We start from the raw sequence: 121896 nt of genomic DNA, 5'->3' as shown, positions 1-121896 counted from the left end.
CGTCATCTTTTCGAAAACACAAGTAGATACTTAATAATAGAACGCGTCACCTTTTAAAACTATCTTCTGGATTTAAAGTTTCTTTGCCAATTGAATGCACCTTACACTCGCGCTTGTTCATTCTGTGAAATGACAGACGACAGCCTTAAAAAAAAAAAAAAAAAAATGTAAATGTCCCCCTTTATAGACGCGCGTCGATTTGAAACGATGTCTGCATAAATGAACAGATAATATTTCGCCCTATTAAAGAACAGAGGTGACCAAGCCAACCGTCTGATTGGATAAAATGTGTTTGCGTGACAACAGCCGAGAATTTTGGATGCAATGAGTTTTTCCAAACGACGGTTACAAAAGTATCCTCGCGCGTGCGGACACGGCCGAAGACGCAAAGTTCCGCCGCAGAAAGCTTCCGTTGAGCTCACGGTGTTTGCAAACATTTCATTCACAAAGTTTACACTCGTGAGTGTCGTGTGCGTCACCGCTTCCCGGATTCTGGAGGTGAGGCCACGTTTCCATGACGACGCCTTTTTGTGAAGAGAAAATCCGGACTGGATGACGTGGCATTGTGCATGCCGGGCCACTAGGGGGCTCCGTTAAGTCAGCGGTGCATGGCTTAACAGTGTGCATGTAGAACACAACGCACCTATTTGATTTTTGGTTTTGTTTTGTTGCTTGTGTGCTGGCTTCTGATTGGTTCAAATCAAACGGGGGTCGTTTTAGCCGGCGGTGATGATGTCATCCGGCTCTGCCGATCAGGTTTCAGCCATTTGCCTACAAGGTCCATGTACTAGTACACTCTTTGTCCTCAATAGTAAGTGACACGTTGTTGTCCTACTAGAATGCAGAAATGTCAGACACTAGCGGGAAAATATTACTAGTACATTAAGACAGCCCTCCTACTTTTACTCGTTTATGGATCTCAAACTGGATATCAAGGATTTGGAATAAAAGCATTCCATCCAAATCCGTTTTTTTTTCAGCCGTCACGACACGCCTACGTCTTAAAGGGGGCGCTATGACGTGCACGGCCGAAAGGCATGACGCCTTCTTGTGTATTTTTAACCCTCGGCTGCTACTGCGGGCTGTCGGTTGATGGGAGGTCAACATTTATGAGGAGGGATTCAAAATGGTCAAAATATTGTCTTGCCCCGGTCACACGGGGGGAAAAAAATAAAAATAAAAAATACTCATGCGAGTTTGTTTTCAGCATACGGAAGACAAAAGTTTCGATTGTGATAGACTGAAATCTTCTCTTTGTCCAGATAACATTTCTTAGAAATTCACCAGAAAAAAAACGACATCCAACCATCCATCCATTTTCTGTACGGCTTTATCCTGACGCGGGAGGCGGGCGTGCCGGAGCCTACCCCGGCTCTCTTCGGGCGAGAGGCGGGGTACGCCCTGAACCGGTCGCCGGCCGATCGCAGGGCACATACAAGCCAACAAACAACCATTCGCACCCACATTCACACCTACGGGCAATTTAGAGTCTTCCACTAACCTGGCACGCATGTTTTTGGGATGCGGGAGGAAAGCGGAGCGCCCGGAGAAAAGCCACGCAGGCACGGGGAGAACACGCATACTCCGCACAGGCGGGGCCCCGCGGGGATCGAACCCCGGACCTCAGAACTGGGAGGCAGACGTGCTCACTAGTCGGCCGCCGACAAGAAAAATTTGTATCCAAAATTCTGATCAAAAAATATTTGACCTCCCATCAGCCCGTTTTTTTTATTTTTTTATTTCCAGCAAGAAGAACACACAAAAAAAACCCCACGCAGAATATTTGCATGTGACTCCAGCTGACAGATGAATTGCGATGCATGCTTTGTCGTTTGTCGTTTGTTTGTGGAGCTGCGACGCGGGCGGGCAACAGACCAATCGCGATCCGCGTCGCGCTGCCTCGGAGAAAGTCTTCCAATCAGAGTTTTTTTTTTTTCTTTCGTCCTTTAAGAACATTTGCGGACGCTCTCCAAACGGTCGTGTTCGTCGTTTTGAGGCTCGGCAAAATCAAAGCTGGGAACCGAGCCGATCTCCCGCGGCGCCGCCTTGACTTACGAGCGCCCCAACTTACGAGCTTTCCGGTTTTTGGCTTCGTGTTGGAGCCAAAATGAGAGTGACGAGTTCTAATTTTGGGTGAAAAGAAAAACTGAGCAATTAAGGTAATGCCCGCACATGTGGGCAAGGCGAGCTATCTGTGTTGCGCGGATGTCTTTGCTTAAATATGATGAATGTTCCCAGTGATACTTTTGATCAGTTCTAATTTGGAATATTTGCAAAAGTCCCCATTTGAATTTACCATGGAAATTTACTGGGAAGTTTCCCACCCCTCAGCAAATCGTTCTTTTGTCCAACTGCGGTCACGTTCGCACGATACGGCACCAAATCGGATAGCCGAGGTCCCGGATTCGCCCAATAAGTCCCGATAATTGTGAAAGATAACTAGAATAAGAAATCAAGATACAATAAGACGAGATAAAAACGTTGCATTTGTGAATAAATGGGTGCAAACGCAGAGAAAATCGAAATGCAAATATAAAAACTTGCAAGTTGGGACACTCGTGAGTCAAGTTAACATTGTATTCTCTGTTGTGTCTTCTATTCCGTTTCGTATTCTCAATTGTGCTTTGTGAATATGGGTCGTTTTCATGTCATTTGACCAATAACCGTAAGACGAGGCCCAGCGGGTTTCCTTTTGATAATCAATGAATTTGACTGATACGAGTATTTGAATGATTGGCAGTTGTTGGCCATCAAAAGGTCACCGTTGTTTCCAAAGAAAAACAATTCATCGAAAGTTCATCAGTTTCAAACTTTTCATGCGCAAATGTCTTTGCCGTCAGGTGTCCCAAAAGAGATTTGATGGTTTTGCGTCATGTTTTCTCCTCTGGCTTAATTTTTCCTTTTCCACAAACAAACCCGAAAAATTAATTAATTAAAAAAAAAAAAAAAAAAAACACGAACACAAAAGCGAGCCTCATGATGTCGTCGCAATGCACCAGAGGGATCTGTGAGCTGAAGTGCCGGGATGAGGCAGCGGTTTTGCAGACACCAAAAATAAATGCTGTTATTTCTGAGATATGAATGAACTTGTATGAATTTGTGAAAACTGCCAGAACTATTGCATGTCTTTACCGTTATTATGATTGTATAAAGACAAAGGCTTTAATGAGTAGTCGGGATCATTTGTGTCCTTGTATCCACAGAGTTTGAAGGGCGACATGTGGAAATTGTGCAATTCACACCATTTTTATGAAGCTGTTTATGTGTTTACTGTTAAAAAAGGAAGTGTATTTCGGTGGCCCGCCACCGTTGAGGATAACATTTACCAAATTTGAAATCATCAATACCTTTTTAAAAATAGCACTTTAAGCACGTAGACATTCAAGGTGCCATAAAAAATTGCGAAATGTGAACTTTTCCCGTCTTTACCGTTGTTGATCAAATTATATGAAAGTGACAGAAATCACGTTTCTATGCATTGTTGGTTGCACGTTAGAAAGGAAACGGGCTCTGTGATGTTTATTCCAAACTTGCTCACTTCAATCATTTGATCTGTTCAAACGTTTGGAAAAGAAAAGAGGCCAGGAGCGATGATGTCATAGCCGGTCGGCCACGTTGAATCGTTGTCGATCCCGCCGCGGCTTCGACTTCCGTTTGAATTTTTGGCCGTTCCTGTGTTTGCTGATGTTTGCGCCTTACCCGAGACACGCTTATCATGCGCTAGAAAATATCATCGCAAATACTCAGCTGCGGGATGAAAGGATGAGAGAAAAAGAAAATAAAAGAATGTTACATCATTTATTGCCTGCCTGGTGTTTTTTGTTTCACTCACTTTAGTCCAGAAGCTATTGGAAGTGTATTTATATATTAAAAGAATAATAGGCAATTACTTGGTCAAAGGCTAATCCGTCAGATTGGACGTATTGATTAAAGCTGCATTGCCCCCCCCCCCAAAAAAAAACCCACACACACCAGTTTTGAGTTTTCAAATGTAGTCACCACCCGTGACTAGCTTTACTTTAAATAAACACAAAAACTGAAGAGACAAAGCGCTTACGCAGCGACTTTATTTTCCAAAAGGACATACAACATCATAAAAATACATATTTAGAATCACAAAGCACAAAATGTACCGTACCACTTGGAAAAAGTCTTCCTGAAAAGACCTCCAAAACGTGCAAGAATGACACAAAACAACTTCATGGGTGTATTAAATACATTTCTTACATTCACGTGGCCAGTAGAAAAGATGCACCAAAACAACCGGAGTCATTCCATGCAGTGTTAATTATTACATCATTCCGGTAAATTCAGACTCAAATATCATTATGAATATTACACACGAGGAAATTGCTTCACAACCGTCATAACAGTCAAATACGGAAAAGCAGTGCAAATAAATGCGTCACGTCTCGTTCTGATGATGTCATCGTGTCATTTATGGTCGCATGATCCCAGTGGGAGTGGTACATCCCATAATAACTGAGCAAGGCAGCACACACACAAAGTATCGAAACAACATGCAAATGAGCTGGATGGATATGCAAATAGGATGACATCACGTGGCGCCGATGGGAAAGTCAGCGGCCAATCACATTGCTCGCTGCCGCAGAGCACCGCCCTCGCTGTCCGGTCTGCCGCCAGTCACGTCGCCGTTGCCTGGCAACATGGGAGTCAACTCTGGAAAGAAATGCTGTGATGTTGGGCCTTTCAAAACAAAACTTCCTGAAGAGCATTTCTACTTCATCTCGGTCTAAAGTTTGGCTTTTCAAAATAAAACTTCAAGTGCAGCAGTTGAGCTTTCCTCCTCCTGTAAAATCGGACATTTCTAAATAGAATTTCCCATCCAGTAGCTCATCTTCTCACAATTTCCATCCTTCAGTATGTTTTGACTGTTCAAAATAAAACTTCCCGGATGTCATTTCACCTTTTCCTCTCAGTTTTTTTTTTTTTTGGGGGGGGGGGGGGGGGGGGGGTAAATTTGGACTTTTCAAAATAAAATTTCCTGTCTGCTTTCTCACCTTCCCTCCCAGTTCTCATCCATAAGTAACATTGAACCTTCCAAAATAAAACTTCCTGCATCCCCCTCTCATTTCAGTATCTATTCTTCCGTAAGTTTTCCATCCATCCGGCCGCTTCTCCTCACGCCGTTCGCGGGCGTGCCATTCGCAGCCAATCGCGGGGCACATAGAAACAAACAACCATTGGCACTCAGAATTCGCACCTACGGGCAATTTAGAGTCTTCAACCAACCTAGCACGCATGTTTGTGGGATGTGGGAGGAAAGCGGACAAACCCCACGCAGGCAATCTCAACTTGCCTCCTCTGGTAACTTTGGTCTTTTCAAAGTAAAACTTCTTTTCAAGCATTTCATCTTCCCTCAGTTTTGACAATATGAAAATAAACTTCCTACCCTTCATCTCAGTTCCCGTCCCGCCGCCGCGGTTCTCGTCCGACACTTCCTCGCGGACGACGAGCCGGCGGGGTTTGGCCGCCGCGACTTTCTTGGCGTCCACCGTGTCCATCTTGACGAGACACAGCGTCTGCAGCAGCCCCATGGCGTCAAAGTCCTCACCCGAGCATTCTCCTCCTTTCTTCAGCAGCTCCAGCACCTACGGACGATAAAGACGCCGTTACGTCCTGTCAAATTACATCTAAAGTACATAACGGGACATAATATGATATTACGTTGTCTTTTGATAAAGCAGTACTGTAGCGTACGTCCAGACCTTGAGGTACTTGTAGGACTTGAGCTCGCTGATGTTCTCCTGCAGGAAGAGCAGATAGAGGGAGAGGTCGTCCCATTGGCCGTTGGGCGCCGGCAGGACGCTGACCGTGGGCAACAATTGGTAGGTTTCCAGGAAGTGGGCGTAACGGTGACACAGCAGTGGGCGGAGACTGGCGTAGATCACCACAGGGATCAGCGCAGAGAAGATGATCAAGTTGACCATGCTGGGAAAAGAAGGCTTCCTGCTGATTTTCAAAATAAAACTTCCTGACCGGCCCCTTGCATCACCATGACTTTGCAAAGTAAAACCCCCGTTTTAAACCTTTTGTAGCTTTTCAAAATAAAACACTCGACGGGCTTCGCCGACGGGCTCGTACCTGAGCAGCGTGAAGACCCCGACGGCGACGAGCTTGCACTGCACCTTCTCCGGGACGGTCGAGTCGTTGGCCAGCAGGCCCACCTGCAGCGGGCAGCCGAAGTCGTCGGTGGGCGAGGCCAAGCGCAGGTAGTAGGCCAGGTAGAGGCAGGCGCACAGCAGCGTGGCCAACGTCAGGCCTCGGCACAGCAGGTAGCGGCCCAGCAGCGAGCGGGAGCAGCGCTTGGTCATCAGGAACTTCTCCACCAGCGGGTAGTTGAAGCAGCCCTCCGTCGGGTCGCCGCAGCTTCGCCGCGACCGGCGGCGTACAAAAACGACTTTACAACATGGCCGGGAAGTTTTATGCGCACGACCGACGGAAACGGAAGAAAGGTGACGAGCTTTGATTTGGAGGCGAAGGGGAGATGCTGGCGGGAACGCTTATTTGGAAAGGTCAAACTTTAAACAAGGCGCATCCTTCTTTAAACTTGGACCTCGAACTGAGAGGAAAAAGGACAGGAAGTTGGAGAAACAGTACAAAAAGATATTATATATATATATATATATATATATATATAGTACACCCAAGTCAAAGAAAAATGTCAAATTACTCAATTATTTCTGTCTCTAATTTTGTATGTTTTAATTTCCATAAATCCGTGTGTTTAACTTGCTTTTTGTTACCTGTTTTTGTTATTAAACATAATAATTGAGAACCTTCCCCCTCCCCCCCAAAAAAGAGCATCATTATAATTATTATTAGTATCATATAAAGTAAAAACTGTACTGCAAAAAAAAATAATTCAATAAAATTAGAATTAGAGTAAAAAAATAAGGTACTAAATAAATTATTGTCAAATAAAGTAGAAACAAAGTCAAATAAAATACAATAAAAAGCAAAAGGACAAAATGTGTTCAAGTCAAATTTTAAATAAGAAAAGATACTGAAAAGAAAATATAAGTAACTACTACTACGGTAAGTAATAATAAAGTACACGAAAATTAAATGCAAAATGTAATTTTTTTTTTTTAAATAGTTAAAGTACAATAACATTAAAGAAATATAACAGAGTAAAACCCCAAAAATATTTTGCAAAGTAAAATACAATTTTAATTAGTACATACTTTTTAAAACAAAATACTGTAAGGCAAAATATCGCAAGGTTACATAACATACTGTACGTTCATGTACAAATAAAAAGTAGAAAGATTCCATTCAATAGGAGCGCGTACCTGTCGGCTCCCGGCACCCCGGCGGTGGTCATGCGCTTGGCGAGCGTGACGGCTCGGTTGTAGCACCGGTCCAGCTCCTCCATGATGAAGCCCAGGTCCGACTGCAGCAGCGGCGCCGACCAGAACCTCCAGAACAGAGCCGGGCTGTACGTCAGCATGGCCACCAGCAGCAGGATGTACGGGAAAAACTGCGCCCCAAACACGTGAGCGACTGAGCGTGTATGTGTGTGCGTGCGTGCGTGAGCGGCGTGAGCGCGCGTGTACCTTGTGCAGCCACAGAGGCAGCTTGTGCGTGTGCACCGACGCCCAGCAGAACGAGTCCACGTACGCCGCCTGTCTCCACGAAAAGTTGCTGGGCGCGAAGCAGCTGATCTGAGTGCCTGAAGTCAACCGACAAAACCTCACATTACACGGGGAACTTCTCATTTTAATATTCTGTCGTTACTAGCAAGGCCCAACTGTTAGCGGAAGTGGGGGGAAAAAATTGCGGCGGGTCATGCAGTGTCATATTTGGCTTTGTTGGCTAGTTAGCGAGCTACTTCCTGATTTCTAGACACCAACAGAACATCGTAAGACTACTAATTTTTATTTTAGGCTGGGTAGGAAACGGTTGAATCGTGACACAAAAAGCTAAAAGAGAAATTCTTCATCACGAGGTCCAAAAATAATCATGAAGCGCCATATTTCGGTTCGTTAGCTAGTTAGCACGCTACTTGCTGATTCATTGACGATGCTATGGGAAAATAGGAAGGTATGAATTTTGGTTCTGGGGCAGGGGAGAACTGTTTAGTCAGGAAAAGAATGTCAAAAGAGAAAGAAAAAATACTAAAAGTCACAAATATATGTACATAGAATGTATATTTGTGTTTATTAGTTAGCACACTACTTCCTGGTTGACAGAGGATGACGTTGGATGGCACAGTACCTATTTGGTTCTGACTAGGGGTTAATCATAACAAATATCAGAAAAAAAGTCCTCTCCAAAAAGTGTAACGTGCCTTATTCGTGATTGTTAGTATGCTAATTCCTGGTTCGTAGATGACAAGACTATCGGACTATACCAATTAACTTTCTGGCGGAGGGGGTAATGATTGAATCATACTGCACTGCTCGGCGGAGGTAAAAAATAAATATGCATTCCTCTTCTAAAAGTAAAAAAATAAAAACTACGGAGCGCCATATTTCTGTTTGTTAGCTAGCTAGAAGGCTACTTCCTGGTTCCTGGAGACTGATACGGAACAACAGGACTGTACCAATTTTGATTCTGGCGCGGGGGTAATGGTTTAATCATGTTACATACGCCACCTATTCCAGCTATCATCGGGCAGGAGGCGGGCAGGAGGCGGGGCACACCCTGAACTGGTTGCCAGCCAATCGCAGGGCACATACAAACACACAACCATTGGCACTCACATTCACACCTACGGGCAATTTAGAGTCTTCAATCAATCTGGCACGCATGTTTTGGGGATGCGGGAGGAAACCGGGGTGCCTGGAGAAAACCCACGGAGGCACGGGGAGAACATGCAAACTCCACACAGGCGGTGCCGGGGATTGAACCCCGGTCCTCAGAATTGTGATGCTGACGCTCTAACCAGTCGTCCACTGTGCCGCTCCTTTTCAAAGTGTTGCAAATATTTACACAGATTATTTGTTTTTATTTTTGGCATACTACTTCCTGCTTCGCAGAGGATGATGGGACTGTACCAATTTCGATTCTAGATTGGGGGGGGGGGGGGGGGTTTTATCATGTTACATGGGCCCAAAGAAGTACTGAAAAAAGAAATACTCTTTTAAGAGGAAGAAAAAGAATCATGGAGTGCCATATTTCTCTTTGTTAGCTAGTTAGCAGGCTACATCCTGGTTTGCGGACGATGATATGGGACAATATAGGACCGTACCAATTTTGATTCTGGCGCGCAGGAAATGGTTTAATCATGTCACATAGGCCACAAAGTTAGAATAAATTCCTCTTCTAAAAGTACAAAATAATCATGACGTGCCATATTTGTGTTTGTTTGCTAGTTATAATACTACTTCCTGGTCGTGGGGCGCGGCACGGTGGGCGACTGGTTAGAGCGTCGGCCTCGCAGTTCTGAGGACCCGGGTTCAATCCCCGGCCCCGCCTGTGTGCAGTTTGCATGTAAATTTCATTTATCTGCATTTTAATTTGGATTTCAGTTTTTATCTATTGTGTTTTTCTTTCTAAATAACCAACAAATCCGTCTTTTTGTGCTCGGCGGAGGTAACAAAACGGCGCTGACCGACGGAGACTTCCTGCGCGAAGGCCAGCGAGATGAGCAGGAGAGGAAGACCCACGGCCACGCACGTCACCATCTTGTCCACCGCCATCTCGGTGCGCACGCTGCGGTATCGGGCCTGGTTGGGATCCTTCAGCAGGAAGTCGCTGAACACGTACTCGGTGGCCACGTGGGCGATGGCCATGATCGCGCTCTGGGACACACGATTAGGAACAGCACAATCACTAACACCTTATTACATTCATGCCGCAAGTAACATGTTTTTTAATGACTTAAAAAAAAAAAAAACACTCTACAATATATAACAAAGTAATACGTGAATAGAATGTAAATAATGAAACAGTTTGTGCAGCATGATTTCACGCTTTAATTCAATGGGCGCTTTGCGGGGTGTGTGCCATGGCCACCGGGAGCAGTATAAATACAGAATACTCAATTGGGTTTAAGTCAGGGCTCAGGCTGGGCCATTCAAAAACAGTCACGGAGTTGTTCTGAAGCCACTCCTTCGGTATTTTAGCTGTGTGCTTAGGGTCATTGTCTTTTTTGAAGGTGAACCTTTGGCCCAGTCTGAGGTTCTGAGCACTCTGGAGAAGGTTTTCGTCCCGGATATTTCCAATTTCTATCTTGGTCTCATCAGACCAGAGAATCTTATTTCTCGCCATCTTGGAGTCCTTCAGGTGTTTTCTTTTAGCAAACTCCATGCGGGCTTTCATGCGTCTCGCACCGAGGAGAGGCTTCCGTCGGGCCACTCTGCCATAGAGCCCCGACGGGCGGTGGGCTGCGGCGATGGCTGACTTTCTAGAACTTTCTCCCATCTCCCGCCTGCATCTCTGGTGTTCGGCCACAGTGATCTTTGGGTTCTTCTTGACCTCTCTCACCAAAGCTCTTCTCCTTCCGATCGCTCCGTTTGGCCGGACGGGCGGCTCTAGGAAGGGTTCTGGTCGTCCCAAACGTCTTCCGTTTCAGGATTACGGAGGCCACTGTGCTCTTAGGAACCGTAAGTACAGCAGAATTGTTGTTTGTAACCTTGGCCAGATCTGTGCCTTGCCACAACTCTGTCTCTGAGCTCTTCAGGCAGTTCCTTTATACCTCCTGATTCTCAATTGCTCTGACATGCACTGTGAGCTGTAAGGTCTTATATAGACAGGGGTGTGGCTTTCCTCATCAAGTCCAGTCGTATAATCAAACACAGCTGGACTCCAATGAAGGTGGAGAACCATCTCAAGGATGCTCAGAAGAAATGGACAGCACCCGAGTTCAATATATGAGAGTCACAGCAAAGGGTCAGTCTGAATACTTACGGCTGAGTGATATTTCAGTTATTCTTTTTTTTTAATAAATCTGCAAAAATGTCACCAATTCCGTTTTTTTTTCTGTCAATGTGGGGTGCAGTGTGTACATTCATGAGGAAAAAAATGAAAAAAGGATTTTAGCAAATGGCTGCAATAGAACAAAGACTGAATGATTTCAAGGGGTCTGAATACTTTCCGTGGCCACTCTACATAATACACAAAGACGAGTTTGACCGCTAAGTGACTCGCTAAGCTGCCAAACTTCTTGTATCACTATCTAGCATTTGTAACTCAAAAAATAAATAAATAAAATAAAATAAAATAATCATCCGAGTTGGGTCAATTGTAAAGTTATAATTTTTTTGTCAGAAAGGTTTGAGAATAAAAAGTCTGTATTCTCCCAGGAAACAAAATGTGTAGTTTTTAGATATCCTTATTGAATCCCAGAGGAGAACAACAGCTTTTACAACTGTAAAAACAAATAACAACAACATGAACTATTCCTTTTCAGACAAAAACCTAAAAGCCAGTCGGTGACATGTAAACACTCCTTGCAGCGCCTCGTCGGTGTCTTTCCAGCAAACTTTGAAAAACGAGGCCCTGACACCGAATTGGGGACGGGACGTCTATCACATCAGGGCGCGCCCGAAAGGTGCCAAGGACGCGAGCCCCAAATTCAACGGGAAGTCAGCCATTCCGCTTTGAGGCTGCCATCTTGGCCAAATTGCAGTTTGGCCAAGAGGGCAGTCTGTCGTCGGGAGCGCATGATCGCCGCTGGCATGTAAAGTGCAGACATGCGGTGGCGCTTGCCAAACACGCGTTCGTCGCGCCCCATGACTCATGACTGGAGATTTGAATGACACACGACAGCCATCACATGAAGCATTGTGTGTTTTTCAACATGATGCCAAGAAAACTTCCTGAAATTGTCTTTTCTTCTGGGGATCAATTAAGTACAACCGGGCATCCGTTTGCGGTGTGTGACAATGCTCCACTTCATCTAATGTTACAAGAGTTTCACATTTTCAATAATGTGTGTATTATCATTGTACATGCCATGATAAAGGAGGGAAACGTTGATGAGCGCCGACAAGGGAGCACACCCCATTTGTAATTATGCTTTTGCGTGCATTTTAATAGTCAACAAGTTGTCTGTCTCACACTCACACACACATCGTTCTGCGTTACAAATGTTACAAAAATACAGCAGACGTGAACGAGCATGTCTGAGGCATCCATTCCATCGCCATCGCTGCACTTACTGCATTGCAAGTGCAGCTGTCTGGTTGCAGGTTAAAAATAAAAGCTAACCCCAAAACAAGCTGCGACAACCACAAACACAACAAGTCTTCTCAATCAACATTTTGTTGTTGTTTTTTAAACCGCAGAATCAATTTACCAAGTGGTTTAAATTTGCTATATATTTGTTTGTTTTTTTAAAGTGCAATGAAACCGCTATTTATTACACTTAAATCCCTGGCAGCGAGCAATCATAACACGGCAAACCTTTAATATGAATTTAACAGAATGTGCCTGAATGCATCGCTCAAGATTTTTTTTTTTTTTTTTTCATGAACATTGATTAGCAAGAGCAGCTAGTTGAAATAATGCCATTATTTGCAACAAAAGCGGCAAAATGAATGAGAACTCACCTTTCCGTTCTTTCCACCTCGTTTACCACTCCGACATGACTTTGATCACAATACGTTTGGAGGTAACGAGGGTGAGTTAAAGAAGTTAAATCGTGTGCGCGGCATGAAAAAGTAACTTTCACTGCAAACTGCTTCCGGTGAGCTCTCAGGCGATGCCTTCAGGGACCAGATCCTGACTCGGATTTAGCCCATATTACCTTAATCGCGGAGGATCCCTTCAACCAACCCAGCGTTATCCTCGCCATTTAATTTGATTTCCATCGTCCGTTTGCTGGGCGTTAGTGAGTTATGACTTTGGTGTCGTGAAGAACATCGTTTAGTTTTGTTTAACGGGGTTTCGTTGAATGCAACACCAACGAATAAAGTTTTATTTATTCGTTGAATAACACCAACGCGGTTAAACGCCATTGAATTTTAACGGCGATGCCTAGATTTAAATTCCTTTGAATTGTTTTCCAAATACTGCTCTTGTATTTGTTTTTGACTTTGTTGGTCGGAATATTATTATTAATACGAGTGTAAATTGTCGTTGGAGGGCTTAATTAAATAAACTCAGTTTATGCCCTTTAATTGTTAAACTGGATATTTTTGTATTTGACTTTGTAAATTCCCTTCAGATATCTATCTATCTATCTATGGAAACACGTTCAGCTTCACCAAACAAGATATTCAACAAGGTTATAGAGACATGGTTGCATTTTGTGTGGATTTAATCTTTATATATATATATATATATATATATATATATATATATATATATATATATATATATAAAATATATAATATACACACGTTACATAACACCAACTTTTGTTTTAAAACGTCATTGTGCTTCCGGAAAAGCGGATGAGTCTGCAAGGAGTCTCTTGTCGTTTTGGTTAATTAAAGCAGCAGCAACAACAACAACAACAACAACCACAACAACAGCAACAAAATGCTGGACTGGTGCTATTGTTTTGTATCGCGATAAATTCTTCGTACTCCCAACTTCTCACTTTGGACTCAAGTTAGAATCCCTCACCAGAAGTACCAACATAGATTGCTGTGAATGTAAAAGAAATTGAAAGCAGCGAAGACCCTCGCGGTTTGATTGTGAAAAGCTTCCTCGGAAGTGTTAGTGTCTCCAGCACGGCTAACTCGGCCGGCCAGTGTCCCCCATTCATTCCGTTTGCCTCGCATCCCTCCCAGGCAGCCGCGGCCTGCCCTCCCCTCCCGCTTCAGTCCGTCTGGAAAGATGGCTGCTCCGGCGCTGCTCAGGAGCTCCGAGCCGGCGTTGTGCCCGAGCTTCGCGGAGGTCTGCTCGTTCCTGGAGCGCTACGGGGCCGTCCTCGACTTGCCCGAGATGACGTTCCCGCAGATGGAGGGCTACCTGCGCGACAAGGCGTCAGGTGAGAGGCCCCATTTTGTTTTTTCTATTCGTTTTTCTTATAATGTGGCGAAGGGAAGAAGTGGTGGAAATCTGCGACATTTGGAGCCCGGAGGAGGAGGTGGAGGAGGAGAAGGGGGGCACCCGGGCACAATCGGCACCATCCTCGCGAGGATGGCGAGAGTGATGAAGATGTGTGTTGGCCCGGGAGAGCCATCACAAGCTCGTGTGACGTTTCACCACATTCGAAACATATGAGAAACCAGCAGCCAGAAACGACAACAAGTTCCCAAGTTTGGACCCGGAGGAACCGTCGCTGTAGCTAACAGGAAGCTAGCGCCAGCCTCTCTTCAAAAAGCCTTCACCCCCTTTTTTTTTTTTTTTTTTTTTTTTTTTTTTGACGTGGAAATAAAAACACCAACGGCCTCAAGTTACCAGCTAAATGTTGTCCAGTGTTATTTAGAAGTGACGAGACGTGGTTGGGACCCGTGTGAGAGGAAAGACGAGCAACAAGAAGACGAAATGTGTGAATGTGAAGAAGGTAGCCATGATGCAGCCCGGTTAGCTCCTCCGACTCGAGTCTTGTCAGGTGTACTTGGTTTAATTCACCGGCAACGGGGACTGAACTTCACGTTTAACTTCACGTTTGTCCCTTTTTTTGACATTCATTGGCGTTATTTAATCGTCACGGTTAAAGCGATACGTTAAAAAAAAGACAGAAAACGAAACAGTGGATGAGAATTGGTGGCTGTCATATGTGCGCATGCGCAGTAGGGCGCCTTCACAGCGCGCTAGCTGGTGAAGTTAGCATAGATGCTGACAATTGCTAACAGCTTGATTTATGACTCATTTTTTTGTGTTTATTAGCTTCACGAATGCGACTTAAAGTGTTACGTTTGTACTGCGCCCCGCTCGAGCCGGTCTTGTAAATGGAGTAGTTTAGTTTCAGGTTTGAATGTCGCGTGACGTCGTAAACGCGAATTACGACAATACACCAATGGAGGATGTACTTAAACTTAATGTCTCTGTAGTTATAATAAAGTATCCATCAATCTGGTTGTGCTTCAATTTACTGTTAATATGATGTTATAAGAACTTGTGTTGAAACTCGGCTGTCGGAAATCCCCATTTTCTACGTATTCTATCCCAAGTGGTGTTGACGACAGGGACAGTCAAATTCATAGTTTGACCTTCAACGTTATATTATCTATTTGTACGTCTATCTTAGCTGCCCGTCTGTATTTCCGTCTATAGCTGAAATGAGTAAAAATAACGAAACTAGTATGACATAATAGTGTTTTCTTTAGATGCCATTTGTCTGTGTCTGTTTGGTTGGTTTTTATTTAGTTAAGGGTAGTCCAGACGATTGGACCACATGTCCATACATTTAAAGTTTTTTCCTTACTAATCATTTCCAATTTGTTTTCCAGTTCCTAAACCTCTCATAGAACTCCACGTGAAGCTCCTCCGAAAGCTCGGCAAGACGGTGACGACGGAGCGCTGGGAAAAATACTTGGCCAAGGCGAGTGAAGCACGCAGTCGGTCCAAAGTTGAAGTGTGAGCTGCGTAAGAGTGAGGCTTCAAAGAGCTACATTTGCTGCTTATTTTCTTGTAGATGTGCCAGGAGCTGAACAGCGCTTGGGCGTGGGAGCTGGAACAGAACGGCTACCGGGACATGTCCATGGAGTGCAAGTCCAGCATCCTTAAAGTACCACATTCCCGCATCTTCAAATTGTCCACAGGTGGAAGTGATTAGAATGAGACCTCACAGAGAATGCGCCCGTGCTGCTTGGTTAAACCCGATCCATCATTTTAGGGCTTCCGTGCATTCTTAAAAAGGCTTAAAATCTTTTAGAATGACACTTAATTCTGACATTCGCTGTTCAAAGTTCTTTAAAGGCCTCATTCTACTCAAATTGTGTCAAACTAGCTGAGAGAAACAACAAATAAGTCAATATTTAGTTGTTGTTGTTGTTTTCTTTTTACATGGACTAGGTAGATGTAAGTCATCTGTGTTAATAAGTGAGTTGAAATCACTTTAAAAATGACATCTAAAATATTATCGCAACTTTTCCTACTATGGATTAATATGAAGACTATTTCGTCCATTCCGAGCACTGACATTCAGTAAATGAATGGTCTTAAATTTGATCCAAGTGGCCTTTAGGAAGTTCAATTTGGCGTTGTTAAACCTCTGGATGAGTGTTTTCCAACCTTTATCGAGGCACAAGGCACATTTGATTTAACATTGGAAAAATCTGATGGCACACCACTAAACAAAAATGTGACAAAAGTAATCCTGAAATTCTGATGATCCTTACTCACAAATGTACTTACTGTGCAATCTGGGCCTTTTTAGTCGAAATGATTTTGTTGTATGAATGGCAGCAGGTGGCTGCACAGGATAATTGTATCTTCTGCCATCTAGTGGAAAAGAATATAATAGTTCTTTCTGTCATTATATGCCGATGGCATAGATAGATGAACAAGGATAAGCGCAGCATTTGTAGTAAATAATATTTGTGTAAATGAAATGTAAAAAAAAAGTGAAATTGGATATTGTGCTGCATTAATCACAGTGTGTGATTGTGATACGCATTTCTTACCTCATACATCATATCTACATTGTTTGTGGAACATTATTATATTGCCCACTGCTCGTGCTCACATTTAGTGAAGAGAGGTCTTATTATTATGATTAAATGAGACTTATAAAGTTCAATTTTGGCTTCAGTCAACCTTAAACGTAACAGCTTCAGTGACTATGAAAATGATTGTGTTGTGCTGTTCTGTGTGTTCTCAGTATCTGTGCGAGTGCCAGTTTGATGACAACCTCAAGTTCAAAACGGTGATCAACGACGAGGAGCCGGACAAGATGCGACTGCAGCCCATCGGGCGGGACAAGCAGGGCCTGATGTACTGGCTGCAGCTGGACCAGGAGCAGAACATCCGGCTGTACACGGAGGAGCAGGACGACCTCGACGGCTCCACCTGGAGGTGCATCGTCAGGTGACAAAAACAATCGGAAGGTCCGCTTCGCCGTCCGGCTGCCGCTTCTCTCAACCCCGTGTGTCCTTCCCGACCGTCTCCTCAGAACCCGCAACGACCTGGCCGAAGCTCTGGAGCTCCTGAAGGCCCAAGTCTTTCCCGACCTGAACCGGGACCAAGAGCCGAAGCTGGCTGAATCCGGGAGCAGCAGTCCCGCTGACAGAGAAGCAGGTGAGTTGGCTAAGTTGGTAATATACCTTAGGTCCACCGCGCACCGAACGCCGCGGCCAAAACCGTCCGAACTGTGCTGCGTTTGATAACTACTTTTCATGACTGGCCGACCGTTGGCCACTGTTTTTGCTGTGATGCAAAATTTGACTAGCCACTGAACGTCTTTGTAAGGTCTCAGATTTAACAGCCAAGCAAAAATGCATATTCATAAATGTTTTACAATAATACTCAACTATGTTTATAATTTCATATGTACTTGTGGTGAGCCGGATCTTCCTTGACAATCGCACCATGTTTATGCAGTCCAATACAATATACATACAGTATGTGGAGCCTCAAAACCCAATACAGGGTTGCGGTTTTGCCGTTGGAGCACGTCGATAGCTGTGCGGCGCTCAATCGCACGGTGCGCGGCTAAGTGTTGCCAACTGTCATTTTTTTTGACGATGGTTTACGACACCCGCGTCCGGTCGCGTAGCTCGGTGTGCAGTGGGCTTTATATTTGCTAACCTATACTGTTGCGCACCAACATCAACATAACCTGTTCAATTGCTAACTTAATTGTATTACACTGTCATTGATTAGAATATAATGGAAACGTTGCCGCTAGCAAGCAACCTGCGAATTTCACAGCTTTTGAGGTAGCATCGGAGGTAGCCATTACCGTTGTTGTTGTTAGTTAATTTGGTCTGCGATCGGCTTTCGACCAATCCCAGGTTGGATTTTATTTGGTTAAGTGAGTGATCGTGAGTGAAAACTCCAGACACGTAAACAATATTTTTTCTTGTGTGGATCAAAGTGGACGACGACGGCAAAGTCAACAACACCTCACAGGACGTCGCTGCCGACGTGAAAGTAGAAAAAGAGGAAAAACCCCAAAAGCAAGGTAAGAGAAACACGACCTTAAACGAGGTGATTCCTCGATTATTTAATGTTCATTTCTCAAGATGATTTTCATTTGTGCACTGTTTGCATGAACAACAAACTAAGTCTGTTTTTCATGTTTTTAATTTAATTGTATTCAGTAATTATTAATACAGAATGCCTGCTTTGCCTTGTTTTTATTGTGGAGACAACTGGAACAGTAAATTTCCCTTGTGGGTGAATAAAGTCTATGCATTTATATATATAGAGCTATCCATATATCTCGTTCTATATTGCTATCTATCGCTGTATCTGTTTTTGCTTTTTCTGTTAGGGAACGAGGGGGGGGGGGGGGGATTTAAATCACAAAATGGATTTTGATGAAGTAAATCCGATTGCGTTTTAAGGCCGTCTCGCCCAGCTGTACCGAAACCTCCTCAAATGTCTTGTGGCTCCTCAACAAATGTTGTTCAAGTGTCTTTAATCTCGTTTTCTGCTTCCAGCCGCAAACGAGAAGCGGGAGGGGAAAGAGGAGACCAGCGATCGAGCGCCTCTCTTCGACAACCACGTGAGCACCATCACTTCCGTCATCAAATCCGAGTGCAGAGACGTGTCTGTGGTCGCCACGACGACGACCGCGGCGGCTGCCAAGCAGGAAGCGTACAAGGAAGAGGAGGCCGAGCGCGCCGTGGTCAGGAGCAGCCAGCAGGCTAAGATACCGCTGAAGAAGAGAGAGCTCAAACTGGCCGAAAGCTACCATGGCAACCACCTCAACAACAACAGCAGCAGCATCATCGTGTGCAACCCCTCCGTCATACAGAGCAAGGACACCTCACTAGCGCCGCCCGGTGGCCAGACCCCATCACAACAACAGCCGGAGCTGACGAACGGGAGATCGTCGACGGTGTCGCGTCACGTGGGCGTCATCCGTGGACCCACGTCCAGCGAAGAGAACGGCTGCAGATTGGCGGAGGAAGAGAAGGACGCGCAGGGTTCTCACTCAAGTATGGAAAGTATGGAATTTGATTTGATTCATTTCCAGGTCTGGAAAAGTATGGAAAATGGAAACTACGGTGAACACTCATTAGTGAAAATATGCAAATTAGAGGAACCGTATGAAAAACACCCCTCCCACATGCTTTAAACATATTGAAATTTATTAAAAGACACTATTTATAGTCTTCCTTAGCACCTGTTCTCACTTTCTCGCAGTCACGAAATGGGAGACTATCATATAACAGCGCTTTGAGGGAACGAAAGGAAGACTCTGGCTCGTGCGGTCCTCCAAATAAAAAAGCAAAAGTGGCCTTGCTTCAAGCTGCTTATTTTTAAAAGTTCAAGTTTATTGTAAACATTGAACTGTATATTTAAAGAACTAAAAGTTACAACAAACCATATCATTTGGGCTACCAAAGTCTGCTATCTTAAAGGTAATCTAAAACTGTCACCACCGTAAACGTGCTTATGGAAATTAGGATAGGAGATGTTGGCATAATCCTAGCATTTTAAAAAACTTCAATTTTAACGCACAGAGCAGCAACGCATACAAACGGAGCATACGGCAATTTGGACTTGCCTATAAACTCTAAAATATGCAATCACTTAAAAATTGGCGACATAGCGGGATGGTGAAAGATGAACCACGATAAAGCGGAAGTTCACTGTATTGTATGGAAAAATATTTTTGTTTCCAAGACTGTACAACCTACACACAGTCTTCTGGGAATTATTTGGTGACATACTATACACAAGGGTTAGGCACCAAGCCCAGCCGCCAAGAGTGGAAAAACTGCGAGTACCCCTTAAATCTTTGCCTATATTACTCGTTTAAACCGTAAATATACATACCACAAACTATAATCCAAAGACATTTAATATTTCAAACTCACTTCACAACATTACCCTTAAATATAAATGGATAAAAGATGATTTGATGTAAAAATAAATAAATAAATAATACACATGCGGAAAAGACTAAACATAAGATGCCAGGCTGAACTTTTCTCCTACCGACATACGAAATCTTATTCGGTCGAGATGAATCGCTTTACTAAACAGTACTTCCCTGACAGCAAATACTCCAATTCGCCTGTGCTTTGGCGACATCTTGTTGACTTCTAGTCTTTTCGCAGAATGGCTGAGGATAGGTTCCCCCGAATTCAAATGCAAATACGTGAATTCACGAATGGCAAACTGTAAATGTATGGGGGTTTATTGTACATATGCAGAATATTGAAAACCAATGATGAATTGTGTCATTTGCCCGATACACAGCTATTTACTCAAATGTCACGTTGGATTGTTATTATTTTTTTTTAAAGCAAGAAGTTTGGTAATTATGGCCTGGAAAATAAAGTATGGATTTTTAACATTTTGAAATGTGTACTAGCGACTGTGGAGGTGGGACGCCTGTCGGTGCTGGTGAGGAACGAGCCCGTCGTCGTGGAGGCGCCACGCGTCGACCGGGGTCCGAAGACCAGTGGTGACAAAGAAGGCGATGAAAGTGTCCTTCAGGGAGACGAAGCCGACTTGGGAACACGAGAACTTCACGCGCTTGAAGAAGGAAGCAAAGACGAACAACAGAAGGACTCGAGTACTTTAAAAAAAGCAGAGCAGACAAAAGAGGAGGAGAAACAAGAGGGAAAGGAGGAGAAGGAAGAGGAAGGCGTCAACGGCGGTCCAGCGGATCAGTCGAACGAGAAGGGTGTCGGGGAGAAGCCGCGACCGCGACAGGAGGCCTCGTCGGAGCTCCAGAAGGAAGGGATCCGCTTGAAGATCAAGATCCCGCCTCATCGCAGGAACAAGCTGAAGGCCAGGGAGCAGCAGAAGGACGCCGCGGAGGGAGGGAGGTCCCTCAGGAGGTCGGCCAGGATCTGCAGGTTTGTTGCCCACCTTTGCTTTTTTGCTCCTAATGCCAAGCCAGCTGGGAAACTCTTCTTTTCACCGTCACTAACTTGCATCAACTTCCACAGAACACACAGAAAATATTCACCAGAAAGCCCCACACCAAATTCAAATTTTAAAATGTTGCTTTTTAGGACAAATATTTTTAGATGATTAAAATGTGATTAATCAAGATTAATTAATTACAAAGCCAGTCACTAATTTGATTGATTTTTATTTTTTTTATATGGAGTACTACCCCAAGAAAATATACATTGATTGCCCTTTAGCCAAAACATGTAAACAGATTCCTTAATAAATTATTATTATTATTATTATATTTTTAATGTTGAACAATGTTCCATCATAAAATGTGTCGTAAAATTGCATGGCCGAGCTGGTCCACATAGAGTGGATATAAAAAGTCTACACACCCTTCTTCAACTGCCAGGTTTTGGTGATGTTAAAAAGAAAATAATAATGAGGCCACGATAAATCATTTCAAACTTTGCAGCATTGATGTGACCTGTCACCTGTACAACTCAATTGGAAAAACAAACTGAAATCTTTTAAAGGGGGGAAAAAAAAAAATGTACAATAGCCTTGTTGCGTCAATATGTACACCCTCAAACTAACGTTTTGTTACAGCACCTTTGACTTTTATTACAACACTGTCTTCTTGGGTAGAAGTTCTATCCGTTTTTTTTTTTCTTTGTAATAAAAAAAATCCACACCCCAACCTATAGTCCAGACATATGAAGAAGATGGGAGATTGTTGTCAAATGTACTAAACAGCCAGTCCTTGCCAGAAATTCCTCCAACTGCTCAATGTTGCTGTCGCCTGACGACCAGCTTGTTGTACGCAAAACAATGTGAAAATTATTCCGCTCATGTTGTCTGTTCTTAGTGACGTTTTTTGGGGGGGGTGAAATTCAAGCAAAACGTCCTGATTGATGAAACAGTCTTTTCCTTTTTTTTTTTTTTTTTTTTTTTTTTTTTGGCAATCATCTGCTGTGTCATCCTCGCAGGCCAAGCTCCAAGGCGGCTGAGAGCCCGAAAAAAACGAAAGACCAGCGAAAGCAGACAAGGGAAGAAGAGGAGGAAGATGAAGATGAAGACGACGAAGAGCTGAGTGTCGCTGCCAAAAAAGACGGAAAAGCACGAGCTGTCGTCCAGATGAAGAAGCGCAGGGTATTATAGTGTCTTCTACGCTCTACCACTATCACTCGTTCTACTTAACTTTTTGTTTTTATTGGCTATTTTCCAGTGGCGAGTGGTGCATTTGCCACACGGGACTTACCCGAGTCAATTTTATATCGCTACTATCACGTAACAGTCATAGAAACTATCAACAGTATACACAAAATATAACAGCACACAACTGTGCCACATACATCATCTGGAAAAGATCTCAATCTGTATTTATCTCTTAAGTTGACAAAAATATAAAACATTTAAAAAACTCATCAGAGAGGCTGATTATTAAATGTAGTAATGTGTGCTGATCGCTACAGATGTTTTTTGCTAGTTGAACTTGGCTTGCTCTCATCGACCAATTGGAGGGCAGACTGTTTTTTGACCAGGACACTCTCGTAAAAGAGATTTTAATCTCAGTGATCTTTTTCTGGATATAGAAAGGTTTCAAAACAATATTTGCCATTGGTGGTCAGCGCTCTGGCCCGTGAGGACGATTTGAAAACAGTCTGGTTGAAGAAACAGTCCCAATTAAAGCTACCTATGAACGGAACAGACTTTTGGCAATAAATGAATACAATTTCGTGGAATAAATATTCAAATTTGGGTTGTAAATGAAGATTAGCGCTTCTCTCCGTCTCCCTCCGCCACTGCTTTTGTCACACGTTCAGGGTAAGCGGAGACACCGGCGCCCCCGCTGGTCCAACATCCGCACCAAGCGCCGCAAACCCAACGAAGAAGACGTGGAAGCGGCGGACAAAGCCGGAGGAGGCCAGGAGGCCAGCGACGGCGGAAGCCGCTCGGACGACTCGTGCCAGTCCGAGGACCTTCCCAAGGAGGACGCCTGCACTCGCTGCGGCCTCCCCAACCACCCGGAACTGGTGAGGGCAAGTTTTTCTGCCCGGATGACGTCAGCTTGCGGAAGCTTGCGGTGGCTTCAGCTCGTTTCCGCGTGTCATCCTTAGATCCTGTTGTGCGACTCGTGCGACAGCGGATATCACACGGCCTGTCTCCGACCGCCGCTCATGCTCATCCCGGACGGCGAGTGGTTCTGCCCGCCCTGCCAGCACGTAAGCGCCCCTCAGACGAGACCCTTTGCGTGCATTTCGCACTTCAGATTTACAACCTGCAGATGCACAAATTGTATGGAAATCCTACATGAGCGTCTCGGAAGTAAGCAATAATAACAAATAGCAACACAATAAAATGTTCAATTCTTTTATACACCTCATGTCGCGTATATACAGTATAGCATATTTACAGTTCTATACATAATTTAGCATATTTACATCAGATTTTCTTTTATACACCTCTAATGTAGCATATTTGACATATTTTGTTCTATATGCCTATTGTAGCGTATTTATATCATATATACTCCTATAATGTAGCACATTTTTTATCATATTTAATGTTCTATACACTTAATGTAACATTTAGACTATATTTAATGTTTATTCACTTATGTAGCATATTTGCATTATATTTAATGTTCTATACACCCCTAATGTTGCATATTTACATCAGTTTTAGGCATTTTAATGTATATAGAGCTGTAATGTTTTCATGTAATTTACACTTATGCACATTTACTTCTAAATGATCCAGTTATGTAGCATATTTACATAATAGCGAATGTCTTGTAGCGTATTATTCTACATTATAGGGCAATAGACAGACAGGCAGAAATCCTCGCATCTCCAAACTATTTTTCAGGAAATTAAAAAAAGGTGTATTTTTTGAGATGTTAACTATTGTATCATGTATTTTCAACACTCTCGGTTTAGATTGGTTAATAATTTGTACAAATAACAAACCCACGTGGTGACTGACCAATAATATCGATTTGTGTGGGGCTTCTGACCGACAGCAACAATAATTAAATTAAATTTTTGTGTGTGTTTGCAGAAGCTGCTGTGTGAAAGGCTGGAGGAGCAGCTGCTGAACCTGGACAGCGCTCTGAAGAAGCGAGAGCGTGCCGAGAGGAGGTAAACACACACACACACACTTCCTGGAAGGAAAAGAAAAAGTCACACACAAGATGGTTTGTGTCTGCGTCAGGCGGGAGCGGCTCGTGTATGTGGGGATCAGCGTGGAGAACATCATCCCCGTAAGTTCAACGCCACAAGACGGACGCCCGAAAGCCCGCGAAGAAGCCAGCGCGGGAGCCTTGAGACGTCTTTTTGTGTCGTCACAGGGAGACGAGGAAGACGAAAAGATGGCCAAGAAGAAAGATGACAAGAAGAGTAAAAATTTGGGAAGGAGGTCCACCAGAACCAGGAAGCACATCAGCTACAGGTTAGTTTTTTGTTTTTGTTTGTTTTTTTCTGGGGGCGTCCATGTTGCATCTCGATATTGCTAGCTGGTGATGTTTGACTGCGTTTTAATGTGTATTACTGCTTTCATTTGTCTGACTGGTCTGAAAACCTAAATTGAACGTGTGCTTCAGATTTGACGACTTTGACGACGCCATCGACGAGGCCATCGAGGAGGACGTCGGCGACGTAAACAGTGAGTGGACCACCTTAGAATAAAAAAAAAAAAATAATAATAATAATACTTGACTAGCTTTTGATTTATTTCTGTGTTTTTCCTCATATTGTGGTTTATCTACTCAACTGCAGATGAGAAGGAAGGTCTTCATTTATACAAACACCTTTTTAGTTTAATATTAAGAAATATATTTTTACACTGAAAAATGTTAAGCTTGGTCAAATAGTATTGTAGGGCTGCAACTAATGATTATTTCATTAATGGATAATTTTTTCGATTAATCGGGTAAAAATAATAATAATTTAGATGTCTTTATTAAAAAACAAGACATTATTACAAATGAACAGTGCAGTAAATGCATAAACATAAATTAATTATCATTCAGTTAGTGGTTTGGTCTGTGACATGTCAGAAAATAGGCAAAAATGTTAAATGTTTTCCCAAGTAAGAGCTGTTTGAAAATGTCTTATTTCGATTCAACACAAAGATAATCAGTCCCCTTTTAGAGACGACTGCAGAAATCGGAGAATATTTTCTATTGAGAGGCTGAAATTCTGAGAATTTGGACAATTGTCAGTAAAACAAGGTCTCAAAACAATCGATTGTCAAAATAGTTGTCATCAATTTGATAATCGATTAGTTGTTGCTTAATCAAATAATTGTTGCACCTCTATAGTATACAGTGGGTACGGGAAGTATTGCAGATCCTCTCCAGTTCTGTCAGGTTGGATGGTGAACGTTGGTGGGCAACCATTTTCAGGACGTTCCAGAGATGCTCAATTGGGTTTAAGTCGGGGCTCTGGCTGGACCATTCAAAAACAGTCACGGAGTTGTTCTGAAGCCACTCCTTCGCTATTTTTAGCTGTGCACTTAGGGTCATTGGTCAATGAGTTATTTAGTTCAAGTGCACGACGCATCCGATGACTTAATGAGAGACGGCATCTGTTATGAATAAAGTCATTATTTGAGCAAATAAAATAGGATCACTGATGCATTCGCCGGACTTTGGTGCGGGCAGCGTGGGTTCAGTTCCCACTCAGTGACAGTGTGAATGTGAGTTTGAATGGTCGTCTGTCTCTATGTGCGCGACCAGTTCGGGGTGTTGTCCGCCTTTCGCCCGAAGTCAGCTGGGATAGCCTCCAGCGCCCCGTGACCCTGAACAGGATAAGCGCAGTCGAGAAAGGATGGACGGATGGAAATGAAATCGGATATTTCAGCGGCATCTTGCAGGAACCGTCCCGCGTAATAACAACGCGTAACGCTGGCAATGTCACAGCAGGGGGAGGCATACAGACGGCCGCGTTGTCCGAGCACGCCGCGGCGAGCCGCCGCCGTCCGATGACGCTCGCCACCCAGAATAGGAAGCGGCGGCGGCTGAACGACTTGGAGAGCGACAGCACGGCGGCGGAGAGCGAGGACGACTTCACGCTCAGCAACAGGTGACATCGTCGCTACAAGATGAAGGCTGGGCCGCATTCAATCTGGCCCACTCAACATTTACACGACTAGGATTTTTGGCCTTCGCTTAGCTGTTCTTATTAAAATTGGTAAATTAAAATAGATTTTATTCATTTATCTCATCAAATGATTGTTCAAATTATTGATTGGACAAAATAGTAAAATAAACAATTTGACATGTAACATTTTGTTACAACCCCAATTCCAATGAAGTTGGGACGTTGTGTTAAACATAAATCAAAACAGAATACAACGATTTGCAAATCATGTTCAACCCATATTTAATTGAATACACGACAAAGACAAGATATTTCATCTTCAAACTGATAAACTTTGATTGTTTTGAGCAAATAATAATTTTATGGCTGCCACACGTTCCAAAGAAGCTGGGACAGGTGGCAAAAAAGACGGAGAAAGTGGAGGAATGCTCATCAAACACGTGTTTGGAACTTCCCACAGGTGAACAGGCCAATTGGGAACAGGTTCAATCATAATGAATTATTTTATTTCTCAAATATATACACATTTTAACTTATTTTCATTTTCTTAGCCTCTTTTAAAAAAAGTTTGCCCCCGCCCCTGTTTTCGATGATTTGTGACTGTAACTTGCTAAATTTTCCTTGTTCAGTTCTGAGGAGGAAGAATTCGGAGGCTCGGGGGCCGACGACGAAGAAGACGAGGACGGGGGCAGCTGGGACGGCGAGGCGCGCCCCAAACGGGCGGCGAAAGCTGCGCCCAAACACAAAGCAGGCAGGACCAAACATAAAGTCGGCAGGCCGCCGGGACGGCGACGGAGACGCTCCTCTGAGGAAGAGGAGGAGGGCAGTGACGAAGGTCAGTCTGATTGATCAAATCACGTGTTTCAAATTCAAATATCGTCACACCCCTTCTTCCGTCAGACTCGGATCAGTACAGTGACGTGTCGGATAAAAAGCGCGGCGGGCTAAGACGGGGCCAGCGGCAGCAGGTCAACTACCGGGAGACTTCGGAGTCATCGGACAATTCGCGCTCGTCCGCCAAAAAGAAAGAAGTGAGACCGCGAGGGCGGCCCCGCAAGGAACGCCTCTCCAGCGACTACAGCGACGGTCAGTGCGCTCCGCAGAAATGTTATCGTCGAATGCGTAACATGAGCACAGAGAGTCCTCGGGTTAGGATGGACTTTCATTCCTACACCGCTGATGTTCTACATAAGTCGGAACACGCTGTAGTCTATCAGTAACCTCAGCTAACGCAGTTGCGTGTTTTCCAGTAATTGTTTTTTTTGTCTATTTTTTTTATTTTTCGACTACTTTTTCAGCTCTTTGTACATTCGTATATTTTTGTCAAATCATGTAATTCTTCATCTAATATTTTATGTTTTTCCATTATTTTTGTATTCATCTAATATTGTGGTATTTTTTTCTAATTTAAGTATCCAATCGTTTTCTCCATTTCCCCCCCCCCCCCCCATATTTTAAGCATTTTATGTTGAATATTTTTTTATTTTTCCCAATATTTTATATTTTTTTCAAATAGTGTGTTTTTCATCTTTGTATTTTTGTCTAATATTCATCAAACTTTTGTTCAATTTCTGTATTCTTCCATCTAATATTTTTTCCCCTAAGAGTTATTCCTTATGTAAAATCTTTAAAAAAAAAAAAAAACGTTTTTTTTTCTACTTTTTTTTTTTTCCCTAATGTGGGGCTAGGATTACGTAAATTGGGCAAATTGTGACAGCACAGTAGGGCAGACGCTCAGAATGGCTCGCTTATAGACACATTTTTAGAAATAGGCAACAAAAGCTTGATTTACCCTAATTTCTCATGTATACTGCGCATTCCCCCTCCCCCCAAAATGTCAAAAATCAATCGTGCGCACTATACATAGCTATAGGGGAAAATGAAAAAGAAAAAAAAATCCCATTTTATAAAAGTATGCCGCCATCTAGAGGTTATGAAAAAGCGATATACGTTCATTTCAATATGCCACCGCCACCTAGAGGTTATGAGAAAGATTTACACTTTCCTTCCAATACGACGGGTACATATGACTGCATAATATGTACAGTTGTGCTCATAAGTTTACAGACGCTGGCAGAATTTGTGAAATATTGCTTTTTTAAATATGACTGATGACTAAACAATAACTATCATTAATTTCTTTATGGTTATGTTTTGTTGTTGATGATGCTTTTCTGAAGTGCGTGACAGTTTAATTTGAATCCCATTAAAATAAAACAAAAATGTGTTTCACCTGGCCCTTCATGTTTTCTTTAAAGAATTGCACCCATCTTACAAATTCTGCCCGGGTAATCAAACACATGAGCACAACTGTGTGTTTTCTCATTTACAAAATAAAAGTAGGGCTGTGAATTTCAAAATAAGAGCAAGTAAATAAAAAGAATTAAGTGCTTAACTATAGAATAATTATTTGAAAAAACTAACAAAATACAGATTATACTTCATACTTTGATCATATGGGTAGAAGCAAAATCATCCATTGTAAAAAAGCATTATACATGGGTAGAAGGATTTTCCAGAAGTTTGAGGTCAACTTTGGGGGTGCGCATTATACACGGGAAATTACAGTAGTTGTTTAATTTCTCACATGATGGTTATAAGCCCTACAAACGCAACTATTTGTATCTAACATTAAAAAGTAAATTTTCCATCATCCATCCATTTTCTGAGCCGCGGGTCGCGGGCGTGCTGGAGCCTATCCCAGCTACCATCGGGCAGGAGGCGGGGTACACCCTCAACTGGTTGCCAGCCAATTGCAGAATTTTCCATTATGGTCCACTTTAAATTAGTAAAATAATGCACTCTGTCTCTTTTGAAATGATTGCTACACGTGATTAGTGTTTGAGCCAATCTTACTACTTCTTCCAGCGTCGCCTTCCTCGCGAGACTCTGAAGAGGAGGACGAAGACGGAGGCGGTCGCAGGAAGAGGAAGCGAGAGAAGCTTCGCCGACTAAGAGAAGACGAAGACATCTGCGCTCGCCTCGCCGAAGCCAAGGGGAGGCGACGTGACCGAGATGAGGAAGAAGAGCGGGAGGGAGAAGACGGCCAGGCGAGAGGGAAACCACGTCGACGGAAACCTTCGGAAGACGACGAGGACGGGGACGAAAGGAGGAAAGTCCGCCGGACGGGTAGAGAGGACGACGACCCGGAGAAGATGGGCAGAGGGAAGAGGCGGGAGATGTTGTCCCAGCAGCGCCGCAAGCGCCTGGCTCAGATGCTGAAGAAGCGAAGACCTTCCACGGACGAAGACGAGGACCGGACCCCAGAGTCGGAGTCCTCCTCCGAGGAGGACCGACCCGTCCGCAAGAGACTCAACCGCATCGACTCGGACGACGAGGAGCAGGATGAGGAAGACGAGGAGGCGAAAGACGACAGCGACGGCGGTGGCGAGGGGCTAGGAGGACAAAGGGGGCGCGCCGACTCCGGGGCGGTCGCGCGGGACAAACGCAACGGCCCCTCGCAAACGGAGGAGGAGGAGGAGGAGAACGAGGAGAACGAGGAAGAGGCCCGGTCGGACTCGTTAGACTCTGTCCACGGCAGTGCGTGCTCGTGATCTGTTCTTCCTTGGTCTGACTTTCGAGACTGCGGGGTCCCAAAGTTTTAGGTCCAGGGGAGACATTTTTCCAAGGAACCCACCCCACCCCACCCCAAACCCCCATAATCACAACGCCAATTCAACATCATGACCCCAAATTGCCAGAGGATTTTTAAAAAAGTTGTAAATTTACAATAACAAATTCATATTTTTAGAAAAAAAAAAAAAGTGGTAATGTTATGAGAATAATGTCGTTTTTTTTAAGGGGAAAAAGTCCATCTTTACAGGAACAAAGATGTATTCGGATTTGATAAAAAGTGGTCATCTTACGAGAATTAAGTCTTATTTGTCCGAGATGAAGTCAGAATCTTCATTCCAATGTCAAGGTTCATCAAAGCGGCGATTCAAATCAAGAAAGGAAATTCAGTGTCCAATTCCGAAAAAAACAACTTACAACATATTTTGATTTTGTTTTTTTTATATTTATGATATGAAAGTGGAAGGAAGAAGAGTGAATTTAAAAGGTTCACCTTTATTCTCGTACATTATGCCTTTTATTCTGTAATAGAAAAAAAAAAAATAGTACTACTGTACAGCGAAACCCAGCCACTGGTGGCGTAACAATGACTGAGCCCTGCCGTCAACAGCGAAACGATGCAAGCAATTGGTGGCAAAGCACTATTTTTGTCCAAACTAAACTCTTCAACTCACTTCAGATAGTTCCTTGGCATCGGTCTGCCTCCAAATAGCAGCAAAACTACGTTTTTCAAAATGTTCTTCAATTCACTTCAGCATAGTTGCTTGGCACCAAAGTAATACTTTTATTGCTGTGGCCTGAGCACAAAAACTACAAATAAAAAAATTAAAAATCGGAATCCCAAATATGCGCAGTAATATTGTACCCCTGAATGCTAGAGAAATTAAAAAGTGGTCTATTTCCGATGCAAAGTCGTAAAGTTAGGATGACTTGATGTATTTTTTAGAGAGAAAAGTCGTAATGTTACGAGAATAAAGTCGTAATTTTCCAAACTAAAGTCGGAATAGTACGATTCCGAAAGTCGAAGTTTAACGAGGGAATCGCGTCATCACAAGTCAATTTAAAAACTACAACTTTACTCTCATAATATTACGCCTTTTATTTTTACAACTTTTTGCTGGATTAATTTGCCTTTTGTTCTTGAAAAAACGAGACAATTTATGCAGGGATGTCAGATTTCTGTGGTGATACGTCACAAAGCTTTTTTTATTTGAAGGACTTTATCGCATTTGGTCCCCACATGTAGCCGTTGACTTTTCCAAATGACACCAAGTAATCGATGCAAACGATGCGGCGGAACCTCACTTCGACAAGCGCTGCGCTCGTCGGCCCTCTTGAACGCACAAGCGGCGACCTCGCAGGTTGTCCGAGACCATAAAAGGACCGGCGGACGATCACGTGATCACCCCGAGCCTCGCGGTCCTTCCGGCGGCGCTTGTTTCGCCGGCCTCCGCGGTCTGGACGGCGAGACTCCCAAGTGACTTTTCCACACTGCTGTACGTCACGGGCCGTGCGCTCGCTCTCATTGTTGCTCTTGTAAAATAATAGATGTTGCGTTGCGTTTGAGTCCTCATGTAAAATATAGTGTTCTATTTTTCTCTATGAAGGAGAGGAGCGTTGCGGCGGCGAGCGAACGCCACATTTGATGCGTTTTGGGACGCTTCGGATGTGGTTAAAAAGCAGACCTGACAGGTGACTTTCTCTTTTTTGGGGGGTTTGTCCGGCTCACTTTAAAGCGGAATTAAACGTCCGTGTAACAACTTGTTGGGGCGAAACGTGTTCAGCTACTGAAGCGCTCACTTGTTCCGACAAGCCCTTTATTTTACATGAAGGGACGTTGATTCCATATCCTTGATGTCCAGCTGAAGGTCTGTGTACTAGTGTGCGCTTCGTCCTGCTTAGTAGTACAATTCAACGCACTAGTTGAACATCTCTGGCTCATCGGTAGAGCAACTGTCCTACTACTCGTCATTTTTCCCACTACTAGTACGCTGTTTAACCTTACAGTAGTTCACTAGTAACACTTCTACCCCCAGCTAGTAGCCAAGTCACGCACTAGCCTCCTTATCAAGGATATTGACTAAATGATCAAACGGCTTTAAAGACATCTGAGCATTTATTCCATGTCCTTAATATCCATTTTAAGGTCCATGTACTAGTACACTCTTTGTCCTCACTAGTAGGACAACTGCGGCATTGTACCAGAACTACTACAGCTCACGAGTACAACAACGCGGCCTCACCAGTAGAATGACTGTCTTACTATTAATGTTTTTTTCCGTTACTCGTGCCACTTTTGGCCTACCAACATGCATTTACTACTACTACTACTTTCCAACACAGTATACTTACTATGTACTATTAGGCATGTCATGCACTAGTAGCCTCCTTATCAAGGATATGGAATAAATGTTCCGCTTTCTTTAAATTTATTTGAGCATTAATTCAGTAGCCCTGATATCCAGTTTAAGCTCCATACACTAGTACATGCTTTGTCGTCACTAGTGAGAAAATTCAGTGCACTGGTACAACAACAAGTTTTTTTTCCACTATGAGGGCCGCTTTTGGCTTAGTACTACGCAATCACACCTTAATAGGAAACTACTGCGTTGCACTAGTAACAATACTAGGTCCAACTAGTTGCCATGTGTCACGCACTCGTAGCCTCCTGATCAAGGATATTAAATACTGAAAATGCTCAAACGACTTTGCATAAAGCTATTTGAGAATTTATTCGATATCCTCAATATCCAGCTTAAGGTCCATGTACTAGTATGCGCTTTGTGAAAAATTCTTCGAGTTAACATCTAACGCTTCACTCGTAGTACTAGCAGTGCACAGATGTCAGCTCGTGTCCAGCTTTGCCTCATTAGTAACCTGTAGTTGATATGCCAAAGTTTCCCAACTAACGTGCACAAATATCATACAGTAGAGGAAAAACGTTACTAGTAAGACGCAGTCATTCTACTCGTGTGCTGAATTGCCTTACTAGTAAAGACGGCGTACTCGTACATGCACCTTAAACTAGAGATCAAAGATATGGATTAAATGCTCAAACGGCTTTCCATACACATTCTAATTGCTAGTCACTTTTTTTTTTTTTTTTTTTTGCATAAAATGCCTTTAAAGAAAGATGTCCCACTGGAATAAAATGTAATTAATTGTCACACAAAAGAAGTCTGTACTGTAGTTACTGTATATTCAATACCAAAACACCTTAGAACTTCAGTTGTGTTTTATTTTTTTATACTCTTTGCAGGAAAAATGAGGGAGACCTTCCTCTCTATCCACCAAATGTAAACTTTCAGCATCTCGTGTTTAAGTGATTTTGTTTTTTCTATCCAATCAGAGCTGAGCGGGACGGTTTTTGTTTGCCCTTCCTGAGTGTGGACAAATCCACTGACTCTGAATCAGACACAAGACACAAAAGAAGTGGTCGTGTTTCCAAAGTGCAATTCAATCGGGAATGAACCGGACCGGACTGGACGTGGACACGGTGTGACTCTTGTTCTGTCGCTGTAGTGTCACAATAATGTCACCTCAATGTTGTCTAAGTTATTAAAAACCAGCACTGCGAGCATCTCCTCAAAACACACTGCAGCGATGTCTTTTTTCCACAACTATTCACTTTGTCTGTAAGAAATCACCGGGGACAGAAAAGGCAGTAACAACATAAATGTACCATCATCACATGGCTCGTATGAATTGCTTTGACTTCATCGTCGTCGTCGGTACGTTTTTAAAGGGGACATTTATGGAAAGCCAACTTTAAAGGTGCCGAGCCATCCATTTTTTTTTTCTTCATAATCTTTGATGATCTTTATCGGGTTTGCAAGATAATGCCCAGGATGCCCATTTTCAAGCGATTCCACTTGGTCTTTTACGCCTGGCGGTTGAGACGGACACATTTCTCATTAATAGTCGCGATGTAAATAAGCTTTGCTCTGATTGGATTGCTTTTTATTTTGGACTTCAATATGGAAAACAGCTTTGCTCTTGTTGGTCCTTTGTGATGTCACCGGGGTTTGTGGCGGCCAAGCGGCGTTGCATTTGGATCCTTCGCGTCTGTTGGCTTTTTGGCCCACTGATGGGGACCGTGAGGGGGATATTTTGAGGTTAAGTTTGTCCTGTTTTATGTTCACTTGAGCATAACCGGTACACGACATTCATCGCTCGCGCACATTTGGGCGACAATTGCCGCAAGGTTCGCCGCATTGTAAATGATACATATGATGCAGCATTGTTGTAAAACACAACATATTTATACTTTATAGACTGTATTTGTATGGCTTGGCAACAGCTGAGACTCGCACACTCAAAACCTGGAAATGCCGTGTTGCCGTTCAGCTGAGTTGAGTCGGCGTGTAGCAACCGCCAAGTGGGCAGGAATATTAAATATAATATTAATTGACAAAATGTCAGAATGACGGATTTCAAATCCACCTGTTTTGCAAGCCTTATGATGTTTATTTAATCCGCAAACTGCATAGATGTCAAACTTAAACCATGTCACAGACTGATTTTGAACCTAGGATATGCATAAAACAGTAGGGGGAAAAAATGATTTTGATAGCACGGGACATTTCATGTCTGTAGAAAAATAGTTGAGGTCACCCATCCATACCACTTCTCCTCACGCGGGTCGCGGGCATGCTGGAGCCTATCCCAGCTATCTTCTGGCGAGAGGCGGGGTCCACCCTGAACCGGTCGTCAGCCAATCGCAGGACACATAAACAAGCAACCATTCGCACTCACATTCACACCTACGAGCAATTTAAAGTTTTCAATTAATATACCACGCATGTTTTTGGGATGTGGGAGGAAACCGGCGTGCCCGGAGAAAAGCCACGCAGGCACGGGGAGAACATGCAAACTCCGAACAGGCGAGGCCGGGATTTGAACCCGCAACCTCAGAACTGTGAGGCAGATGTGCTAACCAGTCGGCCACCCATTAAGTGTGAAATTAAACAAGCATTCTATAAAATGACTACAGTGTTTGTAAACGTGTCTGTGACCGGGCGGGGCCTTCTAATCTGCCCCACTGCAATGTCACAATGGAGCTAATTTACATAATCCCGCCACTACACAATTTGACGGCGAGATGGGACAAAGTTCCAGAGCAGAAGAACCACATTGGTCAAAGCCGGACGGGAAACAGAGCTGCGGTGTTGCGCAGATTCGCGTTAGCAGCAATTAGCGTCTTCTTATTTGAACGTTCGGCCTTGCTCGCAAAGTGGAGCAAGGCCGCGGGGGATGTTTGTGTTTGCGCACCGCTACACTAAATGATCAAAAGTATTTTGGTGACTTGGTTGTGAAATGCTGCCTTCACATTCACACGTGACAATCAGAAGCAGAATCATCTTTATTTGCCAAGTATGTCAAAAACACACCAGGAATTTGTCTCCGGTAGTTGGAGCCGCTCGAGCACGACGACGGACAGTCAATTGACAGAGAACACTTTGGAGGCAGAAAGACATTGAGAAAAACTGTCACCGAGCAATAAAAGGTAGTGTGTAAAAGTAATGTGGTAATTTTGGGGGGACGATTCACTACAATCGCTATGGACGCTCACCTTTAGTGCGATAAGTGGTAGCTTGTTATAAACGACACAGAATTGCTTTGTGAATTTGTTGACATGGTGGAGAAAAAGTCAAATGTCTATAATTCTTGATCTTTGGGGTATTTGATAAAGACACGTTACAGACATGTTCCTAATACATGTTGGAAATGTTATAAATGAGGGGGTGGGGGGGGCATATGATTTCCTTTGTAGGAGCTTCGAAATTAAAGTTAGCAGCCATGCGGATTAGTATCAAAGGCTGTAACAACAATTAATAATGGAAACTAATTTAATATACAAGTGAAGTATGAAGTACCCCTGGCTGTTTTGCTTTCATTTGTTTGTTTGTATACTGTTCGCTGTAGTCTATACTTAATACGCGTTCTTTCAGTTTCTGTATAAGCTTTATGTAAAAAAAAAAAACATTATAATACAAAATAAAATAAAATAAGCCATGCGGAAACCTCTGTGCGTCAGTTCCGTTTATCGCGCACGAGTCGTCCAGACGTGGACGCCACGTTGTGGTTCGTCAAAGTGTGCCATTAACGTCACACTTGTAGCAGCCGAGCTAGCCGCACACTTCATACTTTATCGCGTAGCGTCGTGCGTTGATAGATTCATTTAGTCGTCGGACATGTTGTTTCAGTTCCGCGAAGTTAAAAATCACGCCCAGGAAGAAGGGAGAAGCATTACCGGAAATCAAAGAGACTTAACCTTCAATACATAAACTGGTGGGTTTGCGTAAGAATTCAAAACAAATCTACGACAACCCCATTACGACAAATACATCTAGCAAGTAGCATAGCATAATCCTAAATTGATTATTTGATATGCCATTCGTAACACGCATGGTTTTGTAACGTTTAAGGGCTTGGTGTGTTTATTTTGAAAACTGACGTTTAACATCCGGCAGGTAGTTGACTCACTGATTGGCTGACCGAGTTTCATGTGGTGAAAACGTCGAACGAGTGGATTTTAAATTCTGAAATAGTCAACTTTTTACATCCTTTTTGACGGCACCCGCGGGACTTCGTGGCAACAACGAGGCTAATTTTAGGTACTCTATCGTGACGTTTGAATGTTAAACGATCTATTTCCTGTCATCTTTTACGGAAGCAGGAGGGTTTTTTTTTCGATCGACGTGTTGAAATTCGCAACGGTTTATATGTATCCGTCGTTGTTGACTGTGTGGTACAGTAACTTTGAATACCGAAATGGACGCATTAGATGTGTTTTAAATTATCTTGTGCTCCGGTGAAGTGGAAAGGAGTCCGTCGTCTCAGCGGTGATGTCATCGTGTTGGAATTACGGCCCCCCAACTTGCATTGACACGCTAGTTTATCAAAGAACGGTAGAAAATTGCTCATTTTGTCTATATTGGTGTGTTTTTAACGCGAGTTGTGAGTTCATCGTTCTAAACGCTCAAATTGCTGCTTTTTGACTTAGAAACGGCAAATTTGAGCCTGTTGTGTTAAAACTACGTTACCCATGATGCACCTGGCTAATGCTTAGCCAGTAAAGCAACCCCTAGAATTTTTTTTTTCCCCTCAAATCACAGGCGGGAGAAGACTCACAAAAAAAACCGGTGGCAGCGTTTTAAAATTTAAACGCAATCGTGTGTTACTGTCATTTTTTCCTTTTTTTTTTTCTTTTTACTCAATTCTGTTGCTCATGAGAAGAGGAAAAGAGGACATTTTAATGAGCACTTTTCGACGTTAGCTCAAAAGTCGGAGACCACCGAGGAGAAGCAACAGGTCGGTTTTTGCTCTATGAAGCCTTTTTCCCACAAAACTTCTCCTCGCTTTCTAACTTAACCGTTGACCGGTACGTTACACTAAACGTATTGACCTTTAGTTTTCTTGTTGTCTTTTGCTATGTACGGCTCACAATTCTATGACGTCGTAACACGGAACTTATTTTATAAAGTCTACCGTTCGGACATGTTTTTTTTTTCTTTAGGGAATTTAAAATGTTCATTTTCGTCGAACTTGAGTGTTAATGTTCTAACTGCGTATTGCCATTTTAAACTAACACGAATGAATCCATAATTTTGAAGGGGAAAAAAAAGAGAAAGAGTTGAGCCGTTTTTGGCGGGGCAGGTGCTCCAGCTAGCCATGTTAGCAGCCACCGTTAGCATTAGCCTCGGCCCATATAGTGTCTTTTAATGCGTTTTGTGAAGCGCAAAATAACACATGTCGTACTGCGAGTGGTTTGACATTATCGGAACGTACATTGTGATGAAAAAGGTTCGTTTTTACTTGAAACTGTTGGATGTTTGGAGCCGCCATCTTAAGTGAGTGAGAAAGTCAGGATTGCCTTCCGAACACTCTCCCACTTGGGATGGATTAATAAATACATGTAGACTTGAACTTTATTGTCATAAAATATAATCGGTCTGCTTTCACGGAGGACTCCAGATATCAGAGAATATTTACTGTTGAAAAGCTGAAATTCCGAGGATTTAGACAATTTTGGTCAAAAGTGGGCTCCAAACAATTATCAAAATGGGTGGCAATTTGATAACTGATTAATTGTTGCACGTCTTCATTATAGCACATGGTGAATACAAGGTTCAAAACGGGTTCAATGATCGTGGACAGAATCCCTCACTAACCTTTTAAGTGATGATGTAGGGGTGAATGAGGTGAGTTTTATTATTTGTGAGTGTTATCGTTGTTTGGGGCAGAAAATGGGACAAAAGTAGTGCGGACTGAGGAAATGAAGCGATTACTAAAACTGCTGGAACGGAGAGTGCCAATGAGTGTTTTATAAACACGGACCAGTGAATTTGTGTGCGAGAGGGGCAGTTAACCATCAAGTACAGGTCACAATGACCAAGTTTGATGAAGTGACCCCAAGAAATAACCTTGTCCTTTCCATAATCGTTACTTGAGCTACTTTCTATTTCTGCCCGGCAGCGTGAAGATGATCATGAAGACACACAAGCGCAAGCTCCAGCCGGAGTCGTCCTCCGAGGAGTCGCCCGGAGGCGGCGGGGGGTGCGGCGCCCTGGCGTGGGAGAGGCAGCGTCAGTTCGTGTTCAGCGTCTCCCTGCACAAGTACCGACGGGACCAGGAGCTACCTGAGCCCAGCCTGCGCAGGTCAGTCCTCATCAGCAACACCCTGCGGCAGGTGGAAGCGTGTCGGGCGGCCTCCCCCGACCGCCGGGCGTCGCCTGCGCTCGTCGGACAGCCGACCGCCGCCGGAGAGAACGACCTGCCGTCGCCGGCCAAATGCCAGCGGGTGGCGTCGAGCGGCGCGGCGCCCGAGGAAGCGGAGGACTGGTGCTCCCTGTCCGCCGACCCCGATTTCACCATCTCGCCCGCCGTCACGTCCATCCTCACCGGCCTGGACACCGGCCCGGACGACGGCGCGCCGCACCTGACGCCGCGGGCGGCCCTCAGGTCTCTGGAGAACCTGCAGGCCTGCCCGGTCGCCGGCGTGTTGTGGCCGAGGCCGCCGGTCCGAGGCGTTCACGGCCCGGACCCGATGGAGTGGGAGGCCGGCGCCGAGGAGGCGCGGTCCGGCTACCTGAAGGAAGTGACGGCCGACGAGGACGTGTTCCAGGACATAGACACGTCCCAGCTGGAGAGGGACATGGGGATTCTGGGCCTGCGGGGCGACGGGCGCCCGCCCGGGGACGCCAAGGGCCTGCCGTCCTTCTCGTCCTTCAGCTCGCCGCCGACCCCCTTCAGGGACGGGCTGGATCTGGAGCACCTCGTCACCATGCTGGTCGAGACCTGAGGGGGGCGTCAGATTTTAACCCAACGCTGCTAAGCAGTATGGAAAGCTGTTTGAGCATTTAGTCTTGAGCCTTCAGATCCGTTTTGAGGTCTGTGTATTAGTACGGGCTTTGTCCTCATTAGTAAGGCAATTCAGCCACTGGTACAACAAATGTGTCGGACTAGTAATGTTTTTTTTCCCACAACGGTATGACAATACTGCACACGAGTTGGGCAACTTTACCATACTAGTAGATAACTACTAGAGAGGCTAAAATGTACAGTAGTCAACAACTACATGCTGCTAGTACACCGAACCCCTCTATTTGAGCAAGGAAAAAAATCGAGTAATTGCCGCCCACCCCACAGAGGTTTGTAATTGCCTATAACTGCCACAAGATGGCAGAAAGGCACTTTTTTTCCCCCTAGTAGACAAAGCAGTGAAGCTCCTCCCCTCAGCGCAACACAGTTCCTTGGCATCAAAATGCCACCAGATGGTGCCAAAGCAATACTTTTATAGTAGACATGACTGGTGGGAGCCCAAAAACGCTGAGTAAAGGAGGGGAGGTTCTCACCAAAAAATGAAGTTCACTGTAATACTAGTGAAATAAAGTTCTACTAGTTAATATCTAGTGCAGCACTGGTAGTACCCAGATGTCAACTAGGGTACAGTTTTGAACCACTAGTAACGTCATGCAGTAGTAGAAAAAAATGGTACTAGTAAGTCAGTTGTGATTCTAGTGTGTTGAATACTTTTACTAGTGATGACAAGAAGACTTGAAGCTGGATATCAAGGCGCCTTAAAAGTTGGTCGGGCATTTATTCCATGTCCTTGATGAGGTGGCTACTAGTGCCTGATACATGCCTATGAGTTTGGGCCCAAGTTTTAAGTGCATACTTGTAGGCCAAATGTGGCACTAGTAGTGGAAAGCGATGTTACTTGTAAGACACTTCTACTAGTGTGCTTAATTGTCTTACTATTTAAAAGGAAGAGCGTACTAGTACATGGACCTCATCAAGGATGTGGACTAAATGTTGAAACATGTTTTTCATACAACGAAGCAACTTTATGATTATAAATATGAATCTGTTACCGTACGAAGATGAACTGACAGCCGTCAAGTGTGGAAACACTAAAATGTTGCGTGGAATCTTCCGTGAAGAAAAGTTTCACCTTGTATTTATCTTTCTGTCTGTTGTTCTTCTGAAGAGATTTTCTCATGTACTTTTGGTCCGTGCTCTCGTTTGGTATTCGCAAAAGTTCCGGCTGAGACTCTCGGCTCCGTTTCCTTGTTGGAGTGAATGCACTTTTTTTGGGTGGGAAATGTTAATATGATTTACGGAGCAAATTAGGTTTTGTTTTTTGGGGTGGGGGGGGTTGTTCACTGACACAAAGTGTTCCAATAAGCCTCAAATGTCTGGTTTTTACAAGAACTTACCACTAACACCATTTTTCTTGTCTGTTTTATAAAGGAGGGCAAAATGTCCACATCACATTTTCTTTTTTTAAGAGTTGTAATTGTTTTTTCACCTGTACTTTTATTAAAATGTGATAATGACATTGTTCTTGACAATCAGAACATTGAATTCAACATCTTTATTACTTGAACAAACAATCTGCATTCCGTTCAATACAAGAAGTTCTTGCGCAGCATCTTGGTTAAAATGTGAGCATTAAAGTGCATCTCAAGTGTTGCTATCGGAAATATTTGGCCCTAAATCACCATCAAGAAAACTTAACCATTTTTCTTCATGTCAATAATTCAAAGCACAGGAGGAGGAGCAGTGAGCTGTGACGGAAACAAAACATGAAAAACACTTTAGCATTCCTGAGGCTTCCTCTGGAGGTTCAACCCAAAAACTGTAAACCTCAAATCTTTCCCCAAAAAGTCAATTCCCCACTCAAGTCGTGCGTTTGTGTTTTTTTTTTTTTTTTTTTTAAATATATAAAGTTCCCAGGTAGAGCGTGGGTTCCCGTGTCACCGCTCGCCGATCGCGGCGTACGAGGGCCGCTTGCGGGCGGCGGCGTGCCCGTTCTCCACGATGGGCTCGCGGTCCTCGTCCGGCTCGGACTCCTCGCAGCGCGGCAGCTGCAGGAAGGCGGTCAGGCCGTGCAGGTCGGCCATCTTGTGGAAGGTACGCAGGAGCAGGTACATCATCATCAGGCCCGCGAACAGGTACGCTGCAAGGCATCATGGGGAAAAAGTCGTTCAAACGTGCGTTCCGAGATGTCCGCAATTTGACATTTTCCCAGCAAATTGTTTGTATATAACGTGGGCAGGCGAAGACCGACTTGGTTCCGTTCCACACTTGACGGCTTTGCAGGCTCTCCTGACCCGACTTGTATACATCACATTAAAAAGTCAATTTGACATACGATGTCCCCTTGAAAACACAACATCGCACGACCGAAGTCCAATTTATGCCAAAGGTGACGAAAACGAGGTCTGTTCCTGGTCTGAAGGCCACTGGGTCACATGCACGAAAAACTCCGCCCACATGTCAACAGCCCGTAAATTTGAGGGATTAGGACACAAGGGTGAACAGCAGCTGTGGGATTAGTTCACGTTTTGTTCCGTTTGAAGGAACGGCGATGCGCTTATTCAATATTCAAATGAGCTCGAAGCACTCGTGATAAGATCCACCAATGAAAACCCAGAAACTGAATCCAAAGTCACATAGTCCCAACTCTAAAATAATTGCTCAACACAACAAAACACTAGTTTTGTGACCGAGTTCATTCTAATCTTACCTGGTGCCTCTTTTCCAGAATTCTCATTTGCTCCTATTGTTGTTGATCTTGATCCATGGCAAATGTTTCTAGTCTTTCATATTTGTTCTACTCTGTCCTTACCTATACTTTAGCAAATGTTCCTAGTTTGTACTATTTCGTCCTTGGCGTTCATTGTCTGACGTATTGTGTCCGTCTCAATTGCTCCGGAATTTCTCGTCGCTTCTAGTCTGACCTCCTGTGCCTGCGTTAGTCCTAGAAAATCTTAGTCGAGTCTGAACTGTACCAATCTGTCCTGGATGTTCCTCGCTGTCCTATCATGTGTCCAGATTGGTCTTAATTGCTCGTGGGACATCCTATTTGCTTCGAGTCTGTCCTAGAAGATCGGAGTCTCCTAGGAATTCCTACTTGCTCGTAGCCTGTCTTTGTTCTAGTTTTTCGAGCCTCTTCCAAACTGTCGTAGATGTCTCCAGTCTTTCTTGTCCCATGGTGTACAGATCTGTCTTAAGTGTTTGGTTTCTTTCCCAGGTCTGTCCTAGTTTCACCTAGTCTGTCGTTTTATCCAAATCAGTCAAAGTCTGTTCTTGATCCACCTAAGATTTCCCAAATTGTCCAATATTTTCCCATGTATCCGGATCCATCTTGATTATCCTAGAGGAATTCGTAGTTACTCATAGTCTTCCCGGTCTGTCCTAGTCCAGGGTCGTTTCTAGCAGCCTCTAGTCTGTTCTAGTTGCTTCGACTGTCACGTGACCCAAATCAGTCCTCCACCCAGTCTCTAGCAGTTTGGCTGAGATCTTCCTGTCCTGCATCCAGGACTGTCTTGACTTTCCTACAGAAGTTCAGAGTTACTGATGGTCTTTCTGGTCTGTCCTAGTCCAGTCATTTCTAGCAACGTCTGGTCTGTCCCACAAACCCCGCAGACATCCGAGAGACTGGTACCTGGCACGCTGGAGTGAAGGGATCAACTGGGGTGGGTCTGGTTCTGATGAAAACGTATTCAAAAGTCCATCAGACCTTCGGTTCGACATTACTGACAGTAAAGCCAACCGTTTGTCGTGGGTGTGAAAGATCTGAAGACAACCGGTTGGATACGTCCCTTGTCGTTGTTCAGCTGACTCCATTGGTCGCGCACAGTTCATTTGGAGACAAAAAGGGCAATTCAGCGAGCGCTCTGATTGGATTACAGAAGACGTCCGCCTCTGAAGAACGAAAGGAGCAGCGTGACCAAAGCGGTCGCTGCTAATCAGAAGCACATGTGCTGAGATCGGGACGCAACGCCGCCGCTTCTTCGGACTCACGGAAACATTGTTAGAAAATGGAGGACCGACGAGCTCAGAAGCAGTTTAGCACGAGCTGCCATTCACGTCAATCGGACTTTTGGCAAACGTGACAGCATCTCCTAGTGGGCTGGCACGCACACAACAATATTTATCTCGGTTCACTTATTATTATTTATTATTCCAACAAATTCCTCCCCCTTTTTGGGGGCCTCAGCAATTTTTGCAAGTTTGTATTTGCTGGTGAAAATGTCTTTGAGCGGACACAAACAAGAGGAGGCGCTACGATGAAGCAATTACTCAGCAACTAATTCGGTTTATCAAATTAAATCATTCAATTATTTACTGACCTTGTTTAACTTAACATTGTCCAAATCCTCGGAATTTCACCTTTTCAACAGTAAATAATTATATTTATGATAATAAAGCAGTAAATAATATTATAATAAAGCAGACTGTTTCAAAATAAGACATTTGCAAACAAAATTCTGTTTTTTTAATAAAGGGATGGAAAATATATTTTTTAATCTGATTTATAAAATATATATTAACAGTACATTTATTGTTATCAGGATATAAAATGTCCATATCGCACAGCTGTATCCTACGGCATCTAAAGTGGGCGAAACGTGACGCCAAAGTTTGGGAAAGTTGGGACGATTATATATACTTATTCAAACGTCGCCGTCAGGGGGCATCTAACGAGCAAGCCAGTATAATTCAAATAAGAAGAATGTCATTTTGCATTAAAAGGTCCCATTATGAAGGTTAGCATTTTGGTTCACTGACTAACAGCATAAAAAACAACCAGTCGGTTTTTGAGGAATTCAAATGACAACGCGGACGACTACGTTAGCTTCGGCCAGAGTCTCTTTGTTAGTTTTAGGATTTGGGAAGGGAACAAAATCAAACTTTTACATCCGACCTTTCTGGCTAATCACAAATCTTTTCAAACACAATTAGCTTGTAAAACAACAAAATAAACAAATCTTTTCAAAACATCTCTGACCTCTGTTCCTGTGCTTGGCCAGTTTACCTCTGCGGGGCGTGGCTTAGCAAAAGGTGAATGCTAATTAGTGCCAACGGGAATCTTTTTTTTTTTGAATGCCAGTTTAAAAAAAAAAAAAAAAAAAAAAAAAAAAAAAAAAAAAAAGAAGTCAATTTGGGCCACTTGTTCCAGACGACAGCAAGACATTTGCACGCAGTCACTGCGGAGTGTCGTGACGTCATAAAACACACAAATGAGAAAATGTCCAGCAGTGACATTCTGCCGCCACATGCCACACTAGCGTGGCATGTGGCGGCCGCGTGCGCTGCCAGCTTCTGGGAACGGTCTCAGAAAACGCCGCTGTTTGTCCGCGTTTGAAATATAAGAAACAAAGCATTTGAAATTTACATTTAGAGTTTTATTTGCTCAAATAATTGTTCCCTTATAACTCCATTACATTTCAATAATACCATTAAAAATGAGGATGAATCATTTAAAAAAAATAAAAAATAAAAAATAACTATATTATTCATCTTTAAACCTCATTTACAAATGACGTGCGTTTTAAAAATCCAATTCAAAACCATTTTTTGCCCAGCCCTGCCCGAAAACGTCCACTGTAAGCATTTTGTTTGAATCGAATGTCCAATTTGAAGACGGGGAACCTCGACCTGAAGGAACATTCTTGAAACGCGTCACGGCGGGAACGGGTCGCTTCAAGCGGACGCGCGGCGCGTACTCACCCATGACGGCGACCTGGTAGACCTCTCTGAACTGCTGCTGAGGCCCGGCGGCGGGCACAAAGTCTCCCAGGCCGATGGTGCACAGCGAGACGAAGCAGAAGTAGAAGCCGTCCAGGAAGGACCAGCCGTCCTCCGCCGCGCTGAACACGGCCGCCGGAGCCGCGAACAGACACAGCAGCACCAGCGCCAGCAGCGCCAGGAAGTGCACGCCGGCCGCCGGGCGGGCCTCCAGGCCGGCGCGCCGCAGCCGGCCCAGGGGCGCCGCCACCAGCGGGTACATCAGCCGCTGCACGCACGCCGTCAGGACCAGCATGGTGAAGGGCACGCCCAGCAGCGCGTACACGATGGAGAAGGCCTTGCCCGCGTCCGACAGCGGCGTCGTATGACCGTAACCTAGACGACACAAAACATTTCTTACGTTCACAAAAGCTTTGCCAACATTTGTGTATTTTTCACCAGTGTTTTTGTTTGCTTGGAATATCTTGGTATGTTTTCCATTTGTGTCGATTTGCAAATATTTTGACATTTTCTTTTTTTTATTGTTTTCCATTTCCCAAAATGTGTGGATTTTTCCATCCAGCATTTTTGTTTTCCTAATATCTAAATATTTTTTTTTTGGTAGCTAATATCTTTTTCAAGTTTCCTTTTCTTCTTTGTACTTTTCTAAACATATTTTTATAACATCTGCATATATTTTATTTAGGATTTTTGTTTTTACCAATACTCTGGTGAACATTTTTTTTTTTTTTCCCCTCACATAAATTTTTAATCAAATGTTTGTCTAATATTTTTATTTTTTTCCATTTTCTTCTAAAATACTTCAACTTTTAAAACATTTGTGGATTATTAAGTACTGTTATTTTTCTTCTAATACTTTTTTTTATTGACGTATTTTCCATGGATTTTTTTTCTCGCGTTTTTTTTTTCTAACTGTCAAGTATTGTAAAATATTTTTCTTGTTTTCTAATACTTTATTTTTCCGACATTAGGATATTTTTCATCGGGTTTTTACATTTTCCTGATATTTTGGTGTTAGGTGCATTTTCATCAGATTTTTTTTTCTAGTTTTTACGAACTACTTGTCCCCCCCCCCCCTCTCCCCCTCTCCCCCCCTCTGTGGCGGCACAGTGGACGACTGGTGAGCACATGCGCCTCACAGTTGTGGGGACCGGGGTTCAATGCCGCGGAGTTTGTATGTTCTCCCCGTGCGTGCGTGGCTTTTCTCCGGGCACTCCGCTTTCCTCCCACATCCCCAAAACATGCGCGCCAGGTTGACTGACGACTCTAAATTGCCCGTAGGTGCGAACGCGAGTGCCAATGGTTGTTTGTTTCTATGTGCCCTGCGATTGGCTGGAGACCAGTTGGGGGTGTACCCGCCTCTCACCCAGAATCTTTATTTTTCATCTGTTCTTCGTAATTGTCGAATATTTTTTTCTTTTCTGTCCTCTATTTTTGAATTATTTGGGTCTTTTCCCACTTGACGAGCAGGATTAAGCAAATCAAAAAGAATACGATTGAGTATTAAAAGATATTAAAACTCTTCCATGAACCAATCGTTTACGGTCACAATATTTGAATTGACCGCAACAAATCGCTCTGCGCGGCTGACCGTCCCAGAGCCGTCCAAACGGCTTAAAACAACAACGGATGCAAAACTTAAAACATAAATTTGCATTATGAATCAGATTTTAGTTCAATTTTTACCATCCGCAATTTGACGACCGAGTGTCAAGGTTTTGCGAATTCCAATCCGACGGTTCCGACCAGGGAATAGCATCGTTTATTGAGTCCGTCGCCGAATGATCGTCTGCGGGAAATTGATATTGAAAGAATGATGTCCGAATTGAGCGCAGTACTGGTCTGCAACCGGCAGAGGTGCTGTTGATTAATTTTACGGACGAAGAACAGGATGACACCTGGGGGGCGTTCAGCGACATACGCAGTAGCAATCTCCCAATTCAATCGGTCAAGGAACCCCCCCCCCCCCCCCCCCCCGATGTTCTCGGACGATCGTGCGAGACGTACTGTCAATTTTCGATTGACTTCATCATTTGGAAGAAAGAAAAAAAACGCACACCATTGAGGAAACCGATTAAGCTTCGCCTTTAGCGTCGGCCTCGTTATCCGTCACAGTCGCTACGCGACATTACGAGCTTCCGCTTGCGTCCGATGAGGTCGAAACGAGACACTCGCTGCTCGGCGGTCACGAGGACCTCACGTCCAGGAATTTGAGGCTTCGAGAGTTCAACGTCAACCAAACATTTGGAGCGCGACATCGGCGGAGACGTTTGAGGCTGGCGAGGCTAAAAAGCACGAAAGGTCAAGTTGATTTTGCCAGACTTTGAATTAGCGTGCAAACGTCCGCGTGGGAGCGCACTTCCCGGAGGAAAGCGTCTCTCGGTCGTGAAACTTGTTTGCCGTATCCGCAAAAGTCCAATTGCTAGCGACATGCGACTCCCGAGTGCAAGCAAGAAGTTGATCCATTTCATTTCCTACAGCAGGGCTGGAGTTGCTTTCAGTGACAATCTGAAATCACATGACCGAGCAACACTACAAAATCGTTTAGGGGGAGGGGGGTGGCTTCAGATTGTGTTTTGGGGGCTAAGACACATGCATACATTCTTTTTTTCCTGGTCTCCAGTGAAGTCTTCTGCTGCCTTCAGCGACAATTAGAAATGACAGAAGTGCTAACACAATTGATGTTTGCCAACTGTCCACATCATGGCCTTGAAACGAGTGGAGTGACAATCTGAAATCACGGACCTCCCAACGTAATTGATTGTTTCCAAAATGTCGCCCACGTCCTCCCAAATGAGCAGCGCGCTAATTAAAGCGCTTGAAGACGTCGAGAGCCCGAAGGTCTCATTAGTTTCGGCCATAAGTTGTCTTTTCGTTTCTTTGTGACACGAATGTGCCGAAAGGCAAACGCCAACGTGGCAACGTTCAGTCAAACTTCTTCAACTTCTTCTCGACGTACGTCGAAATGAAGACGGTAAGAACGGAGGCGAGCAAACAAGACGAACGAGTTGTCCGCACTCACCCACGGTGGTGACCAGCGTGTTGGCGAAGAACATGGCCGAGGTCAGGTCCCAGTTGGACGGGTCGGCGGAGGCGTTCCGGAGGGTCGCCACGCCGTACCGGTTGGCGGCCAGCACCTGGCCCACGAAGAGCTCCAGGGCGGCGGCCGACACGCAGCTCTGGTTGACCAGGAAGCCCCGCTTGAGGGCGTCCGCGTCCCGGCGGAGCCGCTCCTCCACGGGGCGCTCGAGGCTGGAGAAGACCAGGCCGCCGAACAGGAGGTAGACGACGTAGAAGAGGACCAAGCCGCCGAGGAGCAGCCACGACCTGCCCAGGGGATGCATGTCTGCCGCCGACCGAGCCAAGCGGGCCGGAGACGCTCCAGCTCCCGACGCGGAACTTTGAGGGGGACGGGGGGCGGGGGCGGGGGCGGGGGCGGGGGCGGGGGCGGCCACGGGGCCCTCCCCTCCCCTCCCACCTTCCTTCCTCCTCCCCCACGCCGGGGAGGAGGAAGGCTTCGTCCCGGAGGTCCATCCTGGATCCTGGATCCACGGTATCACACGATCGCGTTACATAATCGACACACTAAAAACAACAACAACACTCATTTTGCTCGCTTTTGTGCTTTTACCACAATGTGCCCATGGGACACTTCATTAGGTACACCTGCTCCAGCTAATCGGATGAGATTCAATCGCAGTCTGTCCAAACCAATTTTTTTTTTTTTTTTTTTACATTAACACCATTTTAAAGTTACTCAGTGAACAATATTTTGCGAAAATATTGTTCTTTTTTATTTTTCCCACAAAAGGGCCCAATGGGCATTTCATTAGGTACACTTGCAACCATCTAAGTCACTGCGTCTAAACAAATAATAATGTTGACGTTTGGAGTGACGCCGGCTTAGAGTTACTCATTTGACAATATTTTACAGACCCATCCTTTTTTTGTGTGTGTTTTTTTGTTTTGTTTTTCCACAAGAGGGTCCATCGGACACCTCATCATCTTTAATAAGCTCGACAGAACTTGTGGCCGCCCGATTTCGTGTCTTCCGGTGAACTTGGCCTCGGGGGCTCCTTTTTCACATTTGCTGATCTGAAAACAAACAAAGAAAAACATTCAGGGGGGTGCTATCAAAGGAATTGGTTCAAAATGGCTGACTTCCTGTTCAATGTTGCGCATGGGGGCTTGAGACTCTTTGATCCACCCAATTGTGTGCCGATCAGTGAAACAAATGTCAGGGGGCTATTCTGTATTTATTTATTGTAACTTTTCAGGGGGCGCCACTGAAGGAATTTGCCCAAAATGGCCGACTTCCTGTTGAACGCTGGGCACGCCCGTGCCGGTTGGCGGCCAGCACCTGGTCACCCGGTCTCGGACTGATTGGCATTTGGCGTACCTAATGAAGTGTCCAACCATCCGGTCGATTGGATCTTGAAGACACCGACCCGTTTGCGTTCCCTCCAAAATGGCGCGCAGTCGCTTTTCACGTGACGTACGATGACGTCGATGCGTTTGATGACGATGTTGTTGTTTTGCACTCGTTTTGTCCTGAGGGGTCACATGACCTCCCTCGTCTCTTGTTTTTGCTCACTCGCCGTCGTTTCTTTTTTTTAATTTTTTTTTTTTTATGTAAGCTTGTTTTGCTTCCTCTGTAGCTTAAAGCGCTTCTCATCATCATCATCATCACCACCTCCTGCCACTGCGCTGACTCAGCAAAAACTGCACTTAACCCTTTCGCACCTCAAAGGAGAAGACAAAAAAAAAAAACACAAAAATGAAAAAAAACTGACACAGTTTGACGAGACGTGATTAGCAGAGAGCCGAGAAAAAGGCGTCCTAGTTACGAGCCTCGGCATCTGCGAGCGATGCGCGACAAACAATCTCGGGGACATTTGAAGACCACGTCGGTGACAAACAGCTCGTAATTGTTAGCAATGAAATGTTTGTACGGACGGAACCTGCCAAAATGGCGCCACGTTGCACGCATCGCTCACCAAGCGCTTAGACATGTAAACGGTTGGAGCAGAACCGGGCTCACTTTGATTTACGACAAATGTCAGCACCGAGGAGACTGAGGGCCGCCGCGGGAAAGTGGACACTGCGTAGCACAATGACCATGGCAATAGGCTAAGCTAATGTGAGCATGTTTTTATATTTCAGTTCAGGACACTCGCAGAAGACTTCTGCTGCATCCTGTAGTCACCACTCATCGGCGACTAATTTTATCTGAGAGGAGACTGAGGGCAGGTGTAAGAAAAGGGGAGGCTACGGAGCAGAGCGTAGCAATAGGCTATGATAATGTTAGCATGTGGGTTTTCTTTTCGTTATTTCACTGAGTAAAACTGTCACTAGTAGAAGGTTTCTCTGCTGCGTCCTGCATTCTACTACTGTACTACTACTGTACTCCTCGGCGACTGATTTGCTCTGAGTGAAGACTAAGGGCTTACTTCAGGAAAGTTGGGAATTGCGGATTAGCCTACAACGCTGACATTAGCCTGTGTTTATTTGCATCATTTCAGTTAGTAAAACTGTAACTAGTAGAAGGTTTCTCCATCCTGGATTTACGACTTCTTGGGAACACATGTTATCCAAGAGGAGACTGAGAGCCACTGCAACCAAATGTGGCGATTGTGCGGCAACAATTTAGCATTAGCTTGTGTGTTTATTTCTGTCGTTTTGCTTGATAAAACAATTAAAAGTTGGAAACTGCTAGAGGGTGTCTTCATCATGGATTTAGTACATCTCCGTGAGAAATTTTTATCCGCTAGGAGACGGAGGGCTGCTACAGCCAAGTATAATACTGCTGAGCAATGGTGTACACTAATGTTACCCTGTGTGTTTAATGTTGTCATTGCACTTCAGGACGCTTGTACAGAACAGCTGCGGCATTTTGTATGGACTACTTTTCGGCAACAGATTCTATCCGAGAGGAGACTACGGACCGGCGCAGCCATGTGGAGACTACGGAGTCCAGCACCGCGGAGCAACGGGGTAAGCTAATTTGTATCATTTTCTTTCGTAAAACTGTAAATAGTAGGACACTTGTAGAAGGTTTCTGCGTCCTGGATTTACTACTTCTTGGCAACAGATGTTATCCAAGAGGAGACTGAGGGCTGCTGCTAGTTTTATTTCTGTCATTTCTGTTAGTAAATCATTTTATAGTTGGACACTTGTATGAGGTTTCTTCATCATGGATCTTCTACTTCTTGTCGAGAATTTTTTATCCAAGAGGAGACTATGGAGTAGTATACCACAGACCAAAAGGGTACACTAACTTTACCCCTGTGTTTTTTGTTGGCATTTAGGTTCAGGACACTTGTAGAGAAGGGCTTCTGCATTCTGTATTGACTACTTCTCAGTGACAAATTTGATCTGAAAGGAGACTGAGGGACGCTGCACAAAGGTAGAGACTGTGGAGTACAATTTCGCAGAGCAACAGGGTACGCGAACATTAGCCTGTGTGTTTGTTTTCCTTATTTTAGTGAGTAAAACAGTAAATAGCAGGACACTTGTGGGAGGTTTCTGCAACCTCGGTTTAGTACTTATTGACCAAAAATGTTATCCAGGAGGAGACTGGGGGCAACAGGCTAATATTAGCTTCTGTGTTTATTTCCGTTATTTCATTTTGTAAAACCGTTAAGACACTTGTGGAGGGTTTATGCATTCTGGATTTACTACTTCTCGGCGAGAAATCTTTATCCAAGAGGAGACTGTGGGCCGCCGTGCGCAACTTTATTTGGGGTTACTCGGAGGCGCTTTAAATGGTGGCAGGTGTGTGCTGACTCCCATTGAACAGGGGTTTAAATGTGATTGGTTCATTCTGAACACACATCGCCAGTAGGTACAAGAAGGTGTGCACACTTGTGCAACCATATTATCTCAGTTGTTTATTTCACCTCGACAATATATATATATATATATTTTTTTTTTCTTTATTTTTTTTTTCTATTGAGTTCTACAGGTTATAGGTTAATGGTGGAAATGTTTTTGACGTGCTGAGATGGGCTGGCGACCAGTTCAGGGTGGGATAGGCTCCAGCACGCCCGCGACCCTTGTGAGGATGAAGCGGTACGGTAAATGGATGGATGGATGTTTTTGACGTGCTTTATCTTGGTGTTATTTGTTGATTTCACAAAAAGCCGGCATTTGCACAGGGGTGTGCAGACTTTTTATAGCCACCGTATGTCGCCGCCGGACAAACGCTCCTTTCACGTTGTCGTCACGCAGGACTTTGGCGAATGCGGGCCTTAACGAGGGTGGAGAATCCGTGACATGACGTTGACCTTTCATTTCCCATCGTGCATCCGGAGCAGCCATGTAACACGTGATGTTCTAGCGATCCGTCGAAGTCCGGTGTTGCCTTCAGGACGCAGTCGAAAAACCCAGTTTTCCTCACATGATGAAGTCGTTTGTAGTAAACCGCCTCGCAGGTATTTTGTGCGCAAAGCTGGGATTTCAGTCCCTGAAGGCAACGCGAAGGTCTTCAAATAACCTTCTAAAATCGACACTTTCTTGTCGTTACTTACAGTGTAGAGCTGAGGTGTGACCTTTTTTTTGCACAAACGTGGGATTTCAGACTGTCCCTGAAGGCAACACCAAAGTGGCCGGCTAAATAGAGCTTGATCCTTTTTTTCGGATAATCTTCGAATATCAACAGGATTCTTGGCTGCGAGATTTTGCGTTTTTGCAGTCTAGAAAGAGATGACAAAGTCTATCCGATATTTTGCCAAGAAAACTGTGATTTCAGACTGTCCCTCAAGACAATGCTGAGAGATCGATCGATCGATCGATAGATTTGATCGATGGATGGCGATTGAAGCTCGACTTCAGTTTTCGGTTCTGCTGTTGGCCACTTCGAAGGAGATGTTCTCCATTCGAGCGCTCTGACTTGAATTAGGAGCTTTCTCCTCAATGTCACGCGAGCAACAAGACACAGAGCACGCGACGAGAGAGCAGGGTCAATTTATTGACGATCAGGTCACGGCCTTCCTCCGCGGCGGTACACACACAGCGGGACAACAGACAAAGAAACCGGCGGCGGGAGACGTCCCGCTCCGCAAAGGAAACGGATCACGTTCCCGTGGCAACACATTTCCATTGCTGGCGTGGAGACGACGGGAAACGGAACGCGGCCAACGGCGATTTGGGTCCACGTCAGCAGCGAGGCGACAAACCGCGGCCTCGTCTAAACACGCCCCGACGCGACTGTCACGTGAGTGCTCCTCGGCGCCGCCTACTGCGCGCCGGTGACCAATGAGCAGGCATCGTGTCATCAACTTCTCTCGCTTGCATTCCAGTCTTTGTTTATTTGTACTTTTAAAAGCACAAAATTGCGCTTGCAGTCCTCCTTTCAAAACGAAACATTTCCCCAAAAGGGAACTGCGGGGAATTGTGGCCGAGTCCTACGCGTGACAACAATCTGCCCTATTCTTCATACTGTGGGGAAGCTAAACAGCGTAAAAGAAAAGACCCAAGCAGGAATTTCTGGCAAGTGCTGCCCGAGTCCTGTGTGCGTCGACAATGTCCCATTTGTCTGTGTCGTACAAGTGACAACAATCTCCTGTAGTCTGCGTACGTCTGGGCTATGGGGACGCGTAAAATACAATTTATTTGTATTCCAGTGTTTAAAACAAACAAACAAACAAAACTAACAGTGAGGCCTACAGCAAAGGAAATGAAGGACGTTCTGGCTAAATGTAACAACAATCTTCTGTGTTCAGTCTCCTGACTGCGCTGTGGGGAGTCTGGTGCAAGCAAGGTAAAATAAACACTTAGAAAAAGACGGGGAAAAATAAAAGCTTCACGAGTTTGTGGCTTTCCTATATGTGACAACAATCTCCAGTATTCAATGTTCTCTCTGGCCTACGGAAAATCTTATATCCGTGTTTCTCAAAATCACAAAATGGCACTTCACATTTTTAAAAACCGACTTCCTGAAAAGATGAGAAAAAAAACAAGCTGCAGGAATTTCAGACCTTGTCCTGCATGTGACAACAATCTGCCTTGTCTGAGATACGGGGAAGCCGAACAGCGTCAATTAAAACTTAATTGTATTCCAGCGTAACTAAAACCCAAAGTCAGCCACTGGAAAGATCGGAAGTGGCCTGTAGCAACATTAAAGGAGCTGCAGGAATATCTGACACGTGGTGGCTATATCCTACATGTGACAACAATCTCGTGTGTTTAATCTCCTGTCATGGTTGTGGGGACGCTTGTATTCCAGTGTTTTCAAAAACAAAAAATGGTAGCTGCAGTCCACAAAATTCACATGCTGAAAAGATGAATGAAAGCGCCGTAGGGATTTCTGCCTCTGTCCTACACGAGACAACAATCTGCCATATTCTTCGTATCCATATTTAAGATTGCGTGAAGCTGAACAGTGCAAAATAAAACTTCATTGTATTCCAGTACAACAAAAAGACAAATAATCCACTGAAACGACAAGAAGGATCGATCAACATGGAAGAAGCTTCGGAAATGCCTACATGGGACAACAATCTCCCATATTTAATCCACTGTCTGGGCTATGGGGATTTTGTAATTCACAGTTAAAAAGGAAAAGAAACAACATTTTGGTGCAAGATAAACAAGACACTTAGTGGAAAGACAAGAAGAACAAAGGAGCAGCAGGAATTTCTGTCTGTGTCCTACGTGGAACAACAATCTGCCCATATTTCTTGGCTCGGGTGAAGCTAAACGGTGTAGAATAAAAATGTAACTGTAATCCAGCGCTACAAAAACTCACAAAAGAAAAATCCACTGCAAGGCTGAGAGGGAACAAGGCGAACATGAAAGCTGCAGGAATTTCTGGCAAGTGGCGGCTGTGTCCGACACATGACAACAGTCTCCCGCGTTCTTCATCTGGCAAATCTAAACCGTGTTAAAGGTTTGCGGTCCGCCCCTAAAAATGCACTCCCTCTTTTTTGAGTCCCAACAGCCATTGTCGACTGTTTTCAATTCCAAAATAAGTCAAAGCAATGCGGGAGTCCGTGCCGTCACCGGATTGGGAAAAAAAAAAAGCCACAAACAAACACCGGACGCCGCCGTCACTTGGGGCCTCTCGCGTCGCAGTCGCCCGACAGCCGCCGCCTGGCCGCCGCGTCGCGAGGGTGCCGATTGGGCGAGCGCAGGCAGGGGGAGGGGCGCCGATCGGCCGACCGAGCCTGGAAACGAGAACGTCAACCAAAATTCAAAATCAAAATCACTGACGTCAAATCCTGCAAACTGGAGCCTTTCATGCGGTAAACGAACGACTGCCCCCTGGTGGATGATCCACGCAAGGCGTGACATGCTATTATTGTACTTGCATTACTGACTATATTTCACAGTGCAACAACAGTGAAAATGTTCATCATTAGGGTTAGATGGATAGTTGAAACCATAAACTAGGATCCCAAAACGGTAATCTCTGTAAACGCAAACTCATCTTACAAGATAAGATAAAATCATTACGAGTGAGCACAACCAAAAGACAACGCATGCAGTGAAGACGTTCCGTAACCTCCGTGGTGTGCAAAATGTTGCGGTGGGTGAAGAAAATGAAGAAGGATTTGTGCACTCACGGCGTTGGGCTGCTCGACTCGGAGCGAGCTCAGCAGGAGACTTCGGGACACGCCGCCGCCGCCGCCGCCGCGTTTGTATCTCCGGGCGGACATTTTGCCGACGTCGCGGAAGCCGTCCAGCAGCCTGAAGACGCAAAACGCCAAAAAAAATCATCGACAGAAAAAAAAAAATCATCTTTCATATTCTTTGCATTCCTTCAGCCACTTTTGCTAACGTCGGTCAATTAAAATGTCTTTCACTTTGTCCGTCATCTATCTCCTGAAATCACGTATTTAGATTTGCCAGGAAAATTCAACCTTTTTTCGATTAAATTAAAGGTAAGGAAGAATTGGTTACTTAGAATTGAGATGATTAGAAATACTACAATTGAATTTTTTTTAATTATCAAATACACAAATAGTCAAATATTTTTTATTCGATTAAATGAACATTTTTATTAAACAAGTTTAAAAATAGTAAAATAAACAATCTTACATTTTAATTTTAATTAATGCTTGATGAATTATGATCAAATTAATCCCATTTTATTTTCATAATTAAGAGGCTTACATAAAATATGAATATAATAGTCAAATAAACATTTTTAAAAGTCCGTGTTGTTGGGTCATTATAATTAAATCAATCATAAACGTCACAATTTTAAAATGAGCATGAATCATTTATTGTGACTAAAATAAATTTCTACATACATATTGTAACTTTTTCTACTCCGTTCCTTTTTAAACCTGGTACTAAAAAAAAGAGATTTATTTATTTATTTTTTAAATTTATTTTTGAATGTTGCAGTTCACCACATGGCCACACAGCGGTGCCATTTGCACCAATGTGACCAAACTCCCAAAGTTCCACGTTTGACTGACCGCTGCTCCTGACTGCTGCTTTCGAGGAGCTGCGCCAAAGTGGGAATGACGTCGGCAGGGAGGCGGGGCGCCGAGGTGGGCAGCGAGGGGAAAGCCGTGGCAAAGACACGCGCCTGCATGAGGGAGAGACCACGTCAGTCTTACGGAAGTGGACCGGGAATATCATGGCGCTGGGCCCTAAGTCTCGTGCAAGTGAACTGAGCGTGTTATGAAGTCGACTGGGAATCGTCCGAAAGTGCAGGTGGAGTGGATTCCCAATGTCATGGGAATAGTCAGGAAGTGTCACACAAGTGGACTGGGAATGTCCTAGGATGGTCTGGAACTGTAGTGGGAGTGGTCTGGAAGTCTGGAGGTGAACTGGGGAATGTGGAGGGAGTTGCCCAAAGTGTTATGAAGAAGACTGGGAATGTCATGAGAACAGTCTGGAAGTGGAATGGCAGTGGGGCACCTGGGGTGTTGTGGGAATCTTCTGGGCCAGGAACTCTCGTGGCTGTGAACCGGGAATGTCACGGGAATGGTCTTGAACTTTTATGGGAGTGGACAGGTAATGTCACGGGTCTAGTCGAAGTGGACTGGGAATGCCGTGGCCGTGATCTGGAAGAGAACGTACTGGGAATGTCATGGAAGTGGCCTGGAAGTCTTGTGCAAGTGCACCGGGAATGTGACGGGACTCAAAAGCGTCATGGCATTGGCGTCAAATGTTATGGAAGTGGACCGGGAACGTCACAGAATGAATGGAATGATCGGAAGTGTCATGGAGCTGGGATACATTGTAATGGAAGTGGACTGGGAATTTCAAAGGCTTGGCCTGGAAGTGGACTAGAAATGTCACACAAGTAGACTGGAAGCGGTCTGGGAATGGTCTCGCAGTCTTATGCAAGTGACCTGTAATTGTCACGGAAATGACCTGGAAGTGCACCGGGAACGTCCGAGCTGCGGCCTGTGAATGGCCGCCGAGCGATCCGGGAATGTTTTTCCAGCCACAAAGAGACGAGCTCCTTACCAGTCGGCGGTCGAGCGCCTCGTCGTGCGTCCTCCCCTCGTCCGGCCACCGCCGTCCCGCCGCGTCCCGACGAAAGGCCGTCCGGGCGTCCGGGCTTCCCGCCCGGGCGGGCCTCCGGTCGCTCGACTCCCCGGAGACCGCACTGCTCCCGAACGCTGTCGAAAGCGCGCAAACGTTAGAATGTTGAAAAAAAAAGCCATTTGTTCATTTGCCGGAAAACAACTGGAGGTGTCCCGGTACTTTTGTCCATTCTGGGTTTACAAACGCAAGCCTGTCTAATCTCCAGCAATAATTCCAAAAATGTTATTAGGCGGATCATAGGAGAGGACGCCAACGAGACTGGAATCCAGCGACTGGAATCTGACCTCGCTTGGAAACTTTTTCATTCGTCGTCTTACGCGTGCGAATATTAGGAATGTACAACTTGTCAGTCACATGGGAAGACTGAAAGTAAATATTTGAAAAGAAAAAGACATATATTGTCGATAAAAAGGTCGTACATCTTAAGAAAAAAAAAAGTCAGATTTCTTAGGAAAAGCTGTACAGTATGTTACAAAGAAAAGAAGTACGATATTTTGAGGAAAAAGTTGGTCAATTTAGAATCAAGAAAAACATTTGCATGTATAACAAAGCACATTCTAATTATTCTTTTTTTTTCGAAAAAAAAGCTGCATATATTTTGGAGAATAACGCGACATAGTCACTTTCACGTTCAGTCTCTCGTCAGGAGGGAGAAAACGTTCTCTTATTTTACACACTGTGAAGATTGGGAATGTCGAAGTTGTCACGCAACACGCTGGAGTATTGCGAGTAACTTCTCTTCCAGATTGGGAATGTTGGGAATGTAGCAGTGCAACGTCGGACTTGTCTGCAGTCCAACTCTTCTGTTGGCTCTCACTGGCCGCTTTGGAAGACACACGCTAAAGATTCGTGCGAACTCACCCGCTGAGCTCCCGCAAGGCAGCGGGGCAGAAACGGCGCCGCCCTGGCCGCACTCTTCTCCACCGCCCGCTTGCATGAACCCTCCGAACTCATCTTCCTCTTCCTCTTCCTCCTGTTTTCTGTCCCGGCTTTCCAGCGCAGCGCCGTCTTTGCCTCCTTCTTTTTCTTCTGCCTCGGCGCGGGGCCGACCGGTCGCCACGGTGGCCGACAGGGGCGGGGAGGGCGTGGGATTACGCGGGCGGGGACCGGCGGGAGTTGGCATGCATCCACGCACAAACTCCTTTGGCACCCAATCCAGCTCCTTTCCCCTCCGCAAATTCCCGTTGGAAGCTTTGTCTTGAAAAAGAAAAAGATGATGATTCCCTCGTTGCGTTTGTCACATTGTGCTCCAGCTCGGGGTCTGGCTTCGGCTCCGGTCGCACACCGCTGTTCCCGAGCGCTCTCCCAACCTGGCAACCTTCATCTTGGCAAGCGCCGCCCCCTGCAGTATGGGAGGCCTCGGGGCATCTGCTCGTGGCTGCGGTGTGACCAAAAGTCGCCCGGATAGTGCTCTCTTCCTCATCCGGTCTCTTTGTCATGTTTACGGAGTCTTTTCCGCCCTCACATTCCGCGTGAGAGCGAGAAGATTCCAGGTCCGGGTTGGGCCCCGCTGAAATACAAGGATCATTCCGGCAGAGTTCGTTCCCCTTCTCGTCCTCCTCCGCAGTCTGTTCCCACTCCCCCTTCATTCCACTCAGAGTGCCTTCTCTGCTCGGACTCTCCTCATTGGAAGCATTCCGAAGGCATCCAGGCCTCCTCCGCAGTCCTCCGCTTTCCCGACCGACTCCCGCTTCGGGACTGGCGAGGCGCTCCGGACTGACTTTGTCTGGCTCTTCCTGTTTCTCAGTAACTTCCTCCTCAGGAAGTCTTTCGTCTCGGTTGGCCACGTGACTGGACTTCGTCTGACTTTCCTCGTCGGAAGGGATCTGATGGAATCCGGGACTCCCCCCTGGTCCTCGGCTTTTCTTACAGGCATCCCCTTGGGGACTGCTGAGGCAGTCTGGACACACTTTGTCTAGCTCTTCCTGTTTCACTGTGACTTCCTCGTCAGATTTGTCGTCTTGGCTGGCAGCGTGACTGGTCGTCCTCGGACCTTCCTCGGCGGACCAATTCTGGAGCCGTCCGGGAGTCCCCCTCGGTCCTCCGTGTTCCCGACAGGCCTCCTCTTCGGGATTGGCGAGGCACCGCGGAGCGGGTTTGCTTAGCTTTTCCTGCTTCTCGCAGACTTCCTTATCAAGATGTCTTTTCTCTCGGCCGACCGGGTGACCGGACTTCCTCCATCTCCGGCCCGAGCGCGCTCGGACCCGGCTCGCCGCGGTCTGTGTTTGGAGAGCGGAAACAATGTCTTGCCGCCCGGTACCTGTACCTGACTTCCCCCTGAGCCACCCCCCGGCCCCGCTTGTACCCCCGGATGCGGCGTACGAATAACTTCCTTTGTCGTTCCGCAGAAAGAGGCACTGAGTCTGCGTCTTCCCGTTGCCTTCAGATGTCTTCAGAGTGGCCACCGTCACCAGGGCGCCCGCCCCGGCCCGAGGGAGGCCGTACCCCGAACCCCACGCCCCGCTCGGGTCCACGCCCGCCTGTCCGGGACGGGACGTCCTCCGACCGGCGGGCGGTGTCACCGGTGCTCGTCGGCCGCCCGCCGGGACGCCGGCCTTCTGCCGGTTCTTGGAGCACAGCGCCCAGGCCCGCAGGCCCCGGATGAGCGGCAGGTCCCCGAGGCCCAGCTCCATCCTGCCGGGGAGCAGCCGGGAGGCCGAGGCGCACTTGAGGGGCGCCTCGCGGTGGGCCGCCTCCTGGCACGGGTAGTTGTTGTTGTTGTTGTGCTGCAGCATGGCGCTCCACGTGAGCCTCATCGAGAGAGGTTCTCGCTTCTCGCTAGTAATCGCAATACAGATAGCGATGCGCTTCACTTCGACGTCGTCCTGATAGTCCCTCAAGCGAGCAGCATTGCTCGGAATATTTCATCCAGCAAAAGCGCAATAACGGCAACAACGCCTCCGCGCCTCGAGGCCCCTCGCGGGCCTTCTCGTGATGACGCCCGGGAGACTGAAGGACGTTTCTGTGGATGAGTCCAGGCTCCGCAGGTGTCTTTGTCCACTCTAATGAAAAACAACCTGGAGAGAGAAAACAATAACAAATATATATATATATATGTATATATATTTTTTACATCTTTAAATTTCAATGTCCAAATGATGGAGTATTCAAGCCACAGTAAAAATCCAAATATCTTCTCATTCCGATTCAGACAACATTATTGATTCTTTCAATTGGTTTAAAGCTTCCAGGTTCAAGTGCACATTCAGCCTCAAAGGACAAACACAGTAAATGGTCATCTTGTCAGGAAAAAGTTTTTTGGACATACTTGGCAAATAAAGATGATTCGGATTCAACGCCACAACTCCGTACAGGAAGGCCAGAGTTGAGATTCAAACCCAGAACCTCCAAAACTGTGAGACGGACCCCATTGTATGATCCTGTACACTGGGTCGATCCAAACTCAACGTTATGACTGCATATTATTATATATCTATGCTTGTAATTATATTGGTTGTATTGGATGTCACGAGATGGAGTTGAGTCAACGTGGGGTAAATCCAAAAATGCCCCCCAAAAAAGCAAGCAGGCAGGCAGGCAGGCAGCGATGCTAAAAGATGGCCCTTGCGTGCACGAAGAAGAAGGCGAAGTGACGCAACAGTCGTTCGTGGGCCGTCACGCTCGCTCCTCCGCGTCACTTACGTCTTTGGACATTCTGCCAAGATTTCTCACCTTATTCGATGCCGAGATGCTGTCGCCTCTGTCTCGTGTTCACAGCTGGCGGAGGGTGGGCAGCATCCTCATCCTCATCCTCATCTTCATCCTCGCCGTGGGCCTTCTTGACGATCCACCGAATGTTGGCCCGGTCAGAGCTGGCTTAAAATAGAAGCGACCACACCACAAAGGCGTCCTTCCTGCTCCTCCTCCTCCCTCAGCATCGTCAGCTGCTCCCCCACCCCCCCAGCAGCAGCAGCACTGCGGCCGTTGCGCGTCATCTGCGACACGCGCCGCATGCGAGCAGCCGCATCGTCGCCTCCGCGCACCCGCAAGCCCGAGCCGGCCTCCCCCGCCAGCCACCGGTCGACAGGAGGCGGAGCCCACCGAGCTGTCACTCAAAGGGAGAGAATAAAACAAAGCCCAAAAAGGGTCAAAACGGCGTGAAATGCTTGTCCACCGACAATGAAATATGTGTTCATGTTCGTTCATGAGCAGTGCTGCCGTTCGGCGATGACGTCATTGCGTAAATACGTAAACACGTACACCCTTCGGTAGCTGGAAAAAAAAGAGAGTAAAAGCTGATTTTCGTTTCTTATTGGTATCGTATGGCTGATTTTTTAAAAATATTTCTCTACGGTGTCCTGGAGTGTTCAAATTCGGTTTGTCCACAAAGTGCTTTACGTAGAATTCAGTCATACATAGATCAAATAGAGAATCCCAACATTTTGCAATTAGTATAAGAAAAACACATAATAAGTAAGTAATTTACATTTTTTTGTGAAATATTATAATTTCATTAATTAAAATAATACAATTATAATTTGTAAACAGGTGTTTTGGAACGGTAATTGCTAAGAGTAGTCCAAAACGTTCCTAAATCTAGTAACAATAGCAACAACAACAAAACTAAATTGAAAAAAACCCATCAATAAAACAAAAATAATACAATACAATTAAATATTTATTTTGCATTATTTTTATAATTTAAAATTGACTATATGCAATAAAAAAATACAATAAACATCGGTGATTTTTGGAAAGGTCGTTGCTTCGTTAGTCCAAAACGTTGCTGAATAAAACAACAAAAGAGTTAAATTGGCATCAATGAGGCAAAAGTCCACGGAGCTGTCACTGAAATGAAGACAAATGTGATCGTGATCACAAACGTGTCGAAAGTCACGTATTTCATTCTAAATGAAGGTTTTTTTATAAGTAGTAAACTACAATATGTTTGAATATTAGTTTGAGAGTGCATCAGCGCTTAATTCGCTTTTCTTTGGGCTGTTGATTCGCTACATCCATTGTGCGGCAATCGGTTGGCGGAGCCTTGATTCAGGAACCCTGAAACCGATCACAAAACTGTGATAATTTTTGTCATTTCTTTCTAGATGACTGTTTACGATAAATAAGAGTAAAGTACTCCTGAATATTGGTGAATCAGGTAATCATCAGAGTGTATCCATGCTTAATTTAAAACGCCTTCTCTTCATCTATTGTGCAGCTATCGATTAAGAGTGCCTTGACTCCAGGAGTGGCGGGAAGCCGTGATTGACTCCGGAAGCCGAATTATCGTTCATCTTTCATCATTTTCACCGTTGAAAAGGTATTTCATGGGAAGAACACACTAGAATTCTCATCCTGTGCTGTTAGCCAACTGTGTGTGTTCTGAAATAGATGTGTGCATTGTCTTTTTTTGCTATTTGCTAGCTGTCCTAATGCTAACCATTGGAAGAAATGTTATGTCAGCACATACACGTATGTTCGCATAAATTGCTGTATTTATGTTACAGATAGACCGAAATGTTGTTGTCCCCCCCACCCCCAGGGCCGATACCGGTTATTATAACAGTAACAGTAAATATATAATATGATAACTGATCTTATCGGCCATATGATTTTTTTTTTAAAAAAAAGGTTTGACGCCGATACGCGTCAAAATGGCAAATATCTGTGCCTATAATCGATGTAGCCCTAATTTACGTTGTATGGTTATTGTTTTAAGTATTTCTTACTTCTTTGCAAGGAGTATTCTGTTGTTCTCAAGTGTCTTAAATTCACTCCATTTGAAGCAACATTGACGATGTCATCTATGCAATGATACGGCAGCCATCTTGATCCAGGCATGGTAGAGTTTCCTGGTGTTGTGTGCCGCAGACTGGCTAAGGGTTAGCCAGTTAACAGCCAACCGCTAACCTTAGCTCACGACACCAAATTCTGCACTCTCATTGGCTGACTCTCACGTCACTCCCATTGGCCAGCCGCCACCATTTAAACCCGCACACATTCGAAGTCACAGATACTACAGTGTCAATGGTGAGGATGGTGACTCCAAATGGGAAAAAAACAATACCTGCAATTCACATGCATATTTTGTATTGGTATTGTTTAATAATGCAAAACACATTTTGATCAGATTACTTTAATAGTCGATTGTATAATCGCTGCAATAATCCATTCTAAAAATATTTGGCAGCCCAAGCCGTAGCAAAAAATTGAAACTTGTTGAGAACCATGTCATTATTTGTTTTTTTTTTCTGTAAGGGAAGGGTAATAATCAATTAAACCTGGAAATCGGACATTTGTGAAATACATCTGAGATTTTATATTAAGGCCATATCGCTCAGCCCTAAAAATACATATTAGAAAGAGAAAAAGAGTGCAGTCTGATGGATCTGGTAGGGACTCGCTGCCACGTGTTTAAAAAGGGACAGAATGCAATTCATTTCATTGGCTTCTGGGGCAGATATGATTGGGTGGGTCATATGAATTCTGCCTAGCAACAAGAGCCTGAGGAATTCTGTTAAGCCGCCCCATCTGCTAGATAAGGAAATATTTATTTAACTTTTGTGTTGAATCACAAATGATTTGTGTTGCAGCTTGTTACATTGCCATTGAAATATACATGATGTGTAAATATTTTATTTTATTTATGCAATATCTTCACCAACAATCTTTCCAATGCAGTTGTGACAACACAACATTTAGCACTTACACAAACACGTTCAAACCACAAAAGTCAAACAGCTCGGTGTGTACTTACGTATACTCTATCCAGCATTTGAAAAATTGTAAAATAAAATTAATTTCACCTGCAAAACAGGCACAGCAACCAAAGTAGAAATGTACATGCATATACATTCTCAAATGTCTCGCATAAGAAATGTGATTTTACTGACGTGCTGTAGTGCTGTCAGATGTTTTCTATTTTACAGAATCTAACCTCTTATTTGTACTCTTTATGACAAACTATTTTGTTGTAAAAATGAGAGTGAGGTGTATATACACTATATTGACGCATAAGCTATGCCATTTGTATTTTGTACTGCTGATCTCACGCAAAGTTTGTTGAGTTGATAATTCTGTTCATATAGTATCTATGTGAAGATTTCAAATTTGCAAGATATTGCTTGCTTGAGATGCATGAAAAATAGAAATATGAATTAGAACAGCAGCACGGTTACAGTATCCACACAAACGGCAGAAGAAAAAAACATTTTTTTCCGGCCTGACTGACGAGCTAAAAATACAAAATTTGTCACAATCTCAAAGAAACCTCAAAGACACACAAACCAAAGTGACATACACATTCCCGCTGCTACTCTCGGAAAATATGATAATAATACTAATGAATGAATTACCTCCACAAGGGACATACTTGTATTTACATAATCCTCTGGCAGTACTGTCAAATGTAACTACAACGACAATTAAATTGCTTCACAATAAGTTTTGAAAATAACTCAAACGGCACTAAAACACTTGGAGACGCAGTTACAAAAAAAGAAATGGCACAATTAAAAATGAAAAAGTAAATATATATTACTCTGTTAATAATGCTGAATTTTCATCACATGAATACAGACACTCTTCTACTTCTGAACATTCAATTGACTGACATTCGGATATAGGAACACTTGAGTGTTACTTCCCAGAAATGAAGTTTGAATTTTGTGTAGCACGCCTTCTTTGTGCAGTGAACCTCCGCTACGTTGCGGTGCATTTTTCGCGCAATCGTTTTGATGGTTTTTCACAGTATACAGGCAAGTTCAAATTTAATTCAGTGCAATTTAATTTGATTTATTTAGCGCCAAATCACTTTACAAGGCATTTTACATATGGAGCAGATCTCGAAGCACTGTACTGTATTACAGTATGTATTATTAAACTTGAGTTTAAGTTTTAAGTTTTTAACAAACGAACGATGCGAGAGAGAGAGAGAGCACTGGCACTAAGTAATACATAGTGACAATAGAAAAATTGCAAAATATCGACTTACGAAGGCTCAAAGTTACAAACGGTGTTGTGGAACGTAACTCGTTTGTAATTTGGGGAGTGTCTGCATCTCCCAAAACAAAGACTTTGATTTTGCAGCCCTGTCCGGCTCCTCAGAGATCTGACGGCGGGTGAGCGGTCACCGCCGAGTCGTTCGCTGGCGTCACGGCCGACGTGGCGCGCCGTGTCGTCCTGGTGGTCTTGGTCACCATGGTAACCGAGCCTCCTCCCACCGGTGAGGACACGTCGCTTGCGGTGACGTCGGAAGCGTGCGGGCAGAAGGAGCCCGAGACGTCGGCCTCGCCTCCCAGCTCCCCTCGCCGCTGTGCCCGAGGAGATCCCTCCGGCGTGATCTGGAGGAAGCCTGCCAAGGGGGTGAGGAGGCAAAACGGCGTGTAAGACAGAAGGGAAGGTTAGTCTTTGGAGCAGAGAAAAAAAACAAGACGGGACAGTTAATACAACTGACATTCCAGCGCAACTTCGATGTCTTACAGGCAAGTTCATTTCAAAGAAAGACGCTGCCGTGTATGTCGCCGCTTCGCAACTTGTGAAAATGACCTTTAACTACATTTCTTTTGGCCTTTTTCGGATGTCTTTTGAATCCGATACAGAGATACTCAAATTTTTTTCAGTACATATATGCAAAGGAGTCTTTATCTTTAATTAGGCACTTAACTGTACCTCAGGTTGAGCAGCTAGCCGTTAGTCACCGTATGTCACGGTCCTTCATTATCCGGCACTCGGGTTATTAAAACAAAGTACCGACGTTTAGCTGTCATCTTGGCTCATCTTTTCAACAAAGTGAATGGAGGAGGTGCAGTCCGAAGAAGAAGCATGTGTTCAAGGACAGATCTGGCGGCCAATGAAGATACTGGTTTTTAAAAATGATGTCTTTTCATTTGGTTGTTTAGCTACACTTGGTGAAAGTCAAAGTCCAAATGGTTCTAACGTTGAAGAGAGCTGGATACACGCTTATCGATTTTTAACATCTAAACCATTTTTTCAATGTGAGAGTGTGTGTACTGCGCAATCAGTTGCTGCTCTATTTTTCTCGGGCAACAGCGCGATTGTAGATATTAAACAGTTTTAATATTTGCAATTGTTAGTCCTCATCCTATCCCAAACAGATCAGGGAAGAAAAAAACTCTTCACACACCACACCACAGATGGGGGGACTCGAGTCGAAGGACTTGACTCGTGTCGACTCGAGTTGCCAGTTTTATGACTTGCGACTTGCTTGCCAAACACTTGACCTTGACTTGGTAGCCAAGAGATTTGACTTGAACTAGATCATTTGACAAGTCATCTCGTTTAGAGTTGGAAAGCTGCATTTTAATTGAGACAATTTGCCTTTTTTTTTTTTTTTTAAGTAGGAAATGTTTTAGGGGGTCATTTGTGCCAACTTGGCAACACAGTTTGCGTTGTTGCGCACTTGCCGGTGTGACGTAGCCATCTTCATGAGCGACGATGAAAGGAGCTCCAAAGACAATATAATTTGGATTCAAGGATTATGTTGCGTCACTTGATGGTGTAGTGGTCCACTCGCCTGACTTTGGTGCGGGCAGCGTGGGTTCACTTCACACTCAGTGACGGTGTGAATGTGGGTGCGAACGGTTGTCTGTGCCTATATGTGCACTGCGACTGACCGGCGACCGGTTCGGGCTGTAGTCCGCCTTTTGCCCGAAGTCAGCTGGGATAGGCTCCGGCGCCCTGCGACCCCAACCGCGGTAAGTGGTGTTGAGAATGGATGGATGGATTATGTTGTTAATGAAGTCTGCTAAAAGTGGATGGCAACCTGCATGTTTTGCAACTTGCCCATTAAAGATACAAAAACAACAAAGTCGAACTTCATCCGTCACTACAAAACTCAGAAAAACAGGTAAGCTAATTTAACAGTTCAGCTAGCTGGTCAAACAATATGTTTTATAGACTGGTTTGGGACGATTCAAAATACAAATGCTGTGATTGTGAACATTTTAGTACAGTTTTAGTAACGTGACTAGAGGTGAGACAGTTTGTGATAATTGTCGGAACCTCTCGTTTCGCAAAGTCTCCTTTTCTCTCTTCTCTCTCTCTCTCTCTCTCGCTCTCTCATGCACTCTAGAGCAGAAAGTAGCCCCTAAAATATAGTAACAACCGCTCAATGCAGAAGTGAATTGCCGTTGCTCGTGTTGTGGAGATGAAAAAAAAAAAAGTGGCAGAGACGTTTGCGGGCATGACGAAAGAGCTAAAAGATGCCAGGTGCGTTATAGGTCTGCTGTATTGGATTACTTTGCATTATGATGACGGCGATAAAAACTGTCATTGACAAAAGTGTGTTCCACCATGAATAAATACAGTACAAAATGTGAGTAGCTACGTGTGAATATAATTTTCATACTACTGAACGTGTTTATTGAAGTGTCACTATCAGAATGGCATCTGTTGTATAAACTCTGTGATAAAGCTGTTGCACTACGTTTCTAAAATTGACACCACAGCATATGAAACATAACCTTTAATCTAATTGACAATTGTCAATTGTCCAGAGTCAGTGTTTCTAAATAAATTAACAAACCCGACTGAGTGATTTAATTAAAGTAGAGGACACAGGAGGAATGCAGATTTTACTTTACCGGTACTTTTTCTTTGCAGGTTGGCAAATGTATTAATCCCTTAATTATGAATCTCTTTCATTGCTCACTTGGATCGGGTTGGGGGAATTCGGAGGTTGTCATTGGACATCACATTAATGTTGGACTAAACATCCATATAGGTATATTTTTTTCTGTTACGGTACAGTATCCATACACAAATGTTAAATATCCAAATTATAGTTGTTTGATGTCCATGTACTATTTGACAAAAAGACAAAACAAGACATGACAATAGCTGCGTTCAAGGTGAGAAAGCAGGCTTACCTGTAGAGTGTGGTTTCAGGGTGAATTTGGGGACCTTGAACCAGGGGGGAGACTCTCTCCCTTGGGGTTCTCCTTTGGTATCTCCCTCACTCCAGGTTCGGACCTTTGTCGAGCTGAACTCCATGGTAAAACCAGCTGGCGATCCTGAGCTGTCCCCGTCCAACCTTTCCGTTCTGGAGTGCTGTGAGACAACTTTGTTTGAGGACGACTCAACGAAACCTTCAAATGAAACCTTGCCAGGTTTTATTTGGAGCCCTTTAGGGTCTTCTCCTGAAAATGAAGGTGTGTCTAGTCTGGTTGTCATTTCCAAGTTGGCGTGACCTGCAGGTTTCTTGCCATAAGGAGAAGTGAATTCCACCTTTGGAAGTTTGACTTTTGGACTCGCTGCTGCTCCCTTGTGAGGACTTGAATCTTTTTCAAAGTGGAACCTTGAACTTGGACCTTCCGGCTTGACCGTGAGGTCAGCTGACCTTAATGAACTCGCACACGCTGACATTCCAGGTGTGTCAACAGATGTTTCTATGGACTTTGTTTGGAGTGTTGGAATCTTTACCTTGGCATCACCTGTATTTAGAGTCACATCGTTGGTTTGAGGTGGATTTACTAAAACAAAAACTGCTTTCTTTACTTTGGGGACTTTGGGACCCTCGTATTTGAGCTGCGGGCCACATATCTCCATCCTCCCTTCTGGGGAGGACAGAGAAGGTAGAGGGACACCAAACTTGGGGATTTTTATCTTCTTGCCAAATTTGTCCTCGTCTTCATCCTGTGCTGTGCCAATATCAAAGTCTATGTCTGGAATCCTGGGGACTGTACTTGATGATGACGGGAGGCCACATTCTGCTGAGCCTTGTTTGCTGGTCACACTTACACTTGGTAACGTAACACTTGGCATTTGGACATGAATATTTACCTCTTTGTGTCCGTTGTGACTCGAGGATGTCGGACCGTAGATTCCAGGCTTAATAATCTCAATGTCCTGCTCAACCTTTACACCTCCACCATTTTTCTTTTTTGGCATTCCAATATTGAACTTTGTTCCCTTGACTTTGGGCCCTTTGACTTTGCTGTTGGTTTCTAAATCAGATACTTCCATCTTGGCCTCTCCTCTCCGAAATCGCAAGTCCAGCTCCAGGTCTCCTTTTGGACCCTGGATGTCCAGTCTTGGCATCTTCAGTTTCACACCTGAATGCTCTCCCTTCACATGCAAACCAACTTTGTCTTTGGGGATGGATATGTCTGTCTTTGATGTTGTCGCTTCCGGTAGGTCAATGTTGGCATGTGGTGTGTTAAAGTCAACTCGTCCATCTCCATGAAGGTCAACATCTGGTGCCTTGGGAATTGAAATGTCTATTGACTGCATTTTGAGTTTAACTTCTGATGCTTCAATCTTTGAAGATTTGCTTTTCGGCATTCTGCTGACTTTTCCTTTCAGTCGGGATAAGTCCAAATCAGGCACCTTGAATTTCGTTCCTTCTCTCTCATAACTGGACTCAAGTGGCACAGCCAGGTCTACTTTGGGCGCAGACACATCAATCACAGGCCTTTTGGGAATTTTCAGGTCTCCCTCATAGGTTCGGATGTCACCCTCTGATACGTCCACCTCTGCTTTGGGGAGAAGAACCTCCATTTCTGGTGTTTTAGTGGCAGGAAGTGATAGCTCAATTGAGGGCATCTTGGCCTTGGCCTGAGCTTCACGGTCACTACTTGGCTTTCCCAAAGTTCCATCTTTTGAAACAAATCCTGGCATGGAGAACTTTGGGAGTTTGATCGTGATATCAGGTGCATGGAAACGACCTTTCCCTTCCACGTCAACATTGGTATCTGGTTTCGGAATGTCAATGCCCCCCTTTTTTAAATTGACATCTAATTCAGGACAAGACACAGACACATCTGCGTCTGTTTTAGATATTCCAAAGGAGGGCTTTTTGAGTTTAGCTTTTTTCCCCTGGTCTTTGCTGTCCAAACCCAACTCCATGGATGGCGCTCTGAGAGAAATGTTACCCTCACAGCTTTGTCCCGATGCCTCCAAATGACCAGCCTTGGACTTTCCACTAAACCTGGGAAGAGTAAAACTGGGGACTTTGAGAGAGACATTAGGCAAATCAAAACTTCCCCCAGAAGAAGGCCTGCTTCCCTCTGCTTTTAGAAGCGCCACTTCCACATCGTCACCTTTTGGTTTGGTGAGGCCAAAGTCAAGATCCACCTTCGGAGCAGAGATGTCAACAGTTGGAAGTTTGACTGTGCCCCGTTTGAGAGAACCTGAACCTGCACTTTCTCCTGTCATTCTAGCCATTGCTGGGATGGTGACTTTTCCACCTTTTACATCAGGACCCTCCAAACTGACATCTACTTCTGGAGATTTAATTTTAGGAAGCGAAACATCAACCGTTGGCATGGTGACTTTTCTACCTTTAATGTCAGGAGATTCAATATCTATCTCTGGACCTTTTGTTTTCATTTTGGGAAGACAAATATCAACAGAGGGCATATGAAACTTCCCTCCTCCTTCAATTCCTATTTCTGCTCCTGCTTTGTCTTTGGGGAATGACACATCGATGTCTGGCATGTCAATCTTCTTTCCCTCAAGGTCTGGACCTTTTATTGTAATACCACCCTCTGGAAGATTTATGTTTGGTAAAGAAACATCCAACGATGGCATTTTGAACTTCCCTCCCTTCATGTCGGAGACTTCGAGTTCAACACCACCCTCAACTTTTCCTTTGGGAAGAGAGACATCGATGTCTGGAACTTGCATTTTTCCTCCCTTGAGTGTTGGACCCTTTAGTTTGACACCACCCTCTGGAAGACTGACTTTTGGTAAAGAAACATCAAGTTTGGGCATTTTAAACCTACCTCCTTTGACATAAGAGCCTTCAATGTTAATGTCTCCCTCAACCTTTGGAAGCAAGACGTCAACGTCTGGAATTTCCATCTTTCCTTTGAGTTCTGGACCTTTTAGTTTGAGGCCACCTTCTGGAAGATTGACTTTTGGTAAAGAAACATCAAATGTTGGCATTTTGAACTTTCCTCCTTTGACATCAGGGACTTCAATATCCAGGTCTCCCTCAGCTTTGGGAATAGAAACATCAACTGTTGGCATGGTAAGTTTTACACCTTTGACGTCAGGGCCTTCAATATTTATTTCTGGGCCTGTTGTTTTCATTTTAGCAAGAGAAATATCAACAGAGGGCATATGAAACTTTCCTCCTCTATCAAGATGCCCTTCAATCCCCGTTTGTCCTTCAAATTTTCCTTTAGGGAGTGACATATCAATGTCTGGCATGTCGATCTTCCCTCCACCGAAATCTGGGCACTTTAATTTGACACCACCCTCTGGAAGATTGACTTTTGGTAAAGAAACATCCAACTTTGGCATTTTGAACTTTCGTCCTTTGACGTCAGAGCCTTCAATGTCAAGATCTCCCTCAACTTTTGTAAGTGAGACATCAATGTCTGGAATTTCCATCTTCCCTCCCTTGAGTTCTGGACCTTTTAGTTTGATTCCCCCTTCTGGAAGATTGACCTTTGGTAAAGAAACATCAAATGTTGGTATTTTGAACTTTCCTCCCTTGACATCAAGGCCTATAAGTTCAACACCACCCTCAGCTTTTCCTTTGGGAAGTGATACATCAATGTCTGGAATTTCCATCTTCCCTCCCTCAAATTCTGGACCTTTTAGTTTGATTCCCCCTTCTGGAAGATTGACTTTTGGTAAAGAAACATCAAATGTTGATATTTTGAACCTTCCTCCCTTTACATCAGCGCCTTTAAGTTCAACACCACCCTCAGCTTTTCTTTTGGGAAGTGAGACATCAATGTCTTGAATTTCCATCTTCCCTGCTTTGAGTTCTGGACCTTTTAGTTTGATTCCCCCCTCTGGAAGATTGACTTTTGGTAAAGACACATCAAATGTTGGTATTTTGAACTTTCCTCCTTTGACTCGAGGGCCGACAACATCAAAATCTCCCTCAGCTTTGGGAAGTGAGACATCAATGTCTGGTATTTCCATCTTTCCTCCCTTGAGTTCTTGACCTTTTAGTTTAAGACCCCCCCCCGGAAGACTGACTTTTAGTATGGAAACATCAACCGTTGGTTCTGTGACTTTTCCGCCTTTACCATCAGGGCCTTCAATATTTATCTCTGGACCTTTTGTTTTTATTTTAGGAATATAAATATCAACAGAGGGCATATGGAACTTTCCTCCTTTACTTAAATGTCCTTCAATTCCCATTTCTCCTTCTACTTTTCCTTTGGGAAGTGCGACATCAACGTCTGTCAAATCAGTCTTCCTTCCCCCAAGATCTTGAGCTTTTATTTTAATACCACCCTCTGGAAGTCTGACGTTTGGTAAAGAAACATCCAACGATGGCATTTTGAACTTTCCTCCTTTGAAGTCTGGGCCTTCAAGTTCAACACCACCCTCAACGTTTCCCTTGGGACGAGAGACATCGATGTCTGTAACTTGCATCTTTCCTCCCTTGAGTGTTGGACCTTTAAATTTGACACCACCCTCTGGAAGACTGACTTTTGGGAAAGAAACATCAAGTTTGGGCATTTTAAACCTGCCTCCTTTGACATCAGGGCCTTCACCTCCCTCAACTTTTGGAAGTGAGACGTCAACGTCTAGAATTTCCATCTTTCCTTTGAGTTCTGCACCTTTTAGTTTGACACCACCTTCTGGAAGATTGAGCTTTGGTAAAGAAACATCTAATGTTGGCATTTTGATGTTTCCTCCTTTAACATCAAGGCCTTCAATATCCAGGTCCCCCTCAATTTTGGGAGTAGAAACGTCAACTGTTGGCATGGTGACTTTTGTACCTTTAACGTCAGGACTTTCAATAGTTATCCCTGGACCTTTTATTTTTGATTTAGGAAGAGAAATATCAACAAAGGGCATGTGAAACTTTCCTCCTTTAGCACTATGCCCTTCAATTCCTATTTCTCCTTCTGCTTTTCCTTGAGGAAGCGACATATCAAAGTCTGGCATGTTAATCTTCCCTCCACTGAATTCTGGGTCTCTTATTTTAGCCCCACCCTCTGGAAGATTGACTTTTGGTAAAGAAATATCTAACGTTGGCATTTTGAACTTTCCTCCTTTGACATCAGGGACTTCAATATCCAGGTCTCCCTCAACTTTGGGAAGCAAGACATCGACGTCTGGAATTTCTATCTTTCCTCCCTTGAGCTCTGGGCCTTTTACTTTGACACCACCCTCTGGAAGACTGACTTTTGGTAAAGAAACATCAAATGTTGGCAATTTGAACTTTCCTCCTTTTACGTCAGGGCCTGCAATGTCTATATCTCCCTCAACTTTTCCTTTTGGAAGTGAAATATCCACACTTGGCATTTCAATTTTTCCTTTGAATTTTGGTGCTTCCAAAATGGGATCACCCTTTGGAAGGTTGACTTTTGGTAAGGAAACATCCAATGATGGAATTTTTAACTTTCCTCCTTTGACATCAGGGCCCTGAAGATCAACACCATCCTCAACTTTTCCTTTGGGAAGTGAGATACTGATGTCTGGAATTCCCATGTTTCTTCCCTTGAGCCCTGGGCCTTTTACTTTGACACCACCCTCTGGAAGACTAACCTTTGGTAAAGAAACATTAAATGTTGGCATTTTGAACTTTGCTCCTTTGACATCAGGGCCTCCAAGATCCAGGTCTCCTTCAACTTTGGGAAGAGAAACATCCACAGTTGGGATGGTGACTTTTCCACCTTTAATGTCAGGCGTTTCAATATTTATCTCTGGACCTTTTGTTTTCATTTTAGGAAGCAAAATATCAACAGAGGGCATATGAAACTTTCCTCCTTTGGTCATTTCTCCTCCCGCTTTTCCTTTAGGGAGTGAAATATCTAAGTCTGGCATCTCAATCTTCCGTCCCTCAAGTTCTGGACCTTTTAGTTTGACATCGCCTTCTGGAAGGTTTACCTTTGGTAAAGAAACATCAAATTTTGGCATTTTAAACTTTCCTCCTTTAACATTTTGAACTTTGACATGAGGGCCTTCAACATCAAAACCCCCTTCAGTGTTTCCTTTGGGAAGTGAGACGTCAATGTCTGGAATTTCCATCTTTCCTCCCTTTTGTTCTGGACCTTTTAGTTTAACACCACACTCTGGAAGACTGACATTTGGTAAAGAAACATCAAATGTTGGGATTTTGAACGTTCTTCCTTTGACATCAGAGCCTTCAAGATCCAAGTCTCCTTCAACTTTGGGGAGAGAAACATCAACTCTTGGGATGGTGACTTTCCCACCTTTAACATCAGGACGTTCAATATTGATCTCTGGACCTTTTGTTTTCATTTTAGGAAGAGAAAGATCAACAGAGGGCATTTGAAACTTTCCTCCCTTGCCAACATTCCCTTCAATTCCCATTTTTCCTTCTACTTTTCCTTTAGGGAATGAAATATCTACATCTGGCATCTCAATCCCCTGTCCCTCAAGTTCTGGACCTTTTAGTTTGACACCACCCTCTGGAAGATTTACTTTGGGTAAAGAAACATCAAATGTTGGCATTTTGAATTTTCCTCCTTTGATCTCAGGGCCCTCAAGATCAACACCACCCTTAACTTTTCCTTTGGGAAGTGAGACATCAATGTCTGGTATTTCAATCTTTCCACCTTTGAGTTCTGGACCTTTTATTTTACCACCACCCTCTGGAAGATTGACTTTTGGTAGCGAAACATCTATTGTTGGCATTTTAAACTTTCCTCCTTTAATATCAGGGCCTTCAAGATCCTGGTGACCTTCAATTTTGGGAGGGGAAACATCCACAGTTGGGGCGGTAAATCTTCCACCTTTAAATTCAGGACCTTCAATATTGATCTCTGGACCTTTTGTTTTCATTTTAGGAAGAGAAAGATCAACAGAGGGCATATGGAACTTTCCTCCTTTCCCAACATGCCCTTCAAGTCCTAGTTTTCCTTCTGTTTTTCCTTTAGGGAATGAAATATCTAAGTCTGGCATCTCAATCTTCCGTCCCTCAAGTTCTGGACCTTTTAGTTTGACATTGCCCTCTGGAATATTTACTTTTGGTAAAGAAACATCAAATTTTGGTACTTTATATTTTCCTCCTTTGACATCATGGCCTTCAATGTTGAAATCTCCCTCAACCTTTGGAAGTGAGACATTGACGTCTGGAATTTCAATTTTTCCTCCCTTCAGGTCTGTGCCTTTTAATTTGACACCACCCTCTGGAAGATTGACTTTTGGTAAAGAAACATCAAATGTTGGCACTTTGAACTTTCCTCCCTTGACATCAGGGCCTTCAAGATTCAGGTCACCTTCAACTTTTCCTTTTGGAACCGAAATATCCACACATGGCATTTCAGTTTTTCCTTTTATATCTGGTGTTTCCACATTGAGATCAAACTTTTGGATGTTTACTTTTGGTAAGGAAACATCCAACGTTGGCATTTTGAAGTTTCCTCCTTTGACGTCAGGGCCTTCAAGCTCAACACCACCTTCAGATTTTCCTCCCGGAAGTGAGAGATCAACGTCTGGAAATTTCATCTTCCCTCTATTGAGTTGTGGACCTTTTAGTTTGATACCACCCTCTGTAAGATTGACTTTTGGTAAGGAAACAGCTAATGTAGGTATTTTGAACTTTCCTCCTTTGACATTAGGGCCTTCAAGCTCAATGCCACCTTCAAATTGTCCTTTGGGAAGTGAGACATCGATGTCTGGCATTTCCATCTTTCCTCCCTTGAGTTCTGGACCTGTTACTTTAACACCACCCTCTGGAAAATGTACTTTGGGTAAAGAAACATCAAATGTTGGCATTTTGAACTTTCCTCCTTTTATGTCAGGGCCTTCAATGTCAAAATCTGCCTCGGCCTTGGAAGGTGAGACACCGATGTCTACAATTTCCATCTTCCCTCCTTTGAATTCTGGGCCTTTTAGTTTGACACCACCCTCTGGAAGATTGACTTTTGGCAAAGAAACATCAAATGTTGGTATTTTTAACTTTCCTCCTTTTAGATCAGCACCTTCAATGTCAAAATGTCCCTCAACGTTTGGAATTGAGACATCAACGTCTGGAATTTCTACCTTTCCTTTGCGTTCTGGACCTTTTAGTTTGACACCACCCTCTGGAAGACTGCCTTTTGGTAAAGAAACATCAAACGTTGGCATTTTGAACTTTCGTCCTTTGACGTCGGGGCCTTCAACCTCAACGCCACCTTCAAATCTTCCTTTGGAAAGTGAGACATCAAGGTCTGGCAGTTCCATCTTCCCACCCCTGAGTTTTGGATCTTTTAGTTTGACACCCCCCTCTGGAAGATTAACCTTCGGTAAAGAAACATCAAATGTTGGCATTTTGAACTTTCCTCCTTTTATCTCAGGGCCTTCAATGTCAAAATCTGACTCAGCCTTGGAAAGTGAGACACCACTGTCTGCAATTTCCATCTTCCCTCCCTTGAATTCTGGGCCTTTTAGTTTGACACCACCCTCTGGAAGATTGATCTTTGGTAAAGAAACATCAAACGTTGGCATTTTCAACTTTCCTCCTTTGATGTCGGGGCCGTCAAGCTCAACACCACCTTCAAGTTTTCCTTTGTGAATTGAAACATCAATATCTGGCCTTTCCAACTTCCCTCCCATGAGTTCCGGCAGATCCAGGTCCACGTCTTTGCCTTTGAGAAGCATCAGGTCCACACTGGGTAACTTTAATCCTCCTTCAACATCTGGTCGTTTCAGATCAACTTTTTGTAATTGGGATACATTCAAATTCGGTAAGGTGAACTTCCCATCTCCACCCATGTAATGGCTCATGTCTATTCCAACCTCAACGGAAGGAAGACGGAATTTCTCTCCACTTCCTCTACCTTCAGCATCCAGATCAGAGGATTTTATCTTTGGTAAAGAGATATCAAGTGCAGGCATGGACATTTCTGGTCCTTTAAATGTGCCCTCCACCTCATCAGGAATTCTGCCAACATGCAGCTCCACGTCCGGCACAGGACACTCTATTCCAGGCTTCTTCGTTGGTGTCTTTACCTCCATGCCTGATGTTCCTTTGACTTTGGGTAAAGAGATGTCAACAGAAGGCATTTGAATGGATGGAACATTTCCTGAGATGCTTCCTTTGGTGACATGTGCTTCAGGGAGAACAATACCACTTCCTCCTTTCATTTCCACAGTTGGAAAGCCGATGTCTCCTTCTGCTTTGACCTTCATTTTGTCATCATCGATCTCATCCGAATGACGTGAGAGTCTCATTTTGGGAAATTTCAACTTTGGCATTCGCAGTTTTCCATCGCCTTTGCCTGTTTCAATGTCAACGTTTCCCGTAGTGACTTCGGCATCGCTCCCTCTTACTTCAAGTTTCGGAGCTTTTATTTCCACTTTTCCCTTACCTGCTGGTAAAGACGTGTGTGCTTTTCCAGAGGGGAGGGCAAACTTCACATCCGGGGAATTCAACGATACTCCCTCCATCTCCACATCCACGCCTTTCCCAGCAGGGAAACTGAACTCCAAAGATGGCGATGGGATATTTACGTCCGGCTTCTTCAGCTCCACGGATCCCGACTTAGCGTCCTTGCTCTTGGGGAAGTTGATTCCAAACTTGGGGGCTTTTCCTTTGGTTTTTACTTTGGCTCTGGGAATCTCAGCCGGGGACACCTTCACCTTTGCTTCCATTCCTCTGCTTTCCTCTTTTCCTCCATTTTCACCTTTTGTCTTCATCCGAGGAAACCTGAGAAGATATTTTGTCAGGATGAAAACTGGCATGGAAAATAGTGAGGGAAAAAATAACCTGCATTCCTTAGAACATGGGTTAAACTTTTATGTCAACAAACCTCTCTGTACTCACTTTCATATACTGTATTTTTGCAAAAAGTGGGTGGGACGAGTTTATTTATCCAACTACAAGGACCAGGCTTCTATTTGCATTCATTAATATAAAACAATGTGAGTGATATACTTGAATTTATAAGCCTCAAAGATTGAGGCGTATACGTACACAAGAAATATTCCTTTTAAAAAAAAAAAAAAAAAGTCAAAATGATCCCTATGATGTGTAGTACACCTTGACTAACCTGATTTTCCTCTTTGCCTTCACCGCAGTGCCCCCTTCTGCCTCCAGGTGGCCGCTCCGCCCGTGTTTGAACTTGGGGAGGCAAAATTCCACGTCCACATTGCTCATTTCCAGCCGGGGTGGCGTTCCCTCGATCACCAGCTCCTCGCGCCGCTTCTCTTTTAGCCTCTTCAGACCGAAGCGACCGCCTCGCTTCTTCTTCGCCTTGAACGGCTTGATGGCCTTCACGCTCTGAAACGTACGACAAGGTCAGCCACCCTCCTCCATTCTCCACCATTTTCGACTTCTTTTTGTAAATGTCAAACAGCCAAGACAATCTTCCTATGATTTACAAAAGGCAATATATATGATTAAGATTATGAAGCCGGTAATGTGCAGTCACTATACTCCACTGCCAACTTGCTAAGCCGCATGGAGCAAAAAAAAATTGTAAAAAAAAAAAGGTCTGTAAACAGTGCATACTGATGTTACTACAATGATTATAGTGACAATTATGTATAGATTTTTCTTCTTGTCACTCCTTTTCGATGTGCATTTTTATTTTTATGCTACTTATGAATTTTTGTGGTTAATTTTGTTTTCATTTGTTGCAATTGTTTCATTTGCTTTTTCTATTTAGCTGTTTTCTTTTTTGTTTTTATCTTTTTTATTTTAAATGGCACATTGAAATAAACAGATTCAATTCAACACAACACAGTTTTACAAGCCTCTGGACACATGCTAAGTGCTAAGTTGCTAGCTTCCTGTACTCTGAATGCTAAAATAAGATGGCCAGGCATTTAATGTTGTGTTTTTGCTTTTATTTGGTTTTGGGACAAATAACAAACTATATCATATAAAGTTACTTAACTCAGAGCAGAAATCCCGCCTTCATGGTTGGTGTAGCCACGTGATAAGTAGCCACCATCTTTGTGGAATTTTCAACAAAAAAAAACAAACATGAAAAGAGCACTTTAAACGTCTCTAAAATCCTCCAGAGTCCTTCATTAAATTGCTTTAGCAGCATTACCACATTACTGGCACCCTTTCATTGCTCAGTGACTGTCCGTACTAGTTTTTTAACGTTTTAAATGTATATACAGTATTGTCATAGTGGCTTGTTTGTTGTCGTACGTGGCTCCAACTACCGGAGACAAATTCAAACATTTAACAAGTAAAGCGAAGACAAATTCAAATATTTGATTACCATTTTGGCCATCTTGGCCTTGGGGCCTTTGACGTCCACACTGGGCAGGCGGGGCCGCACGCAGACCTCCTCCCCGTGGACAGTCCTCTTGACCAGGAAGCTTACTTTGTAGGGCTCGGCGCACTGGAGGATCTTCAGAGCGTCTTCATAGCGCACGTTGTCGAAGTAGACCTTGGCGCTGAGCAGCTGGTCACCTGCCGTCGAAAAAAGGAGGTCAGCAAGAATTATGTTGGACCCGAGGAATATGAATGCAATCCCTTCTTGGCAATTGATGTTAATGTTTGAAGGAATAGTCTCTCTTTTAAAAAATTTAGTATATTTCTTTACAAAAAAAATAAATAAATACTTTTTCTGGGAATATCCAACTTTTTGAGGAAAACAGCATTTTATTTTTAAGTATACAAGCTTTTTTATGGAAATATCCAACTTTTTTCTGAAAATATTCAACTTTTGGTGGAAATATACACACACATGGTTTGCACATCTGCCTCACAGTTCTGAGGTTGCGGGTTCAAATCTGGCCTCGCCTGTGTGGCGTTTGCATGTTCTCACCGTGCCTGCGTGGCTTTTCTCGGGGTACTCCGGTTTCCAACCACATTCCCAAAAAATGCATGGTAGGGTCATTGAAGACTCTAAATTGTCCGTAGGTGTGAATGTGAGTGTGAATGGTTGTTTTGTTTATGTGTCCTACAATAGGCTGGCGACCAGTTCAGGGTGTACCCCGCTTCTCGCCCGAAGATAGCTGGGATAGGCTCTAGCACGCCCGCGATTTTATTTTTTTTCAAAAAATATACAGTTTTTTGGGAATAATCCGCCTTCTTTCGGAAATACAGTAAACTGTACACATTTTTTGGGAGAAAAACAACTTTTTTTAAATTAAGTTTTAATAAAATATATACATCCAGAAATATCCAACTTTTTTCAGAAACATGACTTCAAACTTTTCCATAAGTATACCACTTTTTGAGGGGAATCATACATTATAAAATGGCTATCAGGAAAGCATTACAAATATCATTTGTTCTAAGATAATTTTGAAATGACAAAGAGTTTTGGGATCATACTTTGCGGCATTATTAGTGTTTAAACTATATATGTATACCAGCTGTCACTGGTGTGTAACTATGTTTAGGGGCGCAAATTGACTGTAATAGGGGGAGTGGCGTGAGCATGCAGGCACCTTGTTGCAGGCTGAGATGTTTGGCGGCCGGCGAGTCTTTGAGGACGTCTTTGATGAAGATGCCTCGCTCTCCGCCGCCGGTCACGCTGTAGCCGCTAGCTCCAGCCTCCGCCTCCGTCTCCACCACAATTTCCACCGGAGGCTCGGCGGCTTCCAGCGTGCTCTGCTCCTCAAATGCAAAATGGATAGGCCTCGTTAGCTCAGCTGGCTAAGCTTGCTAGCGCCAGAGATGGTAACTACTACTTGCATTTGCACTGCATTTGAAAGTACTTCGTCTGACTGCATGTTTTGTATTTTTGGAGATGACTTGAAAGATTCCAGCTCAGTCTGGATTTTTGGAAGTCTGATGGCGATGGGGACTTACTGTCTGCTCGATAGAAGGTTCCCGGTCCATTTCCGGTTGGGTCAGTCGGCAGGTGGACACTCTCAGTTGACTTCTCTTTTGACTCAGCACCTGCTTCAACTCTGCATGGAGCTTCTCCTTTTGCTCCTGCACGCAACACACAAACGTTTTAAAAGGAAAAAAAACAACCTTATACCAGAAATAGGTCTCTTTTTATTTGGAAATAGAGGACTTTTTTCTGAAATATATGTCACTTTTTGAAACACATTTTGGCAACACAGTAAACATGTTTTGGTGGAATTACCGGTACACAACTTCTTTCATAAATATTCCCCTTTTTTTTTTCAAAATTAAATGTAAATAATCCATCCATCCATCCATTTTCTGAGCCGCTTCTCCTCACCAGGGTCGCGGGCGTGCTGGAGCCTATCCCAGCTGTCGTCGGGCAGGAGGCGGGGTACACCCTGAACTGGTTGCCAGCCCATCGCAGGGCACATAGAAACAAACAACCATTCTCACTCACAGTCATGCCTACGGGCAATTTAGAGTCTCCAATTAATGCATGTTTTTGGGATGTGGGAGGAAACCGCTCTAACCAGTCGGCCACCGTGCCGCCAAATGTAAATAATAGAATATTATATATAACATCTAGGTTAATTGAAAACTCTAAATTGCCCATAGGTGTGAATGTGGTTGGGAATGGTTATTTGTCTGTCTGTGCCCTGCGATTGGCTGGCGACTAGTTCAGGGTGTACCCCGCCTCTCACCCGAAGATGGCTGGGATAGGCTCCAGCACCCCCGCGACCCTAGTGAGGAAAAGCGGTACAGAAAATGGATGGATATAACGTCTAAAACATAATGAAAACTTTTGGGGGAAATTTTAGACTCAAATACAACCCCAATTCCCCTGAAGTTGGGACATTGTGTTAAACCTAAATAAAAACAGAATATAATGACTTGCAAATCATCTTCAACCTATATTTAATTGAATACACTACAAAGACAAGATATTTAATGTTCAAAGCGGATAAACTTTATTCTTTTTAGCAAATAACCATGAACTTCGAATTTTACGGCTGCAACACGTTCCAAAAAAGCTGGGACAGGCTCATGTTTACCACTGTGTTACATCACCTTTTCTTTCGAACAACATTCAATAAACGTTTGGGAACTGAGGACACGAATTGTTGAAGCTTTGTAGGTGCAATTCTTTGCCATTCTTGCTCGATGTACAGCTTCAGCTGTCCAACAGTCCGGGGTCTCCCTTGTCGTATTTTACGCTTCATAACGCGCCACGCATTTTCAATGGGAGACTGCAGGCAGGCCATTCTAGTACCCGCACTCTTTTACTACGAAGTCGCGCTGTTGTAACACGTGCAGAATGTGGTGTGGCATAGTCTTGCTGAAATAAGCAGGGGCGTCCGTAAAAAAGACGTTGCTTGGATGGCAGCATATGTTTCTCCAAAACCTGTATGTACCTGCATGTTACCCATGCCATTGGCACTAACACAGCCCCATACCATCACAGATGCTGGCTTTTGAACTTTACGTCCATAACGGTCCGGATGGTTCTTTTCCTCTTTGGCCCGGAGGACACGACGTCCACAATTTGAAATGTGGACTCGTCGGACCACAGAACACTTTTCCACTTTGCATCGCTCCATCTTAGTTGAGCTCGGGTCCAGAGAAGCCGGCGGCGTTTCTGGATGTTGTTCATAAATGGCTTTTGCTTTGCATAGTAGAGTTTCAAGTTGCACTTACGGAGGTAGCGCCGAACTGTATTTACTGACATTGGTTTTCTGAAGTGTTCCTGAGCCCACGCGGTGATATCCTTTACACAATGTCGGTTTTTGACGCAGTGCCGCCTGAGGGATCGAAGGTCACGGCCATTCAATGTCGGTTTTCGGCCTTGCCGCTTACATGCAGTGATTTCTCCAGATTCTCTGAACCTTTTGATGATGTTATGGACCGTAGATGATGAAATCCCTAAATTCCTTGCAATTGTACGTTGAGGAACATTGTCCTTAAACTGTCCAAAGAGGCGACCCTCGCCCCATCTTTGCTTGCGAATGACTGAGCAATTCAGGGAAGCTCCTTTTCTAGCCAATCATGGCACCCACCTGTTCCCAATGAGCCTGTTCACCTGTGGGATGTTCCAAACACGTGTTTGATGAGTGTTCCTCAACTTTCTCAGTCTTTTTTGCCACCTGTCCCTGATTTGCAAATCATTGTTTTTTTAACACAACGTCCCAACTTCATTGGAATTGGGGTTGTATATGTGACTTTCAGAAAAGTACGCCATTTTTCAGAAATAGTTGACTATCTTAATGAATTGTCTCGCTTCATGTTGTGCCAAGCAGACAGACACCGTAAGTTCCATTTCTGCTTCTATGCTAATCATCAAAGATGAGCTGCATTATTTGTTGCTGATCCCCTGGTGAAAAGATCGCTGCTGCCATTTCTGCTGACTCCACGCAAATGAAAGCTGTTTATGCGGCCGGACTATTGTGGTCCACAATAGTTTAGTGAACGAGCTGTGAGGATGTGCTGCACTTTTGTCTGTATAGCCTACAGTATGTGACCATACACTGTATGTATGGGATGTTTATATACAGACTACAGTACGTGTGTATTTGCGTCTCACCGCTCTCTCGGGACTGTCGTGTTCCTCTGCAGAGGCGCAGTGGTGAGGGTTGCGTTGTGGGCCAACGGGGGGTCTGCTGGAAGGGGGAGACCGCTTCTTATCTTTCACCTGTGCAGAGCAACAACACGGTTATGGGTCTCAAATATGACAATGTGGGCCAATCAAAAGACAGCATTATTACTGTATCTTGATAAAGGCAGAATGGTTGTATTGCATTGACTCACACTGGATGGTGTACCTAATGGTGTGTTTGTTGAGTTTGTACAGTATGCATGCAATGGGTAGTCACTCTTTGCCGAGGATAAAGAATATATGCCTGTTTAGGCCCGTTGCCATAAACACTATACCGACTTATCCTTTGATAAATAAAGTGGCCATGATTGATTTTTTTGCAGACTTGATAAATTCTCATTTACGTGTGTTTGTTTACATATGTGATCGATAGTCAATCGCGCTGCTTCTTTCCCTCTCCTGTCAGTCACCACGGTCGCCGTGATGGGAGGCGGGATTCACACACGCATATAAAGTATACACACAGACTGTCCGACGCGGACAGCGTTGAAGCGGGTGAAGCAGATGGCAAGAAAGAGTTTTCCGATGGCTGTAGCTGTACAATGACAGAAGGTTGAGTGGCATAAATGGAATTAGTTCGCAAGCCCAATGCCACAGCGGCGATGTGGGAGCATTTTGGATTGAAGCCAGATGAACACAGCCATCCCTTAAACACTAACGAGCCGGTATGTCCAATTTTTATGACGTCGAAACAAAAACTGGCAACACGACGACACTCAAAGTGACAAAATTCATTTGATCCAAGGAATAAACATGTTAAATGTTCAACAATTTAACGTAAAGTGATCTACCCAAATTGCTTGGCTTGGCAGGTTCGTATGTCTCACATTGAAGAGGAGATGCGTTCATCTCCTCTCGTGTACAATTGTACGACTGAGGCAAAATAGTAGCCTTTTAAGCAGCTAATCACCTTTTTGTAAAATAGCTGCTCGAGGGTCGGAAAAGTCACTAACTATACAGTAACAAACAAATTGCTAAATTGTAAATTAGGTCCTCTCTGTGGGCAGCCCTGTTGTTAACTCAAGCAGCGCACATCAGCGAAGACATGCTCTGTACTACAGAAGCTTCTGGAAATAAAATTGTCTTGAGCAGATCATTCAAATTAATTGTACAAATCCATTAAGTCCTAGTAGTCACAGTTCAGCTAGACATTTGCAAAGTCTGCGTTTTGCTTACGGCTTGATCTCTGCTGGCGCTGCAAACATGGCCGTCGTCGTCGTCTCTGTCAGAGTCTGGAAGGGTGACAACAAAGCACATCATGGAAGCAGATTAAACAACGTTGGCGGTATATCACATTTACAATGGTTGTTTTCGGAATGAAGTGTTAAAAACTAAATAAAAAGCCAATGCTAACCATAACGTAAACCGGGACGCACACAACACTGTGGAGTGACCACGTGTTAGAGTGTATTGGAACGCCAACAGTCCTCAACTCATTCACTGTCGTGGACGTTTCTATTTGTCGTCTGGAATCCAACTATTTGCTGCCATCGACGTATATTTTCGTCAAATGTGATTTTTCAACGGGTATGCGTAAAAGAGGGTCTCGTCCAGCTTGTCTGTGAAATACAGCTTTGTAAACAGCTGTGACTGACGAACAGATCCCTGTCGATGGCGGCATTGCATCGCTTTGGATTTGAGATCAGCACAACGTTTGAGTAGAAGATAAAGATTAGGCGGTGACTCTCAGCTTGTCATGTTAATTAGGAGGGACAGAAATGCAAACATGTTAGAAGTCGGACAAGTTTAGGCACCCGACACTCGAACAGTATGGATATGTATAGCATGAACAGATTATGTGTCGCGGTAGGATCCTGAGAAAAGATGTCGCGGTTCATAGAGTGAATGGCAAACGGTATGTAAAAAAGTAACAGACGTTTAGCTCGAGCCATGCAGTTCGTCAGCATTGCTCACGTTGCGTTTCTTAGTTGTATATCCATCAACCATTATCTTCACCGCTTATCCTCACTAGGGTCACGGGCTGCTGGAGCCTATCCCAGCTATCGGGCGGGAGGCGGGGTACACCCTGAACCGGTCGCCAGCCAATCGCAGGGCACATAGAAACAAACAACCATTCGCACTCACATTCACACCTTTAGAGGGCAATTTAGCGTCTTCCATCAACCTCCCATGCATGTTTTTGGGATGTGGGAGGAAAGCGGAGTGCCCAGAGAAAAGCCACCCAGGCACGGGGAGAACATGCAAACTCCATCCACACAGGCGGGGCCGGGGATTGAACCCGGGTCCTCAGAACTGTGAGGCAGATGTGCTAACTAGTCGTCCACCGTGCCGCCTTAGTTGCATATCTGCAAATTAAATTATTTTCCCATCAAAAGCCATTTTTCTATCTTCCTTTTGTTGTTTTATAGTTTGAGGACGAAGAACGAAGATATTAACGTCAAAGTTACATTATTTTTCCACAAAAAGCTAATTTTCTCCGCTTTTTGATCAGAAACCGGGTTTTTTGGGCGAAGAATCTATAAAAAAATATTTCTGTTGAAAGAATCGAGCATACCTCTTTCTTTTGTCAGGTTCGATGCTTCTATTGTCACTGGACTCAATATTCTGTGGGTCTTGAAAAATCAGTCAAAAGGCTCGAAAACGGGTGGCAAAGTGGGGAACTCTGCTTTGAAAATGTCTGGCAGTGAATAAGTGAAAGACATAAGGTCGTCTTGAACGCTGCTCCAGGAACTGGCCAACAACAAGACTACATTTGTGCTACTGTTTTGGTTAGCAACACAGTTCAAATGGGCTCAGTGGTTAACCTGTGTGAACATTTGCGTCTGTGAACGGCTTACTTGTAACACATTTTTTTCCTTGATGGGGGTGAAAAGAAGGGCGTTTATTTGTCTTAAGTGGAATATGCACCCGGCGACTTATTCGGGGCTGGGCGTTTATCGCGACAAGGATCGCTTGTGAGCGCCACAGAATGTGAGTTGTGTCACCTTGCGACCCGCTGGACACTGGACACCTGCTTCCACGCCCCAAACGGACTCGCCACTCCACACACACACACACACACACACACACCCACCCATACACGCAGATGCAGGCACATACATAGCCAGGCTGAGGTCCTTAAAAAGTGATCACATGAAATAACTGGCGGTCCGCAGTGACTGCAAGCCAAGACATTTCTAAACTCTTGAGGGGCTGCTTAACCAGGTTCTGCACACTCGCAACTCAGCTCAACTTTATTTCTAATCACTGATGTCAGGCGGAATCCTCCTATCTCCAAAACCGTCACTTTTCAGCATAATTTCAACAAAAGGACGTTTGTTGGGCCTTTAACACTGCATAGTCAAAGGGAGCAACCCATTTTCAACAGTTTAGATTGGTCAATAATTTGAACAAATTACACAACCATCGATTTGTGAAAAACTAGGAAATTGACCACATTTGGACAGAAGCATTTTATAGGCGCCCTGAGGGTCGCCGGTTCGTATCCCCGCCCAAGCGCAAGTCGCTGTTGCGTCCCTCGGCAAGACACTTCACCCACATTGCCTACGAATGAATGCGGTTGGATGTTCGGGGTGTTGGCGCAGAATGGCAGCCACGCTTCTGTCAAACTTCCCCCTGCAGGGCAGCAGTAGCTTACCACCACCAGTGTGACTGAGGAGTGAATGAATAATACGTGAAAGTGTAGAGCGTCTTTGCGTGCCCGAAAAAAGTTTTATTATTATTAAAAGAGGTTTCGGCCCGATACCACTTATATGGCACTTTAAAAACAACCACAGATGGAAGAAAGTGCCGTACACAGATAATAAAAAAAAAATGAAACACCAAATATACTGTATTTGAACATAAAACAAGTAAAAAAAAAATCAAAGCACTAAAACAGGTGCAAAGTCTCATGCTGTGTTGAAAGCCAAAGAATAAAAATGGGTTTCAAGATGGTGTTTTAAAAATGGAAAGTGAGGGGGCTTGTCTAAAGTGCAGACGGAGGTCATTCCACAGCGTGGGAGCAGCAACAAAAAAAGCTCCCCAAGCAGATGGTCAGCTGACCCGAGACACGGGGCAGGAGCAGCTCAGAGAGGCGAGGCGGGGCCGAGACCATTTAGTGATTTCGGCGGAGCGAGCCACTGAAGTTTTGTGCTCCCTCTTATGTGTTCCAGTTAAGAGGCGAGCAGCAGCATTTTGGGCCAACTGGGCGCCGAAAAACCAAAATAAAAGTAAAAAATCTATAGACTAGACGTGCAGCAATTAACCGATTCATCGACAACTAATCAATTATCAAATGAATCTATTCATTAATTATTTGGAAAATCGATTAATTATTGATTTTTTTATAATTTGCCACAACAGCAAAAAACACCTCCATGCACAAAATTGAAGAAAGAGTAGCTAGCGAGCATTGGCTCAGGCTTTTATGCTATCAAAACTACGTGCGCCCATGGCTTCGCTTACATTGCCTCACAGCCACTCCCTAACAAAATAAATGCTAAATTAGCAAATAAGAAGTTTTTGTTCTTACTTTAGTGTTTTTACAGGTTTGACGGCCAATTGTACAATTTGAGGCCGGCACAAGGTACATCGCGTTTGCCACGAATCATTCTTGGATCCAACAACTTCACACAGTCGTTAAGTAAGACCCTGAATGTCGAATTTCTTTTCGACCTTCTAAAGTCTCCATCAAGCACGGCCACGTCACCTGCAGAGATTGAAAAAAAGGAACGAACCTATATTGGCAAAGTGGGGAGTAGAAAGTACAGATATCTGTTGGCAAATGTAGGGAGTAAAAGTCCAAAATTCGACCCAAGTGCAGTAACGAAGTAATTGCACTTTGTTACCTTTCCCCACTGAGACACGCACACGAAACACGTCCGCAGATTTCCTGTTTGACTCTTGAGATGAGAAGATAACAAGCGCAGACGCAACCATCATCGTCCTCATCAGGATCGAGTGGGCAACGCCAGCTCGACGTCTGCTGGGCCACAAATCAGATCTCTGCACGGGAAGTGGCTCCATGTAAACAGGAAAGCGATATTTCTGACAAACATGCCCTCCCATCTTGTTAGTAAACACAGCGGTACCTTGACTTACGAATATCATTTGTGCCGTGACCCAGCGCTTAACTCAGTTTACTTCTATATTGGATACATTTTCCCTATTGAAAAGCTGTTGTGGAGTAACAATTAACAAATGAATTACAAAATAGCCCTCCATTTTCCATAACGCTTATCCTGATTACAAAATGTATGTACAGCGCTTCTAATCCATGGCATTACTCGGAGAAAATGTGTTCTTAAATTACAGTAGATTTTGAAAATTTCAATGATTACAATATCGGTTACATTTGAAAAATAGTTGCAAAAGCTTTCTTTTAATATATATATATATATATATATACACACACATCACCTCTTCCTCCTAAAGCCGAGGCTTGTGATTGGCTCTCTCTGGTCCTGGGCCACTCATGACTCTTCCCTCACTGCCGTGCGCAGGGAAGTTCATCCTCAAGCAGATGTCAAAAACCGTTTCCTCCCTCCCAAGCCCCCCTCCCACTCTTGATCCGACTTCCTGTTCAAAAATGAACCCCACCCTCAAACACCACCACCCAAAGACAGACGCCAGGAAACGACCATCGTGATCCATCATGTCACTTCTGGTCCTTGTTTACGCCGAAGCGTCAAAGAGTTCATGCGATGTCGTCGAGCTGCTTCCACTACCCTGCCACGCTCAGAACTTGACTTGAGGACAGTCGAGTTCTTGGCGTCCGTCACACCACCTGGACTCGCAGAAGCTTCAGATGTCCCACGTGTCTGAAGCAGCGTGACACCACATCTGATCCACTTTTTATTACCACGAAGACGGGAATAAAATTCCAAACGTGTTGTGACCAAGGGTGGGAAGTAACGATATACACGATATACTTCGTTAATTGTACTCGAGTACATTTTGAGGGGCAGCTGCGGCTCAGTCGGTAGAGCCGGTCGTTCGAAGGGTCGACGGTTCAACTCCCGGCTCCGACTCTCCGCTGTCGACGTGTCCACCGTGCCGCTAAGTGCAATCCATTTACCATTTTTCCGGCATCTGTACTAGAGTACTACTTTTACTCCCTACATTTCAAAACATCTGTACTTTCAACTCCTTTGTCTAAATAACACTTTTTAAACAAGTATCTGTACCTCTACTTAAATACAGTTGTGAGTTATGTTTTTGTGTCTCAAAAGTATTTTCCGTCAAATGGCTGTCTGTTGTCGTACTAGAGCGGCTCCAACTACCGGAGACAAACTCCTTGTGTGTTTTTGACATACTTGGCAAATAAAGAGGATTCTGATTCGGATTTTGCCAACTCCGGTGGGGACTTTAATAGAAATTCCACCAAAGGACATAAGAATCAAAGCCCACCAGATCCTCAAAGACATTCTGACAGGTGACACGCTTCGTGCAATTGCAGCATCTTCAGCTACAATGTCGATAGATTGACTAGATTGGCATGTAGACCGAACGATTGCACCCAAAGTGACTTGAAAAACAGCCAATGACAGCACAGTCATTGGCTGTGCACGAAGGCAGGTCTTAAACAGAAACCGAAGCCACAACGTACAGAAGAATGCAAGCTGACTGAGGGAGTGAAATCCCATATGATTTTTAAATTCCTGCCAGATACTCTGTAGACCCCAAGGGAAGAGGGGGACCCTACTAGAACGAAAGCTTCTCCAGAAACCCAGGTCATTAATGTCCTTCAGTGTACCCCACAGGGCTAATTAATGCACTCCCGGGTAAGTCTTGGTTTCTTTGACAGGACCGGAAAGGTCAGCTAAGAAACCAAGTGTAAATTGAAGGGTTTCAAAGTTGGAAAGTTTCCAATGGAATTTATGGGTTGAAACAAGAAGAAAGCTCGAATTTACCAAATTAAAGGTTGGCTCTTTAGGGATCGTAAACATATATATTTGAGCATAATCCTGACTAAAATAACCAGACTTCACGCAAGTACATTGTTACCTTGATTTACGAGGGCCCAAACTAACGACTTTTTACAGTTCCTAGCCGTCGCTTGGTTGATTTTGATTTTGATTTTTGAATTTATTTATTTGTATTTTTTCTGCTCTGTGTTGCCAGCCCAAATTTGGGGCACGACCAAGCTCCAGATAGACCGCTGCTGGAGTTAAACAGAAAAACCATGGAGCAATTCAGGAATTTCCATTAAATTTCCCTCAATTACCAGTTAAATCCCATAATGCCCTACGGAAAGTTTCCAATTTGGAGTGTTTCCAAAATTCCCCATCTTAACTTCCTGTGGAAATTTACCAGAAATCTCTCACCCCTCTGCAACTGCGCTAAGGGTACAGACGTGCTTTTGAGGTTACCGCACGAGTGACAAAGCGCTGGAAGCCCAACGGATACAATAATGGTACCCAAAGGAAACGTTCTCGTACAGACAGACACAACTATCTTGGGTGTCATCGTTGTGCCCTCGCCATGCCCGCATACCAGGCTGGGGCGGTCCATTTCGGTGCAGGAGGGGGCCAATGGATCCAATGACCATCACGCTGCAGCTGTCACTGGTGTGTAACGCTAAGACGAAGGCTAGACGAAGTCAACGCTACGCCAGCACGTCCCTTCACTTTCAGATGGTTTTTGGAGCACAGCAAAAGCTGCGTTTCCCTGACAATCTCGGAATCATACCCAATGTGGCTTGTCTAAATTCAGAAATGAGCTTGTGAGCAGTTATTTCCATGAGCTCCTCTGAGCGGGTCTTGTTACAAAACACTCTGAAAGTGATGGTGACACACACTACTCGAGTGTTTGTTGAAACAGCGTGCTATTGTTCAGCCGTGTGCAGTCTTTCCGGACCATGCAGGCTAAGCAACTTTGCGTAAAACTTCCCATGTCATCTACAGGACATAATCTTCAACATTTTCTCCAAACATTCTCAATGGCGCTTTAAAGGAAGCCTACCTTTTGCTCAACCTTCTCAGGGTCTCCTTTAGAGCTACGACGTCAGCCGGTCTCTTCTTCCCACCCTAAAACGTCCAGTCTCTCCTCGTTGACGGTATTTCTTTAAATCCCCCCCCCCCCCCCCTCTCCGTCAGTAACTTTCACCCCTCGTCGCCGGCCAGCCCGCCGCTACCCTCACTGAAAGCCTCGGGCCGACACGGGACCACAGCATCTCCAGGAGGGATGGGTCCAGCTCGCTGATTGGCCGGCGGGCAGGGAGATGCCCCCATATTAGGGCAGCGGCAGGCGGGGGCTGCCTTACTGATAAAGTACGGAGGAGAAGGAGATAACAAGGTTTGGGACATACTGGAGCGTCTCTGTGAGAACATTGCGTGTGGTTTCTAGACACTCAACTTGCAGCGACTTCGACAGAGATTTTCATCTTTTAGCTTACGTGGTCGTCGTCAGAGTGGGAATTTTAAGAAGGTGGAGTGAAAGCTCCAATGGGCTCCCAAGGGTCTGGAATGACGGTCCTGGTTCAAGATGTTGTTTCGAGATTATTTTTAAAGCAAAGGTTTAAAAATAGAAAGGGTGAAGCTTCCTCTCACTATGCCTGAGCAGCTGCGTCTGTCTCTCATTAGTGTGTGTCTGTGCATGTATTATTAGTGTGGTAAACACTCAGTCCTCCCAACTGCACAAACCGGACCAGCATCAAATTCCTGCTTTGCGATGACGCGGATTGATGACAAAACACAACGTGTTCCAAGATTCCCCTTCAGCCGAAGCGGACACTTCCGTAAAGTTGATATCAGGACTGGACCGTTGACACCATACATTCGTGGTCGATTTTGTGACTTCATCCAGAAGCTAAAGAATCACATCCGGCATCACAATTCTTGTGATGTTGTTGCGGTATAGTCAGGGTGATACCGGGATGTCGTTGGTATGGTTGTCAGGATACTGTTGGCATGTTGTTGGGTTTGCAATGGGATGTTTTCAGAATGCTATTGAGATGTTGCCGTGAGGATATTGTTAGGGGGTTGGCTTTGGGATGGTATCAGAATTTTGGGGCATTTTTTCAGTTTTGGCGTCGGGATCGTGTTCGATTGTGTTGGAAAAGTGTGGAGATGTTTTCGATATTGTTGGGCATGATGGTTTTGAGGGTGGGTGCAAGATTGTGGAATTTGTCAGGATGTTATACACATTTTGTGGGGATGCTGTTGGGATTTTTGTCAGGATGTTGGATGTAGAGACTTTGTGGTCACGGTATCGGGATTTTGTCAGGATGTTCTGGGTATTTTGTGGGGATCTCATTGCGATTTCTTCAGCATGTTGTAAGGTTTTTGGGGGGGATGATTTTGGGATGTTGTCAGTATGGTTTTAAGGATATTGTTGCAAATTTGTCAGATTGGCATTGGGCTATTTGTAGAATGCTGTTGGGTTGTTGTCAAGATATTGGGATATGAGCATATTTTCAGGTTGGTGTTGTAATAATCTTCAATTGTGAAAATTGCTAATTTTGTGTGCTCAAATGTTGCGGACTTGATGTTGAGATTTTCATGTAATGCTATTGGAATGTTTTGGAGATGGCCTCGGGATAGTGTCAGGATTATGTCTTGATGGTTTCGGATAAAATAGTCCTTTATTGAGAAATTCATGTGTAGTATAATATATCAGGATAGGCTGTGCTGGAGATGTTGTTTGGAGGTAAAGATTTTGTGGGGATTATATTGGATTTTGTCAGGCTGTTCTGGAGATTTTGTAGGGATGGCATTGGGATTTATTCAGAATGTTGTGAAGATTTTGTAGGGATCTGTTGGAAGATGCTTTGGGGTGGTGGCAGAATGTTTTGTTGATGTTGGGATTTTGATGGGATGTCAGAATGTTGTAGGGATGGCCTCAGTGTAGTGCTAGGATTTTTGTCTTGATGCTTTACGATAAAATAACCCTATCGATAATTAGAGGAGAATTTCAAGAATATTCTCATATATTATGTCAGGATAGTGTTTGGACGTTTCAGACTTGTTGCTGATCTGGTATCAGGATGGTGTTGGGATGGGGCGCCTGCCACGACAGTGTCAGCAAACATGGACTTTGATCCACAAAGCCTGGATTTACATTTATTCAGCGATCGGTTTGGGCTTGTCGAGGCTTGGAAGGGGGTTTTGGCATTAACGGTGCTTGGTTGCCGGGTCAATTTTGTGATGGTTTTCTTCGCAAAGAGAAACAGGCTACGGATTAACGCCACACAACTGTCAAGTTGCATATTGCAATCAAGGATCTACACTGAGCCACCAAGCTGAAAGAGCATTCCAACAAATGACGTCCATTTCAGGAATTGACTCAATGTAAGATTTGATGTCTCATGACCTCACAACACTGGCTATCGCATTACGAGTTGAGACAATTCTGGAAACATGGCCACAATTGGTTAGTAAAATCAACAGGTCTCAATTTGTCTCTCTCAAGTATGCAGCAAACAGAAGTAGGAACATCGATTAATGGGGAATCAAAAACAAGCCAATTTCCGTTAGAGAGATCAATTAGCGGATGTGGTCTAAATTAAATAGCTTAAGTGATGGAGCCTGCTCTACTTAAGAGCTGGCAGCTCATCACTCAAGTGACATTGCGACGTCTTTGGTGCTGCGCAAACTTTGCTATCGGTGGCGATCCAGACCGAAAGTTATTCATCCTGACCTGCATCGGAGGAAGGTGTCCAGGTGACTCGGAATATTCCACGGAGACACTCACACATGGTCTGCAGGAGGACGCCACTGGAGCACACCAACACAGCAGCGTGCGCTCGGGGCTCTTGAGGCGGAGGCGATCCCGGGGTGGCTTTGACGCTTTGGAGCCGGCACACCGGCGACGCTCTCAGTGTTGCTCACACCGAGGGATGGAAAAGCTGGGAGGGGTCCAATCCTACACCCGACTTTGCATCCTAACCAGTGTGTGTGTGTGTGTGTGTAGACGGCACAGAATAGGTGTGAATTAGCAGTTGAGAACAGTCAGCAGTTTGCCCAGTGTCCCCGCAAAGCTCTCATTGTCGGTAGCGTTGGGAGGCTTTAGCACGAGCTGTTGTTGGTGGGCTTAGGGGGGGCTGCACGCTGGATGGCAGACTGACCCCCCTAGCGCCGAGCACAAAGCTCAGCGTGTTGATTACTGCGCCATCAGAACACCTTTTTAATCAACACATTATTCTCCATTGTTGGCCATACGAGACCGGCGGCTGAAATCTGTCCAGTCCTGTTTGGACAACAAGTAGCGAAGCAGAACGCTTGAACAGAAACGCCGAACAAATCATTCTAGAATGTTGGATCCCTGGGAGTCAGAGAGCCGTAGCTTGAAGGTAGAAAATTCATTCGCGGTCCCCCAATATTGAGAGCGTTTTTCATGGGTTTTGACAGTATGCAAGCAAGTCCAAATTTAGAGTTGGGCGTCTTCGTTGTAGTACCACGTTGTGCCACAACGGGCCGGGCAGCACTGAGCTCTACCGATAGCTTCCAGCTTCCCACAAAAACCCACCCAAAATTTTGTAATGTGTTCAAAACCTCGTCATTAGAAGGGGATCACGGAGCAGCTAACTAGCATTAGCCTCTGAGTATGAGGAGTTTGGTGGTTTTAGCTTGAGGTGCTGTCACGTCACACTTCACTGCAGCGGCCAACTGATGAAGACGGAAATAGACGCTCTGTTGCATTCTGACCAGGGTCACTCCGGAGGGAGGAGAGGGGCCCTGTTGGACGGAACCATCCAAGGACTCCCTTCTGCAGGCCGGCCATATAACATTTTAGACAGCAGACTACTTTTTAGCACGAGAATGTGACAGTCGACCCCTGAAGACTTGCGGTTCGGCACCCGCAAATGTTTTTTTTTCTTTTCGTTTTCTTATTTCTCTTTTCTTGGGCGGAACCTAACCCCGAAAAACGCTCGTTGGGATAAAAACGAGTTTTTTTTTTTTCAATGCAGTTATAATGGGCGCCAATTGTCAGCGGATTTTCGCTTTTCGTGGTCCAGCCCGGTCCCGAGTCCCTAAAGACGCTCAGAAGTACAAAATGAGAACACTCGCAGGGAGCTGCTATAGGCAACAATTCCCATGCAGACTTACGACTTCAGCTCCTGACATCCCTCTGTAGGCCACGCCTCTTAAAGGCACTCATCCAACACACAAATACTACAGTATGTGCAGTAATTTTATATCTATAACTACTTTTATGTGTTCATAGTTTTGTTTGTGGGTGGGCTGGAACAGATTAATGGCATTTCAGGAATCAATTGTCATGAAACTCCAAAGTCAAGGTGCCACTGTACTTCAGAATCCAAAGGTTCCCTCGAGGTGGCTCTTACTCAGCACTGGGTCCTGAATCCCTTAGTGGACATATGAGCACTAAGAGCGCCCTCTGGTGACAGTTTAAGACAACGCTATACGTTTATTCAGAGTAATTTAACTGCTGCTGCTGCTGCTGCGCACTTCATTTAGCCGTTGCCGTGACAACCGCAACTATTCCGACAAGATCGACAAATGAATTCCTGTTACTTATTTTAAAATGTGATCTAATTTATTTACACACAGCAAGACTCCAGAAAACAAAACAAAAAAACATCTCGATTGTCCCTGAGATGAGCTACGACGGAGGTTGTCATAATGGTGACACCGCGGCGACCTGTGAGGTCTTGAAAAGCTTCGGAAATGGATCGTTCAGACTGCAGTATCGTTCCTAGTGTTGAAGTTCTTCAACGGAGCAGGAGCGGTTGGAAAGGATGCGGCCTCGCAGGCGTCTTTGGCGTCGGTGTGCTGCGTGAGGGGGAAGCTGTAGGCGGAGTTCCAGTCTCTCTCGAACACGGCCCTCAGCTGCGATTGGACGCTGGGCTCCGGGGACGAGGACGCCGTCTGGTTGACCACCAGGGCGGAGCCCGCCGTGTTCACGAAGTAATCTCCGGACCAGTTGGACGTGCCTGACGAAATACAAGCAACTTAGCGTGAGCTATTATTACTTTAAAAAAAAAAAAAACAATGGCAGTTTGTTTGATGGTGAGCAGGAAAACACAAAAAGAGTTGAAACTTATTTTCACAAAACTCTACTAAGGAGTGGCGAAAGGGCCAAAATGGAAATCTTGACATTTTTCATTGAAGTCTTGACTTCAAGTCCAACAGATGGAGCGGTGTCAATTTCCCCAACATTTGTCCCTCAGCGTGTCAGAAAGCTAACATTAGCAATCATGTCTTACCGATATAAGCGACCTGGTCTGTCACCATGTACTTGTTGTGGTTGACCCTGGCGAAGGGGATCTGCTTCTGCTCGGCGCTGGCGGGAACCACGAAGAGCCGCTGTTGACGGGAGGGACGAGGCGGCGGTCTTGAGCTCGTTCCGAACATGGCAACTTCTCACCGCAAACACGGCGGCTACTCACCACCCGGATGTCCAGCTTGCTCTTCGGCTCGTAGACCGACGCCAGCGACTTGAGAAAGGGGAACATGGCGGGAGGCGTACTGGACCAACAGCTGATCAGCAGGCGCACTCGCACGCGCTTCTCGTAGGCCACGCGGCGCAGCTGGGTGTCAATGTCTGCCCAGTACCTGCAGGGGGCGCCACATGCAAGCGGTTAGATTTGGACTCCACAAGAAGGCTTTTTCGAGAATGACAATTGGGAATCACATTTGACTCGAATACGGGTGAGCAAGTACGCAGGGAAAATATACTCAAGTACTGAGTAACAGGTGAATACATTCAGATTTGTTACTTTTTAAACATCAGAATGAATGTCAAATCAACAAAAGTATAAAGAACAGGAATGTGCAATTTAAGATGATTTCCCAACAACATCACTTAAACTAAAACAATAAATGAAGTCTTGATAAAATCACAAATTCAGCCACCCCCCCCCCCCCCCCCCCCACAAAAAAAAACAAAAAACAGCCTTAACTTGAAATGAACTTTCTTTGTTTACACTTGTGAGGCAGCACAGGTGGCTCGCCAGCCGGAGATCACGCGGCGGACGGCGCATGACGAAGCTGTCTTTTATCGAGATGGGATCGAATATGAGGTCATGTTGTGCCTCTTCGCACAACATGACCAACAACAGTCGTACTCCGTTCATCCCAAAAGTGAATTCAGTAAATGTAACGTGCGCCTACGCACCTCTACGGATAGTTAAGTGCCGCAGAAACAATCGCGAATGGTAAATTGAGAATAGGCCTGTGTTCAGTCTACTACATAAGCTAACAGCTAGCACAGCTTCTTCGATTTCATTGTAAAAAAAAAAATCCGTTACAATGGGGAAAATATTGCGCGGAGGTAGTCAGCACATTTGACCTTTTAGGACGTGAGAACTCCACGGTGGGCAAGTAGTTCATGACGGCGATGTAGATGAAACTCTGAGCGTCCTCCATCACGCTCAGGATGGACTCCAGGTCTGACGTCCTGCCGGCAGCACACAAGGACGGGGGAGAACTCTGTCGAAGGGCAAGAAAACAAGAAGTCGTTCACAAAGCAACGGCAAATACAAAGTTGAGTTCGGCGACGTTACTCACGGTCAAGTAGACGTTGGACGGCGTGTTGTTGAGTGTCAGCTGCAGCGGCGTGTCCTTGTTGTAGAGGGTGGAGAAGCTGGAGGGCCAGGGCGACGGGACGGACGCGCTGTCCCCCAGGAACCAGTACGCCTCGAAGATCTTGCCCAGATCTGCTGCCAGGCAGCTGCAGTTGTACACCACCACGCCCAACTCCTTCACCTGACAATCACGTTCAAACACAACTTCATTGCTTCTGCTTGGAAAAAACTGTGTGGAACACGCAGAGCTTTTTTTTTCCCAAATAATACTTCCTAATACTGGAACACCAAGATGAGAGTTTTGAGTTACAAGCGTGGTCATGGAACAAATTAAACTGACCTCAAGGCACCGCTCGATAGCTAAATATGATTTTAAAAAAAGGATGTAAAGTGCTGCCTTCATCAAACTTTAAGAGTTGAACATTTCTAACTGTCAGACGAGCGCCAATAGAAGTCACCCACTGTTGAATCTAAAACGAAGTAAATGTACTTCTCGTGAAGCCAGAAGCCAGCTCGCGGCGTTTTGTACCTGCGTGAGGGATCTCCAGTCCATGTTGGCGCTGCCTATGTAAATGTGTTTGTTGTCCACCACCCAGAATTTGGTGTGTAGCACCCCTGTGGTCAGCTGCCTCATCTTCACCAGCCTGATGGCAGCTCCTAGCGCGCACACACACTTATTTGTTACACTTTACACTTATGACGCCCCACGCGTGAGCAAAGGGACTCCTTTATTGATGAGCATTTCTTGAGGCTGCATTTGTATTCATTTGTTCTTTTATAATGATTTAATTCATGGTTTTAGGTACAAAGTGATCTTGTTGGGCAATATCTAAATTTGCACATGAAGGAAACAGTACAGTGGTGCGCCCTGAGATTTTGAGAATCTGAGAAATGTTTTTTTTTTTTTTGGTCATGTGTTCTTAACCAAGAAAAATATCACCCCGTATTCTTAAAGTTTATAAAAACGCTGTAATAACGTAATTCAATAGCACGGAAAGAATGTTTTCGCCGCAATTCTGTGGACGTCGTGCTGCTCCTTCTGGTGTGTGCGGCTTGGCCACCTGGGGGCAGTCTCATCCACGACGGCGGTCTCGGCTCCTCAGTAGGAAGCCGCAGCAATGCAATTAGACGGTCTTTGCAGGGGATAAAGAATGTATGCCTGGGAGTACTAGGTTGTCTGCCTACATTCTTTGCTACACTCGTTGTGTTCAAGTGTCTGTTCCTCAAAGAGTTATATCAGCGTGACACTAAAGCTATTCGTTAGCTTGTCTATGGCATGTTGCGTTGTTTTGTTCGCATTAAGCTCAGCAGACTTTCCTTCGGCAAAGGCGCGCGGTTTTAAATTGTAATTCTCTTCGTTTGATGTTGGCTTTGACACTGCACTTCCGCCGGGAGCCTTTTTTTTTTTTTTTGAAGAATTGTAAACAACGTTTTGGCTCCTCTATATTTCCTGTGCACACACCTCGAATGACGTTTATCGGACTAGATTTGACGTGACGGTCACCTGAAGCGTTGAGCCGTCTGAGGTCTTCGCCGGGCCGACTCCCCTGCGGCGCGCTGACGGCGATGCGGACCGACAAGGATTCCGACAGCTCGGCCAGGTTCTTCAGGACGTTCTCGCCCTGCGCTCACGTAGACGGGAGAACGTTAGAGAACCGCCGACCGGTCGGTCGGCCGGCCGGCGCGAGAGGGGTTCCCGCCTGATCTGCGGTGGGCTCGTGGGTGCCCGTGTCTTGGTTGGTGAGCGTCCAATAGAATGAGGCGATGTCCACGCTGCTGCGGGCCTGGACCATCAGCCGCAGCCACGCCCGGTAGATGGAACCGTGAGACGGCTCGCTGGAGTTGAAGCGCACGCCCTCGGGGATGCTCTCCACCAGGGAGATCCTGAAGGGGACGACGCAGAGGACAGATCGTGTCAGCATTCAACTATTACATTTTGGGGAATATATTCAGACATCGCAGTTCTCTAGAAAGCAGCATTTGCCAATTTTTGATTTCCTACTTTCCTTGAAGGCAGTTTATCCGTTACGGTTTTTCTTGTTGTTGTAATTATCAGATTTCCACAGTTTTCTTGAAAGCAGCATTTTTTTTCTAATTGTGTTGCAATTCTCCACAGTCAACTTTCTTGTCGTCGTCTTTTCGAACCATATACGTAAAGCGTGCGAAGCTGTTTTCTTACTCGCAGGGGTCCGAGCAGGACTCCTTCGGGCCCGGTCGCAGGTCACCGCCGACGTCGGGCGTCACGGCGGGCGCTAGCAGGTTGTAGAGCGCCGTGGCGGCGAGCAACAAAGAGGCGGTGGCGGCCAGCGCCACCAGGCAGCAGGAGAACTGACGGTAGAAAAGTCGAAAAGGTCATCGAGAGGCGACCTTTGAACCGGCGCTAAGTTTCGCCACGCGAGGTACCGTACCGTTTGAGCTTTGCCGTCCGAGTTCGACCGCCTGCGCCCGACGTCCGCCAACTGGGGAACAAAACGGATGCGGATTTTCACACGACGAATAACTTTAGCTTTTTTTCCCCCTTTCTGTAAAAAGAAAGCCCCGTCACAAATGTTCCCGGACGAAAGTACTACATGGTCGCGCTCGGAACGGACCGATCGCATTCAAACTCGTGTTAAATGGGAGTCCGCACACACTTTCCGTTATTTGATTAACCCCAAATACATTTTGGATGTTCTAGTAGGCCGAGTAGGACATCCCCAGGTATAAGAGGGTGTGCACACTTGTGCAATCACATCATTTCAGTTGTTTATTGTTACTGCCCCCTCTCGAAAAGATTTCATTTGTTGAGTTGTACAGATCGCATTTATTGTGGAGCAAGTTTTGAAAGGATTTATCTTGATCTCCTTTTTTTTTTTTTTACATCATAAAACCTGCCATTTGAACACGGGGTGTGGAGACTTTTTATATCCATTGTAAAAGTAGTAACCGGTCGTTTCTCGCGGTACCTTTTCATAGGGAACGTCGATCTTCATGTTCGGTCTCTGCTTTGGTGCCTCAGACGACGTCAAGCGTCTCCGCTGAACAGGAAAAAAAAATACAATCGGAAAAAAAGTGTGTGTTCGCGTGGCACGTGATGCGAAGGATCACGTGATCTCTCGCGCACAAAGAGCAGCTTCCAGGCCTTCCGTTCTCCTTCGAGAGCAATTCAAATCATAACACGTATTAACTGATTGTGAAAGAAAGTAGGATGTGCGTGTGGAGTTGAAAAGTTGCGCAAGAGAGCAAGACTTTTTTCCACGTTTTTGCTTGGATTTGAGCTGGCAGAGTTGCAGAGTTGCAGATTTCAGTCGTCCTGTGACCAACAAGAGTCACGAGCGGCGTTATTTGCAAATCGATTACCGCCGATAACCAACATCATTTTGCTGTCCGATTAAGATTAGAATGATAGCAAATGTAATTACTCTCCGACGCACAAGTCTGCTCTGTTGCCGCTATTTGCTCGGTTCAGTAGCTCATCTTTTAGTTTGTCTGCCCGACTTTTTAGCTTGAAATTTACAGTAACGTGTTGAACGAATCATTGAATCTCTTCCATTGAGTGTACCTTGTTTTGCTGAGCCAGCACAAACACGTCCTCTTAAAGTGATGAAAAACCATTGAACGCATCTCCTCTCGAGCGTTTCTTTCCACTAAAGCCCCGCGCAGCGGCGTCACTGTCTCCACCTGACACAAAATGGCATTTAAATCCACTTTCCCCACGATTTCTTTGAACAAACACAAAGAAAATGGGCGAGAGCAGCCGACGGGCGAGCTGCTTTCAAACTGTACAGTGGCGGAGACAGTCATGTGACCTGCGCTAGCCAATGCGAAGGAGGAGATCCCGTCATGTGACGCGCGAGGGCAAATTATATTTTTGGCACGCAGTTTTAATAGTTACCTCCAGATGTCGCTGTAACCCCGCGGATGGCTGAAATCAAACCAGACTGCAGAGAGTAAAAGTATCTGCCGGCTGAATTTGTTTGTGTCTGCCCGGAGGCTACTTTTAACTTTCTCCCATTTCCACCCCCAAAACAAATGTCGACTTACATACAACGTAATACACTAAAATGGTGGTGGGGGGGGGATTCAACACTTGCCCCGAGCAGGTAAAAAAAAAAAAAAAAAAAAAAAAGAAAGAAAAGAAAAAAGTCAATTTTACGTGTAAATAATGACACAAGGCCAAATGTTAAGGAAAATAAAAGCGAAGTATCAATAATTCAGAGTTCCTAAACGAATGAGCGAGTACATTTGGTTTATTAATGTTGGTTATGGTACGTTAGAAGTCCTGCACTTACCACCACGCATGCAAACTAGACGGTAGCGTTCTTGTATTTGTTCACTCTTTAAGGACGGTACGAAAAACGTCAATAAAGCGACTTAAAAACAACGACTCGACCTTGGTCTAGGCGAATTAATACAGCGCGACCATTTTGGACGTGTAAGTGTGAAGAAAAGACACTTTTTCCCAGACTGGACTGAAACGATCTTGTTTGTGTACTCTTTGGCAGAAGCGAGCGACGGCGCAATTGAAGCACCGCACCAAAACGTCAATAAAGCTACTCGAAGGACTTTGGTGAGTACGCGGAATACGCAGAAACGTATATACTACGAGTATTTTGGGCATATAATGCTGTCCCAATTACACGGTGGAACGCTAAGTTAGCTTTAGCTGAGACGGACGCCATGTTGGAGAAAGTGGCGGTAGCTCAAGGACGCCATCTTGGACCTACAGCTTGAATTTTCACTCTTCTGGTGCTAGTGATCACCTGTGTACACCTTGCCTTACCAGTCCTTTCGAGTCACTTTAACAAAATCAAAATATATTTGGATATATTTGCTAATTCATATTTATTTATTGAATTAATGTGGAACGGTGAACCTACATCTGCCTCACAGTTCTGAGGACCGGGGTTCAAATCCCCGGCCCCGCCTGTGTGGAGTTTGCACGTTCTCCCCGTGCCTGCGTGTTTTTTTTCCTCCGGGCACTCCGGTTTCCTCCCACATCCCAAAAACATGCGTGCGAGGTCGACTAAAGAGTCTAAATTGCCCGTAGGTGCGAATGTGCGTGCCAGTGGTTGTTTGTTTCTATGTGCCCTGGTATTGGCTGGCGACCGGTTCGGGGTGGACCCCGCCTCTCGCCCGAAGATAGCTGGGATAGGCTCCGGCGCGCCCGCGACCCGCGGGAGGAGAAGCGCTACAGAAAATTGATATTCAATTAATATGTATATATTATACACTGCATTTAAATATCTTTTTTTTTTTGCATTTGCATTTCAAAATCTGATACATTTTAAAAGCCATATTTATTTATCAAAACAAATGTGATAAACAAGTAAATTGAAGCTTTATCAGAAAACTGATCATTTATTTCGAAAGTGACATTAAACAGACCTGCCACAAATAGGAATTTGCATCCAGTAGTGCTGCAATTCGTCATCAAGTATTCTACTGGCAATTCTATCGAAATAATCAAGCGTAAGGATAAAATATGTTTTTGCCTGGTTAAAGGGCAATTATGAATACACAAGAGAAAGTTAGACGTTTCACTCACTAATGAAAGACCAATGGATTTCCTCTTACATATATATATATATAATCAACAGCATTTTTCTTAAATTCACATTGTGTGCTAACTGTATTCTCTTGTCCACAAACATTTCTCGTGTGGCAATTTCAAACAAATATAAATAGCCATTTCCTGGGAGTATCAAAAACATAAGGCAATTTAAAATTTGTCATCTTGTGATAAAGGTGCAATTTTATCCAACGATGGTATCTCAGTCAGAACACTCGGGGGCACTGCGTCAAAATATTACGTCAAGAGGAGGGGAAGAAGAGAAGGAAGAACGTAGCTTCGTGTCGACTAGATGCTAGCTGTTTGCCGATTGGTCAGTAAATAGAGGGAATGAAAAAAAAGCACTCCAAGACTGATTCTTGAGAACCGTAACGTACAGGAAGTGCAACTATTTGCGTGATCGCTCACAAAGCTAGCTGTCATTGCTACCGAAAACAAGCAAACTTGACGTCAAGCTGCGCGATTCTGTTTACGTTAACCGTGGTTCTTAGAATGTGTACCTTATTTAACTCGCACATTCATTGCTGATTTATTCACTTTACATCCTGCTGTGTATATTTTCAATAGCAGCCGGGGTTGAAAGTGTGGAATGTGTCACTATGGTAGGCCAGCTCTTTTGTCCGGGGCTGAAACTTAACGTTTGATAAGAAAGAAAAGAAATTCCAAGATTATCACCTGAAAAACGGACAAGGAAAACCAAGGCTCCCCTCGTTCCTATTTTATTGAGAGTTTAAAAACAAAACGTACGGCGAGGCGGTTTATTTGCCGAGGCCGTGCACGCTATTATCTGCCGAATTGTTGGAGACAATGCGTGTCATCTGCGCTTCCCAGACTCCTTTAACGTTTATGGCCGCGACGAGGCCCGCTTATGGCACGGTCATAAACGCCGACTTCCACTGTCAAGCTGCCCGACCCTCAGTCGGAATCGTTTCTCGCATTTTGTCGACTGTATGTAGTGTTTGTGTTGTTTGCTGTGCACTAGGAGTCAGTTTGGTCACCCACTGAGATTCCCAGTATTTTTGGTTCATTCAAAATTCAAAAGTAAGTCGTTTGGAAGATTCTCTCAATGCAAGGTGGTTAGTGATATAAAATTAGTCATTCAGTGACGTCACTGCTTCAATGTCACTTCGACAAGCTACAATCTACTTCCTGTTGTGTGTACGTGTGCGTGCGCGCTCTGATATGAATAGCCGTGTGATGTCGTCGTAGGTGTGTTTGTATCCCGGAAAAGCAGAGCGTCACAAGGCGGGACAACTTGTAAAGAACTGCAGGCCTCCCTCGCCTCACTTAAGGGTTAGTGTTCATGACACAACAATAAGGCCAAAGTTCCAAGGCCAAAACCACCGATGACCGTCTTACCTTTGCAAAAAAACAACAACATCTGAATGATTTCCAAGACCTTTGGGAGAACATTATATAGATGAAAGTTGAGCTTTTTAGAAGGTGTGTGTCTCGTTACATCTGACGTAAATATACCGCGGCGACATCCTCATACCAACAGTCAAAAATGGTGGTGGTGGTAGTAGTGTGATGGTCTTGGGCTGCTTTGCTCCTTCAGGACCTGGACAACTTGAACCATGAATTCTGCACTTTAACAAAAAATGCTGAAGGAGAATGTTCGGCCGTCAGTTTGTGTCCTCAAGATGAAGCGCGCTTGGGTGTTCTGCAGCTGGATGACAATCCAGAACACACCGGCGAGTCAACATCTGAATGCCTTTAAAAAAAAAAGCAAAACGAAGGTTTTGGAGTGGCCTTGTCAAAGTCGAGACTTGAATTGCGATTGAAATGCAGTGGCATGACCTTTGAAAGGCTGTTCATGCTCCAAATCCCTCCATTTTGGCTGAATTCAAGCAATTCTGCAAGGAAGAGTGGGCCAAAATATCTCCAAAGAGATGTGAAAGACTCATTGCCAGTGTCCTGAGGTTTAGGGGATGATTACCTTTTTTCACACCGGGCCAGGTAACTTTCAATATTTGGTTTTCTTAATGAATGAAATCACCAGTTCAAAACAGCATTTTAAGTTCACTTTACTTATGTTTGTCTATTTACATTTGTTTGATGATCTAAAACAAAGTGGGGAAGCTAGGCAAAAATAGAAGAATTGGGGAAGGGGGCCAATACTTTTCCACGGCACTATAAAATCCCGATGGAGGCTTTGAGCTAGCTAAGCCTTGTAAGGGGGTTATCTGTCAGCCTTCACCTGCGGCTGAACGGCCAGTCTGTTTGCCCCCGACCCCCCCCCCCCCCCCCACCCCCCCCGACCCCCCCACCACGGCCAGTTCCACCGGTATACCGCCTACCGTGTTCCCACCCCCCTCGGTCTCAGAGTCCAACTCGCACACGAGTGGGCGGCAGGGGTCGGAAAGAACTGGACAGGTGTCAAAATCGATTCCTGGTTTGCACTCTGGAAGTTGCTCAAAGATGTTATGTGGCACCTTAGGCCCGGCGGGTCCAACAGGAAGCGGACCGCCCTGGCGTAGAGCTGTAGGGGTGACGGGATCATAGGACCGACGCAACCTCTCCAAAAAACATGAGCCGGCCTGGCATTTGAAGGACCATATTTGGGTCTGACGGAAAGAGGCGGATCCATTCCACAGCCAGTGCGCCGCTTTGGACTTTTGGACCAATTACGGGAAAGCGGAGAACGGCCTGGGTGATTACAAAATCGAAGAATAAACACAAGAGAGAGAGTAAAGATACCGCACGCCTCTGTAGTACAAAGAACAGGAAGACGCGTACGTACAGTGCGGACCCCGACGACCCCACGAAACAATTTGGGTTAAAGCCGGAACGAATTTCGAGTGTCATTCCGCGAGCAGTCTGGTTTGAAGTTTTCTTTTCCATTTGATCATTGGGCAGCACGGTGTGTCGCGGTGAGCGCGTCTGCCTCACAGTCAAGAGGTTCTGGGTTCGAGCCCCTCCCGATTCAACTTTGTACAAGCTTTCAAAGAAATGAGTTTGTTTTTTTTTGTTTGCGTCATCCCGCCCAGACACAAATCATTTCAAAAACAAATTCCCGGCAGAGGGAATACAGGCGCATCTCAACCAATTAGAAACGTGTCAACAGCTTCATTGAGTTTATGTTGTTCAACTCCAAAAAGGGAAAGTTATAAAGATGCATTACACACACTCAGAGTGAAATAGTTTGTGATTTTTGACTAGATAGGTATCATTTTGATGATTACGGCTTACGGCGCACGAAATCCCAGAATTCGCCACCCCCAGAAAATCCAATAGTACGTAACAGGCAGTCAACAATGACAATAATTTGGACTGTAGAAATAAGGCAGGAATTTGCCGAGTGTTTAAGGCATCCCTATAATGTAGAAGGACTGAAATAAACAAACTTTTCTACCATATTCAGAGTTTCTTTGGATGTGCTGTACCTGTACGTGCATTTGTAACATCAACCACACTTTGTGAAGTGTAACACTAAACTAAAGTTACTTCCTGTACTTTGTTAGTGCCAGTCCTGTTTTCCGTCCAGATGGGAACGGTGTCCAAGTGGACTTTGAGGGGGGCTCCCTGTACGATGCGAGCGTGTGCGCAAGGGGTCCGATAGAGCAGGTAACTGATTACCCGGCGCTCCTCGGTCCGCCCGGTCCTGAACTCTTAAAGCTTTTACACGGCCGAGGATTTCCTCCTCATTGTTGGAGCTAAGACGCAAGAATCACAAACCCGGCGGGACTCCGGCTCTTAAAGGAGGAGCCCGCCCATTGGCCGCTTTGGACAAACAGGATTCGGGAGTCTTGGGAGGGTTTCAGGTGGCAAAACTGTTCCCGGGGAGGATTCTTCTTCTTCTTCTTTTTGTTTTTACGTTCATCGTGTTATTTACGCGACAACTCCATTCCCACGTTTGGCCGTCCAGAATGAGGAAACGAAGCTCCAGCGAGGTTCAAAGTGAACGGGTTGTCATGGCAACCCCTTTTCAGTCACCATCGGCATCCTTATCGGTCCCAATGTCATCAATCACTGTCAAATTCCGGCATTTTATTCTTTTGTAGTCATGCGTGGGCCGTACATTAGGGGATGTCCCGTGCTGTGATCGGCTAACATCAATTCCTGGTGAAACACGGGTGTGATAATACTGTTGTTGATGTCGTGCCTACTTCTGAAGGCAAAAAACAGTGGATATAAAAAGTCTACACACCCCTGTTCAAACGCAAGGTTTTTGTGATGTAAAAAAATCCAACCAAAATAAAGGATTTCAAAACTTTTTCAACCATTAAAAAAACATAATGGATGAAAAAAACCAACTAATCTTGTTGCGAGAGGAAGTAAAAATGCACAACGGTGATAATGTGATTGCAAAAGTGTGCACACCCTCATAGAGAATAACTGCAGAACTGATCAATCATTCAAATTCATCAAAAAACCCTCAAGCTTCTGCTAGAACAGGAAAAGCCTACTAGAACATGTGAAATTGATCAAATACAGTAAAACTGCACATTTTAGAGAGGCTTTTTATCGTGGGCAGCCTGAGGTAACAATCATGCTGTCTAATCAGCATCTTGATATGCCACACAGGAAGGTGGATGGATTTTTTGTTCGGCAAAGGTTAAGTGCTTACTAAAGCAACTTACTTAGACAGGTGTGTGAGAAATAGGCATTTTGTGTACTTACAAAAGTCTTGGGAACAAAAGCAAGTGTGCATTTATATTGTTGTTGTTCACTATAAGTAGACAGTATATATAAAGAAGTAAATGTGAACAGCCACAAGAGTAGTTAGCAGCAATATATCGAGCAAAAACTCCACACATGTCAATAAATAGGCTACTATATACAAGCAGTTGACGGTAAAATGAACTGTCAGCAGTGGGTTGACAATGTTGCATCATTAAGTCATAGATTCTATAAACATGAACAAAACCAGCAAGAATAGTTAGCTCTGCACATTTAGCTTGTTTGGTGCGACATATCATTCAGGTTTTATATCGCCAAACCTAGTGTGACGCTGTATTAAGAGCACGTTAAAATGTAAAAAAAAAAAAAATGTTGCGTTTGTGCGATCGCTTTTGATGAATTTGAACAAGAACAGAAAACAAAATCACTTTTGCCCCTATTGGAAATGCATCCTTATGTTATAACTTGTACTGCATATTGTGTATTAGCTTAGCATGACAGCAGATAGTCGTTGATTATTCTCAGCGTGACCATGAATCATTCGGCCACTTTCCTACACGGCCGTCGTCCTGTCACATTACTGATGTGTTTCCATCTTGTTTCTTTCTTTTTGCTCGCCGCTGACGCGAGCGTGGATGCGCTAATGTGAGGCGACACGCTTTTACTGCTTCTTCCACCGCCCCCCCTTTAAAAGTCACTCTGTCGTCCCCTCTTATCAGCGCGGCGTCCCGGCCGAAACCCCCCGCGCCCGCCCCGCCTGTAGCGCCAGGCTCGTTACTCATTAACCAGGACTTCCTTTATCAAGCCCAGACAACCAGCAGGTCACTGGCCGACCTGCACTGCTCACTTTTGGGTGCGCCTCGAAAGTTATGTTTTTATATATATATATATATATATATATATATATATAGCATAGCTTCTTCCGACCTTATTGCGGGTCGACTCATGATGGACATCTATCCACAGTATTGGTCCTCAAATTACAATGAATTGTTCATTTGACCGTTTAATTGATCCAATGCAATCGAGTGCCCATCGCTCATGCGCACACAAACACGCGCGCACATTTCATCAACCGTCATTCAATTGGACACAAACAAATAATTCTTCTCCACTGTGTGATGTGATATACGGCGGGCATCCGGGCCTATGCTGGCAGGTAGTCGGGCGTGCGGCGCTGTGACCCGATGGCGCTGGAGATAACGGCCCCGCGCCCCCCCGCCCTTCTCCTCCATTAGCGGCCACTCGAGTCTGTTTGATGTTAATGGCCGCCCGCCGGGGCTGGGCGTCCGCAATAATCCGCACTCAAGCGGCCTGAGAGGGCTCTCTGGTTAGCGCCGGGAGAGAAATATGAAAATAAAGGCAGTTGAGTAATCATTAATGCGACAGGTATGCCCCGCGTCCGCCTTATCAGCTGGCACGCAGGCCAGATCGGGATTTTGAAAAATGTAAGAAAATAAGGTGAGCCAGGAGTGAGTGGACGTGTGAGGTAAAACGTGTGCGTGTGTGTGCGTGCGTGCGTGCGTGCGTACGTACGTCATAATATAGACACCAACATGAACACTAAAGTCATGCGCTTGTGCGCCGACACATGCGCGCGCACACACATCCACACACACACAAAGTTGCTCTGACTTTTCCCCCCGTATATAAGTGTGTGTGTGTGCGCGTGTGTCGTGTATATGACTTTTGTGTTCATATTAGCATCTGTTTTCATTTTCTCTCGCGCGTACACACAGACACGCACACAAACTATCACACAGAGGAACACACACACACATCCATACAGCACATACATGACGCTGGTCTGTTTTTATTCCATGTACTTGTGTGTGTGTGAGCATCGGAATCAGAATCATCTTTATTTGTCAAGAATGTCCAAAAAACACACAAGGAAGTTTGTCTCCGGTCGTCGGAGCCGCTCGAGTACGACAACAGAGAACACTTTGGAGACATTGACAAAAGCCGAATCATTTCATAACGTCACAATTGTGTGTGCGTGTGTGTGTACCTTTTATGAATGTTCGTGTCTGTTGTTGCCAGAATCCCAATAATCTCACAAAGTCTCTTTCTCACACACACATGGACGCACACACGCCCATCTTCTCTGGATCAAACAAGGGCGGGGTTGGGGCAGGGTCAGCGTGAGGCTTCCAACTGATCCCATCAGACCTATCAACTGTGTGTGCGTTCGTGTGTGTTTGCACAGTAGTAAAAACCTGAAAGAATCCCCCCCCCCTCCTACCTCCTCCTCCCAGCTCCCCGCAACTTCACCTCTTTGCCTCCATAAACCCTCCTCTACGACCACCACGACCTCCCGGGACACCCGGGTGCGAATACACGCACACGCGCACGCCTCCAAACAGTCATAATGCACCCTCAGAAAGTGATGCATATGTTTAGGGATTTTTTGACTTTCATGTGTGCGTGTGTGGGTGGGTCGGGTTGGGTTGTGGGGGGTTTGCCGGTCCCCCCTGCACTGATAGCCAGAGCGTGTGCTATTAGCTCAGTGCCAGGTGAGTCTGTGAGTAAACACAGCAGGACAATAGATCCAGCCCATCTCCTCCTGTCAGTCGGCCTCCGTCAAAGCCGCCCATTGTTCTGAGACTCCGCTGTGTGTGTGTGTGTGTGAGAGAATAAATACCCCCCATGTGCACGCAGCAACACGCAGCAGTTCGCATGCGACGACTCGATCCGCTTTCGGCCATCACTGGCCATGCGCCTGTCCTTTCATCATTTTTTGAAATTCGCTGTTTGTGTCAAGTCGCCCGCCACTTGCGTCACGCGTGTCGCCGTCGTCGTCCTGCTTCAAACTCCATAAGCACAACATCAAAAGCACTTAACGGCAGCGCCGCTTTGCACGCAAACCGCAAAGCGCTTATGCTATGTTTACACGACACGATGTTCCCGCCGCCGGCCACGGCAGTCCCGTTTGCCGGAAACGTACTGCACCGCGGGATTTGGGCCGTGTTTTTCTCCGTATTCGTGTCTCACTAAGTTCTCGTGCGCTGTCTCTCCCTCCAACTCTCACTTACACACACATTCTACACGAAACGGTCTAAAGTGCTATGTCATGGCGGGAATTGTAGGTCAATTAAACACGTGGCTTAGCTGTAGAAGAGTGGCAGGGGGCAAGTGTGAAATGCTAGGGAATAAATACTGTCTGCTTCCCGTGCCAGCTTCCAAAATCTGATACGCCATTTTAATGTAGTTGCTGGTCATCCGCACAATTTTTTTGGACAGTTTAAAAATCTTGCCGGGCATCCACGGCAATGGCGGCCTGTCATGAGCACCGTGCCCGCCGGGAATGCGGTGTAAAGCGCCGTCTTGTTCGGCGTTTTCAAAAACATTTGGATTCTTCTATCCAAATGGCAAGGGGACAAGTGGCAGTCACCTTGGTGGAATTTTCTAAAAAATGTGGAACGAGCACTTCAAACGCCTCGAAATCAATTCACCGAAATACAAATGTTTACTAAAGTGCCTGACCTACAGTATTCTACTGCTCTTCTCACCCATAATGTTCCCTTTGCGCTATTGAAATAAAGTAGCACAAATTTGACACACCGCAGAGAAGAGTAACGTTGGCAAGCCTGCCAAATTTGAACGAATACAAGAAAATTGCTAAGTATATAAAATCAGCTTTCCAAACTTGAACAATAAGGGCCAGCGCTCAGCTCTCAGACGCTGCGGGCCTGTCGAATGGATGCGCCAAAACGGAATCAAACGTACTGAAGGGGTGATAGCTTATACCGTATGGAAATAACACTTTGAAATGGAAGAGTTATTGTGGACTATAATCATACAACAAGTCAACGTCGCCACTGCCCCGTTCACTTATATCTCCTTAGCCACCGAGCCATGTTGTCTCCGGCGAACGTTTACAAAACTATCCGACGTAAAATGCGCACTGCAGAGTCGGGTGGTGGTGTTGATGTCCGGCTCGCCATCTGGGTGTCTTTAAAAAGTCAATCCATCGCTTTTTATTTCCTCATTTGTTTGGGTGCTTATAAAAACATCACCAAGCTGTTCTGCAAATCGAGGCGTCCGGTGAAGACGCGTTTTCGGGGGGTGTAGCCATCGTTAGCTCGCTAACTGCACGGCGGAGTGGGAAATGGGCCTCGTTATGGAAGCTCCGCGGCCAAACGACACGACGTCACTTCGAGGGAAATTGCGCTCGAAAGTATTCGCCCCGGGGCTGTGTTTTAGCGCATTTGAACATGCATTGTACCCATCGCAGTGAACACATACGCATGTTAGTGGAACACACCGGAGGTTCGATCAATATTGCAAATAGCGTTGGTGAGAGTGGACATCCTTGTCTGGTTCCTCTTTGTAATGTCAAACTTTGTGAGGTGATCCTATTTGTGGTGACTGTCGCTTTCGGCGAATTGCAGAATGCTGCTATCCAGTGTATCATTGAATCGGCAAAGCCAAATTTGCGAAGGACCGCAAAAACACGAGAGCCCAGTTAATTTTATCGAACGCTTTCTCCGCGTCAAGTGACATGACGATTGCGTTTAGATTTTTACGCTGTGACGTGCTTATTAAATTCCACAGACGTCTGTCCTTATTTGTGGAACTTCTACCTTTAATGAAGCCTGCCTGGTCATAGTGGATCATCGACGGAAGTCTCGATTCGAGGGCTTTCGAGATAATCTTGATATCTACATTAATCAGTGATACGGGCCGACAATTCGCCGGGAGAGCGGGGTCTTTACCTGTCTTCGGTAATAACTTCATTGAATCTGTGTTCTTATGGCTACTAATTCTACCTTTATTCTTTATCTCATCGACTGTTCTGGAAAACAGAGGCGCTAGTATTGGCCAAAAAGGTTGAAGGAATTCAACAGGGATTCCGTCCGGGCCAGGCGCCCGTCCCGGTTGCATATTTTTTCATGCGTTATGTAATTCTGTGATGGTTAAAGGAACAGCAGGGCTGTCTTTAATTTGTGTGTTTAATTGAGGGATGTTTAGATCCTTCATAAAAGTTTCTATTTCTTTTGGATCTGGGTCGTTCGAAGATGCGTATAGGCCGCTAGAAAAATTGTAAAGAATTTCATTTGTTTCCCGCGGTGACTGCGTACAGCTGCCGTTTGACTCTTGAATGGCTGTAATTAATGACTTTTCTTTATTGCGCTGAAGTTGGTTCGCAAGGAATTTTCCCGATTTATTATTGGACTCAAAGTTAGTGTATCTTAACTCATGTGTTTGTTGTAGAAAATCTGTTCTTTTTGATAAGACAGCGTCTAACTGATGTTTTGCCTTTTGAAGTTGGTTTCTAAGCGTATCTATCGGATTAATTGCCTATTCTTCTGTGAGGTGTTTTATTTTTTCCTCAATTCCATTTTTCCAATTTTTGTTCTTGTTTTTTCTTGTACGAAGAATATGATATGACCCGACCTCTCAAAACAGCATTCCCGGTTTCCCACAACCGAGATGGGGATAGGGTCGGGGAGCCGTTGAATTTCAGAAACTCATCACTTCTTTGTCTACAGTTATAAAAGGCTGAGATAACCCGAGCGAAATGAAGAGTCAATGAGGCATTTTCTTCTGACTTAGCAAAGTGCGTTTCTTGTCTGTTTGAAGTTTAGTGGTATAATCCATAATAAAAATGCCGTTGACATCCCAAGACACAAATGTTAAGTGTGACATATAATGGGTGTTTGCAACGTAATTTGAAATAGATCTGGTACTATGCATTCTTTGTGGTTGTTTTTTTCTGACAGTTTTTGGGAGATTTTTTGGTATCGTGTTGATGGATGTTATTTCGAGTGGGCGATAGAGAGGCTAAATTCGAGTACTGCCAAGCCAGGGTAACGAGCAAACACTGAACATAGGAAACAAACGGTGACAAGGGGATGATAGGGTGCGCGGCGGTGCTTTGCGGTGGGTGCGCAAAAAGAGTTTTGAGCGGCTCGTGCGTTTCGCGTGTGTGGAAGCAAGCAGAGAGATAGGAGTGACGATTTAGCCTGGTGGCATGAGTGATTCCGTTTTTTTGTTTGTCTCAGCAAAAATGGAAAGAACGAAGCAAAATACAATCCACTTTTGACAACAGATCAAAAGAAGTACTTACCTCGAAGCGCCAGGGCGTGACGCGGGCATCACGAAACGCTCGGCCGTCGACATGTAGCAGCTCGTCGACGACGACTAACCGCGCTCGTTTGCCTTTGTCGCGGAACTCCTTCATCAACGGGTACAACAATCTACGCCTCTCCTTGATCTCTTCGGGGGACCCGGTCGTTCATTCCCAACGGAGCTCCCGACCTTTGGATTTGACAAACACTTTTTGCTGAAAGTGTTCAAACTTCGCAATGACGGGACGTGGTCGGTTCCCTGGACGGGGGCCTCGCAATCGGTGGACACGGCGCAAAGTAATCTTGTCGACTGTATCTTGAGCGCGGACGTCATAAACTTTTTAATCGGCACCTCGGGGTCTTCCGGAATGCCTGAGAAAATGAGGTTGTCACGCATGCTTCTTGATTGAAAAGAGACATTTTATCTTGTCGTAGCTGTTTTGTCTTCCCCCCCCCCCCCCCAAGACTGTGCAAAGGGCGCCGCCATGTTTTTCGTCTTCGGAAATCACGCAACCGCACGCGTTGTCACAGCAGGCTTTCGCAAACTGCCGCCGCGTTGCGGGAAGTCAGCGCTCCATTATTTCCACGCTTGTCTTACCTCAACCATTGTCCGATTTTCTCCTTTCTTTAGTGCGTTGAAGTGGCCCCCTCCCAACCAGACTCGTCATTTTCGCCAAATCTTGTTACATTGGGAACCCAAATATCAATTTGGGGCCATTTTGGCTTCTTTTTGCTCGCAGTTTACAAAGCAACAGTGGTAAATTTTCCGACTGTTTCTATGACAGTTTGAAACGACTCCACCCTGGAATCTGTCACAAAGCGGTTGCTCCCAACCACAATAGCCAACTTGCTGTTCAATTTCGTACTGACGCGTCAATTTCATGACACTGCTATTGATCAAAATCAATACCCACTTTGGTATCGACGTCGTCAATATTTGTATGGATCCCGCCTCCGCTCCGTCTCGCGTGAGAGGTTTGTTATTAGAGTTGAGGAGCAGGGCATCCCTCCGACGGAGAGAACATCCCGGCTCCTCCTCTGTCACCATATTGCGCAAACACGCCATGCAAACATGGCCGTGCTCGCCATATGCGTGTGTCCGCGTGCGTGCGACGTACGTGGCCGAGCGGCAAGCGTCGGACCGAGCGAGAAGCGCCGCAAAAGAGGCCGAGTGAGCGAGATTAAAAGTGTGAGATAACCGTGGAGAAACACAGAGGCCTTTGTTTGTCTTATCCTCCCTCAAAAGTTGTCTCACACTTTAACCCTGTGACTTGTTCACCTGGCAACCCCCCCACACCCGCCACTCCCCTCCCAACATGGCCTCCCTCCACACCCTGTCCCATTCATCCCAGCGCAAACACTCCGGGCTGCCGCGGGAACAAAAGCCGCCGTGAATAATGGCAGCCAAATGTCACCGTTTCCTTTCGTGGCCGCCGCCGCCGCCGCGTCCCCCCCTCGCTCCGCCGGGGCCCGGCCCGGCCCGGCCCCGCCGTTAACCATTAACGCAGCACCTGAAGCGGCAACAATGAACAGAAACTCAGGGAGGAGTCGAGGTAGAGCTGGCATCAGAGGCGCGAAAAAAAAACATCCTCAAAAGCAACGTGAAATTTGGAAGACACGGCTAACGTGACTACACGCACAAAAGTCTCAAGTAGACGCAGGCCGTCGCCCATTTTGCTTGGAAACGTTCCTTTTAGGCTCATGTTGACAATTTCCACTGTTGCTTCAAAGACAAACTCGCCCCTGAGATTTTGTCCAATTGCTACTAAGTGTGGAAAATGTATACGACAAAGACGGACGACCTTAAACTGAGAAGGTTTTGAGTTTTGGTCTGCGGGCGGGCGAAGCATAGCGGCGAAGTTTGATGACTCGCCGTCAAACGAAACAACATTTTTTTTAAATCATTTGTTTTTTGTAGTCATTTTAATTTGCAATTTCATTTTGACTTTCGAGTCATTTTTTCGGTGTCGTAACTGAAGCAAACGTCTTTCAAAGTTCAGCCCCCAAAGTCAGTTTGACGTGGCGACGTGAAACTTTGTAGGCGTGTTGATCATGAGTAGACCCACAGAAAAAGTCTCAGGAAGCCATGGCCAAAAAAAGGACGTCTGCCTTTTTGGTTTGAAGAGGCTCGAAATAATTCAACAACTTAGACGATTGAATTTTTCAGTCACTAATCTGACGAACGATATGTCATCTTGCGTTGAATGCAAACTTGTTCTTGTTGTTCTTCTTCTTCTTTTTCTCGCTGACTTCCCTCCACAGGAGACTGCGGCCGTCAGCATCAATACCTCGCTGTGTTCCGTCCCTTTCGGGCCAACACTGCTACCTTTGTGGCAGCACGGTGCCAGATGAGACTAAAATTAAATGCGCTTTAATTGCAGCCTTGTGGGGCTGCTGCGCGCGTACGAAGTGTGTAACGCGAAGAGGAAACGATATTTTTAGCGTGTAAATCGAAGACGACGTGCCGTGGAACGAAGAGACGGGGAAATGATCGCGTCGTAGCACAACTCCATTTCCAGCTGCGTTCGACAGGAGGCGCTGTGGGCCGCGCAGGAAATGTGTGTCCGGTTAACATAGGAGGCAAAAAGTCAACTTTCCGTCTTCACATTGCATTTTGATTGTCAAACTGACTGGCTCGGGACTGTTTTATTAAATTGAATTTACACATGAAATCATGATACACAAACAGTCAGTTTTAATGTATTAATGTCTGTTTTTATGGATGAATGTCTTTAATGTCTGTTTTTATCAAACACAATATTGGAAAGTGCTATTTCTGTGATTAAAGAACACTTTACAAAAATGATTTTCAGTGTGTTTGGGGGGGGGGGGGGCCGGAACCGAATAAAGGCACACATTTATTCACAGATCTAGTCGGTCGGGGAAGAGGATTTAAGAGTGTTTTAAGTTCCGAGCTGCAGGATCTCTGTGTGAAATATCTTCACCGAGCGTCGCTTTGATGTTGTTTACGCGCTTCGTTCAAAACGTCATCTGTCGCCGAGTGGCAGCCGCACTTGTTCATTGAGTGCGATGTGCACTTTTACAAATGTTCGGGCCTCTCTGAGAGAGAAAAAAACGCTGCCGCGCTAACCCGAAGCCTTTCAGAAGCGGGCCAATGAGAAGAAAAGGGACGGGAGGGGCCGACGGGCGGAGGCCGCTGGCGAAGTAAGACGTCTTCATTCCTGCGGCGGGCGGATGTTTTGAAGGAAACGGCCGCGGGCCGGAGCTGCGCTCACTGGACCCGCTCTGTTTAGCTCGGAACCTCTCTCGGCGGACGACCCGGTTAGCCTGTTAGCGTAGCGTCTTGTTTTTTCCGCTTTCTCGCCACATTTGAATAAACGGGCACGTTATTGACGCGCGGTCACGCTCTCGCTTCTCTGTTGATTCAAATGATTAACGCGAAAACGATGATCCAGTCCGACCGCCTTCGCTGCCAGAACCCGTCGACGTCGTCGTCGTCGTCGTCGTCGCTGTTGTCCTCCATTTCACCTCCAGTATTTGTTTGCACTACAAAACCTTTTTCCTCATAGGAAAAATTGGGGATCGTAAATGAATTCCTTCCGGGGTGAAACTGTCCGCGTGGTGGAACTCAACAGCTCAACAGCTCAGATGATTTTTATTTATTTTTTTATTATTATTTTTTTTTTAAAGTCGTCATCGTTTAACATTCTCAACTGCCACTGTCGCGTTCTTGTTCTTTTGTCGTTCTTTATTGCACCGAGCAGCCTGAACACAAAGTGAAGTTGTCGTGTCACCACAACAGTCTTACTGTATGCGATAATAATCATCTTTTTTTTCGGGGGTTAGAATTAAGTCACATTTGTGAGTAAAACAGTTCTTACCAGGAGAGACATATTTTTCGAGAATTCAGTTTTTTTGTTTTTTTTTTCCCCCCCAAGAATAAAGATGGGTTGCTTTTTTGTTTACAAAAAGTTGCAACATTAGGAGAAGAAATTGTAAATTTCAGGATGGGTAGTGAAGGCAAGAGGAAGGAAAGCAAGTTTGAAATTCACTGGTTAAATTTGACACTTTTCAGATTTGTTGTCCTCAAAAACTTATTCACTCACTTTTCTCATAAAATATCTAAAAAAATTAAAAAAAAACTTTTTTCCTGGACAACGATTGACTATATTTCACTTTTCCTCCCAAAATAAGACTTTGCTCTCGCAAAAAAAAATAGGAATAAAACATTGCTGTACACTATCTATATTATGTATAAATATTGGCTGGTTGGCGGGAGGATCAGCGTGTGCATGCGCGTGCGCGTGCGTGCGTGTATGTGTGGCTGTGGCTTGCGTACTATGATTTTGATGTACCTTGAATTATTATCTCGTATATTGGTGACGATGTGTATGCGTTGAAAGGAGCCCCTTGAAAATGAGATGATGCGTCGCAAGGGGTAGCATTGAAATTAAGAAATACAGAAACAAATGATGCACAATCCAAAATATAGCAGACATTTTGAGACATTTTGGATTATTTACACCCTACAGGTAAAAACACATTATATTATACGATATCTCTTGTTTTTGTAAACACGTCGCTTGGACATAATAATCTGGCGATGAAGTTTCACGTCGTGTCGCTGCCCTTGTTCTTCGCCGCCATTCTGCGGTCCCGCTGGCAGCGTTAGCTTCGTTCGCTTTGGCTATCGACTCGAGGCTGGCGCCTGTTTGCCGTCGAGCGGGCGTTGCGTTTTTTTCATCCCGTCTCGGCCGCGATATTCCACCGATGTTGGTGTTTTCGGTCCGAAAATGCGCTTTTGGGCCACTTTCAGCGGGCAAAATCTCTCGGTGACTTCGAAATTCGCGCGGGAAAGCGTCAACGCGTACGTGGCAGCCGGCACCGTGCCAGGTGACGTTCTGCTGTGAAATGAAAGCATCGTTCAAGAGAGGCGGCATTATTGGAGGCGCACAGTTCCACTGGAATCAGTCAATTGGACCCGGTGCTAAGCGGAGGGGTGTTTTGACTTTTGTGAGATAGTGCCGAGTCAAAAGGGGCCGGATGAGATGTGGAGAAAGTTCTGGTGTTGACGATGTTGTTTTGGTCCGTTTGGGGTCAAGTGAGGTTTGGTTTCCTCTCTGCTGCCTGCAAACTACTCTGACCTTTTTCCTTTCAGCTCACATCTTTCTGTTTATTTTGCTATTTCTGGCCAAAAGTGGGGAACAAGTGTCAGAGTGTGTGTGCGCGTGCGCGTACGCACTTATACAATCGTATATCTGTGTGTGTGCGCGTGGCGGTCCCCAGTGTGATTCCTCTGTTGTTGTTTTCATTGACGCAGCCGAGGAAAGTCAATGTTGTTGTTTGCAGACTTTGGCGCAATTCTCCTTGAGCAGCGAGAGATCGCGCACGCCCAATCGCAAATTCCGTCTCGCCGGTGAAGTGTTGCTGCAAATCTTCGGAAAAGAAAGCAAAGTCGAACATGTGGCGGAGATGTCGTCCGGGCGAAGATTTCGACGCGTCCCGTTCGGCGTTATTTTCCCGGATGATATTGATGGCGTCTTTACACTTTATTAACCCTACGCAGACACCAGGCATGTGTCTGCGTAGGTCAACGGCAACGTGAGCAAAACAAAATCAGAGTAGGCAGCAAGTAAACCTTTTATGAAACGTCGACTTTGCTCTGGACTGGCTCAACCTCTCCTCGCGGTTCAAAAGCGCTCATATTGAATGTATGTATCGATGAAGCGTATATTTCACGTTGTACCTCCGATGTAGACCGTATTTGTCATATTTAAGTAGGCACGGTGAATCTAACGTGGCATATTTACACGTTATGTAACGTGTATATGCCTCTAAAATAGCATATTGACGTAATATTGAATCCGCATACGCCTGCATTGTAGCGTATCGGACTCATATTTCATGTCTCTGCAGCTGATGTAGTATAGTTCCGTCATTTGCCGTTTTCTGCACACCTCAACTGTCGCATATTAGCTCATGTCACGATGTGTACACCTCCGCCGTAGCGTACTTGCATCGCACTGATTGTCGCATACTTCCACCGTTACGAAACATCGGCGGATCGTAACGTATAAATGTTGACGACGAATGTGGCAAAGGATGAAAAGTCCGTCCCGCGGCTTGCCGTGAAATGTTCCCCGCAGTAACCAGTCCAACCGGTCGTGTTTGCTCACGACCGGCGGCTCTGTTCCTTCCCTCCTCCGGGTCGTCTTGTTTTCTTTCCAAGTGTTCAACGGGAGCTACCCGTGTTTGCTTTTCGGATGACGGGACGGCTCGGCTCCTTAACATTTGGACCTTCTTAACGGCCGTGCCGGTGTCAAAAGAAGTGTGGATGTTCTTCTTCTTCTTCTTCTTCCAACGATGCGCAGATTTGATCCTTCGAACGAACGTTTGGGCAAATTGAGCCGCATATTTTGATTGGAAAAGAGAATTGCCAAATTCGACGACAGCTCAACCGCATCGGCGACCGTTACAGGGCGAGACGTGGAGAAATGGAGTCCCAACCATCTGAAGCGAACCAGTCGCGACACAGCAGTAACATAGCAAAGTCCGACCAAAATGGCTGACTTCCCGTGTGTTTTCAGGCATGGCTTTTTGAAACTTTTTGGCGGGTCTACTCATAATACAGTGGATGTCTACCAGATTTCATGTTGCCAAGTCAAACTGGCTTTGGGGGCTGAGTTTGGAGAGAATTCTTATCGCAAGGGACCTAAAATTGCTGCCTTCAAACCAAATCGTGGTCTTCGTGTGTCTTATGGGGCGTGGCTTCTTGAGACATTTCCGTGGGTCTTCTCATAAGAGACATGTCTACCAAATGTCATGTTGCTAAGTCAAACCGGCTTTGGGGGCTGAATTTGGAGAGAATTCTTATGGCCAAAGTCATCGGCTTGAGGGGCTGATCAAAATGTCCGCTTCAAATCCAAATGAGACACTTCTCCTGTCTTTTCGGGCACGGCTTCTTGAGACTTTTTTGCGGGTCTGCGCATGCGAGACATGCCCACCGAATGTCACGTTGCCGTCGTCTCATGAATAAATCCCCGGGACGCTTTCTAGCACTCGGGCGTCGGAGCGCGCCTCCCAAAACGAGCGGGACGTCTCCGAGTGCAGAACAGAATTCTTTTCTTCCGCGGCGGGAAGCTGGCAGACGCGGTGCTGCCGTGGCGTGACGGCGATACGCTTGGCCGCGCGGCGTGCGCTGAAAGAGCCCATAGATAGCCTCCCGTCCGTACCTTCGCGTGGACACCTCAGCGCGCCGCCACGCTCAGCCATGAAAGACTCATTGACTGTGTTCGGAATCACTCCCATCCGTAGCCACTGTATACCCGGAGCGCCCGATATAGCGAGTGTGCCGTTTTGAAACGCTACATTTACTCCATTGCTTCACGAAACGCACGCATCACTTTGTGACATTGCGCTACTTTCATTCTTAGCCGGTATTGCTCGCGCGATCTATTGGTTTATTTGTTGTCAGAGCGACTTGCGCCTCAGGCGCTGTCGCACGACTCGGTTTCCCCCGTCCGACGTAGCCGCTCGCGTTCGAGTCCGTTTCGCCAGTCCGATGCGCGTCCGCCTCAAAAACGTCCACATTTCAGCCGCTCGGCTTTATTTCAACAGTCAAATGAAGCCGAGCGGTCACATGACCACGTGAGATTTGACCACCTGCTTCTTGACTTGACTTGAGTTCTCCGATTCCCAAGTCACAATACTCTTCCTTCCGAAGAGCGACTCGGAGCGGCTTTTAGGGAATCGAGTCATTCATCCGTTCACTTCTCCCTCATCGCTATTTTGGGATGTTTAGTGGGAACTTGTTAGGGAACTCTATTGTCCGCTGTGT

General features: G+C 45.0%; 7 protein-coding genes and 1 long non-coding RNA gene across 15 annotated transcripts; 3 read left to right on the top strand and 5 right to left on the bottom strand.

Annotated features, from left to right (window-relative positions):
* Window positions 1-4025: 4025 nt before the first annotated feature.
* LOC133404986 (pannexin-1-like) lies at window positions 4026-12682 on the bottom strand. The gene is made up of 8 exons (XM_061681553.1): window positions 12522-12682; window positions 9581-9770; window positions 7581-7696; window positions 7317-7504; window positions 6106-6390; window positions 5730-5952; window positions 5414-5612; window positions 4026-4680 (listed from the first exon to the last, which is right to left on the bottom strand). The coding sequence occupies exons 2-8, from the start codon at window positions 9759-9761 to the stop codon at window positions 4592-4594; spliced, it is 1281 nt and encodes a 426-aa protein (XP_061537537.1). The 5' UTR covers window positions 9762-9770; window positions 12522-12682; the 3' UTR covers window positions 4026-4591.
* A 667-nt stretch (window positions 12683-13349) lies between these two features.
* On the top strand, window positions 13350-30138 carry rsf1a (remodeling and spacing factor 1a). 2 transcript variants are annotated; one of them, XM_061682615.1, is made up of 19 exons: window positions 13350-13909; window positions 15318-15409; window positions 15503-15595; window positions 16691-16896; window positions 16982-17106; window positions 17906-17992; window positions 18474-18974; window positions 20360-20849; window positions 21882-22044; window positions 22719-22928; window positions 23013-23117; window positions 23956-24035; window positions 24109-24157; window positions 24245-24345; window positions 24497-24558; window positions 25817-25979; window positions 26627-26832; window positions 26898-27083; window positions 28866-30138. In XM_061682615.1, the coding sequence occupies exons 1-19, from the start codon at window positions 13756-13758 to the stop codon at window positions 29549-29551; spliced, it is 3759 nt and encodes a 1252-aa protein (XP_061538599.1). In that variant the 5' UTR covers window positions 13350-13755; the 3' UTR covers window positions 29552-30138. The 2 variants fall into 2 exon arrangements, with proteins under 2 accessions (XP_061538599.1, XP_061538598.1); XM_061682614.1 differs by having other exon boundaries at window positions 18474-18983.
* A 92-nt stretch (window positions 30139-30230) lies between these two features.
* On the top strand, window positions 30231-40447 carry sertad3 (SERTA domain containing 3). 4 transcript variants are annotated; one of them, XM_061682620.1, is made up of 3 exons: window positions 30231-31066; window positions 31178-31262; window positions 38049-40447. In XM_061682620.1, the coding sequence occupies exons 2-3, from the start codon at window positions 31216-31218 to the stop codon at window positions 38872-38874; spliced, it is 873 nt and encodes a 290-aa protein (XP_061538604.1). In that variant the 5' UTR covers window positions 30231-31066; window positions 31178-31215; the 3' UTR covers window positions 38875-40447. The 4 variants fall into 4 exon arrangements, with proteins under 4 accessions (XP_061538604.1, XP_061538605.1, XP_061538606.1 ...); XM_061682621.1 differs by lacking the exons at window positions 30231-31066; window positions 31178-31262 and adding an exon at window positions 36058-36187 and having other exon boundaries at window positions 38049-40446; XM_061682622.1 differs by lacking the exons at window positions 30231-31066; window positions 31178-31262 and adding an exon at window positions 36216-36884 and having other exon boundaries at window positions 38049-40446.
* Window positions 40435-48218, bottom strand: kcnk6 (potassium channel, subfamily K, member 6). Its single transcript, XM_061682619.1, has 3 exons — window positions 47635-48218; window positions 44595-44987; window positions 40435-41034 (listed from the first exon to the last, which is right to left on the bottom strand). The coding sequence occupies exons 1-3, from the start codon at window positions 47954-47956 to the stop codon at window positions 40832-40834; spliced, it is 918 nt and encodes a 305-aa protein (XP_061538603.1). The 5' UTR covers window positions 47957-48218; the 3' UTR covers window positions 40435-40831.
* A 93-nt stretch (window positions 48219-48311) lies between these two features.
* si:ch211-14c7.2 (serine/arginine repetitive matrix protein 2) lies at window positions 48312-61047 on the bottom strand. Of its 2 annotated transcripts, none has more exons than XM_061682617.1 (7): window positions 60795-61047; window positions 58408-60139; window positions 57984-58319; window positions 57042-57196; window positions 56039-56151; window positions 55178-55301; window positions 48312-48707 (listed from the first exon to the last, which is right to left on the bottom strand). In XM_061682617.1, the coding sequence occupies exons 2-7, from the start codon at window positions 59876-59878 to the stop codon at window positions 48522-48524; spliced, it is 2385 nt and encodes a 794-aa protein (XP_061538601.1). In that variant the 5' UTR covers window positions 59879-60139; window positions 60795-61047; the 3' UTR covers window positions 48312-48521. The 2 variants fall into 2 exon arrangements, with proteins under 2 accessions (XP_061538601.1, XP_061538602.1); XM_061682618.1 differs by lacking the exon at window positions 48312-48707 and adding an exon at window positions 54616-54778.
* Window positions 61048-62183: 1136 nt separating this feature from the next.
* Window positions 62184-78857, top strand: LOC133404728 (uncharacterized). The gene is made up of 3 exons (XR_009768862.1): window positions 62184-62382; window positions 65151-65463; window positions 78024-78857. It is a non-coding gene; the product is annotated as an uncharacterized LOC133404728 (long non-coding RNA).
* On the bottom strand, window positions 63683-84647 carry prx (periaxin). Of its 3 annotated transcripts, XM_061680897.1 has the most exons (8): window positions 84596-84647; window positions 83348-83455; window positions 80725-80850; window positions 80361-80529; window positions 79181-79374; window positions 77996-78225; window positions 67952-77652; window positions 63683-65415 (listed from the first exon to the last, which is right to left on the bottom strand). In XM_061680897.1, the coding sequence occupies exons 3-8, from the start codon at window positions 80752-80754 to the stop codon at window positions 65165-65167; spliced, it is 10575 nt and encodes a 3524-aa protein (XP_061536881.1). In that variant the 5' UTR covers window positions 80755-80850; window positions 83348-83455; window positions 84596-84647; the 3' UTR covers window positions 63683-65164. The 3 variants fall into 3 exon arrangements, with proteins under 3 accessions (XP_061536881.1, XP_061536879.1, XP_061536880.1); XM_061680895.1 differs by lacking the exons at window positions 83348-83455; window positions 84596-84647 and having other exon boundaries at window positions 80361-80526; window positions 80725-80844; XM_061680896.1 differs by lacking the exons at window positions 83348-83455; window positions 84596-84647 and having other exon boundaries at window positions 65399-65469; window positions 80725-80844.
* Window positions 84648-95838: 11191 nt separating this feature from the next.
* On the bottom strand, window positions 95839-101614 carry pld3 (phospholipase D family member 3). The gene is made up of 12 exons (XM_061681493.1): window positions 101392-101614; window positions 100796-100867; window positions 100259-100309; window positions 100030-100178; window positions 99551-99734; window positions 99355-99472; window positions 98380-98507; window positions 97834-98031; window positions 97616-97755; window positions 96714-96879; window positions 96531-96630; window positions 95839-96257 (listed from the first exon to the last, which is right to left on the bottom strand). Exons 2-12 carry the CDS (start codon window positions 100820-100822, stop codon window positions 96001-96003), a joined length of 1518 nt encoding a protein of 505 aa, XP_061537477.1. The 5' UTR covers window positions 100823-100867; window positions 101392-101614; the 3' UTR covers window positions 95839-96000.
* Window positions 101615-121896: the final 20282 nt, after the last annotated feature.

Source organism: Phycodurus eques, chromosome 7, assembly GCF_024500275.1.
Source record: "Phycodurus eques isolate BA_2022a chromosome 7, UOR_Pequ_1.1, whole genome shotgun sequence".
In the NCBI taxonomy this organism is placed as follows: domain Eukaryota; kingdom Metazoa; phylum Chordata; class Actinopteri; order Syngnathiformes; family Syngnathidae; genus Phycodurus; species Phycodurus eques.
Note: the sequence above shows the minus strand (reverse complement) of the source record. Positions and strands in the feature narration are given on the sequence as shown.

Excerpts from the sequence above, each read along its gene's own strand:
- LOC133404986 (XM_061681553.1), bottom strand. The coding sequence starts at position 9,761 with ATGGCCATCGCCCACGTGGCCACCGAGTACGTGTTCAGCGACTTCCTG. Across the intron at positions 7,697-9,580 it reads CGCGCAGGAAGTCTCCGTCG|GCACTCAGATCAGCTGCTTC; the intron begins GTCAGCGCCGTT and ends GGTTGACTTCAG. Across the intron at positions 5,613-5,729 it reads AGTCCTACAAGTACCTCAAG|GTGCTGGAGCTGCTGAAGAA; the intron begins GTCTGGACGTAC and ends TATCGTCCGTAG.
- rsf1a (XM_061682614.1), top strand. The coding sequence starts at position 13,756 with ATGGCTGCTCCGGCGCTGCTCAGGAGCTCCGAGCCGGCGTTGTGCCCG. Across the intron at positions 16,897-16,981 it reads ACCTGGAGGTGCATCGTCAG|AACCCGCAACGACCTGGCCG; the intron begins GTGACAAAAACA and ends CCGTCTCCTCAG. Across the intron at positions 26,833-26,897 it reads GGAGGAGGGCAGTGACGAAG|ACTCGGATCAGTACAGTGAC; the intron begins GTCAGTCTGATT and ends TTCTTCCGTCAG.
- sertad3 (XM_061682620.1), top strand. The coding sequence starts at position 31,216 with ATGCGTTTTGGGACGCTTCGGATGTGGTTAAAAAGCAGACCTGACAG. Across the intron at positions 31,263-38,048 it reads TTAAAAAGCAGACCTGACAG|CGTGAAGATGATCATGAAGA; the intron begins GTGACTTTCTCT and ends TCTGCCCGGCAG.
- kcnk6 (XM_061682619.1), bottom strand. The coding sequence starts at position 47,956 with ATGCATCCCCTGGGCAGGTCGTGGCTGCTCCTCGGCGGCTTGGTCCTC. Across the intron at positions 44,988-47,634 it reads CACGCTGGTCACCACCGTGG|GTTACGGTCATACGACGCCG; the intron begins GTGAGTGCGGAC and ends TGTGTCGTCTAG. Across the intron at positions 41,035-44,594 it reads CTACCAGGTCGCCGTCATGG|CGTACCTGTTCGCGGGCCTG; the intron begins GTGAGTACGCGC and ends GATGCCTTGCAG.
- si:ch211-14c7.2 (XM_061682617.1), bottom strand. The coding sequence starts at position 59,878 with ATGAGGCTCACGTGGAGCGCCATGCTGCAGCACAACAACAACAACAAC. Across the intron at positions 55,302-56,038 it reads AGCAGCAGTCAGGAGCAGCG|GCTGCTGGACGGCTTCCGCG; the intron begins GTCAGTCAAACG and ends TTGCGTCTTCAG. Across the intron at positions 48,708-55,177 it reads GAGTCGAGCAGCCCAACGCC|ATCAGCAAATGTGAAAAAGG; the intron begins GTGAGTGCACAA and ends GTTTGTTTTCAG.
- prx (XM_061680897.1), bottom strand. The coding sequence starts at position 80,754 with ATGGACCGGGAACCTTCTATCGAGCAGACA. Across the intron at positions 78,226-79,180 it reads AGGCCAAGATGGCCAAAATG|AGCGTGAAGGCCATCAAGCC; the intron begins GTAATCAAATAT and ends CGTACGTTTCAG. Across the intron at positions 65,416-67,951 it reads CCTGAAACCACACTCTACAG|GCTTCCTCCAGATCACGCCG; the intron begins GTAAGCCTGCTT and ends CCCCCTTGGCAG.
- pld3 (XM_061681493.1), bottom strand. The coding sequence starts at position 100,822 with ATGAAGATCGACGTTCCCTATGAAAAG. Across the intron at positions 100,310-100,795 it reads TCGACGTTCCCTATGAAAAG|TTGGCGGACGTCGGGCGCAG; the intron begins GTACCGCGAGAA and ends TTTGTTCCCCAG. Across the intron at positions 96,631-96,713 it reads GCAAGCTGGACATCCGGGTG|CGGCTCTTCGTGGTTCCCGC; the intron begins GTGAGTAGCCGC and ends TCCCGTCAACAG.